Raw genomic sequence first — 144,179 nt, forward strand, 5'->3', positions numbered from 1 at the left:
AATGATGATATTTTGAATTGAGTCTTAATTTTTGCCATTATGTTTGTTAATAATTTGTGTGACTAACTCTATTTATATAAAAAGTGCTAAAAGCATTGTTTCCTAAGTAAATGCTATTATGTGAGCTAAATTGTGAATATCTAATTTCAATTATTTCACTTGAATTAAAGTATTAATATTAACTGTCACTTGCATTTAAACTAATTGATATGCATTAATATGAGTTAGTTAGACCTTGGTTACTGAGTAGTTGTATTCACCCCATTATTTTTAATATTACAAGAAATAGCTCAAGAGGTGTGAATAGAGAAAAACACCCAGAGACTTAGGATTGCGATCCCTTGTAGCAGGCCTCATTACTTTGAGTAAACATATGTGTATGACAATTTCAATTGCCAACTAGGATTTCTTTTTTGTTACTTACTTGCATTAAGTGAAATGTAAATTGTAATGGTATTTTGAGCTCTAAGGAGAGAGTTGATTATTATATGTTATGATGATAAGATCAAAATACTAATACAAGTGAGGATAGAGAATATTATGTGATGATCTAGAAGCATTTGATGAAAATTATAATAAACTCCCTCTTTTTATATTTTTTAGTTTAAGGGGTTAAGTAGTAGAAATTTAATCTGAAAATATTCCTTGTGTTATGGTACATTGTACGAGTTGGTCTTGATAATTTATATGTGGTCTTATTAGTGTTGGTGGCTATTGGTCCTTGGTTTTTAATTTGGACACTTGAGATTGTGAAATATGTTGTAAAAATGTAAGTTTTGAAAAAGGTAGCCAAATTTTGTTTTGAAAATAATTTGAGTCAGAGACCAATGCCATTAATTAGAGCCAGGAAAGAGTTTTCTACAAACACTTAGTTTGTGTCATTCAGAAGTTGAACGAAGATTTTGCATTGAAAGTTGGCCTTAATGCTGTCAAAATTACATTGCGGCGCATGTTCAAAGAGCCACGGTGCATGCCTCAAAATTTTTTATAATTTCTTTTGTTTCAAATTCTTAAACAAATGCACTTACTTATGCAATAATCCCTTACTTTCGTATAATTGTGAACTTTGATTTCTCTGATTGCAAGACTTGAAAATGATTTTAATTTTATAAACTTTGGGTTCCCATTTTATTAACCAATGAAAATTTTGTATTTTGATGATTATTGCAATCCCATTTCCTAATTATTTAGAACTTGAATTTAATTATGGGATTAGAAGGAGGAGGATATTACAAAGTTGATCTCAATTTACTCACAATTAGATCACTAACTTAAAATTATTGGCCCAATTAGTTTAAAATTTTTAATAACTTTTAGGTAAACTGCACTTTTTATTTTTAAAAATATAAGAAAAATAGCCATCATTATATTATGTAAAATAAAATTATTTAATTGAGTAAAATGCTATTTTTAAAATTTTTTTCCTTTAACATTTTATATTTTAACCCTTATATATAAAGGATATTTACTCTAATTTATTCTTAATTTTTAATTAAATTTAGCATGGATGATAACTAAATAATTATTTAAAAATATTATTCTATTTATTATATTTATCTAGCAGTAAAGTCAAGACTTTATACATGCCCTAATTTTATTTTAACTTTAAAATTAATTATCTTATTTTATAAATTTTTAGATACTCAAATAATGTATAGGACTCAACTTTTTTAAAAAAAATTGGGTCTTAATATAAAAAATAAATGTTAAGATATATTTTAAATATTATTTTGAGATATTTTATTGATTAAAAATAATGAAAATATGAAAATATAAATATTTTTTATTTTTTAAATTAACTATAGTAATGCACTCAAGTATATGATATTTTAGTATAAAATAACATAAAAATTAAAGAATTGATTAATATTTATTATATTTTTTAAAAATATTATTTTTATTTAGGTATTCGGACCAAGCCAGAACCCGATCGAGCTTGGCTAGAATTTTTCTTGAGCCTCCAAAACATTAAAAAAATATGTTTTAGGTTCAACCCTAAATTTTTTAGACTAGTTCAGACTAACCTATCAAGCTTGCCCAAATTATCGACTCTGAACACACCTTGTATTTTCAAATGTTTGCTGGCACAATATTATCTCAATATTTTTCATTCTGGTACAAGGACATTTTGACCATCAATTTGATTGACTTCATAAATTTAACTACCTTGCTGGAATGCCACGTAGGAACAGGTTAGCCATCCTATTCTTTTATCATCGCCATATCAATTCCTTTCCTTCTTGATGATATGATAACTATACATAATTATTAGTAGTAACTTATATATTGATATTTACCATCAACAAGCTTATAAATGACAATGTTTTAGGATGTAGATGGTGTGAAAACATATTAAGTTGAAGGTGTAAGTATGAAAATGTTAATTCTTGAGTTTGAATAGGTTTTACTGGAATGGTTATAGCTTGTGTCTTTGTAAATTTATTTTTTGAATCTTTTCTTCTTTTCTTATAGGATAGAGCTTTTTGAATTTCCTACACAAGAAAAATATAAAATTAGTAACAACTTTTTGTATTAAATGTAATTTAAATAAAAAAACTCAATACCTCTTTGTCATTTATAAGTCGTCTTTTGATCATTAAATTTTTTTCCTCCTAAGGTTTATAATGTTTCCTTTTTTTCTTCCTTATCTCTTTTTGAATCCTTGAGGCATATTTTCAAAGTCTATGACTAGTGATCTACTTAGTTCATGAATAGCATCTTTATTACTATTTGAAATTTCATTTTTCAATTTAACGATGCATCTCTAAACATATTTAAAACTTTCAAGATTCTTGGCTGCTTTGTTTTACTAATCTTCCTATTTTATGCATTAATTGTTTATATCTCAATGTGATTTTAAGTCTTGAGTCTACTTGTATCTTGTAACAGTATGGTCCCCAACCCCTTACGCTAGCAAATGTGGTGCTGGCACGTGTCCCTTTACAAGCCCACATGTAACTTTCCCTATAGTAATACATGGGTTATTCCTCACCCTACCAAAAAGGTCTTTTAAAACCTTTCTAGGGATTGAGCCCCCAACCTCTCCTACCTTAATGAAGTTGTGGACAACCCTTATACCATTGGGTTACTTGACTTAATGATATCAAACTTAGCCTTAACTTCATTAAGGTAATAAATGTTAGAGGTTCGAGTTTGAAAAGGCTTCGAAAGCCCTCTTTGGTGGGGTGAGGAATAACCTAAGTACTTCCTCGGAGAAAGCTGGCCTCCATTATAGTGATGTGGGTTGGCCCAATTTAAAAGACCCTTGGTGGGGTAGGGTGAGGGCTGTTACATATCTCACTCCCTCCAAGATCATATACAACATTACTTCTTGCTTCTCTAGTCTATCTCTTGATAATGTATTGCTTGGGCATAATTCTCTCATCCCTCAACTCGTGTACTTTCAATGCATGACAACACAATATCCTAATAGTCTCAAACATTCGACAAGTGGAAAAAATTTTATGAGTGTCAGGTTTAAACTCAACTCTCCATTCTCCTTCTTCATCAATCATGTGAGCAGTGTATACATATAATGGGCCTTCCTTATCACGATTAGACAACATCACAGAGAATTAGAGATCCCATTGTGCTTGGAACATGTTAAAGACACCGGGGTATGAGTTAGAATGAGTTAGCACAATATAGGGGCACTTTGATGAACCAGCCATGATATTTATATCTAAACCTGATGTTGTGCATCTCTTCACATCAACATTTACACTTTCAATAAGCTGTGCACTTCTTATACCCAGTGCATGATGATTTTTTACATAGCACCAAGCCTATTTCTCTTTAATCTTATGCATGGATATCAACCTTGTATTCTTGTGGACATCATAAAAAGAGATTAATTGGCTCTATGCTTCTTCAAACTTGTCTTTTTTGAAATTTTAGACATGCATTTACAAAAATTAATCAAAAAAGTGATCCATCTTTCATTAAATTTTTCAAGTGTTTGATGCCATTTTATTTAAATGTCAAGTACACAGACAACACTTTGTGTTAGGAAGAACTTTACTCAAAACTCTTGCTATAGCTTGATCTTGATCTATGAACACAATTTCAGGCTTCTTTTGCATATAAGCATCTAATAAAGTTTCTTGTAGCCACTTGAAAGACACAATGGTTTCATCACACAATAATGCTGCTCTAAAAATGACTATACTTATAGAATGATTAAAGCTAGAAAAGATTGTAACAGGTTGGTGATCTAGATTTGTGCAATATGTTAGGTTTAGAGATACAACCTCACCAAAAAGTACATGGTCTATTAGCATTATAGCACCTGCCTAAAACATATTGGTGATTTGTTCTTTTGTGTCTTCCTGATATTTATGGTAGAATGTAGGATTTGCTGTAAATTGTTTTTGAAAATATTCAAATAGACACCTTACCTCTCCATACTTCATACTTCTTTACCTTTGTTTTTGTAAATAGTTTTACACATCTACTCAAGTATATCTAAGACTTGATTTACCTCCAGCATATGTACTCATTAAGTCAACAGTAGCTTTCTATTGGAGCTTAAACTTCTTGCCAGATTAATCCTATGAGCATAAACTTCTAATAAATTTCTTTAAGATGCTAAAAAGTGCCTTGTTGCTGGTATGTGCAAGGGGTGATTATGTTCTTCATCAAATTTAGTAATTTTATACTTTTAATTAACAAAAGATACTATTATTCTTGCCTTACAGCTAGTCCTTTTCTCTGCTCAATACTTGGAAGAATATGTCTCCTTTTTACCTTCTCTTTGATGACCCTCCTTACAACATACATATTGATATGTAATAAGCAAACCATCTTTTTTGCTATCTGTACCATTGTACTTTCTAGGTTTAAACCCTGTGTTTTTAACATATTATTGCCAAAATTCCCATGCCTCTTCCCAACTTCCAAACTCCCTTCCTATTTTGGATTTCAATTTATCCTCCATCATAAAGTCCTTGCACAAAATAAAATCAAACTCTATTTAAATTACATCAAATATTCAATTTTTTAAGAAATTCTTAAAACATAAAATTATAACTTTTTTAATTAACTGCTTTCACATTATATATACATGTGTGTGAACTAGCAAGTTTTATATATATGTATGTATGTATATAGCAATGTCAATTTCAACTTGTGTTTTTTCAATAAAGTTTCAGCTTTTCAATAGGGGTGTGCGTGTGTGTATCATATAGCTAGTGTATTGGTTTTATTGTACCCACCATCTTTGTCCTTCCTTCTCTTGTTGAGGTTGCAGAGATCCATTTCTTCCTTCCTCCTCTTGTCTAACTTGCATCAATCCTTCTATTCCTTCTTCCTCCTCTATTTTGAAACAATTTCTTTCTTCTTCCTGTCTTGTTTCAATACAATTTCTTCCTTTTCCTTGCCTTGTTTCTATGTCATCCATGTCTAGCTTTACTAGTGTCTAAATTTCTATGGAAAATTTTGAGAAAGGGAACAAAATCCCACCCAATTCTTGACCCATAGAAGAGAGAATTCTAAATGATCAAATGGTCAACATTAATATGCACCAACAATCAGGATGATCTGCACTTATTTAAAAGGAACGTTTTGCCTGATTAGTATCGAATAAGAACACGAGATTTGGGTTTAAGGTTAATCCTTTTTTTGGGTTTTGCAGAGGATAGAGAAGATGAAGAATGGGAAAGAAGAGGAAGGGGATACATGGAGTTTTTTATTTTTTATTTTTAAAATATACAGGTGGTTGTCAAGTGGCAATTCAAAATCAAGCTAATAGTTAAAACAATAAAGAGTAATGACATGGCAACATTGTACCAAAATAAACAATTTTATGTTGATATTGTGCCAGAAAATATTTGTATATGAGGTATACTTGAGTGAAAATTTCAATGATTGATTTATATCTTAACCCCTTCTTATTGCATCACTTTATTTAATTAATTTTCATGATTCATAGATTCCTAAATTAATTTTTATCATTAAAATATTTTAAATATGTATTAAAAGTTGGGTTATTCTAAGGCCTCATTTCATATGATGAAAGGGTTTTTGATGGAATTGAAACTAGAATTAAAATCAACATTGGAACTAGAATCGAGATTGAATTGGGTTATAAAAGTTTGTTTGGTTTGGAGATAAAATCCTGACATAATTTTAATAATTATATGTATTTAAAATAAGAAAAATGTTGAAATTCCCCTTGCTAAAAAAAAATCTCAACACACCTCTCCCCTACTACCCACGACTTTGACTGCAAATTTGCTTTAAGACCTTCAACCCACATACAAGATTTTGATAGTATAATTATAAGATTTTCAAGATTTTTTATAGGACAAATATAATATTTGATCCTTATAGTTTCATCAGGTTTTATTTTTATTTTCTGTAGTTTTTTCCCAATGAAACATTGAAAAAAACTAAAACTATAAGGATATGAAAAATAAATGTTACCCAATCTTTTTAAAACTATAGGAATTGAAAACAATGAGAAAAAAACTATAATGATTAAAAATAAAAATTGATAAAACTATATGAACCAATAATTGTGTTTTTCTTTCTTTAATATTTAATCAATATAAACAAGATTTGACATATTTCATATTTGCAAGGGTCATATCACCCTATCTTGTCCTCACCTTCATATCACCACAAATCTACCTCTAGAATGCTAGAGAGAGAGAGAGAGAGAGAGACAGAGAGATTGTGGGTGATAGGTAGGTAGCCATGGTGACCTGAAGCTTGTTGAGTCTATGGAGATTTAGAAGGTGTGTTGTCACCAATAATGGAGTCTCGTGAAATTTGGGAGGAAGAAGGAAGCAGTGATGGAGTCTTGTAAAACTAGTGCTCAGAGAAGAAGGGAGTGTAGTGCCTACCTTGACATTACCAACAATCACCACATCAATTATACCATACAGCAATAACTAGCTAGGAGCCATTAATCCCTCATAAGCTTACCGTAATCATAGAATAGTTAAATCAATTAAATATTTAAAATACAAATTAAAAACCTTTGGGATCTCAAGAAAAACCTTTCAAATATATAATTTGAACTCAAATTTATTTATATATAAAATCTTGGAAAGCATGAAAGACAAAAACTAACAAAATATAGTAAAATAAGACTAAAAATATCATTTTGGCATATTTTGACACATATGCCATAGCATAGGGGTTCACATATCGTTTCATGAAAGCATAGTGCTGTCATGGTTTCAGTAAATTTGTGGGAATCAGGATTGGAAATGGATTACATGTTTGATTCTATTTCTATCTTTCCAATTTAGTCTACCAAACATAGCCTCATATTTGAACACTTATTATTTTTAACAAGAAATTGATATGAAATATATATATATATATATATATATAATAAATATTTATCAAGCATGGTTGTAAAAATTAATAAATATTTAAATTATAAAAACTTAATTATTCTATTTTTAAATTAGATAATTAAATAAAAGCACAAAGACTAAAAATGTGAATTTCATTTCTCTAGAACACACCTTCATGATAATTATACAGTTGACATTCACAATGTAAGAGGGAATTATACTGAAGTTCTATACAAAAAAATTAATTATTATAAAATTCAAGTAGTTAATACAGTTTAATTTAATTGTTAATAAATTTTATAATAATTAATTTTTTTATGTGAAATCTATTTGTAATTCTTTCAGCATGTAAATCAAATCAATTCTGGCAAAAAAAAAAAAACAAATCAATTCATCCTCAACTCTTCAGGTTTGCACCCGACATGCCTACATTTTATTCTATTCTATAAAGAAATTGAATAAATGACGTTAACTTCATTGGAGTTGTGACTAAATTATTTTAAAAATTAGTTGCAAAATGATGTCAAAATTACTCTAGTAATTTTTTTCGATTATTGCCAAGACCAGTTGTTGAAAGGAATTTTCAAGCAAACATTTCATTAATGATATAAAATAAGTTACTTATACGCGCACACGTATGAATATATAATGGGAGAACCTTTGCTTTGTAAATAGTAGTGTGGAATACTAGTCAAATAAAATATGAAATGCCGAACTTACAAAACAATACATGAAATGCGTGATTGAGACGTCAAAAGCAGTGATTAAAAAATTGAAGAGAGTCAAAATTCAGACCGATCAGTCTGATCATTGATTGGTCTGAATTTTGACTCAGTTAACATATAAAAATTATTTTGAAATTGAGCGGAATTAACTTATTTTAAACTGACAATCAAATCATGAATCAAAATTAATTTGAGAACTAGATTCAGTTTTTCAAAAGTCAAAATGTTTAAAAAATATTTTTTTATTTTTTTAAGAAATGATTATTTTTTAATCATTTAATATTATATTGTATTATGCACCTTATTAAGTCATGATAAACTTAAAATATTTAATTTTATTTTTAAATTAAATAGTAATTTTATATTTATTTCTTATATCTAAATTATTATAAATACATATATAATTTTTTTAATTTAATTATTATATCATTAATTTGATCATTAATTCAACTTAATTGAACTATATGAACTATAAGTTATTGAAATTTTCGGTTCAGTATCTAATTTGATTTTAAAAATATTGGTCAAAAGATAACCTGGAACACCAAAAAATATTATGTTACAAAAAAAAAATATCATAAAGATTAGATGCGCATGCAATTAAAAGAACGTTATCACCATGTTAAGTAGCGTCGTTGCGGCAATGATACAAAAGTTTTAGAGGAGAAAAATAAAAAATGATGTCATTACTTTGGGTAAACAGGCGAATAGAGTAATTAGTTAGTTGGCGGAATCAGAAAAAATAGGATCCGGTTTCGAAGAATGAGCACTATAGTGCTCAGCGCCAATTAATACAGCTGTTGCAGTGTTAGTGGCCTTTTGAATTTTAATTGAATATAATAAATTATAAAAATAATTAATTAAGTAATAGATTTTAATCATAATTAATATGTTATAATACACTCTGTTTAGATATTTATTTTTTAAAATTAATTTTAAAAGAATTGAATATATTTAGATAATTTATTTAAAATCAATTTTAATTATATAAATTATTATAAAAGACATTGTATTTTAAAATTAAATTATTGATAAATTTATATTTAATATTATTAAAGTTGTTATATTTTATTTAAGAAGTAAATATATTATTAATTATATAAATTTTGGGCTTTTTTTATAATTTTTTAAGTCTTTTTTTATAATTTTCTCTACCATTTTTTGACTGTGCAGAAGCTCGAATTGCCATCTTTTGAAAAAAAAAATTGATTTAAAAAAATTGATTAAATGAAAATCATGATTTTGGGAATTTTTTTGGTTAATCAAATTTTTTATTAAAAAATTGATTATTTTGCTTAACCAAACAGGCACTTAATTTTTTTTAACTACAAAATTATTATTATAATAATAAATAAATATTATAAAATTATTATTTTAATATTTAAAAAAATAAATAAATATTAATTTATTAAAATTTGACCTGGACAGTTTAAATAAAAATTTTATTTTGAATAGTTAATAACTGTAAAAAAATATTTTATAAAACATTTCTATTTATAATTCTAATTTTTATAGTATAGTTCTAAACTATTCAAAATAAAATTTATATATGAATTGTTCAGGTTAAATTTTAATGAGTTAAAATTTATTTATTTATTAAATATTAAAATAATAATTTTATCATATTTATTTATTATTATAATTTTTTGGTTTAAAAAAAATTAACACTACAACCATAGTGTTAATTGGTGCCGAGCATCATGCTAAAACTGAACCCAAAAAAATAAGGTAAAAGCAAAGGAAGCATGATCATTGAGGCCCTGTTTGATTGGGGGGAAGGGATGGGAGGGAAAATTTTTGTCATGACCCTTGTGAGTGTGCTAGGCGTGTCAAAGTAGTGTATACTTAAAGTTGTGAGTTAAATTAGACGATCAAGTGGGTTCCTTAAGATCCTTTACCACATTTTCTTTAAATAGTCAAGTGTATGCGTGAAAAATAAAGAGACGCTGTGTGACAAGTAATGCTCAGTTGTATTGCTAATGAATCAATAAAATGTGGTATTTGTGGGGATAGAGAATCGGGAACATATGCAAGGTAGCCTAGGAAGTCAAGCTAGCATAGAAGAAGTGGTTCAGACTGGGCAAAGTTGGCTAATATAGGGTTAATATTGATGTTTTATACTGGGCAAGTCTTGTGTAAGTTTGGCAAAGTATCAAGAGTCCTTAAGTCATGTACTTGACTATTTATATAAAAATGATAATGGCTTGCTCCTTTTGATTTTGGGTTTGGCACCATCAAGAGCAATTAACTATCCGTGTCATTTTGTGACTGAGGGTGCAAAGTTATGAGAATGAACGCATCAAAATAATTGATAGTAAGGAAAGTGGGCAAGACTGTGTCGTTGATTATTTAAACACGACGTTCTAATTATTTTAAGGTCCTCTGAGCTAAGTCTCCTAATAAATTGAATTTGACCATTCTCCCCTCAAGCCAATTGAAATGATAAAAATATGCTTTACCAACTGAAATTTTAAAATTCATTGCCCCAGTTAAAAAAATAATCAATTTTAAATTTTAACTTTATCAATTATTCCTATTAAATACTACATATACTTCAATAAAAACTTATTTTCACTCCTTAATATGCTTTATAAATAGTGTTAAAGGGAGTACGTAGGATTCAACTATAACCAATAACCGATGAGTAATTGAATGAAAATGGAAGCAATGAAATTAGATTAAATAACAATTGGGTGAAGATCATGGAAGTTATCTTTTTTTTTTTTTGCGCCAAGGAGTTATCCTTAATTATATATAAATTATACATATATTGAATAGATGGCATATTAACTCAAGGGATGGCGAGGGTACTGTACCGTGTACAGCTGAAGGATTGCATTTCCAATTCGAAAATAATAGAGATTAATTCTTAAATGTTTGTAAATTACAAGGGTTAATTTTTACAAAAAACAGACCAGGTAAAAAAAAAAAACAAGAAAAACAAGAAACTCAACTGTACGGGATGGATTGAATAGAAAATCGAGATAAAGCATGTGGACTAAAAATTAATTTTCCCCAAAATAAAATATGGGGTGAGAAGTCAATAATGCAAAATAGTAATAATGTGCGGGATCCGGATCCTCTCAGCGTCTGAAATCCTCAGCATCTTTCAGGGGCCAAATTTGGTCCGTTCAACTGGTCAAAATTGGTTAATACACTCATAGCTCTTAAAAATATATGTAAATAATTTATTTTCAAACAGTAAAAAAATATATTTTGAAATATCATGTATGAATAGAAATAGGTTAGACTAAAGTTAGATTTTGAATAAACTTAGTCTATTTATATAAATAGATTTAATTATAAATTTAAGTATAATCATTTGTTAAATAGATAGACTAAAATTTAAACAAGACAAATTATATGTTTATATAAGTAAGGTTAGGCCTATTTAAAAAAAATTAATTACATTAAAATAAGTAAATAGGCTCATATAGACATATAGTTTATCCTATTTAAATTTTGATGTGATTTGTTTAGCAAAAAATTTATATTTAAATTTATAACTAGACCTATTTTTATAAATAGGCTAACTCTGTCTATTTAAAATTTAATTTAAACCTAACCTATTTAAATTCATATATAATATTTTAAAATATATTTTTTAATTATTTAAAAATAAATTATTCACATGTATTTTTAATAGTTAAGTGCTATGTGAATTAATCACACTTTGGCCACTTGAAAGGGCCAGATTTGGCCGCTTGAACGGGCCAGATTTGGCCGCTGAGAGACTCTGAGAATTTTGGACGCTGACAGGATCCGGTTCCACAATGTGCCACTGTGGCAGCGAATCGGAGAGATACGGGTCTCCCGTTCCCGTCTAGCAGTAGTTCGCACTGGAACGCCATCCTCCTTCCGGCTTTGAATTTCTCTGGGAACAGCGTTGAACCCTTAAGCACTGTAGAATACATGTCGCCGAAACCTGAGTCTGCTTCAAAGTCAAACCCCTACTTCAAACCCGGCTCCACCGTCGAGGTAAGCTCTGACGATGAAGGATTTCGCGGATCTTGGTTCGTTGGCACCATTATACGCCGCTGCACTTCCAAGAAAAACCAGAACAAATTCTTGGTGGAGTACAAGACCATCGTGGCCGACGAAAAGGGCTCCAAACCCCTGAGAGAGATGCTGGAGCTTCACCAACTTCGACCCCCTGCCCCAAGGGAGACTGACCGTGAATTCAAGTTCGGCGAGGAGGTCGATGCATACCACAATGATGGCTGGTGGGAAGGCTCCATAACCGAAGAATTGGGAAACGGCAGGTTCGCGGTGTACTTCAGGGCCTCAAAGGAGCAGATTGATTTCCGGAAGGAGGACCTTAGGCTTCATCGCGAGTGGGTCAATGGGAATTGGGTCCCTCCGTTGGAAGAGCCGTCGGAGGAAAAGGTTCGCCTGTCTACGCTCCAATTGCCTTTCATATTTTCTTTCCTTCTTCTCTCCCACCTTTTGGCATTGTCGTGTTTTCTTGTTCTTGCATCGATGCCTTTTCATTTAATCTTCAATCGTTCGGCCTTTGGCAAATCGCGGCGCCTGTTTACAGTACTATTTGCATGTGTTTTTCCTAGTCATTCCTGATTCCTCAAATAACTTTTTCATGTGGGCTGGGTTTATTTGTGGTTCGAGGCGGATTAATTTATAAGAAACTTCTGATCTGAAATTTTGTCGTCATTGTTTTCTACTGTTCGCGCCGAGTGTTGCTAGTATGTTATACCAATCTATCTTTGGATTGTGAGTAGAGGAATACTTTTTTTGAAGACTAACTATTTGTGGCACAGGGATAGAACTAGGGCTTGAACATGCATTTTTGTTGATGACATTAGTATCTTTGACATTGAGATAGTTGTCTTTACAATGATTGAATGGTCTCCCCACTTATGCCTGGTTATTCAATTATAATAATATTATTAGCTCTTAATCAAATTGCAGAAAATTTTACCAAACGATGTGAAGGCTGGTGAAGAAACAATGACGGACATGTTTTGCAAGGGGACACTAGTTGAGGTTAGCAGTGACGAGGAAGGTTTTGAAGGAGCTTGGTTTGCTGCTACTGTTGTTAAACCAAAGGGAAAAGATAAGTTTCTTGTTGAGTACCTGAACCTACGGACTGATGATGATTCGGAGTTTTTGAAAGAGGAAATTGATATCTTACATATTCGGCCTTATCCACCAGAACATATTTGTGGTCAGTTTAATTTTCTTCAGGAAGTTGATGCTTTGTACAATGACGGATGGTGGGTTGGAGTGATTTCTAAAGTGCTCGGCAACTCAAGGTATGTAGTATACTTCAGGAACACTAATGAAGAATTAGAGTTTCCGCACTCCGAGTTAAGGCTACATCAGGACTGGATCAGTGGAAAATGGGTCATTGCTTCGCAGGTATGGCTATACTGCACGGTAGTTATTTTATCTTGACATTATCTTTCCACTGTTATCATTCAAAGACTTGTTTGGAACCTGAAAATTTGCCAAGGACCATGCAGAGTATCCAAAAGCCTAAAAAATGAATACCATCTTTAGTTTTGTGTGCGGATAAAATCCACCCAAAAAAAAAAAAAAAAAATCTAAGTTCCCCCATCTTGCTAAAACTTGAATATTTATTTTGCCCATTTAAACTTTTTTCTCTGGGTAAGGGCGTTCTGTGATGTCTAATTTAGTGTTCTAGTCCCTGCATATACACTATACAAAAAAGACTTTTTAAACCGGTTAAAAAAGCTTTCTAAACCAGTTCTGAAATCGGTTTAGATATGGCAGTTTTGAAAGAACCGGTTTAAATATGGGCAGTTTAGAAAGTCACTTGCTAAACCCATTGTAACTACAATCAGCTTAGAAAGTGTCATCTAAGTTGCAACTGGTTTAAAAAACTTTCTAAACCAGTTGCAAACTACAATTAGTTTAGAAAATGACCTTTTTTTTTTCTTTATTTAAAATAGGGGCATCACCTCCAATCCAAAAGATGCTCCTATTTTCTTACCAAGAAATTCTAAGCACCTTGTAGTCTCAAAAATAGACCACACACGTACCATGTAACATGAATTCAATCATGTAAATCACTTTTAAATGAAAAATTACAAGTTTCCTATTAACATACAGTCCATGTAAACTTCATAAAATGTGAAGGCAATGAACCCAATTTATTAAAACATGACTCCAAGGTAATTTACAAATAAAACAGCTAACCAAATGATTTACAAATCCAATTATACCATGCTAAAAAAAAAAAATCGTGATTATTATAAAACTGTTGTCAGAAGAACAAATAATATAATTGCAGCTAGTTGCTGTGAATTATAACAAAGTTCTCCAGAAAAGTCAGTAACCAAAAGGAGTTAAATACTATTCTACTTCTAGCTAAAATTTTCTATGCGTGGTGTGTATGAATTTATCTACACTGAATTTTCTTTTGCTGAATGTGTATGAGGTACTTGTTGGTGCTGTAGTAGAGCTCCACTTTTCATATATGGGGTAAATTGGTAGGATCCAAGATAGGTAGAGAGAAATAAAAAAGATAAATCTTTATTAAAATATGAAATCAAAATTAACTTCATAAATTAATGAAGATGAAGGAAAATCTTAAATAGAAGATGAGCAAGAATCTTAGACTCATACAACTAATAAAGCCAAAAAAGAATCTCCACTGATAAAAATAATGATTTAATTCCAGATGCCCTCTACGTGATATGTGCCTCAATATTTATATATGGAAAATAACTAATAATTCTTAAAAATACTCCCATGAATCCATGACTCAGATAATGGAGCATAACTACCTAAATGAATAAGTAAATAAATATTAACTTAATCTCCAAGTGCCATAACCCACTACTACTAAACTTAAGGGCCATTTCAACAAAACAGACAATAACCTAAATAATATATTTAATAGAAAATATCTAAAATAACTTAAAACTAATGTTTATTTCTAATATTTCTCTAACTTCCGAAATTATCCCTTATCCCACCATAATCAGTATTCTATCAATACTCCCCCCCTAAAAATTTGCTTTGTCCTCAAGGCGAAATATATGCAGTAGCTTTCTTGTATATCTGGGGAAGGTTTAGATGGGAGTAATGGGTAAATAGTATCATCTCCAATTTGGGTTCTAAAGGGTTGAACAATAGGCTGCATTGAAACTTCACGGATGAAGTTATAGTTAGACCCACTATCCATCAAGTTCAGGACTTGGCAATCAAAGAAGCTCCCTTGAAGCTTCATTGCAAGTATTATGTTGCTACCTGGAGCTGCATTAAGAGAAATTTTAGCACTTTCAAGTTCAAGTTCTTCGATTTCAGCATCTTCAAGAGGTGGAACAACCAGTGCTGTTAAAGGCGAAAGGCGCACTTAAGGTGCAAAGCTGGTAAAACGCCTTAGGCGCAAGGCGCTATAAAGGCGCCCGCCTGAGTGAAGCAAGGCGCTACTATAGATAAAATGCATAATACATAGATTACAGACAACAAACCATAGATAAAGTGATAAATATAAATCTACTTCAATCATAAACTTCTACAAAACTACAACAAAATAAAATACTAGGAAAAACCAAAAAAGAGAATGAAAAATTAAAGGTTTGTTTTTTGAATAATTGTTCTGTGTGTTGTAGTGCTAAAAGCCTAAAATCAAACAAATCAAATAAGAAAAATAGAAAATAATATGATGTTTGAAACTTAGAAGTTAGAACCTGATTGTTAGAGTGCAAGATGTGCAAGACGTGCAAGACGTGATTCTTGGAGATATTGCTTACTTGCTCTAAGCCTCGAGACACACTAATGCCAATACCAAATAACAGTAATAGGTTTTCTTTCTATATCTTAAAAACTATACGTTGGGAGGGATTTTAAAGTCTTAAACTTTCCTAAAAATTTTCCTTCAGATAGCAAAATTTTCTCAATCATATTTAAAATTTAAATCAAAGATAATTTCTTATAATTAATTAAAATCTTTTTTTATATATAATATTTTTCATTATCTTTTATTTAAAATTCAAATCTTCCCTAATTTATTATATGTTATACGTTTCTCTCACAAGATAGGATAGGATTTGTTAAATCTTTTATAATTGTCTCAATCATATTTAAAATTTAAATCAAAAATAATTTCTTATAATTAATTAAAATCTTTTTCTATATATAATATTTTTCATTATCTTTTATTTAAAATTCAAATCTTCCCTAATTTATTATATGTTATACGTTTCTCTCACAAGATAGGATAGGATTTGTTAAATCTTTTATAATTGTTTACTATATTTTTTTACTATAATTGAGGAAAAAATGGTAGAAAATCGGTTGAGATGGTTTGGGCATGTACAAAGAAGACCAAGGGAGGCACCAGTGAGAAGAGTGGAACATATAACTTTGAGTCCGATTAAGAGAGGTAGAGGAAGGCCTAAGAGAACACTCTTGAAGTTGTTGAACGCGATCTCTTAATTAATAATATTCCTAAAAGTTTGATAAATGATAGAGCACAATGGCGTCTTGCAATCCATGTAGCCGACCCCACCTAGTGGGATAAAGGCTTGTTGTTGTTGTTGTTGTTGTTGTTGTTTTGATTATTTGAATAATCGATTTAAAAAGTCTTTTATTTAAGCAATGTTAATTACAAAACTGCCACTACCCCTATTTTTGAACTACATTTGCAATAACCGATTTAGAAGTCCTGCATTAGAAGTGCTTTTTTCTACTAGTGATATGAGGTTTTTTTCAGCTTGTGGATATTTTACCAACTAAAGTTGTCAAAGTGGGCTAGGCAAGCCCACATTGACCATTAGCTTGTGTAACCCACCCATTTTAAATGGGTCAAAAACTTGAAGTCGGTTCATTCAATAGATTAAACATACTAATAAATGTTAGTTTAGTTGATAATTTAATTCATAACTAGTAAGAGTGTACGCATAAGTTTTGCATGAGTTAAGTCCCACCTTTTTTTTTTCAATGAAAATTGAAATTCGTAAAAAGTTAGCAAACAGGATAGTACAAGGAACTTAATACAAGACCAAAGAGGGTAGACTCAATCATCATACTCCTCCTAATGTAATATTAGGTGGGGGATGATCAAAGAAACAAAAAAAAACTCTCCATAAAATATACTTCAATAGCAAGGAAATGGGCATGACTAATGACGTCCTTAAAAACAAAATTAATAGAAACAGATCAATCTCTATAAGTGAAATTACAAGTGTTTTGAATGATATTCTTGTAAGGGTGTCCTCGTGATAGCCTCTCGTTTAAAGTTTGATTGCTTCCACACTATCCGAGTAGACTTGAACATTCTTGAACCCCTTAATCCAACAGAGGCTAAGGCCTTTTGAAATTGCTAGGACTTGAGCAATGGTGGATGGATAATTCCCAAGCTTAGAATTAAAGCCCATCACCCAATCCCCTTTGTCATTTGAGATGCAACCGCTACAAGTTGCTAATCCATTTAGACAAGATCTATCGACGTCTAGTCTATAGCTTCTTGCGAGGGTATGTGCCAATAATCTGTACAGCTAGATAGAGATCGACCTACTTTGAGTTTTCTTAGCCATTTAGAATCAGTCAAGGCTTTCAAAAGGCATTTGTTGGGGTCAGGTTGAATAACGTGGCTCTGTTCATCAAGAACATTTTTATAGCGTGTAACCTAAAGGTTGGGACATGTAAGTGAAAGCTATTGGCCATGGAAGATGCAAATTGGAGTAAGAACCTGTTGAGTTTATAGAGTTTCGTCTGATCCATTCTAAGCAATCAAAGCACATAAATTGTGTCCAGAGCTTAGATTTCACAAGTTGCTTCCACATCTCTTGAGCAATTCTACAGTCATGTACGATATGCATGGCAATTTCCTCTTCACCACATTCCTACCTTTGATGTGAGCATTTTGTTGGTGAATAATATCCATATGTCTGTAAATTGTTTTTTTTCTTTTTTCTTTTTCATTTTTTGAACCATGTGGTCTAATTAGTTCTTGAGACCTGATCCACTTAAAGAAGGAAGAGGAATACTAAAAATTAAAACAAATAAAAAAGAAGAAATGAATAGCATCTATTGCCATAAGAAGTATCCTTTAAAATCCAGCTCCCAACACCAAACACTGAAACAACTCTTTCAATATTTAACAATCAAACAAAATAACTACTCCCTTTGTTTCAAAATAATTAGAGTTTTGGTTTTATTTCAAAAGAATTGTTGCTTTGGTATTCCTATGCAAGTATTAATTTTTTTTAAAAAAATTTATCCCTCATTAGCTTATGATTTTATGAGGAAAGAGATAGGTAGGGGATGATTAGAATTAATATCAGTATATTTTAGCCAAATATAGTTATATTTTGTAGCAGTTTTGGCTATTTGTAGCCCTTTTAATCTGTATGCATAACCTTAAACATTAAATATCTCGAAACGGAGGAAGTACTTAACCAGCTCAAGTTCCATCGAACAACTAAAACAAAGTTAAGTAATAAAATTATTAAAATTTCTACTTCAAGAATACTTCTTCTAGTCCTATTTGTAGGACACTTTCTAGAAGTAATTTTTAGTATAAAATGTAGGATATATTGTAATAAGTGCACTACTTTTTTTAATTTTACCCACTCTTAATTAACATGAAAATATTTAATGTAATTGTTTCATTATTTAAAGTTAAGGGTAAAAATAAAATTATATATCATTTTTTATGATATAAAAAAAAGATTAGCTTTTCTTAAAATTCATGAAATGATTGAAAGTATCTTATAATAAAGATCGGAAGGAGTACTTGGATCTAGACTCTAGTGTTGAAGGGCTAGTTTTTATGGCTAGAGTTGAAATGTGATCCCAGTTCTTGAAAAATATTCAAATTAGTGAAAAAATGGGCTAGTCATGTGGATTAGTCCGTTTGACCTGTGGTTAATGGACTGGGTCGAGGTGATCTGGGAATTATATTGGTCCGTAAAATCGAAATCCAATCCACCAAGATAGCCGAGTTAAATGGACTAGTTACGGGGGTTCCATCTCTATTGATTGCTCTAGTTGTCAGTTTGGTTTTCATGGTTTTGTGGATCTTGTGTTTTCTGCTGTGCGGTAGGATGAGTCAGAAGGTTGATATTTTTGAAATTCACAAAATTCACATCATCTTTAGATTTTGAGGGAAAGATATTTTATGATATATTGGGATCATTGAAAATGGTTTTGGCAAACGAATGAAACCTAGTTGCTGCGTGGTTCATAAAAATTTGTTAGCATATGGAGACTGGCACATGAGTTCAAACTTCAAATATTTTGTTGTTTTCTGTTTTTCTTTTTCCCTTTTGTCAGAGGACGATGATCATATGCAACAATAGGAAAATGGTCAAAATTGATATGCATATTTTGAACTCACTTCTTGTTTAATTTTAGTTAAAGATATCGATCATGCAATGCTTTGGCTGAAACTTTTCAGGCATTGAAGTTGTAGGCACTGTAGAAAGGAGAGCTGTGGAAAGAAGCTAAGCGTTAAGGTTTGGTGATTAGACAAGTTCCCGCTAACTGCAGTGATGAGGATAAAGTTTCACTTGCACATATTTCTAGTGTAGAATCTCAAGACACAGAAAACTTGTTGCTTTGGTTCCGGCCTGTCATGTTCATAGGAATGACAATTAAAAATTGTGCAGAAAATGCCTTTGTGTAAATCATATATATTATAAGATTAAGAGTTATTTTTACTCCTCAATTTTACTTAAAAAAGTTATTAGGGATTCTAAATTTAATTATGAGTTAATTTTGTCTTTCAATTTTAAAGACTCCCACACTTATTACCATGTCTTTTCTTTTACAATTAGTTCACTGTTCATGAGCCCATGTAGCTTTGTCTCTATTATAATTTATTTGAGTTGAGGGTGTCAACGGGCTCTTTGAATAAAAATTAAAAGGCAAGTATGACCTTTAATCGAATAAAAGTATTAAAAAAGTGATACCCATTAATGAGCATAAAGTATTTTTAATATTGAGGTTATGAAGGAGATACTTTTTAACGTTGAAAGATAAAATTAATCTACAATTGAGTTTATGATTTTTAATAGTCCTTTGGGTAAAGTTAAAGGATAAAAATGACTTTTAATTTTATGTTATATTTGATAGCATTTGGATTTTTAGATTTGGATTTGAATTTAAATTTTTTTATACCAACTAAATAAAATATTTTAAATACATAAATTTTGTTTAAGGAAATGTAAAATGAAGAGAGTAAGGGACTGAGAGTGTTAAGTTTATTTTATTTGATTTTATTTTATTTAATATTAATTTGAATTTAATATAAAATTAATTTAATATAATTTAATAAATATCAATGTAAAATATTAAATTTTTATTATTTTTTTCTGTATTTTTTATAATTATTATGATTGTGTATTTATAAAAGATCAATTTTTTTTTACCAAAATTTGTATTTTATTGTTAGTAAATATTCAATATATTTATATATGATATAAAATTTGCAAAATAATAATTATCTTATTACTTCATCTTTTTATATATTTTGAATCATTATCTTCACTACTCCTGTATATTACGAGTGATAACATGTTTTTACCTGTTTAACTTTATTTATTTATTTAGTTTTTTAAGTTAACTTCTCTTTTCTCTTGTAATTTAATATAGTAAAAGATTAAATTGTCTTGATCAAATCAGTTATATGTACGCCTACACGTGCTCCTCTCTCTTACTTTATACAAACCATGTATATTTCCATTTATGTTTTAATATAGTTGGAGTTCTTTGCGATCAAAATAGAAAAGATGATAAAAGTTGCACCTCATTCTTGGGAATACTGTAAAAAATAATAGGAATAGAGGAGGTTTGGGTATCAAGGATTTTCGGACCCAAAATATAACCTTTTTAATGAAACTGTGTTGGGGTATTCTCGCCAATCCTAATGCTCTCTAGGTTAACGTTCAAGAGCCAGGTATCATTGTGGTGAAGGAGCAACACCAACAAGAAAAAGCAGCCTCTCATATTCAGAAGAGCATAGATTTGAGCATTGTCAGTTTCAATTAAAGTTAGTTCTCTCAAAAACATTGTATGCGTCGACATGAACTTAAGCAGCCATATTTTTTATACATAAACTATTTAAGACTCAACTTCCCATAAATTTTGATAATGGAGCCAAGTAACTCCTATATTCAATTAATCATATAAAAAAAAAAAAAGGTACGTTTTGTATCATAGGTGCATCATAGATTTAGAAGTAAAAATAAAGGGGAGGAATCGAGAAACTTACATATGTCGGGGGAACATGCATAAATGATGAATTTGAAGCCGGAACACGTTGCTGCATGCTGTCTTTCGTGGAAGCACAAAAGGATGGGTCAGATTTCTAGTTTATAACAATAAACAGCGGAAATATGGGACTCCTCCAATCCCCCCCCCCCTTCCCACCGCTCCAATGGTGCATGTCAGCAAAACCTGCATTTCCCAAACACGCTCCCTCCTTCTTCTCTCTCCTTTCGCTCCTTCCCTCTCCCCTCCTCTCTTCATTTCCTTATACTGCAACATTTTCATGCCTTTGCCTCTCCTATTCTTGCTTCCAGGCTTAGCCTCACTATGAGGTTTCATGATTTCATCCTTGCTTCAACTGAAAGATACACCCGCATTCCCATCCCGTGTTTGTCCGTATAATCATTTGAGCCGTCCTGCAAATCGCCTCTCTCTCGCTGTCTTTGTTGCTTCACCATTTTCTTCTCCGAAAACCTCTTGGAATTCGGCCAACGATAAGTTCTGTAGCTTCTTCCAGGCGAAAAGAATGGCTCGCGGAACTGATTCTTCACCTTCGACAACAACGTTGATCGGCGGCTGCTGCAATGCTAATAATGTGTCGGCCATAGAAGAACGAAACGATGATACAGTGGGAAATTCGAATCAACTGTGCAGGAAACCTCCAAAAGACCAGTCGGCTTTGCGCTACTGCGGTAGCTCTACCCGGGCAGTTAAATCGGTCAGTATAACAGAAAATCCCCCTCTCTTTTTTTCCCCTTTGTTAACGGTTGCTGTGGAATATGGATCAAACTTAATCATTGTTTAAGATCAATGGGCATAGAAAGGTTCAGCCTAACGTATTGCACCCATGTAAATGAACTCTAACGGAAAGTCTTTTCCTAGTTCTTGTTGTTATGAAGCAAATAGTCATTGCAGTGAATGGATGATTAAAAAAACTTGTGTGTTCCTTGGAAACTATTACTATGATGTTCCGCTGTTGTAATTTTAGGGGTATCGACGGTGGTCAGTGGCCAATATCTCTCTGTTTTGATTTGTGAGCTTCGTACTAGAGTGATTAATGTTTGTCAAGTGCATGGATGGAGAGGTGCCTCTTTAGTTGCGCAAAAAGATGACCTTTTTACTCACTGTTTTGTAGTTAACTTCAAAGTAATTATTTGTACCCTACATGTTTTTCTTTGCAGGAATTAGATTTTGGGATTATTGGGTCCAAATTACACCAAATAGAAAAATCAGTATTTTCTCCTATATTTCGATCTGGAAGTTGTTCTGAGAGGGGCCCAAAGCAGTACATGGAGGATGAGTGCATGTGTGTTGATAATCTACATGAAAATGTACTCCATCCAATAACTAACGTCCCGTGTCCGGGGGCATTTTACGGGGTATGTAACTTCATGTTAAATTGGATCAACTCAACCTTATATTTACTGAATTAAAGACATAATTATGTCAACTAATGATAATTATTACAAGGCCAAGTATAATGAGATTGTTTGATCACTATACAATACTATGGGAGACCAATACTTGAATTCTATTTTGTAGAAACTACTTCATGGACTAAATGCATTAGTCAATTTTGACCATGAGATAGTCAGTTGCACCATGTAGATGCTCTCAGAGGTTATCTACCGGTAAGATATATATAGGTATTCGATGGACATGGTGGTGTTGATGCAGCATCATTTATAAGAGTTCATCATGGAAGATTTTTAATTTCCCAACTGCCATAAAAAAGGCTGTAAAAAGTGCTTTTTCAAAGGCTGATCATGCATTTGCTGATGCTAGTGCCCTTGACAAATCATCCGGTACCACTTTTTACAGCCTTCATGCTGGGGAGGTAAGGACTATATTATTAATAATCTTGGCCTACCTATCACTGCAACTTGCATGGGGTTCTTACGTTCATCAACGATACTAGTAAATGAGCTTCAATAAAGGTTTAACACACTTCCTATTTGTCACAGTCATTATTGATTTTGTGATTTTGCAGGATCTTGCTAATTGCCAATGCTGGGGATTCTCCTGCTGTATTGGGCAAACGGGGCAAAGCCATTGAGCTTTCTAAAGACCATAAACCAAACTGCACTTCTGAAAGACTAAGAATAGAGAAACTGGGTGGTGTCATCTATGATAGGTACCTCAATGACCAACTGTCGGTAGCACGTGTTCTTGGAGACTGGCACATCAAGGGTTCTAAAGGTTCTGAAAGTCCCTTGAGCTCTGAGCCTGAGCTGGAGGAAATTGTCCTGACAGAAGAAGATGAGTTCTTGATAATGGGTTGTGATGGCATATGGGATGTGATGAGCAGCCAGTGCGCTGTGACAATGGCGAGGAAGGACTTATGCAACATAATGATCCCTCAAAGTGTGCAAAAGGCCTTGTGACTGAGGCACTCCAACGCAACTCATGTGACAATCTAACCGTTGTGGTTGTATGTTTTGCCAAAGATCCTCCTCCTCAAATTCAAATTCCCAGGAATCATAAGAGGGGGGAGTATGTCAGCTGAAGGTTTAGATCTTCTGAAGGGCGTTTTAAGTTGTTAGTGACTTTATAGTTTGTACAGATTGAGTTAGGAATTTATATACATTGTTGGAAGATTCTTTTGGCTAACCACTATATACCTTCTGCCTTTGAAGATTGCTGCTTGTGATTGCTCTAAAGTCAAACAGAATGAAACTCTACTTCTGTAAAAAATTGAACTTAGTGCAGCTGGTGTCTTCAATCAGAGAATTCGTATTTGGTTATTTCAACCAGAGGCATTGATGGATTGCCTTAATCGTGTTAACATTCAATTAAACTAAAATTAACTTAATATAATATAGGCCAATCCTAAATCATTCTTTTTAAAGAACAATTTAGGGGTTATGTTCAATTTTCTAGATATTAAAATATTAATGTAAAAAGATTTAAAACTAAATGCTAGATTTCTACACTAAAATGCAAATGAGAAATGAAATTTATGCAACTAAAACTACCTAAATGGATGTTGATTTTTATGTCACCTAAATGCTATTATGCAATGCATAAGTTCTAAATTATGATCGGGGGGTTGTGACAAGAAAAATGAAATATAAATTAAAGAAATTACTTAAACGACAAAAAAGATTAGTTAATTAAAAATTAAAAAAATTTGGTTCAATTCCAGTAAAGGGAACAACTTAGGACATCATATGGAGTTAATTTTCCTAACCCAATTCAATTAGTTAGATCAAAGGAAAATGATAGGAGAGTGGAATTAATAAATTCAATTACCTAATTAAAACAAAGGGAACTCATAAGCACAAAGTCTAATACTTAATCTATTAGAAAACTCATAGTGAATCAAATGTTATGACTATGAGTTCAGCAAATTAAATCTATTAAAACCAATGAAAATCCAAAATAATTCTAGAAAATATGTTTAAATTATCTAATTGAATAATTAAATAAATTATCAACTTAATTGAACAATCAAAAGGTAAAAGGAACAATCCAAATTTTCAATAAACACCACAATGGCAATTAAATCAATAATGAGAACTCAATCATTAATTTAATTGGCAAAGTAAGAGTATATAAACATAAATTTTAAAAATTCATTAAACATAAAATCAATCTAAATATCAATCCAATCCAAAATTTAAAATATTTAAAACCTAGAACTAGATTGTACTCAAGCATTATAACTTAAAATTATTTAAAATTAAATAATCCTAAAATATTATGTTTTGTTTTGTTTTTATTATATTTTTAATTATTTATATTAAATTTTAACATTTTGAATTTTATTATTCATATATTTTTTATAATTTAAAATTTTAATAATAATTTAATAAAAAATTAAATCTAAACCATTTAAGTCATGATCTAATGGTTAAAAAAGGAAGGAAAAAAAAAAAGGAAAGAGGATGAGAAAAGAATAGGAAATAATCCTTGCCTAGACAATGGATGATGTCAAAGAAGCTAGAGAAAGAGAGACACTGGAGATGATAATGATGTATGCCCCAAAAGTAAAAAAATCGAGAGAGCTCCTCCCAATTTTAGTGGTTGCACTGTGTATATTGGTGAGAGGAAGAAAGGGTAAAGAATTTAAAAAAGATTTCAATCATTAAATTTAAAAAGAGTTAATAAAAAAGAAAAAAAAAAGTATAAAAGTTTTTTAATTTTTTTTAGTTATAAATGCTCATTGTACCCTTACTGATATTTGATAATTCTTTTCTTATCTCTCAAAGTCTTGACCATTGAACATCTCATGAAGCTCAAAAGTTAATCTTTACCATTGAATTTTTTTAATTTTGCTTCAATAACCTGAAAAATTAACATAAACTTATTATTGTAGATTATGTTTAAATTAAATCCCATGTCTTATAAAATATTCCAAATTAATTTTTTTTCATCAATTATAATGTTTTTACAAAATGGTCAAATAATGTATGATAGTTAAAATTAATCTCAATTAAAAATTAAAAAAATTAAACCACGTTAAAAATAGAAAAATAAAATATTTACACTTTAAGTCCAAAATTTCTATAATTAATTCAAGAATATCAAAATTAACTAATAATTTAAATAATATCTAATAAACTCAAATTAGCTTAAAATTATTATTAAAATGCATGAAAAATGTGAAAATAAAATATATAAAATCTATAATTAATCAGGTATCAACGGGTTTTAGATCAAGAGGCCAAACTTGCGAAATGGCTCTTGTTGTGCATAAGTCTGGTCCCGCATGTTTCCTCATTTAGCGTGCCAAGATGCGACTTAAACACTAGCACAAAAATGACTCCTACTGACAGTGAAAAATAATGGAGTGAATTCATGCATTTGAATTTATCTCCATTTATGTATTTCATTCTATGAGCCATTGTAAATTTGAAAGCAATACGATGAGCAATTTTCTGTCATTATCTTCTTTTTTTTGAGTTTAAAATTATAGAGTTGTAATTTAAATAGTATCAACATCCTATTTAGTGTCTGTAGCTACCCGAACTCACGTTTGATTTCTCAAAAGCCACCTATGAGTTGCCTTTTTATTTATTTATTTATTTTTGAAGTAAAAAGAGGCAAGCTTAAAGCTCGGGGCATATCACTGTTGGAAAACCATTTATTATGATAATAAATTTACAGTATACTATGCTAACAATCACAGAAATTCCAGTCGTACAAAGCATTTTGATATCAAACTTATGTTTGTGAAAGAGAAAATTGCTGAGTCTCAAACCCGTGTAGTACACATTTCTGGCACGCAGATGCTTGCAGATCCGCTGACTAAGGGCTTACCTATAGAAATTTTTCAAAATCATGTAACTTATATGGGTATTGTGAATTCCTTTGATGCCTTAGTTTAGTGGGAGTTTGAGAACCTTTTATGTTGCAATTTCTTTTTAGGCGTTGTTTTTCTTCTGTGAGTTATGTTTAGTTCAGTTAGATGCATCTATATCATTTGTATCCCTATAGGATTCAATGATTCTGTTGTGGTACGCTATGCATGTCACTTGTTTTCCCATAGGAATCAGTGATTTATGTTGTTATCTTACTGAGCTGTGTTTGAAATAAAATTTCATGTTTTACTCAGATTATGAGATATCATAATCACTTGTTTCCCTATAGGATTCAGTGATTTTGTGGAGTTTTATTTTTTGAATTTTGTTTGTGGCTTGTTTATATAACTTGTTTAATTAATGCAATCCAAGTGGGAGATTGTTGGAATATTATTTATGAATTAGCATTAATTAATAAGCCCAATAAATTGGTTCTTATGATCTTGTGTGGACCGTGATAGGTGGACCACACAAGTGAGCCCAATGGGCAGAGGCCCAACCCATAACCCAATAGCCGTCAGTTATTTCCTATATCTTAACTGACTGAGTCAGAGATAATAGATAATATAATTATTTAATTATTTAATAAGGCGGTTATCGATCTGATCTATATAAGATGATTAATCGGTAACTGCAAACACACGACTCATTTCTTCTACTTTCATTATCTCTGAACTCTCTGAAAGCTCTGGGGACTTGTGGGTTGTGTACTTGTCTATACTTGAGGTAATCGAGATCTCTCTAATACTCATGGATTCTTCAGGTGCATATGAATTACTTTATTCTATCATATTATTATTATACATATGAATTGAGATATTAGATACAACAATCACATCAAGCCATAAATTAAAAGACAGTGACATAAAAGCAGTTAATACCGATGAGCACAATTTGCCTGCAGTAATTCTCTGCACTGATCCGGAATAGCGGGAATCATCTGCACATTGTCACATTTTCGCCAACTCCAGTCGCATTCCTAGCCAGATAATCTGGTGCTCTCTCTATGAGCATGATGGATGCTAAGCTCCTATTCTGCAAAAATTATGCTCCTTATATCTTCCAAAATGTTTCTAAACCTGTGATCATCATCTCTCATTAGCAAATTAATTGCTTCAAGGGAATTAGAAAATAATTTCACTTTTATGAGACCTATTTGCTGGCAAACTTCCAATCCAGTTTTGATAGCAAGCAATTCAGCCGTCACCACGTTCATGAGCCCAACTTCTCTTTGAAAGCCAAAGACTCAGTCACCTCGTGAATTTATAATCACACCTCCACAAGTAGCTTGCTAGTTTTTTTGAACTGAAGCATCAACATCTATGCGGACAAACTCAAGTGGTGGTGGAATCTAGAACACCTGGGAATCTATAGCATCATGGAAGATTCTATTTTTAAATGTACCATTAATATTCTCTTTTATAATCTGGGTGAAACATGCATGAGCAACTTCCTTAGTTGATAATGGAATTTCTCCAAATATTCTCTGAAATCTCATTTTCCAAAAGGTCCGTCATACTCTACCAAAGGTTTTCACCCATGGTCAGTGTTTGACCTTACTAGTACCTAAATTATGAGTTGAGTTCCAAGATAGCCATTCCTGCGAAAAAACTGTTGCAATATGTTAGGTTTAATAGAAAATCTTCGGGTGTCATAATCTCTAAGACACTCTGGAAGTATGTGTATAATATTTTCTTTCCTATTACACTTAAAAGAATAGTGAGAATTATTGGTAAAACCTCTCTTGACTCTTAGAGAATTAGTTGGAAGTCTCTCATAAGACACTTGCTAGAAGAACATCTTGACTTTCTTAGAAACCAGCCATCTCCAAAAAGAAGTCCACTTGGATTAGATCAGGTATTACCTAATCTCATAATGAAATCATAAGCAGATTTAATAGAGAAAGTTCAATCTATGGATCCAGTCCAACTATATTCAATAGCTCTATTAGCATTAGAAGCATTTATTTTACACAAAGAGTTAATTATCGCTTGAAAAAGATACTCTCGTCGGCTCAAAATATCCCATTTATATATCTTCATCAATAATAGAGTCCTTAACCAAGCCTCTCTAGTTACCAACCCTCCCACAGTTAGTGACATATGCAATAAGGGGTTGTTTCAAGTTAGACCACCAATCCCACCATAATTTAGTGTCTCTTCCCCCCACAATTTTCCTCTTAATGCCTTTAAGAAGGTCATCCTAGACTTTCACAATTCCTGTCTAGGTATAAAAGGCTCAATTCTTCTTGGTAATATTAAGATCACCCCTACAGTCACATTTATATTTCGCTTTTAAGCATTGTACCCAAAGGCAATCAGACTTACAAAGTATCCCCCAGCATGATTTGAACATAAAAGCCTTATTTTGCGTGTGGAGGTCTTTGAATCCTAAGCCCCCTCTTTTTTTCTCTTGATTAATATCATTCCAACCTATGAGATGAAGCTTTTAAATTATCTTTAAATTGATTCCAAAAGAAATTCTTGCTCAACTTTTCCACCTTATTTAAAACCCTTTAAGAATGAGCATGGTTTGCATAGAATAGCTAGGAATGGAAGATATAACATATTTAATAAGCAACCCATGTCTAACTACACTTAGGAACCTACCTTCCCAAGTAAAGAGCTTCTTCTTAACCTTTTGAATAATAGGCTCAAAAGTAATTTTAGCAGCTTTATAATGAAGAAGGGGAATACCCAAATGCTTACCTAAATGTTCAGTGAGACTTACCCTAACTTGCTAACTTGATTCCATTGCATGACCAAGGTGCAAATTAGCTAAACAACATAGCTTAGATTTGAATAAATTCACTTTATGCCTTGAAGCTTCATAAAACATCATCATGACTTTCTTAATAGTGATCATCTGTTCCCTTCTAGCTTCTGTGAAAAAAAGAAAGTCATCAGCAAAAAAAAAGATGAGATATAAAAGGGCTATTACTAGAGAATTTGAAAGATTTCCATCGCTTCATTGGCATTCCTTCTTAATTAAGTGACGTGGCCTTTCCATGAAAAGAATAAAGAGGTATAGGCTTAAGGGATTGCCTTTCTAAGGCCACTAGATGGTTAGAATTAAGGGATCTCTTTACCATTCCAAAAAACCCTCACGATACTTGTTGAGACGCATGTCATAATAAGCTCCATTAAGGAATTTTCCAAACTTTAACTACTAAAGAGTATCAAGTTAGAAAGACTAATCAAGCCAATCATAAGCTTTTTCTATGTCCATTATTAAGGCTATATACCCTTTCTTCCTTCTCTTATTCCTTATAAAGTGGATAATTTCTTGAGCTATCATGATATCATCACAACTTTATCTTCCTTCAATAAAGCCACATTGTTGGGGATTGATCAGAGATTTCATGATCTGTCTCACCCTTGTTGCTAGAATTTTAGTGACAATTTTGAAGCTTACATTGCAGAGAGAGATGGGACGTAATTCCTTAAGAGAAGATGCATTATCAACTTTAGGAATGAGTACTAAATTGGTTTGGTTTACCTCTTTAACCTTATTAGGATTATAAAAGAAACTCTTAATCATCGTACAAACCTTCTTAATAATAATATGCTACTATTTTTGAAAAAAGTGGGCTTGAATGCCATCTAGACTTGAAGCCTTAAAAGCACCTATAGCACAAGCAACATTTTTAATTTCAACATCAGTCACATCCCTCTAGATCCATCTTAGGTCAAATTCAATGATATCTAAAAGAAGAGCAAGAACAGCACTATTTATTGAAACAGACATAGCCTTAGTAGATAAATCCTTAAAGAAAGATCTTGCCATAAATTTAAGGTTCTGAGGGTCAGTAACCTACTCCTTATTTCCATCCTTAAGGACAATGATTTGGTTTCTATTTTATCTAATCTTAATAGACATATGAAAGTATCTCGTGTTTTTATCTCCCTATTGTAACCAATTTACCCCAAATTTTTGGAGCCAGATCAATTCTTCTTGCTTACAAAGTTTATGATATTCCTCCTAAAGTTGTTTTTCAATTTTATGGAGGCTATTTTTGTTATTCTACATTGAGCTTTGTTAATCCTTTCAAGTCTCTTCATGATCTCTCTTCTTTTCTTAAGAATGTTACCAATTTTGTATTTACTCCATGTTTTGGCTCGATTGGACAAATTTTGCAATGCTTTCAACCAATCATAGTTATGCCAAGCATCAGTCACTAACTCAATGATGTCATTTTCAAGAAGCCAATTTGAATTGTAAATGAATCGATTAGACCAAAGGCCATTAGTTGTAGAAGCAAAATTTCCTATTATGACAAGCCTATGATCCAAACAATATCAAAGATTATGTATAATCTTCGCCTTGACAGTACCAGAACACAGGATATACCATCGTTATGATGACCAGGATTAATCAATTTCTTATAATAGGTTATCATAACATAAGGGTTCAAGTTTAAAAGTTTGGAATCCTAAGAAAACCTTTTTTGAAATGATGTTTGAGCTCAAATGATAGTTTAAAACAAGTGAAAAAAAGTAACGGAAGCATAAGAACAAAATTAATACATGCAATGGTCAAAAGAAGACAATTTAGACACTTTTCAAATTGTACCGTTCGCTGTGGCGCATGTGTCATCTAGCATGATGGATGGCACAGAGAAGAAAATCCTCTTGTCGTGCAATACGCCGTGACCTATTGTTGTTGTCATGATAGTTCTACTATCATGGCAGCAACTCTGATCAATTTTTAGAGTGCATCATTTCACCATCCGACATTCAATTTAAGCAATTCAAATGTTCACATGTAGATCTTTAAGCCATCTAACTATTGACACTAATTTTACACCCAAACACTGTACCATTTAAAAGTTGAACAAATGGATACAAAATTATCCTTTTCCCTTTAAAATAAACTTAAGGGTCACTAAACTCATCCACCAAGTACCAATAACTTTAGGAACACTTAAACCAACTCAAATAGGCCACAATGTACCTAATTGGGCAACCATATAACAATAATTACATTCTAGACATAAATTGGACATTGAAAACCCTAATTTCACATAATTCAAGGGGTGACAATAATTCACACTTACACGATCTCTTAACCATCCAAACACATATAACTATCAATAATAATGCCACTTACATTAATATCTTGACTTCTCACAATCATTGTATTACAAATACATCATACTAGGTTGAAATACCCAAAAATCACATATTCCCATGCAAGTAACCCTAAAATAATATACGATCCTAAGTTGGCATAATTTATAAATCATTTGTTACAATACTAAAAGGAGAGAGAAAGCTATACAAACTTAAGTTCCTCCAACCATAGTAGAGTCCTCCTTCCCTTTGCCTCTATTGGAGCCTTCACTTGTAAAATTTAACCATAAGAATGAGTCGAGGACTTAGTAACCAAATAATCTAATAAAAAACTCATATGTAAGAATAGTATTTAAGTATATGAAGTGGCAATAAAACATGTGTTTTGATTATCAAATACATATATATAGACACGGTTGTACAATCATATCAAATATATGATTAACATACCGCTTTGTATCCTTTTTATTTCTTCTAATGGAATTTGAGGCAACAATTCAACAAAACCAATTCCATGTAACTAAACTAGCTCAAGCTCACTAATTATAGGAGGCAACCTTAGCCAAGGATGATTTTGCCCATTCTCAAATCATAGATTCCCCCTCTCAAAACATCAGGGGTGTCGTATACCCAATCTATCTCAAATAGTATTACACTTTCAAACAAGATAAGATTGAATAGTTAGGCCTCCCTAATGCCAGTATATCATATGGATTTCACACAAAATAACCCCCGATATCACTAGAGTAGACTCCTACCCTTTTATAATGATTGTGCTCATATAATTCAACTTAACATAGCCATATATACATGCTGATTATATCAAATTATCCACTATCATAATTCATATAATTTAGCAAGTACCTATACTTATGATTTTGACATAAATCTCTTTCAAAGCCCAAGCAAGTACAAATATATATATATATATATATATATAATCATCCTAGTTCACATAATATTTTTAAAACTCAACTAAAGGCATACAAATATCATACTTGTTCAAAATAATAATACATATATTTTTCACAATCCCAACGACTATCCAAACATATAAATAAAAAGATTAGATCATTTTGTCATCTTAACCCTTCTATTACAAAAAGGGTTATCGTGGCATATAGCTACTCCACAATAGTCCACTAGCTCAATGGAACTCTATCAATATTCAATCTACAAGATTAAACACTAATAATCAATTATAACTATAATTAAATCCCCTTTTAGCCTACTTATGGATACCTACTATACTTAAATTTCCTCTTGAACACTATTAACACTTCTAACACACTCCAATGATTTCATTTAATAATTAAATACTTATATAACATCAATGCTTCACTCACAATACTCCTAATCTCTCAAATTTTCATTTAGGGTTTATCCAAACCTTAGCTAAAAATCTTAAATCACTATAAAATCCTTAAACTTAGATTTAGAGACTTTATTTAACTCCTAAAGGACCCAAAGAACATAATAGGTTTGGTTAGAACCCAAGAGGAGCTAAAAACAACAACATATCATTTTCAAATCTACTAAAATCTCACATAGAAAGAGAAGGGAGTAAAAAGAAACTTATCCAAGGATGTTTCTTGTTGAAAATTTATTTAAAGTGCCCAGAAGATGATGCCCTAACAGAGGCAAAACAATCCCTCTTTGTTGCTTCCTCTTTCCTTTCTTTCTTTCATTTTTTTACACACGCTCGATTTAACAAAATTAGTAATGGCACAGTAAAGTCTAGAGAAATTTAGGTTTTGCACTCAAGCTCGGTTGACCTAAACTTCATCTTAAGCTACTTTTGAAGCTATTCGAAGGTCTAATAATCTCATTAGTAATTCAAAAATATCATTAATTCATTAATCACTCAATTTTTTCTAATTTACCCCTTTTTAACACTTAAAATTTTATAGTTTGAATTCAAGGATGTTACATGATGTATTACTCTAGAATTAGGATGATTTAATTCCTAACTTAGATTACTAAAAACCCAATCAAGTCTAACCTTAGTATTATTGTTTTCTTAAGTAAATTTATCACTAGGGAAAGGCACCTCCAAAATATTAACAGCACATAGACAATTATCAAATTGCACCAAGGATTGTCTTATGGGTTGAGCTCTTTTGATTTTGCCATCATAGCTTCTAAAAGTATTAAAATCTCCTAATAGTAGCCATTAGTCTTCTATATAGTTAAATATACTATAGATAGACTCCTAAAGTTGCTGTCTCTTTACGTAATTGGTTTCATCATACATAAAAGAAGTAAGAAAATTCTCAAGATTACCAAGTTCGTAATTTTATAGTCTAAAATTTGGGCATTAGAAAAAATATATTCAATAGATATCTCTTGCTCATTCCATAGAACCAAAATGCTCCTTGAAGATCTAATAGCTTATACTCGAATCTAATTGTTAAAACTCAATTTACAAACCACACAATCTGCTCATTTCCTATTAATGCGAGTATTAAGAAGACATAAAATATTGGTCATCAAATTTTTCACCTCCTCAGAGGGTTTCAGCAATTTCCAAAAGGTCTCTTTCTCACTATCTAGTAGGTTCTCATCATCCACATAATAATCGCTACTCACTACACCATTAAAGCTAAGTAAAGAGTTTTTTGTAAGATTTATGTGTCTTACCTTTGTCGATCTTCTATTTGTCCACAGTTCCTGTCTTCTTTTTATTTGTAGCTTTAATATCTTCATCTATCTTCTTATTTTTTGCAACTTTATCATCTTGTTCCATTGGTCATTATTCTATAGCAACATTTACAATTTCATCTTTTCGCTCTATGTGCTTATCACAAATGAGTAGAAAAACCTTCCCATCAGAAGGTGGAGGCTCTCTTTGTTCTTTTTCTTATGTTCATTAAGAGATTTGTAATCAATTGGCCAATCAGGAGGCACTTTTAATGAGTTAGGGTTTTCATGAGAAGCTTGAAATGTCTTAATGACATAGTTCCCAAGAGAGAGAAAAGCTAATCCCTAAGAGTCAAGGTGGCATCAGTTTTTCAATAGTGGTCCAACCTTTAAGTTACTTTTAGAACATCACTTGCAACATGATGCCAATCATGCTCCCTGAGTAGTAACTAGTCAGTACACACAACTCATAAGACTTGAAAATTTCATCATTTTGAAGAGGATGATGATATTGGAGAATGCAATTTAGTACTCCTATGATAAAAATTACAAGAAAGTGTACATGCTCATTCTTTAAATATTAAGATCACTTAAGCAGTATGAGGTCAATGAAATCAACTATATTATTTGTAATAATGTAATCTTATATCGGAGCAAAAATCTGCCTCTTAGGCTCTGCAAAATCCAAAGTATGCCATCTTACTCCCTTATCTTGCTCAATACTATTCTGTATCTCAAAAGTACTAAATTATGTGAAGATTTGTGATTCCTACCCTTTTACTAAAAAAGGAATTGTCATTTAACAAGATCATCTGTGAAATAAAATTTGCAATTATAACACTGATCACTTCACCAAATAGGTAACAGCTTTTAGTGTTGGATTTTGAAGACAGGGCCTATTTACTGGTGAAACAAAAAAAAAGTGACCAAAATGAGATCACATAACAATTTGCCTTAATTAAGGAAGACATTATTAAAGGAATAAATAAAAGAATTGTCTTAGCTCTGAAATGAAATCAATAGACTAAATTATTAATAATTTTATCCTTCCTTAACTATAATCATGCTTTCTAATTTCTTTTGTTTGCCTAACATCGTGGTAGTAGAGGTATGATATGTTGAGTTGGTCGGCATGTGGTGGTCTCTTCCATTTTTGCTGTTGATAATCTGCATTCCATGTTGCAAATTCAATTTGCTCTTTCTTGATCGAGCAACAGACAAATAGGGCAATCCTGTAGGGTTTAACAAGGAAACAAATTCATCATCATATTCCTTACAACCATGCCCTCATGAAGACACTCCTCTTATTATTGAAGCATCCTCTATCTCCTCTAATTTGAAGACCTTCGTGAACATCTTCATCTATATCATCAATGCTAGCATCCTAAGTCTCCCTTATTACTTCAAGAGAACTGGCTAGATCATAAGCCTACTCATGCTCTTCACCATTACCATTCTCACCAACTACTACATGATGCTTTTAGTCTACACTCGTCGTGAACTCGATTCCTTTATGGGTTCTTTAACATCAATTCCTTTAGTGATATGTTCGCTATTTATGGGCTTATAGGGAGATTCTCCATCGACGCCATGATCTTCCTTTCTCAAGATGGGTTTTGGGTGAGCTACCTCATTTTTATAACCAATACATCAGTTTATCTTGTTGGCCATGCAGCCTTAACCCCTATTTTGGATTTCACACCAAGGGTTTCTTTCTATAGGGTTGTTTTCCTTTTCAAATGGGGTTGAATTTGATTCTAACTTTAACCCATTTGGCTCCTCTGAGCATTTTTATTGACACAATTGATATTGCTGCCAAGAGTGTGGTAATGGTGGAAGATGTGCTCACCTTTATGAATAATAGACCTACTTTTGAGGCTTTTGAAGACTTCTCCTTACTATTATATGGTCTAGGCGTGGCTATCTATACATTTAAAGGAATAGGAATGGTTTTGCTATTGGAATCAAAGGCTAAAGATAGAGAAATTTGGGAGTGTTTTAGGCTTGGGCATGATAATCATTTCTCTATTGTTTAGAGCGTTTAGAGTTTTAGGTTACTTTGCTTTTGGGAATAAACAAAAGATATTGTCACGATGAATCAAGGAAAAGGTTTAGTAAGCACTTTGGTGCTGTTGGGTTTGTGTATAAACCTATTCATCATGTTTCCATTGATGATGAATCCAGTTCATGAAATGATAGATAGAAGCTTCTGTCAGTCTTAGTTATAATTATTGTGTGAGTGTGTTAAAAGATAAGTCTCCCATTGACTACATGTGAGTAAAGGTCTCAACAATTTTTATAAAAATATTATATTCTTGACAAAATTTTAAAATATTTATTTAAAAGAGTTTTTTTTAGAAAACCCTTCATTTAACTTACTTTAAATTTAAATTCAAATAATAAATTTATTTTTTTGATTACTTTGTCGAAAAGACGTTAGCCACGATTTAACTTCTCATTATTATATTCAAATAGGCCATTTAATTGCAACTTTCCAAATTGCATGCTTTGATGATATTTTATTTTATTCAAATTGTGAAATAATGGTGCCTCTTCAAATAGATTTGCTGGTATTGATTTCTAAATTTCACGAACGGTGACTTTATCCTTTTCGTTTTATTTGTACGTTATTTCTATAATGGTTAATTATAAAGTTTTGTTTTATGGAAACCGATGAAATAATGATGCTATTCATGTAGCATAAATTATGTTTATAACTGGCCGTGTGTGCATGAGACCATAGCTCAGCTTTTAAGTTTTTGGGCAACTGAATTCCCCTCTTGTGTTTTGATTCTTGAATTCAATTTTTTTAAAAAAATTATTTTTATTATTTTTTCATCCTGTCTATTTTTAGAAAAAGGTTTTGTTTAATTATGAGAAGTTTCGAGAACTGTACCAAAATTATTTCCAAAGACAGCATTTTTGAACACAACTCGTAACAAATTTACACAGCTACCACTAACAAGTTCAGGTACTGCCTGTGAATGAGGGGAGAGGGGTCTCTCTCCCTTTTTTTTCCTGCTGTTTCTCTAATCCACTCCCTCCCCGTGGATGAGGCGGTTGGGGGTAAGCTTGGTAGCCCTGACGGTGCCCAGTTTTGCAGATTTTCTGTCTCTGGTAGGAAGCAGCGTTTGTGTCGTCCTAAGCTTCGTGTTTCCCGCCCTGTTTCACTGCCCGGCGTTCAAGGAAGAGCTGGTTTGGGGTTGTATAGTTCTAGACGAAGCAATCGTGGTTCTTGGTTTCGCAGTGGCCATCACCGGAACCTGTTCATTGTTAAGGGAGATTCTTGCCCCCAAGGCCTGCACTTGATTGAGCAGGAAACCATTTACCGGGTCATCAATTGGATCCAGTGATGTTCCAACGTTTATGATTGGGGTTGCAGTCAGCAGAACCTGTGGTCCGGGGATTCGTGTTCGATTCGAAGGGATTCATTGAGGAGAATATTGGACCAGAGAAGCAAATGATCCTTCTCCTTGAAAACAAAACCTCTTGCTTTCATATATCCAAGCCATGATATTTGCAATTTTGTCGTTTTTTCCACCCTCTAATATAGATATTTTTTATTTGAAATTATAATGTCTTTTCTATTCACCCGGAGGCACTGATAGCCAAGCACTGCGAATTTTCTTTATCTCTCACTAAATTTAAAGCTGACCAACAGCAGAAAATGGAAGAGACGATCTGATAGAAAATAGAAAAGGAGTTCAGTTCTTGTAGCCGTGCAAAGCGAGAGTTTGGGGGTTCTTTTGACGCAAAACCACAGTGACAATTTGGATGCAATTGCGTTGCTGCCTTTGGGTGCCGGATTTTGCAAAAAAGAAAAAGCTTGTTGGGGGGGCGGGGGGAAAGGAAAAGCCGAAAAGGCATAAGCTATTAGGAGTGGGCAGGTGGGTGACGCAGGAAAGGGCCGCAACTCTCAATTCTCCACAACAATTTCATTGATAACGCCACATCACCTTAATCAATTTCCCAAATTCGTCCCTCTCACCATGCCTTCCTCAACGGGAGCCCCGAGGACATAACAGTAAAATCTGAAAAAGGATCGCTCCGCGAGCGGACTCCTATCGTGCAAGGGGGGGGGGGGGGAGAGAGAGAGAGCAGAGCAGAGCAAAAAGTGGAGGCTTCAAGAGTCTTGTGTATTGTTTCTGAAGCTTACATGCCACAAATTTTGACACTCTCCTCCTCCTCCTTTATTCCTCCCCATTGCCTAAACAAAGCCTCCCGATTTCATCACCCATTTCTCGAACTCCATTTCCGAGTCAAGATTCATTGACAGCAACCAACTTTGGCCATGAACAAAACAAGACAAGGAGATCATAGCAATTCCCTTATTCCGATTTGATTAGATCACAGGGCTGACGAGAGAAGAAGATCAAACAATGTCCTGTTCCTCGTCGTCAGGGTCCGAGGAGGATGATGAGGGCTTCGAATCCTACAGGAAAGGAGGCTACCATGCCGTTCGGGTTGGCGATCTGTTCGCCGGCGGCAGGTACATAGCGCAGAGGAAGCTCGGCTGGGGTCAGTTCTCGACTGTGTGGCTTGCTTATGATACCCGCACCTCTGTACGTTTGATCCTTCTTCTGTCATGCCTCGTTGATTCATTTTTTCATTCTTTTCCCCCAGAAACAGACTTTTTTACAAGTTTCCCCCACATTTTTGGATGAATTTCGCGTCTGATTTGTATCTTAGATGTAAAGATTTTTTGAAACTCTTCTCTCGAATGCAATAGGTTATAAATCTATGGGAGCAATTCAGTTACCAACGTCTTTGTTATCTCGAATGCAATCGGTTATAAATCTATGGGAGCAATTCAGTTACCAACGTCTTTGTTATTTGTGTGTATTCAGTTCAGTTCATCAATTCAAAATTTTCTGCTTTTGATCACGTGAAGCTTTTCCAATGTCACTGATTTTCCTTTTCTTCCATTGACACCTCCTTGATTCGTATTTTCAGTAGTTTTAATCCTTTTTATTTTGTGGTTCCCTCTCCTCAGTCCTTCCCTTGATTTTTCATTTGATAAGAACGCTTGCTACCTTTTGTATCTATCTAGTATGTAATTCATGTTGGATTGCACATTCAGTGAGAGCTTTATATGGAAACAATTATCTGGTCAAAAAATATATATATGGAAACAATGACGTTCTAATTTCTGATATCATGTTGACGGTATTTTGATATACTTGTACAATCGCCACTTTCACGAATTCACAATCTCCGTCTTATGCTTCCACAAATCACTTTCTGTCATAGGTGAATTGTTGAAAAATAGTTATGCAAATATCGTTATTGACTTTGCCTCCTTTTTTCTTCCTTTGGGTGGACGGACCTGATTTATTTCCAGATCTTTTCTAATTCTGTATCTCTGGTTTTTCAGACATACGTTGCTCTTAAGATCCAGAAGAGTGCAGCTCAGTTTGCTCAGGCTGCCCTTCATGAGATCAGTGTTCTTTCATCTATTGCTGATGGTGACCCTTCAAATTCAAAGTGTGTTGTCCACTTGATTGATCACTTCAAGCACACAGGTCCAAATGGACAGCACCTTTGTATGGTCCTTGAGTTTCTTGGTGATAGTTTGCTTCGTCTGATCAGATATAACCATTACAGAGGCCTTCCATTAAATAAAGTTAGGGAGATTTGCAAATGTATTTTGATTGGTCTGGATTACTTGCACAGAGAACTTGGTATAATCCACTCCGATCTAAAACCTGAAAATATTCTTCTCTTTTCTTCAATTGATGCTTCCAAAGACCCTGTCAGATCTGGACTTTCCCCAATCCTAGAAAGGCCAGAGGGAAACCCAACGACTGGAGTTACTAGTCTTATTGAGAAAAGGTTAAAAAGGAGGGCAAGGAGGGCAGTTGCTAAGATATCTGAAAAGCGTGATTCAATGGGAGGAGGGGGGGAAGCTAGGAAATCTGAAAAAAATGTTGAAGGTATTGATGTGAGATGCAAGATAGTAGATTTTGGAAATGCATGTTGGGCTGATAAGAAAATTGCTGAAGAAATCCAGACAAGACAGTACAGAGCTCCTGAAGTAATATTGCAGGCTGGTTATTCCTTCTCTGTTGACATGTGGTCTTTCGCTTGCGCTGCTTTTGAACTTGCCACGGGTGATATGATGTTTACCCCAAAAAGTGGACAAGACTTTAGTGAAGATGAGGTATGATGATTTTGCTTGCATAATATTATAGTTCATTGAGTCCTGTAATTTTTGCATGGAAAAACTTGTGGTAATTGCTCCAGCAGACTCTAAATATCATAATATCCTTGGTATTTCTGCGACATTAAAACTACATGAAATTTTTTTTTTTTCTTGGGGCCCAAAAACTACATGAGTTGTCTGTTATATACTTAATAATTGGGTTAACTGGAATAGTGGAATCCTCACACTTACGTAAAAGTTATATGTTCATAATAATCATGCAAAGTAAAAGCTATGGATGGATTAAAAATACTTGTGACCTGTTTTTAAGTTAGAGGAGTCTTACAGAAATACTTATGGATGGATTAGAGCTTTTTCTCTTCTCTTCTTTTCTTTTCTTTTGGGAGGGGGGGAGCTAATTGAATTACTTTAATGTCTGCCTTTTTGTTGGCCAAGAGTACTGTCGTTATATTTACAATTTAGATGAATGTGCTTATAATCATCTTTTTTATTGTGAATGAAGTTTGGCTGTGTTACAATCTATCTCATATACCTGGCATTTTATAAGTCTCCTGTTTCCTGGCTCCTTATAATCTATCTCTTGAGGATCTGTTTACAGAAGATAATTAACATGGTGATGGATTGGCAAAGATATCTTTCATTAACATCCTTTTTTTTTAACAAGTACAACTGTGAGACGGATAAACATTCAAGATACAGATTACAACTCTGATGGGTAAAAATTTAAAAATGTGTTATTGGCAACTCCTGTCTAGGCTTTCTGTTTGGTACATGCTATGCTGAGACTTGAACCTAAGACCTCTTGCAAACTAGCTAGGTGCCTATGATGCTGAAAATTAGTTTTCCATTAAGGGAGCATGGTATTTTTTTTTTTTTAACGCATAAAATAATGAAAGAGCTTCCTTGAAGTAGCCGTGGATGAGTATGTAGGTTATTGAATTCTAGTTTCATTTTGTAACTCTGTTTTCGATTATCAAAGTGGAGAGAAAATCTAGATATAGATGTCTGCATTATGAGTCTCATGCTATCATGTTGCTTCCGTGATGCAATTGCATTTCTAGCTAGGGTAGCATTTGACTATTGTTTAGTTCTTTAAGCCAAAAGAAGGAGGGACGTTCATTGATTTTTCATGGAACTGGTACTAGAAACATTAACAGTCATTGTGTGAACTTTGGCAAAAGAACGTTTCAAACCCTTGGGATTGTATATTAGCTTAACAAAAACTATACATTTTGGTTTCAGGATCATCTAGCCATGATGATGGAGCTTCTAGGAAAAATGCCTCGGAGGGTGAGTACATTCTTGTTGTCTTGGTATGGTTCTTCAAAAAGCTATTCTAGCATGTCTATTGCATGGGTTGCAGGTTGCACTCTCCGGAGCTCGATCCAAGGATTACTTTGATAGACATGGGGATCTAAAACGGATTCGGAGGCTAAAATTCTGGTCACTTGATAAATTGTTGATTGAACGATACAAATTTTCAGAGAATGATGCAAGGGAATTCTCAGACTTTCTTCTGCCGCTTCTTGATTTTGCACCGGAGAACCGGCCAACTGCCCAGCAGTGCTTGCAACATCCTTGGTTTAATGGTAAGGATTCAACTCCAAGTGAAAAGAAAAACGAGTCTAGTGTGGAAAAGGTTAATGTTGGGATGAGCAACCTTAAAATCAAGGTGGGAAAGTGAAGGGTGTTCCACAATAACATCACTTTCGAGCCCTATTGTTCCACTTTAATGATTTTTTGTTACGGCTTATATTTGGCTTGCTTATTTGTTTTTGACCGTTTTTTTTTTTCCCTATTGGATTAACTACAAAGATGTAAAGTATTAAAGAATTTTTCGAGCAAAATGACACCGTCCTGAGGATTACTGACACAAGAGTGTGCTTGTTCTCACGCATGGTATAATTCATTTTGACATTATTCCGCACAGCATACGAGGAATTTTCCTGTGAACATAGGTAGTGCAAATGCGTGTTGATTGATGCTGATATGACTGTTGTCTTGAGGTGTGGAAGTTGGGCTTTTTTTTTCTTTTTTTTAAAACTTGTATATTATAAACAGAAAAATAAATTATCTAAATGCTGCCCCCTGACAAATGCTACATCAGAAATCGTTCAAATTGGAAATGGGTTTATATCTGTGAAGAACTTATGGCAAGAACAATTTTATGGTTAGAATTTTTTAAAATAAAAAGTAAAATTATTCACTTAGTGAATCAGTTCAGCTTTTTTTATGACTGACAAGATATAATATTTTCTGTTTTACTTTTTCTCCACCTACTCAACTCTTGCCATTTGATGGCTATTTGTTTATCTAATCACTAATTGATAATAAAAATGTGAGGAAATAAGCCCTTAAAGAATGTTATTTAATCACATTATATTCAATTCTACCTCTTTAAAAATTAAGATTTTTGGTGTATCAATGTATTTTATATTTGTAATATATTTTTTAAAAAAATTATAATTTTAAGTTTAATATTTTTTAAAATATTAAATTAATTACAAAAATATATTATAACAAATTTACGTTTATTTTTATCATTATATATATTAACTAGTTTTTGAATCTTCATACATATAAATTTCAATTTGTTTAACTAACTTCTAAAAAAAAATTCAAACATAAATTATGTTACAATTATAGATTTTTTTTTCTATTTTAGTTGATTCGCAACCTCAATCTTGGGCTTTTTAATTCAAACACGCATTTTAGAAGTTAATTTGGATATATAGTCGAGAAAGAGAATACTCTGGTGCGAGTCTGGTTAGGAACAGAGGCAGCCCCCAAAAGTGATATAACTAAGGGGAACTTAAGTGTGTGTTTAGATTGAAAAATTTAAATTTAAGGTTAGGAATCAGTTGATATTAGGAGAAAAATATGTGACTATAACGTAATTTATATTTATATATATTTTTGGAAAAATATAATTTTTTGTTTTTATATTTTATCAAGTTTTTCTTTTAGTCCCTTGCAGTGTTTTCATTCCTTGTAGAGACTAAAAGCATTGAAAATTTGAAATTATAGGGATATAAGAAACAAATGCTATCAATTTTTTTTTTTAAATTATAGGTATTGAATGTGTTGAAAAAATTCTAAGAATTAAAAACAAAACTTGATGAAACTATAAAAATCAATGATTGTGTTTTCCCTATTTTTTCAAATAGTGGTTAGACAAATTAAAATTTATTTAAATAATTTAATTTAAAAACTAATTAAAATGTATAATAACAAAAATGGATATAAGTTTTCTTGTATATATTTTCTGTAACAAACTTTATATTTTTAGGAAAAACAATAAACTTTAAATTACAACTTTTTTATAATTAAATAACAGCTTTTTTAAAAAGGTAGAATTTAAAAATCTAAAATAAATTGATTGTCACACCAAAATCATGCCTTTCCCTCAAGAGGGAAAGTTGAAAATGTAAAAAAATAGGAGTCACCATCAAAGTTTTTAAGAAAATCTTGAAAAACTGTATAATAAAAAAGGATCATTTGTGAAAAGAGTTTGAGAGTCGGTTGTGTGTGGAGAAGGTGTTAGGCACCCCACTACACTTGTTCATAAGAACAGTTACCTTAAGTTAATTGCGTAATATCTTCATTACCCTTTAATCACATGCAAAAAAAAGATGAAAAAATAAAGGAAATAATTATTTATTTATATGAGAGCACTCGACCTAGGATCAAAGCCTAGAGTCTATGTACCCTATGATAAAGATCAAAGTCTATGGAGTTTGAAATATTATTATTCAGGTTTTCTTTCAATTTTTTATTAATTTATTTTATGAAGAGAATATGATTTTGTGTTACATAATTATATTTATAAGAAATTGTCACAAGGAAGAGCCTTTGGGTAAAAGAAAAATAACCAGTATTAAAACTTGCGGTAATTTAGTATCACTCACAGTCCACTAGTGGACACTTTAAGTGCACACGATGATTTAGTATCACTCATAGCAAACCTTAAAGGAATTTTCTAAGTGAATTTCCTATAAAATAATTTAATCATGAAATTTTCATATAAAATTTGATACTCGCGATGACTTAGTGTCATTCATAATGTCTCATTTGAGATTTTTAAGAATCTACGGTGACTTGACATCACTTATGACGTATCCTAAAAAATTGCCAATAACTTTATTATTATTATAATTATTATTTGCTTGTGATGACTTAATGTCATTCATACTATTTTGTTTGGTTTTTTAAAGGATTTACATTAATTTAGTATCACTTATAGCATAACCTAAAATGTGCTAAAATTTTATTATTTTTAATAATGCACAAGAGAGGAAAATTTAACCAGTATTGGAACTTGCGATGATTTAATATCACTCATAATCCACTGATTGACATTTTAAGTGCACATGGTGATTTAATATCACTCATGGCAAGTTCTAAAATGAAATTCCTATCAAATAATTTAATTATAAACTTTTGGTGTAAAAATTGATAATTGTAATGGCTCAGTGTCATTCATAATATTTTATTTCTATTGATCTATGGTATTTTAATATCACTTGTGGATCATAAAAACATACCAATAAATTTTAGTATTTTTTGAAATTTGACACTTGATATTCGCGGTAATTTAGTATTACTTACTTTATCAATATATCAAATATTTAAGGTGATTTAATATTATTCATGAATTCATTTTTTTCTTTCTTTTTACAAAAAAGTATAAAAAAGTTATAGAAATATTTTTTCATCATAGCCACCGTTAAAAAAAAAAGGAATGATTTGTTAGTTTGAATAAAGAAATATCGCCTACAAACTCATTAGCTAATGTACTAAAGTTGTATATAAGAACATTATGCATGCAATTTCAATGAATGAAATAAAAATAGAGGTGTCAATTCAAAACCCAAGATTCGGTGTCATCATCTCACGCACAAATTAATAGCAATGATTATCCATTCATTGCACACCATTTGCTATGGACACATGACACATATCAACCATATTAATAAACAAAATAGAGAAAAGGATGTGGAATTTGCGAATGCGGGCAAGGCATAATCATTTTGAATTTAATAAGTGGGTCACATCGAGAATTAGCATAAGAGTCATGAGGCATTTATATTGTATTAACATGAGAAGTCATTGTGTTAATCACTAGCACTAGCAACTTTGAACGGCAAACAATTACATGAAGCCTAAAACACAAACCCCATATTGTTATCACGCGTAATGAGGACAAAAGTGGTAACGAACTCACGAATATATCATTCAACACACACCCAAGGTCAGAGGATCATGGAAACAATATAAAAAAGAAATACTTATTTTTCAAAACTTCACCGATATGCTCTGTCTCTTCCTCAAAACTTCCCCCTCTCAATCATCCCCTTTCTTCTTCTTTGTTACCTCTTTTATAGGCACCAACTAGCATTTTTTTCTCTTAATGACAGAATTAGGCATATTAAAGCAACTTTCGTTTTGACTTTTCTTTATTATTTCATATTTCAAAAATTTACATTTAAGACAATTGATTTGATAGAAATGAAAATGAAGGGACTTGAGAGTCAAAAGAAAAGGAAAAAAAATCTTTTAAAGTTATGAAGATATTATTTTATTTTTAATTATTTTTTATAAAACTCTATTTCCCCTTTCTTTAAATTTTATTTACTTATCTTAATTTTATTGGGCTTTTTATTTATTTTTAATTTACATTTAGTAACCTGGATAGAATACAGTGTTCACATTGATAAATCCAAAATAAATTAGACCAAAAAACCAAGCAAAATAAAACTAATGACAAAAGGTCAAGGGACAATTTTATCTCCTGATATAAGATAGAAAATTAATAATTATTATAAAAAAATATTATTGGTAGATCAAATTTTTTAACTTCGAGAGAACCGCATAAACTTTTTGAGGGTAAAAAAAGAGAAAACAACATAAAAACTGAAAAACATAAAAAAAAATCGTAAAAACTGAAAAATCAGTCATATTTATTGATGTAATCTATATTAACATTGTCTGTCTAATTTTTCACAAAGAATGGAGTGCACATTAGGAGAAGACAAGGGTACACTTAAAATTAACACACTCGCGGTGCAACCATCCTAATACTATAAGCTACTTTCATCAGCTTTTTGCCTAAACAAGGTTTCTCTTTTCAATTTTTTTTTTTTAACCAAAAGTCTTTTCATTTATTGTCAAAGGCGTCCAGTTTCATATGATGATTTTTATTTTTAACCTTTATTTTATATTTATTAAAATAAAAATTATAAAAATAATAAATTTGCTATATCATCAATAATACAAATTTAATATGAATTTATAACTTTATCTACATATATTATGGATAGTTTAAATTTGTAATATTAAAGTTGCAACTTTTTTTTTATTTCTTTAAAGTGTTAATTTGAATATTATCTTTATTCTTTAATATTATATTTATTAAGTACAAATAAATAAAAATTATAAAAAAGTTTGTTATTAAATCTAAATGTATTAATTTATAAAATATTATAAAAATATTTTAATATTAAATTGAATCATTCAAATTAAATTTATATTATAGATAAAATATATTTATTAAAATTTTATATTTTTTATAATAAATATAAAAAATAAAATTTTAAAATTTAAACCATCCAAATTTTTTTATCTGGTCATCGCTTTTGACATCCTGTTGGAATGCTAACCAAACTCACGAATCTATTTAAGATTAATTTTATTTTATTATTTTAAGAACTAATATTATATAAAATATATTTTAAAAATTAAAAAATAAGAATGAGTATTTTTTTAAATAATAATTTTAGAACATTTGAAAAATATTTTTACTTTTTTATTTTTTAAAAAATTATTTTATTTTTTAAAATATTTTTTAAAAATATATTATCAAACAATTTTTTTAAATAAAAAATTATTTCTAGGGGAGGTTGCCAAACAGGCATCTGCGCCTCCACTCAGTCGTTTCAGTTTCAGTTGCCACGTTGGAGCTAGCCGCCTTCCTTTTTTTGTTCCCCCAACAGTGCTGAAGCTATGTTTCTTCGCCGGCTAAACGTCGACCTCCCAACGCAAAACCCAGCAATTCTTATTGAAATCGCACACGTGATCGACTCAGAAACCAATGCCAACATTTTCCTTCGCTGCCGCTCTCTTTGTTTCTCTCTTCTTGCGGTTGAAATTGTTGTTTGGGGAACGTGGTGAACGTATCTTTTTATCTTTTTCTTGTGAAGCTTCGACCGGTTGCGTTAGTTCAATTTTTTCCACCATTGCTTAGTTCGATGACGAGCATAAGGCCTTTGTCCGACGATGTTCGTAGTTCTTTGCGTTCTGGCATTTTCTTGTTCGATTTGACGAGGGTTGTGGAAGAACTCGTTTTCAATAGCCTGGATGCTGGCGCAACGAAGGTATTTATTTATCTATCGTATGATTTGTGCAAGTATTACTAGAATACTAGAAAGGGGAAGTTGTTTGGCTTCGAGATTTGTGGTTGCATTGATGCAGTCGGCTGGTTTGTGGTAGTGGATTAGCTTTGACGCAGTGCTCAGTACAGCCAATGAATGCGCCATCATTCTGTTCATACGTTTTTTACGGACCGTGGATCCCGTCATCACACACATCACACAATCATTTTAGTGAGGAATGGGGATGCAATCGCACGGAGCCAGTATCTTGAATGTGGTGGTGATACTGTTTAGTGGCAGTGAGGACTGAGGAGCTGGGATTGATGTGGTGACTAGAAGATGGTTTGGTTACGGTGTTTCTGGAATATTTCTTTGGAAATCTTTTATGGCTGTATATCAAGCATGAAATAGTAATGAAATCATTTTAGGGATTTTTGTTGTAAGATTTAAATAGCTTACGAACTTCAGCCAATGAGGATGAATAGGGGAAGAAAATTCTACCTCTCATCTAGTGTAAAAGTAAAAAACAGATAACTTTTGCATTGCTTGCGGTTCATTACCAATTGGTTATGGTTTTTGTTTGCGTGGTGTTCTGATCTCAAATCACCTCTGCATTCTGAGTATCTGATGTTGATGTTTTGGTCAACTAATTGTCTATATTATCAGAGATGGCTGAATCCTTGAACTGTCTGATATATTTGTTACAGGTCTCAGTCTTTGTTAGTGTCCGGAGCTGTTATATAAAAGTAGCGGATGATGGTAATTATTTTCATTGTTTTAAACGTTATCTGACTTGAAAGTTGAAACCATATGGTTCGTTTGTGTGTTATCCATCGTCTTGTTTCTAAACAGTTGTATTTATAGGAGTTGGTATTACTCGAGATGGATTGACGTTGGTTGGAGAAAGATATGGTATGCCCTTTATCAATTTAACATCTTTTCTCTTTCTTCTTTACCTGGAAGACTTGATCATCGTGCTAGCTGATTTATTTTATTGAGATTCACTACCAATTATGCTATTGTTATAAGATAAGGGCCTCGCTGTATTGTATGCCAGCTTAGATGACCTTACATCTCATGCATTTTCATTAGTTGTTTATTTTTCATGGAGGTAGTTATAGCATTATAGGTTATCAAATTAACTTAATTGCTTTTAGATATATATATATATATATATATATATATTTGTAATTTCATGGATGCAGAGGTCCTTTGAGTCAGCATTTGGAAAAGTTGTTTGATGAGTTTTTTTTTTTTTGTTTAAATTCATTCATTCTAATGATCATTTGACAAATAGTGATGCATAGGAAACCTTGCTTAAATTATGTGAATCTAATTTCCCAAGTCGCCTGTGATAATGAGGTGTATCATGTGCATTGTACAAGCAGCAACATCAAAGTTACTTAGTTTGGCTGACCTGAATGCCACAAGTGGACACTTTGGCTTTCGGGGGGAAGCTTTAGCTTCAATTTCAGAAGTTTCTCTGTTAGAAATTCTGACAAGAACTTTTGGAAGGGCAAATGGATACCGCAAACTATTGAAGGTGTGGATAAGTTCTTACCATTTATTTACCATGGCTATTTTGTCCTGGTGACTTGCATGGTGTATCTGCTGTTGATTGCAAGGTTTGTTGACTCAAGCTTTTCTGTAATTGCTGCAGGGCTGCAAGTGTCTATATTTGGGCATAGATGATGATAGAAAAGAAGTGGGAACAACAGGTGATAATAATTGGTTAACCCAACATTTGCATTTTTTATATTTTTCTGTTTATATGTGGGAACCGCATAAATTCATGGATAGACTTAGTCATTCTTTTCTGAATCTTCCCCCCTTCTCATATGGGCTGTGAATTTGTCTTATTTAGGATCTCATGATGTTATCATATGGTTTCCCTCTCATTTGTCTTTTGAAATTCCTCGGTCATGTAATACAATAATAATAATTTTATTTTATTTGTAGTTAAATCCTAAATCAGTTGTCAGTTGGTTGGTTCATGTTCATCCATATTGCAGTCATAACATGTTTTGACTATTGCCATTGGCAATTATGATCTCAGATCTAGGTTATACACTTTTTGCATGTATCCTTTAGGGTGAAGCCATTGCCTAGGTACTCAAGGAAAAAGGCACTTTTAAGGCATAAGACCTCTAAAACATCTTAAACAAGGGACAGTAAATAGATGCACTTCCAAGTGAAACAAGGTTCCGAAATAGAGAAATGCCTTTAATATCTATGCAAAAAATAAATAAACAAGCATAAATTATAATAATGTTTGAAAGGTGAATTAAGTATTCAAGCATACTAGTGGGCTTTGGTTTTTCTTTGTTTGTATTCAAAAGCTCTGAAAAAATAATCTTGAGCCAGAATGACTGTTTTAACATATTTTTAAACATCTAAGGTTGGGCTTTGTTTCCTATATTATCCCCGACTGTTTTAAGACATCTTTAATTGGGCTTCTAAGTTGCCCCTTCCCTTAGAGCTGGCCATCTACTTTAAGGTGCCTTAGGTGCTTGCCTTAAATGATGCAGAAAGCACTAGAGGCATTGTCAGGCAGATTGCTGGCTTTCATGATCATTTTTATCTCATCTGTTCCTGTTTATTGGCACGTAGAATTTATTTCTAATTAAGACTTTGTATCTTTCAGTTGTTGCTCGTGATTTATTTCACAACCAACCAGTTCGGAGGAAATATATGCAATCCAGGTTCCTTTTTTCTTATCCCATCATTTTTTTAACACGTATATGATAGTCTTACTTAATTGTATATGAAAATATATTTGTTTCCAAAAATTTGTGCCAACTGATTAATTACAATTGGAAGCCCAAAGAAGGTTCTGCAATCAGTCAAGAAATGTATGTTGCGGCTTGCACTTGTGCGTCCAAACGTTTTGTTCAAAGTTGTTGATATTGAAAGGCACGTTGCTCGCAAGTTAATGAGTTATATCTTCCCTTTTTCTTTTCTTTTGTTTTTTGAAGGTTTAACACCATTTTCTATTCTGTTCCCTATAGTGAGGATGAACTTCTTTGCACACATTCTTCTTCTTCTCCACTGTCACTTTTAACCAGTGGCTTTGGGGTGGAGGTCTCAAGCTCTCTTCATGAATTACAAGATCAGGATGATGTCATAAAGCTTTCAGGATACATATCTGGCCCCTGCAATAATTTTACTCTGAAGGTGATTTATATATATGATATATCAATTCAATTATTTATCTAATCATGCCCATGATGTGCGGAAAACACATGCACACATCTAATAACTGACCTCCCTTCCTCTGTCCTCTCCACGGTGTGGTGCTTTGTTTGTTTTGCAGGCCTTGCAGTATATCTGTATCCAAGTGAGTTTTAATTTTGGATAATTTTAACAAGGGTCTAAAGTTGATGTATTGAGCGTGAGAAGAATCAAATGCTTAATATCTCTTCCACCTTTGTCCTTAACATGCCCAGATATCAATTCACAATTCATTAGCAAAGGCCCAATTCATAAGCTTCTGAGTCAACTGGCTGTTAGGTTTGAGCATCAGGACTCACAGAATGCAGGTGACAAGTTCCAGAACAAGAAGAGAAGTAGATCTCAAGCATATCCAGCTTATATCTTGAATTTGCTTTGCCCACGGTCTCTGTATGATTTAACCTTTGAGCCGTCAAAGACTTCCGTTCAATTTAGGGTAGTCTCTTTGGCTTTTCTTATCTTTGTCATATACTATTTTAGTGATTCTGTACATTGGATGTTCTAAGTCAACTCTAGCAAGAATCATTAGCTATAAGAAGAGAAATAGAGAATTTCTTAGTACTAACTGTATTCCCGAACCATCCTATTTATAGATAAAAAGGGTTGTAGTATATCTAGAACATCTTGCTTTTACCAGGAGTAGTTACCCTACTAGTGCTAGAATATAAAATAAATTGACCCTATTAGCCTATACACTTATACCATGATTTTTGAAAATGTCTTTCCTGAATTATTTTATCGCAAGACTTCAGCAATGCTACTTAGAATTTGACTCCTCCCAGCCATACTTTTGAAGGATTGGACTTCTGTACTGAACTTCATTGAGAAGGCCATAAAAAATTTCTGGGGGAAGAACATAACCCATGGTAATACTCCAACTTATTGATATGTGATATGATGAATTAGAAGTGGCTATACTTGCGTTAATCTTTGATATGCTTGTAGGAGGGTATTCTAATGCCACTCATGTGGTTCAAGCAGGTCAACCGTCCAATGAAATTGACAATGTTATTTTGGCTGAAGCAGGTGAATTTTTCTACATTGTTGTATTTGTTAATCAAGTGTGATCAATTTCTTCCATTGGCTTTTAACCTCCTTATACTTGAGTTAAAAATACTTCCGCTAGTCCTATTTATAGGTAGAGAAAAGATATTTTTTTGTCCTATTTATAAGTCACAATATTGAATTTTTATCACAAATTTTCCATCTTACCCTCAATTAAATGTTGGAGAGAGAAAATAGGTTGTTAAAGTATGTATATTTAATAGGGGTAATGTTGAAAACTTATTAAATTTTTAGATAGAGTTAATGAGTTTTAAGGTTTTCCTTGATTCTGATGAAACATGTTAAAAGTGACTTATAGGATAAGAGAAATAATTCCTTCTAAGTGGTAAAAAAAAATTATTTCAGGGAATTTTTGCAAACAGTGCTTTATAGGCTGCCTGGGGTGATATTGGTTTAATTTGTCTTTTAGCGATTGAAAACAATTTCCGAATCTCTTTGATGCAGATATAGTGAACCGTGGAAACCAAAAGAGGAAGGAATTCTTTGACATTTTCTTTTCCACTTCAGCTAGGTTAGCTGAAGATCACCATTGCCTATCTGATGGGCAAGTCATTAGTAGATCCTCCCTTGGTTATTTGCCTGGGGATGCTGCAAAGTTCAAAGAGAAACAAAATAAGAGAGGCTTTCTATGTCAGACTGGTTACTCTAACTTTTCAATGGATGGATCATTTATCAAGTGTGGCTTTACTGTGACTAAAAATAATTGCAGTATGTGGAATGATAACTACTGTCTATCTGGAAGAGATGATTTCTTGGATGGTGAGTTTGCTGCTGGAGAAATCTTCACAGGTAATGTATCTTTTGATGCACCACGCTCAACAAAGGGAAACAAATTTCTTGAAGTTGATGATGATATGCTCAATGAATCATCCCAAGGTGCCTTGCATTATGGCTGTAATGAGCTCTGTAATGATGTAGAGATTGACAGGGATTTTCAAAAGCCTTTTCTGAAGAGTTGCTCTGCTCGAGGTAGTATTCTGCATGAGAAGGCCTTGTTTGCAAATGATGAACATGAGTTTCAAATTGATGGCTTTAGCTCCAAGCAAGATTTGGGAATGTGTGGTGGCAGAGTTGAGAACTTAGGTGCCCATCCCTATCCAGAAGTTGTAGAAATATTTAGCACATCCAGAGATTCTGTTTTTCTCTCAAGAGCATCTACTGAAGAAACATGTTTTCCTTCAGATTCATGCTCTTTGGCAACACAAATGGGGTGTCGTAGGTTTGTTGAAGAAACATGTTTTCCTTCAAATTCAAGCCATCTAGAGTTATCGACATTAGATCATTACCCCATCTTCAAGACACCATTACTTGAAACCACTTCATGGGGTGATGATCTTATGACAGGCACTGATCTTGATGTTCTTGGAGGAATACCTAGATGCTACAAATGGGGTGGTTATAAAAAAAATTCAGATGCTAATGAAAAAAGATGCAATTGTAGCTGTGATATCTTATATAGATTCAACTCAGATCAGTGCATGAGAAGTTTTGGAAGCAATAGATCTCATTTTGACGGTGCCTATAACTGTAATAATTTGAATTTTACCAAATGGCCAGATCCTAGGTTAGTCAAATGGCCTAATTGTTATGATATAGATTCCAACAAATTGTCAGATATTTTAACAGATGAGTCAGATTGGTTGTGTCCAGTGCCATGTGGTGAAAGCTACCAAAGACTTAGCAAGAACAGAATGAAAAAGGATTGTGTTAGACATTTAGCTTCAGAAAAGAATCATGAAAGATCTAGAAGAAGCTTTTCAGCCCCTCCATTTCACAAAAGCAAAAGAAGGTTTAATTCTTTAAATCAACATTTAGCAATGATGGCCAAAAGACTTGCAAGCCAAACCTCCAGCTTTGCTTTGAAGAAAAGAGGTTTTTCCCCCCTTCTTTCCTCTCATTTTCTATTGAGCACAATTTTTCTACTGAAAAAAAAAAATTGTACTGACGCTTTTAGAATTGGCAGAAGCTGATGAAGAGTGTCCCCCGGAATCTTTTGGTCCATCTCACCCAAGCCCTGAGGAATATCTGTTGCTTGAAAATAAGTAGGATAATCTCTAATTTCCTTGCTTACACTGCTGTAATGTTGTGAATAAATTCTCACTGACACATGTAGTTTTGCAACGATTATAGTTCCATTGTGAAGCAGAAAACATCTACTCTGGGATATACACAGCAGGTTAATAGCAATAAAGAGTTTGACTGGTTTCAAAGTTTCAATAGTCAAAGCAATGCTCCATTTAAAGGTGAATCCAGTGACAGCGAAATAATTTGGTCTGATAGGGAGTGAATAAAAATTAGGTCAGCACTGAGTGGCTGGCTATTTTTCATCCTGGTTTGATTCATTGATTGAAGTGAGTAGTATGTTTAGATATGACTTCTCAGAGTCAAGTATAAGTTTTAGCAGCATTGTAAGCTTTTGGAGTTCTATTTGTTTTATAGTTATTGCAAACAAAGCTATTTTGCGTCAATTTTGGAATTTTCTCTACCTTGTACTGAGGAAATTTTGAATGTCATCTGAATTCAGTTATGGTTGTAGTTAATTGCTTTTTTTTTTTTTCATGTTTGTTTTACTAAATAGTTGAGTGGTTGAAATCATATTTTTCTAGGGTTAACATGCTGTATATTATTTTACAGAATTGACCTCAAGGAAAGTGGAAGATTCTATGGATTACAGGACAAAATGGAGGAACTACTCGCCTGAAATTCCAGTTATGTTTCCAATTTTTAGAGGCTTATTTCATTTTAGATGAGACAATTATTAGAATGCTAGTTGATTGTGTGATCTGACCAGTGATTGTGACCTTCCACAGACAAGGGATAAAGCACTTGATTTTCATAGTCAAGATGATATACTTGACATATCTTCTGGATTCTTGCATCTTGCTGGTGATTCATTAGTACCTGAAACTATCAGTAAGAACTGCCTTCAGAATGCCAGAGTTCTTCATCAGGTGGATAAGAAATTCATTCCAGTTGTGGCCGGGAGAACCCTTGCTGTTATTGATCAGGTTAGTCTTTTATGGATTTTTGCATTATTTGCTTGTTTGTTTTTGTTCACTCACATAGAGAAAGAACTAATTATGATGATACTGGTTAAATGGAAATATAATTGGCAAGAATTTATCTTAGTAGTCACACAGTTATTTCTATTTGAGTTTGGTTTTCCTCACATGCATGCTCTTGCTATGTATACTTCTACTTAAAAGGCTCTAGTTTAATGCCTAGATAGATGGATGTGCTTCTTTATACGATAATGAATTCCTGGATACATGGACATTTTTTGACAACACCCCCCCGGGTAACATGGATGCTGTCAAGGACTTGGAAAACCTGCCTTCAACAAAGTTCTGTTTGACATTGGTAGTAGCCTTTCATTATTGTTGGATATGGGCTCATGTTCATTATTGGGCTTGGGCTTATTATCTCACTAAACTAGATAAAGCCAAGTGTGTGAGAATCTCCAAAAGATAAGTTAGAAAACTATTCATATCTCCACATACATTGTCTTACAATTTTATAAAACTACATAATTACACTTGTAACTGTAATTTGATAGCACACACACTTGAACTTTTAATTACTTGACAACTCAACATTCCTAAGGTAAAAGGCATAAGCTGCAACATTATATTTCTAACAACACATAAGGTAGTTATTCAACGTGAACAACTTCCTTATCAGCTGATCCTCAAGATGCATTTGGGTTCGGATTGTGCTTGCACCTTTTATATACTAGTAATGGGATGCTATCAAATCACCCCCTTTAAAAACAGCCTTTTCCTCAAGGCTAAAATGAGGAAATTGATCATGAATAAGGTCATATTCTTCTTATGTTGCTTCCTCTTGAGGTCGTCCAAGCCAAGAGATGAGTATTTCAAGTGAGCTGGTATTCTTGCCTTTGTCCAGTGATAATCAACCACCTTGTGAGGTTGTAACTTAAGTTCCCAAGTATCTAAAAGTGGAAGAGTAGGAGGTGTTAAAGGTGAAGGAGCACCATAAGCTGGACGCAACATTGAAACATGAAAAATTGGATGTATCTTGCATCAGGTGGAAGCTGTAATTCACAAGCAATAGGGCCCACGTTGGGAGTAATCTGATAAGGTCTAAAGAAGCAAGGTGACAGCTTTTCATACTTCTTCTTTGCCAAACTAAATTAGTGCCTTGGTGTTATGGTTGGATCCTCTAATAAACAAAGTCCCCTACATTGAAACTAAGATCCTGTTTGTGCACATTCGCTTGTGCTTTCATTCTGGATTGAGCTTTGAGGAGATTATTGCAAATAAGTTGCAACATGGCATCCTTTTGTAGAAGTCAAGTTTCTAAATCAGCAACCTTAGTTTCTCCAGATACATAAGGTAGAATTGGTAGAGGAGGATGGCCATGTGCAATCTCAAAAGGGGTGTGGCTTGTAGCAATATGAAAATTGGTATTGAAAGACTACTCAACCCAAGGAAGATACTTTCGCCACAATTTTGGTTGCTCGTGGGCAAAGCAACGTAAGTAGGTTTCTACGCATCTGTTCACAACCTCAATTTGACCATCACTATGAGGGTGATATGCAGTACTCATTTAAAGCCGTATGTGAGTAAGGTGAAAAAGTTCTTACCCGAAATTGCTAAGAAAGATAGGATCCTGACATGAAATTATTGTGTTGGGCACACCATGAAGTCTGACCACTTCCTGATTGAATACATTAGCAACTGATTTGGTGCTAAAAGGATGATAGAGACCAATAAGATGTATGTATTTGCTAAAATGGTCTACCATAACCAATATTGTGTCTACATTACTAGACTTAGGCAATCCAACAATAAAATCCATTGGGATATTGATACATCACTATTCAATGTCAAAACTTTAAAAAGGAGACATGAAAAGAATAGAAAAGTGACAGCAAAAATGGGCCTATTGGTTTAGGAGAAAATCTTATGGGTAAAGACCAACTGACACATCAAAGTAGGGAAGCAAGGCTAGGTAGTGCTGGTAGGAGTGATGAGTAATTTTTTTTGGCTCTTTAAATCTGTAATTTATGCAGAGGGGAGTGGAGAGTATTTTAGAGAATTGTGGTCAAAGTGAGGAGAATTTTGGCCTCTTGGATGCCAGATTGGGGTAGAGAAGATCATCTTTTCTCTATCATTTTATCTTTCCACCTTAATGTGTATTTGTGAGAGGCTTGTGTTTGTGTTGCTATCAAGAGAGTGTATTTCATTATATTTCCCGTACTCTATAATGTCATCTGAGTGTAGTTTCAGTCCTTATTTTGCTTGTAATCCCACTCTATTATTCGGCAATAGTAAGTTTTAGTTACATTTGAAGTGCATTTTCTAGTTTTCCTTGTTTTTTAAGCCTAATAGAGTAGAGGGTCCCATCAAATATCTTCCCAAACACAGTGTGGAGGCTAGAATAAGTTGAAGAAGGCCAGCTGGAGATAGAGTTTGTATTTGACATCTTGAACATGCTATTTGGAGATTTGGCATTCCTGACAATCTTGAACATGCTATTTGACATCTCGCTTCATGTGGGGCTAGAAAAAATGAGTTTGTATCCTCTTTAAAGTGCGAAGATAGCCTTCATGACCTCTAGCAAGGGAAGAGTGAGCATCGGCCAATAACTTGGATTTAAGAGTAAGGTGATTTGGCATGACTAAACATCCATCATGGAACAGCATCTCGTTAACCAATGCATAATGTTGGACAGCAATAGGATCTTGAAGAAGAGCATTCTTAATGCCCTGAACTGATGGTTCTTCATTCATCCATACTTTGAGATCATCAGAATCTTGGATTTGAGAGTAGGGTGATTTGGAATGACTAAACGTCCGTTATAGAATAGCTTCCCGTTAACCAATGCATCATGTTGGACAGCAACAAGACCTTGAAGAAGAGCATTCTTAATGTTCTAAGGTGATGGCTCTTGATTCATCCATACTTCGAGATCATCAGAATCTTTACTGTGATAATGCATCTACACCACTATTTGTACACCCACTCTTATGAATGATGGTGAAATCAAGAGGCAATAACTTCATAATAAGTCACTGTTGTTCTAGAGTAGAGACGCATTAATTCATCAAATATTGAAGATTGCAATAGTCAGTGTAGATGTCAAAATGGCAACCAACAAGGAAGTGATGCCATTTTTGTAAAGCTAACAACAGAGCCAACAACTCTCTATCATAAGCAGATTTGAAACAATTAGAGAATGTGAATCCTTTATTGAAGTAGGCAATTGGATGAGCGTCTTGGATAAGAATTGCTTCAACTCCCAATGAAGAAGCATTACATTCTACTATGAATGGCTTGTTGAAGTCAGGTAAGTAGAGAACAAGGGCATTAATCAAAATGTGTTTGAGCTTTTGAAAATTCTGTTCCACCAAAGAAGACCATTGGAAAGCCCCTTGTTTGGTGAGATTATTGAGAGATTGATCAATTTGGCCATAACAATGCACAAAGCGCTTGTAATATCCGATGTCCCAAAAATCCCTGTAGTTTAGTGACATTACTAGGCCGTGGCCATTCCATAACATCTTGTATTTTTGCAAGATCTATGGCTACTTTTCCAAAAGAGATGACATGTCCCAAGAAATCAATCTATGGTAAACCAAAAGGACATTTCTCCCCATTAGCAAAATAAGTATTATGTTGTAAATTTGTGTGCACTATATGATTAGCCATTGTCGAACTATTAACTAGCATGTCATCAAAGAAAACCAGGATAAAGCATCTCAATTAAGGTCAAAAAGGATCATTCATATCAAATTGAAAAGTGGTTAGAGCATTAGTGACGCTGAATGGCATGACTATAAATTCATGATGTCCAAAATGAGTCTGAAATGCAGTTTTATGAATGTCTTTGGGTTTAACTTTGATTTAGTGGTATCTTGAATGCATATCAATTTTTGACAAAATTGCAGCCCTGTGTAACTCATCAAGGAGTTCATTAATATTGAGAATGAGATATTTTTTAGGAATGGTTATCTTACTTAGTGTGTGTTTGGTTTTCAATTTGTCAAAAATTTATTTGTTGAAAGTTCATTTGGCAAAAGTCAGCTTAGTAAAAGTCAATTGCCATAATGAAATTTGTGTTTGGATATATTTTTTCAAAAGTTAGTTTGATAAATTTAAAGTTGTTTGGATTAATGATGATTTATGCTTTTGAAATGTACTTTTGAATATGTAAAGATCAAAAAGGATATTGATTTATGATAATTGATAATTTTTTTTATACAAATATAATATATTAGAAATGTTTAAAAAATGTGAAAAAAATTTAAAATAACAAAATTTAATGTTAAATAATAAGAATAAAATATATATATATATATAGCTTAATGTTAGAAAAAACTTAAAACATGATAAGGGTATCATGGTCATATATAAAAAGTAAGTACAACTCAACTCCTATTTGCAATTTCAAATCCACCAAAAAGTTGAATTGCCAAATCCGCATTTTAACCACATTTCAAATGACATTCAAAAAGCTATTTTGTTTACATAAAAAATACCCAAACGACATTTCACATTTGAAATGTTAAAAAGTGGACCTAAAATGCTAAATGTTGAAAACCTAAACGCACCCTTAATTCCTAATAATCAATGTAGAATCTCCAAGAATGATTATTTTCTTCACCAATAACACAGGACTGGCAAAAGGGCTTTCACTAAGTTGTATGAAACCTTTGGCTAACAACTCAGCAACTTGGTGTTCTATTTAATTTTTTTAGTGGTGCGGAATTGTGTAATGTCTGATATTTGGTGGTGGTGCAGCGTGTGGTTGCAAATTTATGGAGTGGGATCTACTTCTGAGGGAAGGAAGGGACTTTGGTATATCAAAAATAGAAACATACTGATCAAATAATTCCTGTAGTAAGCATTGAAAAGTCTCTTGCTCTGTAAGAGATTGTTGTAGCATTGAACGCAGGCATGCTACATTTTGAGTTTGTGAACAAACACCCTGCAATTTTTACTTTTTGCCATTCACTCCAAAAACCATAAACATTCACTGCAATTTGCTTGGATTGTATTCAAAGACGATAACCACTTGATACCCAACACCAAATCAACTCCACTTGAAGAGAATGGGAAAAAATCTTCAATAATTTCTAATGTCTGAACTCGTACTACAACTTGAGGACTAATATCTTTGCAATGGATGATATTCCCAATACCTATTTGCACTTTAAAAGGAGGAACAGGTTTAGTTGGAATTTGTAGATTCTGTACCAAAGTGGAAGAGATGAAATTGTGGGTAGAGCCATTGTCAATTTAGATAAGAACTTTCCGTTGTTTCATGATGCCTTCCATCTTCATAGTTGTACTAGCAGGACGTCCGAGAATAGTGTGTAGTAAGATTTTTGCATGAACTTGGTGGTCAACTTTTGAGTTCATTATCTCGGGATGTTTTGCTTCTATCTTAGGTTCTTCGGAAATCTCCATGAGAGTCAAATTTGCATTCTTGTAGCAATGACTAGGAGCAAATTTTTCTCCACAATGAAAACAGAGTCCTTTGTTGCATCTTTGTTGTTTTCTTGCATCCCACGTTGCGTTCATGCATTGCGCTTGGGAGGAGAAGTTATGCAATGTGGTTGCAAATGTGGAAGTTACAACTCGTGCCTCTTTTTGACAAGAATCTCATACAAACAAGATAAAGCCAAGTGAGGGAGAATCTCCAAAAGATAAGTTAGAAAACTATTCACATCTCCACATAGATTGTCTTACAATTATGTAAAACTACATAATTATACTTATAATTGTAATTTGACAGCACACATACTTGAACTCCTAATTACTTGACAACTTAACTTTCCCAAGATAAAAGGCATAAACTGCTCCATTATATTTCTAACAACACATAAGGTAGTTATTCAATGTAAAGAGCTCCCTTGTCAACTGATCCTAAAGATGCATTTGGATTGGGATTGTGCTTGCACCATTTATATACTAGTAATGGGCTCCTTATCATGCCCTCACTAACCAAAACCCGAGCACTCTAGACATCCGATGGCAGCAAGCAAGCTGCGACTGGTGACATGACTTCCAAGAACTCGACTAGAGAATATGGATCTTAAGGCTCAACAAACATATTGGGATCAACTAGAGGAAACGTGTCACTTGATTTGAACAAAACACTCGCACCCACACCCAAACCATTCTCATAGATCGCCATCACTCATTACTTGAATGGGAACAACTATCTATAGTAGTGCCAAAATGTTGTGATGGTAGTTCAAGGAAGGAACAAAGAGAAATACCTTACTGGTATCCCTTCTCCACCACCAATTGGAGATGTGAAATATGAAATTTGGGTTGTCGAGAATAATATGGTGATGGCTTGGTTGGTGAACTCCATGATAGTGGAAATAAGTGAAAATTATTTTCTTGCGAACACTACTAAGGATATTTGGAAATCAGCAAAGACTACTTACTCTATTAGAGACAACATGAATGCTATTTTCTCATTAAAACATTCCTTTAGCAGCCTTCTTCAAAGTGAAATATCTGTTACCTTGTATTATATTGATCTTATGAAATTCTAGCAACAAATAGATCTCTATAAGGTTGCAACAAAGATGGAATTTATTTTAAGAAATTAATTGATTGAGAACAATGTTATAATTCTTTGTTAGGTCTTAACGATTCTTAAGGATATCAAAGGTCAAATTATGAGCATAAAGCCTCTTCACAAATCATATCTCCCTAGGTTCCATGAACAACAAGTATAGAAGCATTGTTTGAGAGAGCATTCGGTACCGGGGAGTTTTGAGTCAAAATTGTTCTACTCCTCACAATATACTATGTTAAAGGTGTGACCATTGTAAAAGGTCTAGAAAATGGTGTGATCATTGTAATAAGGGTGGTCATACCATGGATGTTTGCTAGAACATACATGGCAAGCGTCCAAACTTAAAAACGAAGTCTAAGAATGAAGGAAAAGGACTTATGGTAGCTACTGCAGAATTTGAAAGGGCATCATTGAGCATTGAGGAGCTATCTGTTCTTCACAAAATACTCGAAACGCACACCACTCCTACTGCAACAAACACTAGTGGGGCAAAAATTGCTTCTTTAACCTTGGCACAATCAAGTATTGCCCTTACTAATACTCTTAGTGGGATAGCAACACCGAAAAATGTTTGGGTTCCTGATTCAAGAGCTACAAACCATATAATTGGATTCCAAGAATTATTTTCTGAATTTAATGAATATTATAAGCATAAACTTGTTGAAGAAGCTAATAGTGAACATGCAAAGGTCATGGGTTCCAAAATTGTAGTCCTTTTCGAACATGTTGTTTTGAAGGATGTCTTTTTTTTGTTCCAACTATCAAATGTAGTTTATTATCTGTGAGTTGTCTCATGACTCAAGTAAACTGCCTAGCAATTTTTGACAAAAATGGGGTTGTGATTTTCAAGACCTTGCCTTGGGCAAGGTGTTGCTAAGGAGTGAAATGGCCTCTATTATATCTAAGGATCCGCATCAAATAAATCCTGCATTGCATGTTCTACTATGACCAACGCAGATTTTGTTTTATGGCATTCTAGGTTAGGCTACCTAAGTTTTCAATATATGAAGTTTCTATTTCTTAATATCAATAATAGAACTATTTCAGATTTCCATTGTGACACATGCAATTTTGCCAAACAAATTTGAAACTCTTGCATCAAATTCATGTACTCCTGCTCATCCTTTTTCCCTTATTCATATTGATGTTTAGGGCCCATCCAAATTTCAGACAAACTCTAAGTCCCGATGGTTTGTAAATTTTATTGATGATCACACTCAGTTAACATGGTTTTTCTAATGAAAGATAAATCTAGGGTTTTCACTATTTTCAAAAAATTTCATGCCTTTATTCAAAATCAATTTCAAACTTCTATCAAAATTCTCCAGAGTGATAACAAATGTGAATATTTAGACTCAGGTTTCAAAACATATTTAGAAAACCATGAAATACACCATCAAACATCTTGTGCCTATTCTCAAAATGGTGTCTCCAAAAGAAAAAAATAGACATTTACCTGAAGTTGCTTGAGCCCTCATGATTGGTGGTAATGTTCCTAATAAATTTTAGGGAGATGCTATTCTTACTTTTGCCTACCTGATAAATTGTTTGCCCTCTAAAACTCTAAATTTTCAAACTTTAAGACAAAAACTTGTTGAGATCTATCCTAACTCACACCTCACTATTTCCATTCCAAAAAGGCTCTTTGGATGTTCAGCCTGTGTACAATGAAGGTAAGGGGAAATTAGACTCAAGTTGTCAAGTGTGTCTTCTCAGGTTATTCATCGACCCAAAAAGGGTGTGAGTGTTATTTTCCCAGTACAAATCATTTCTATGTTTCCATGAATGTCAAATTCATTCAAAACCAGCCCTTTTATCACAATTCACCTATTCAGGGGGAGAAAGAGATGAGTGAACAGTCCATTTGTGTAGCCAAGAATGATCATCAAATTCCTAATCTGGGACATGGACCTCACTTATTGCCTGAATTGCCTGCAAATACCCATCTAAGTCACAATAATTCAACCCTAGAGCCTCTAAACAATGTTGAAGTTAGTGAAACACAATCTCTAAGCATTGAAAATTCTTCGAACTGATCTAAATTTTAGGAGACAAATTCCTTTGAACCTCTTAATACACTTTCTAATTTAGCAACTCAAGTGAAAGAGCTAAATAATGCTGAGCAGAACCAAGGTGGAGAAGATCTGATTACCATACCAATGCAAAGCCATGAATCTGCACTTGAGGGAAGTTTTGAAGATTTACATTAGCCAATCACTTTAAGAAAAAGGGAAGAGAAGCTGGACGAGACATCTCATTGCCAGATATGTCTCATACCATAAACTAGCTTCTCATATGAAGGCTTTTGTGGCAAATGTTGAAAAAGAATATTCCCAAAAATTTTGATGAAGCCATGTCTGATCCTAAATGGAAAGAGGCTAAAGAAGAGGAATTAAGGGCCTTACATAGAAACAGAACATGGGAAATCACTGATTTTCCTGAAGGAAAATCGATTTTGAGTAGTAAATGGGTCTTTACAATAAATATAATCCGGATGGGAGTGCAAACAAGTATAAGGCTCGCTTAGTCGCTCGGGGCTTTAGTCAAGCATATGTGATTATCCCAACTTTTGCTCTTGTTTACAAACTTAACTTTGTAAAATTTTTATTGTTTCTTGCTACTAATTTAGATTGGCCTCTTTATCAACTTGATGTTAAAAATGTTTTCCTCAATGGTGATCTTGAGGAAGAAGTGTATATGGAAATTCTCTTGGACTTTGAAATTCTAGCAATTCTCTCAAGGTCTACAAGTTGATCAAGTCTTTGTATAGATTGAAATAGTCACTAAGGGCATGGTTTGAGAAATTCACTTGAGCTACTAAAGCTTGGGCGTATAAACAATGCCAGGCAAATAATATATTATTTGTTAAATATTGTGGTGATAAAGTAACAACTCTCATTGTGTATGTTGATGAGATAGTGTTAATAAGGAACAATGAAGGGGAAATCTCTAGCTGGAAAACAACTTAGCAATAGAGTTCAAGATCAAAAGTCTTGGGCCTTTAGGATATTTCTTGGGCATAAAATTGGCAAGGACTAAAAAGGGATTAGTGTATCACAATGAAAATATATCTTGGATTTGTTAAAAGAAACAAGGATGCTAGGAGTTAAGCCTACAGATACTCCAATGGAGCTAAATCAAAAACTCACCATCTTTGCTTTCTTGTAAGTGTAGTCAGCCAATTCTCATGCTATGCTCAAAAGGAACATATGGCCATTGTCTATAGGATACTAAGGTACCCAAAGAAGACTCTTGGATTGGGATTGTTCTTTGCAAAAAGGTGCCATTCGAGGCATAGAATTATTCATGAATGCTAATTGGGCTGGCACAAAAGTAGATTGATGATTGACTACTAGTTATTGCTCCTATGTATGGGGCAACTTGGTGACTTAGTTCTATTGAGTCTAAATATAAGGCAGTTGCCCTAGGAACCTGTTAAGGGATGTGGATTTTAGGCTCTTGAACGAACCTAAGATTGATTCAATTGGACCTATTAAAGCATGGTGTGATAATATGTTGGCAATCAAGATTGCCAATAATCCAGTGCACCACGACCATACAAAGCATGTGGAAATTGATAAGCATTTCATCAAAGAAAAGCTGGAAACAAAGGTTATTGATTTATCATATATACCTTCAAGACAATAGATTGCAGACATGATGACTAAGCCACTGACTCAAGAAAAATTTGAAGCTTTTAGAAGCAAGCTGGGAATTATCAACATCTACTCGCTTGCTTGAGGGGGAGTGTTGGATATGAGCTCATGTTCATTATTGGGCTTGGGCTTATTATCTCACTTAACCTAGTTTTATTTCTTTTTAGTCTTCTAACGTTATTTTTCCTTTTCTATTGTATTTGTTATCTGCCCATATATTAGGGTATTTTTTTCAGAATATTTGAGGAGAGTTTTTAGGGTTTTCTCTTCTGGCTGTCTCCCTATATGTATTCCGTTTCAGATTGAATAAAATAATAATCATTCAGAAAAACTTACGCTTATTATTTTTTAAAACTAGCATGCTGCAGATGAGAGAATCAGATTGGAAGAATTACGTCAAAAGGTAAACCTTTTCATGTTTAATATATTCAAAATATCTCTCCGTCCTCACAACCTTGCTTAATGTGTAGGTATTATCAGGAGAAGCAAAGACAATAAATTATCTAGATGCTGAACAGGAACTGGTATGGGTCCTATGTCATGAGAGGATCTTCAGAACACTTTCACCTGCCATGTTTTCTGAAGTTTGAGATTACTATGTGATAGAGCCCCTCATTATTTTACTAAGACTTATCAAAGGAAGTCAAAGGGGAAGAATGACTCTAGTAGAATAATGGTGACTGGTCCAGAGGTTTATCCTTCGGTCTCTAGCCGTAAGGAACAGTAGCGTGGGATCTTTGACCATAACTAAGATCTTTTGGGAGGTATGGGCTAGGGGGGAAGCCATGCTGTCCATGCTGTGGGTATATTTTATCTTTTTGCTTGTATTGTGGGGATATCCGGGGAAAAGAAGAGAAGGGAGAGGAGAGACTGGCCTCTCGAATGCCAGAAGGAGCTTGTAATGTTGTTACTTTTGTGATCATTCAGGGGAGATAGGGTTTTGGCCAGAATCAGAGGAAGACTTGTAACTCTGATTCGGTTTCTCTCAATTTATTAATATCAAAACCTCAGCATTTTCCCCTCATTTATTGTTATTATTGTCTTTATTGCTGTTTCTGTGGAGATATTGGTTCGGGTCATATTACTATGTTACAATGATTCCTGATACAGGTGCTGCCTGAGATTGGCTATCAACTGTTGCACAGTTATTCTGAACAGATTAAAGATTGGGGATGGATCTGTAACGTTCATGCTCAAGATTCAAAATCCTTCAAGCAGTATGTCTAGCACAAATTCACGATGATCTTGATAACTGATATTAAATGATAATTGATACTCTTTGTGTTATTTATAATAAGACTTCTATTATTCTGTTAAGGAACCAAGATAAAAGGACGCTTTTTTCATGGCATTGTATAGATGTTCTAATAACCTAATAACTTGTGATTTGGTCTCAAATCAAATTGTAGGCTGCTTTTTGTGTGTTATTATTCATAATGTGGACTGCCTTGGCAGGAATTTGGATATTCTCAACAAGCAGCCAGCTGTTGTTGCACTTATTGCGGTGAAAAACTGCCATCTCCTTATTTATTTGGTTTTAAATTGCTGGAAAATGTCAAAACAAATATTTTAGCATCTTTGTAGTATTGTCAACTTCAATAGTAAATTGAATGTGAAAGTATTGCTATAAGCTATGTTTTCTTTTTATGTCACTGATGCTAGCTAACTATGAGCAATAGCAGGTACCCTGCATTTTAGGTGTCAACTTAAATGATATTGATCTTATGGAATTTCTTCAGCAGGTTAACTAAATAACACCTCTGCCTTTGAGTTTTCCTTCTTTTATGATATGTGATTTTACATTTAATCTCTTTACGTTTAGCTTGCTGACACGGATGGGTCATCAACAGTGCCACCGTCTGTTGTACGAGTTCTTAATTTGAAAGCATGCAGAGGTATGTGCTTTGTCTCGGTAGCTATTGCAATTTCATGCTCGTGAGCTTGGAAATCCTGAGGTGTGCTTACAAGGTCCTCCATGTTGGTTGGTCGTTTCCTTGGAAGAGTGGAGGACTCTGGGCATCATCTTGGCTTTATGCGCAAGTGCAATGACATCTTGATGATAATAACGTTAATGTTAGCATTTATTGGCGGCCTCTTGCAGTCATCGATACTGTTAATTTTATGAATACTTAATTGTGAAGGTGCAATTATGTTTGGGGACTCATTGCTGCCATCCGAATGTTCGCTCATTGTTGAAGAGCTAAAGCAGACGTCACTCTGTTTCCAAGTAAGGTGTCCTAAATGCTTCCATGTGTCCAAGTGCATTTGGGGAAAAGGGAGGCCCTTGTTGACAAAATTTGAGGACTTTGTCGTGCAGTGTGCTCACGGGAGACCAACTACTGTTCCTCTTGTCAACCTGGAGGCGCTGCATACTCAGATAGCCAAGCTTGGACCAATGATCGGTTGCTCAAATGATGAGTGGCATGGACTACGAAGACACAAAATTAGCGTTGAACGTGCTGCACAACGCTCATGTTCCTCTGGAGAATAGTGTCTTGGCAAATTGAACGGTAAGTTCGGAGAGCAGAGTTTGACCGGGAAGTTATACTTCGTGTTGCAATTGAGTGTACAGAACAGATAAAAACACCCTCGCAAAGGATTCCTTTTTCTCTGAATATGATTGTGGTCAATGAAGACCTGCATTCATAGTGATGATTAGTTGATTACACGATATCGGTTGTGCAAAGGAAGTCTTGAGGTGCAAAGAAGAATTAAACATAATTAAAGTTGCGGTTTTTAATTCCAAATCTATATGCCATACTCTGTTCACTTGCTTCTAGACAATATTGGTCGGCATTGATTTGCATTAGCTGCTAACTTTTACTGCGACAAGAATTATTGTTATTATTATTTTTGGGTTGTACAAGGCAAGACAAGCTTGGAAAAAAAAAAAACAAGAAACAAGCTAGCATAGTTCCTGTCAGCCATACATGTCTTAATCAGATGTGCAGATTATCTTGCGCAGAATGCTCATGAAATGGGGCCAAATACCCAGCTGATTCAGTGTTGTCCTTTGGAATGCTTGTTAAAACTGTTAAAATTGTTAAATACCCAGCCAGGTTGTTAAAACTTCAGCCGTATATTTTTTGACCAAATGCCTGTGGGGGTGACAAGGTCCACAGTCCCGAAAAATAAGATTCCAGGCTTCCTGATGACACATGGATGGCTCCGAAGTTTTCTTTATGGCACACTTTTGAAGACCCGTTTGAATAGCGATGAGTTCAGCCATAGTGATTCACGTCGTACCTATGCTTCCTTGGAGTCCTAAGATCCATGCCCCTCACGACAAGAATTATTTGAAAGCCTAAAAATATGATAATACATAACAGATGTGTAACAGTAACACAAAAAGATGCCCAACAATTTTGAGAACCTAAAGTATAGTGACACATAAAAGATGCCTAACAATCAACATACACATGCATGCATGCATGTGGATGAGTAACAATAGCACATAAAATAAATATAACACGTACCGAAATCTAAGAGCCTAAAATATACTAATACATAAAAGATTCTAAACAATGATCTGAATAAACGCAAAATTATAACTTGTAATATTGAGGAATGAGATTGTCAAAATTAAATCTGCTTCTCCCGGGAGTTTTTATAAATTAAAATTCAATTTTCAAAGGATTATAACTTCACCTTCGCAAGGTTAAATTAGTATATTTTGAATTTGTTGCTGTTCGTCGATGAAAAATATAAAATCACGAAGATCCAATTGTGGTTTCAAGAAATGTAAACAATATGTCTAAAAAGTATGAGTACTGCCTTATTTTTATAATTAAGTTTTGATTTTTAGATCAGTTAACTATTTTAGGATGGGAGTTTTAGGTTATTCTTAAAAATTATTATTCAGACACAATTTAATTCCCAAAAAATTTAAAATATAAGAGTCATCATAGGTATTTAAAAAAATGCTGAAAATCCTATATTTTATATTAAAATAATAATTTCTCCAGATATAAATGAAAAAATATTTAAAAAAAAGCTAAAGTTGATTTTTTAAAATAGAAAAAAGTCCGTACTCATTTGTCATTTTTTTTATCCGCGTCCAAGTTGAATGATTTATAATCGCGTGAGGTTAAGTTTCGAGTTTTGATTTACATAAATAATTATTGAACTTCCAATTTTAAAATTTAATAAAATGTAGATGCTCATTCGCAGTCAAAGTAGAAGTTCTAACTTGCAAGAAAGCTAAAACGACTTAAAGTCGTCGTGGTCCCCATTGGTGTTTGCTTCATCTCGCACTCTTCCTCTTCCTCATATTTTGTTTGTTGGTTTCTTATTCGATTCAAATTTAGTTCTTATACTCTTACTCCAGATATAACAAAAAAGAAATGCAATCAAATAATAAGGATTATAAATATTATTAACACATGCATAATCAACACTCACGCAGACATTTGCATGTGCACTTTCACATATAGTCTCCCGCATATCAGAAATGGAGGGCCGGTACGTCTATTCAGTTTACTTTGTGATTAATTAGCTGATTCTCAGTTCAAATTAATCATTCAATCACCACATGTCCAACTTATACTTGATTTTGTCGGTTAATACTAATCACTGTTCTTCCTTTTCTCTTGGCGTTCTCAGTTCTTAATTATACCACTAAAGGCGACGTCATGAGAATGAAGGTTCAACTTTGATTCGTTAAATTTAAAAATCATGTCAAATACTGTAAAAAATTAAAATTAAAAATTTAAAAATATGCAAAAGTAAGAACATAATAGTTTTGTACTTTTATGTTTTCACTGGTTTAAGAAAATGATACCAATGCAGTGAAAGGTTGGTTCATCAAGAAGAGGTTAGATGACAAGAAAATAGAACTTAAAATCTTATATCTAAGCAGGTCTCCACGCCAACTATAAAGGCTGTAAAATTATGAGAGCATGGTTTGAAAGCACACTACTAAAAGCTATCATAAAAATCTATACTTAGCCCCATGTTTAGAAAATATAAAGGGAGATTTTTAGTTAAGGACCACAATAGAGATTTAATTTTTATATGAGTTCAAAAAAAAAATTAAAATTTCAATTCAGTTTAAAGGAGAAAAGTCAAAAAAATTTCGATGGTGAAAAGATTAAAATACCTTTCACTTATTATGCAAAATCATTAATTGTTAATTTTTTTATTGCACTTATTAATTTAACAATATCGTTTAGAAATTACATCCTTTTATTAGACAATCAATAATATTAGTTGTTAATTTATTAACTTTACTTATTAATTTATTAACATCAGTTGTAAATTACAAAACATCTCGGTAATTTATAATTGATATTAGTAAATTAACAAGTAAAGTTGGTATTTTGATCTTTTCAACGTTAAAATTCTTGTAATTTTTTTCTCCTAAACTGAATTAAAATTTTAAAAATTTTTTAAATCTATCTAAAATTAAATCTCAATAGTTATCCTTCACTGAAATTCTCCTAAATAGAAAACACAAGTACATGAAATCACCATTAGTCTCTCGTAAAAAAGGGGAGAGAAAAAAGGGCAAAAGAGGGAGGGTTGGATCTGTGCCTCAATGATGCAGGTCTCAACCTACTGATTTGACATGGAAAGGCAATTATAGATGCACGCTAAAAAGATCATAAGCCATTATTGTCATGTTTCGGTTTGATCATCTAAACAAGTTATTATCCTGCCGACAGAAACGTGGGACTGCGAAGACCCTCATCCATAACTTATTACCAAACCTCTTTTTGCAATCAAGTAAGCATCCAACTGGAAAAGGCATACCAAACCAGGGTCTGGGGCCGTTTTAGCAATAATTATGTACCCGTACTTTGTTCAATGAAAGTGAGACTATAACATCTTATAATCCTTACTGATTGGGAGTTTCCAAGGAAAGTGATTAAAAAATCCCCACAATTGCATTATGGAAGAAAGTACAGTGCAAGGCCAGGTCATAAAAGCAACACCTATTATACACTCGAGAACGCGGAAGAAATCATATAATCCAAATCAATTTTGTGCTTACAAAAAATATCCTAATAACAAATGCCACTCATGTACAGTATCAGTATGTATTACGACAACTCCTTAGCTCGCTGCTCTCTATATCGAGCAGTCACACCAAAATTCACACACCCCCCTCCCCCAATGCAGCACCAGATGAATTAGACAAAATTATGTTTTCGTTAACACAGGAAATCATCTATAAGCCTTCTTTTAATGTATGAGATTTTACTTCGCACTGCCTCTACGAGCATATCATATCTCTTGTGAGTTCTTCAACCAGATCTTCAGTAAGTAGACGTTCTATCTCTCTTTCCAGTATATTAACCTCGTCATCTGACAATCCAACCCAGGGGTTGGATCCCAGCTCTCTGGCCACCAACGTATCAAGTGAATCAGAAGTTATGTCAGACGGTGGATATAAAGAAACTCTGATGATTTCCCATACTAACTTCAAAAGTTCCTTCCCACGTGGTGACGGCAGTATGGAGGAAGAACTGCATAGTTTCCTTCTGAATCTAGACAACGTTAAAGGTGGTCCAAGAACAATGAAAAGTGCTTCATTTAGCAAAGCATGCAATAGTTTGTGCTCTAACTTATTGTCACTTTGATCCTTGGTAGAAGTTTCATTCTCCTTGAACATTTTTTTGAGAGATTCCTCCACTTCTTCAAAAACTGAGTTCCCAATAGGCTTTGCAAATGTGTCCCCTTTTAATAAGGATTTATCCCCTGAACCGAAGTATAGACCAGAGGCAACAAGCAGATCTCTTATGTAAGATTCAGCTGGATCCTCTAATTGCACCAACTCAGATTCTTTAGGCTCCTGTTTGACCATTAATTCCATGGGGCCATCAGACTCAAGTTGAGTTATCTGCCTCCTTAACTCTGTTTGATCAACAGCAAAACAAAACAAAACAAAAAAAGAAAGAAAAAGAAAAAAGAAACTGTAAGCAAACATTTACCATCTCTCAACCAGCAAGAAGGTTAGATGTGCTGAATTGAGAAAACAGAATACAAGTTGGATTTTCACTCTCTCAATTATTTCATCTAATTCACAAAATCATGAGACTAAAAAATAAATAAATAAATTTCATGATCTTAATAAAATTTTACTTGGCTAATTGTCAGCAAGATGAATCAAGTAGCCTCTACTTAAAAAAATAAAAATAAATCTTGTCTTGTTGCAGGGACATACCAACTGAACATTTCCTGTTCCTTACAATGGTTTTCTATAACTTATACGGAAGATGGAATCCAGATGTAAGCACGCACATTAAAGGTCGTGAATTCAACAAGAAAGTTGTAATTAATAAAAACCCAGTACCCCATGATAGAAATTGAGTAGCACTTCAAACAAGTTATCTAAATATGAAAACATTTAGCCAATTAATTATGAAATCAACATCTGATCTACTAGAACTCTTTGAGATAGTTTGTTGACAAAACTTCCTGTGCACATGCAATACATGAAATAAGTCTATCCATCTATGATATCGTTGCACAATGCATGAAAGCTTGAACTTTTGTTATTTTACCATTCAAACCAGAACTAATTTCTCTAAAAGCCTCTGGCACAGCATTATCATCTCCTGAAGATACATCTGGAGTTGATATTGGACTTAAGTATTCAGCTCGCTTCCATAGCTCTTCCTGACCATTGCTGCATACAGATGCAGGACTGGGAGGTACCTCAGTGGAGTTCTCCTAAGAGCATATGACAGAATATTTAAAGATTAAATGATAATCAATCATGAAATATAATTGACAGAAAATGTCCTTGTAAAGAAACAATGATAAAGTGTATGATGAACTCACATGCCTCTCACCCCAATTCAAAAGAACTGTTGGTCTGCTTGTGACATCGACCATCATGGGACCATCTTCATTGCTATGTGATTCCACCATTGATTGAAACTTTTTTCCAAACAGCTTCCCTCTTAGGACAAGATTATATTTAAAGCTGGAAACCTTTTCTTTAATGTTAAATCTATCCTTCTTTTTCTTTTCAACATCAACAGACACAGTTTCAATAGCTTCAAGCTTCCTCCGAATTTGGGCACCAGTTAAAATATGGCGGTCCTCTAGAAGAAGCTTTCCAAATGACGTTCCTGATACAGGAGCAGACAAGGATCTAACAAGGTTTCTAGGGGACAATTCTTTGGGGAGCGATATATTATCAACATGTTCACGCCTGAAAGAGCCTGTTTGCATTTCTTTTTCCGCTTTAGAAATTTCCCAGTGGTTCAAATCATTTGAATTCATAACATCATCATCCTGTTTTAACCTGTCATTGTGATTATCTAAGAGATATGACCTTGAATTCCCACGAGTCACTTCAGGAATATCAAGATAATCTTTGCTTTTTAGAACATTTCTCAGCCTCTCTGACAAGAATCTCCTGGTATCTCTCTTGATAAATTCTGGGGAACTTGATCCATTGAACTGAATTTCACTTCTGTGTGATCTTGTTGATTCTGAGCGGAGCAAATTTCTTGCAACATCTCTAGTCACACTTTCTCTGACCTGCTTTGCTATATTACGTGCAATTTGTTTAGGATCTGATGGCTTTTCATTGTAAGGTGTCTCAATCCCACTTCCTCGAACCACATAACCCTTTTTAAAAGTTTTCCCCTCCAGTTCACATTTTAGCCGCTCTCTGACCTCTTCAAGAAAATCTTGTATGCTATTTCTCCCTCGTATATTGCTGGATGGATTGGTCCAATTATCCTCTTGGCTGTAAATCCTATCAGGACCGGGCTTCAAGATTACTATTCGAGTTGGTGAAGAACTATCCATTTGACCGTTCGATTTCATCATTAAGGATTCCTCAAAGTCTCTGCTTAAGGTTCTGCTCCTTGAAGGAAAGGTTTCTTTGCGCTTGGTAGGAAATAACTCCATGGTATTACCATGATATTCTGGACCTCCATTATTTGGTAACTCTGTTGCCAGCCATTGTGAAGTTGCACGATCTGCCATCTTTTTCTTGTTCATGCCCTCTCGTGTGAGCAATGGTTTGGGGGTATTGCCAACTTCAACAACCTTTGAACACTCCATTAACCTTGCCGCTTGAAATGCCTCAAATTCTTTCTTGAACTTCTGTAGTTCCTCTTCCTGAGGATGTTCCCGGGGCTTTGGCTTTCCCAAATGTTGGTTCCATCCATCATCATCATCTACGTCTTGGTAATAAGAGTCAAATTCCATGTGACTACAAGAATTTGAGTTGCTAGAACCCCAACCACCCGAACCCCTTCCATTCACTTTCTCCTCTAAAAACTTCTTCTCCATGCTTCCACTTTTTATTTCATCTGATGGAACTGCAGATTTAGCATCCGATGGCATCATATCTATACCCATCAATCTTGCCACAAGGCTCGGTGCATTCGATTTGGTGGTTGGTCGTTGGCATAGCTCATCATTGATAAGTTTCTTCACTGAAACTGCATCTGAAGGACAAGTATTCTCTGACAAGTTTTCTACTTGATAATGATACTGAAAAATTTAAATCAAAGTTAGTTGCTGTAGATAGCACTCTAGGTCAAGGGAAGAGAAAGAAAGACGATATCATGAAATATACAAACCGATTGTTATTAGATAGAAGCACAATGGAGTCTCATGAAGTTACGGTCACATTTGTGAATAAAAGGTCAACTGAAAATATGACTGGAGTGAGTGCCATCACAACCAGAACTAGCAGAAGATTTTGCAATAAAACAATTTTATCATTATTTTAAGTGATGGGACTGATGAAATGACGGGTTGATAAAACTCCATCATCTCAATGGCACATAAGCTAGGACTACATAGAACACCAACTACTCTACAATTTTAGAATTGTAATCTGGATATCGAGATTTTTTTTTTTTTTTTAAACCATGGCCAGGTCTAATACACGTGATGTCATTCCCCCAGAATGTTAAGGGATGCTCGTCAAAAGAAGGTTGCCAGACAAATTTGCAAAATCAAATTTGCGACAAGATCCACAATTAACAGGTGTTGTGATAGTATTAACATGGCAAGCATGTGAAGAGACACTTACCGGTAATTCTCCTTGCGCGCAATGAATTTGAGATGCTTCAGCTTGAAGCTCCAGGCTATTGCGAGGAGGTTCCAGGCCTGCAGAGCACATAATAAGAAAATGAGCAGCATTCAATTTAAATCAATCTAGCGGAGAAGGCAGGAAACGGATTTGTGATGAATTTTTTTGACTGTTGAGCAAGATAGTCCTAATCTCAGTCAGACAAAATTAATAGATGTCCTTCAATAGTACGAGATAAGGTGGTTTAATCAACACTCACCACCATGATGTCTCTTGTGGGCATGAACTTTCTTGGCCATGCTCCCGTGATTGAACTCAAAAATGCGCAATAAGCCTCTCATACAGACAGAAGGTCAGCCGAAAGACTCTCGGGTCGAAACTTCTGCTTCCATATCTCACCCCACTAAAATTCAAGACGATATTTTATTTCTTCGCATGAAATAAACCATCGCATCCCACAAGATACCCATGTATCAGTTAAAAAGCAGTTAGGAACATAAAACCAAAATCAAGGCATGTTGAAGCTTGAGAAAATGTGTTCGTGAAGTGATTGAAGTCCCAATTAAACGGATTTGTGCATTTAGACGTCCGTGACGGATGGACAACCAATCCTGCCATGTAGAACAGAACTAGCATAAATTATTCAATAAATAGCATAGTCTTAGGTAAAGCATGCAAACCGATTTTCCAATAGTAGACAGAAAGATGAAAATTTGAGCAAAATTTTGAACTATGAACAGGCCATTTCAACAAAATCTGATAACTTTAGACTTCTCCGTGAACAGCGAAGAGCAAAGGGCACTCAAGTGGTCTAAGCATGATCAGGGGAAACGTTGGAGGCTAAAAGTGAGTCGGTCACAACTGAGTTTACAGCCAGCCTTGTTTTTAAGATTGCTCTGCTCAGTAAGAAAATGCTTTAAAATAGATGATCAGATTCATATGAGTGTCAATGGTCGGTTAGAAAACAGAGAATGTTACGTACCACAGAGAAAAACCAGAAAAATGTAATGACAAGTAAGCCTTCAAACTTTTGATCGATAAGCCAGTAGGTGGTTATGGTTGAAGAATGTCTGAGCTCGATACAAGTGGAGAAAAATTCAGAGGGGATTGAAAGTTGAAACTAACAAATCCCAGGAGGGAGAGAAAACTTTGAAAGAATGGAAATCGACAGCGACGATTCTGAATAAAGCGGAGACCCAGAAATAAGAATAATTAACAAATAATGATGACACCGGAAAGAGCTATGATGTTAATGTAGAAAGAAAGTCCTGTGAGGCCACTGCTGGGAACGAGTGAGAGAAAACGAAGCGCCTGTCTCTGGACTTTGCCACTTTCTTTTTTGGTTAATCATTCTTTTCTTTCCATTAGTTTCTTTTTTATTTTTTACTGGATAAAATTCCAAGCTGTCTGGCTGGCTCACTTGATGAATGGCCTGTGGAACATAGCTTGCACACTAGAAGCCATAGGTGTGCCCAGAATAATAAAAAAGAGGATTCAAAAGTTGTGGAAAAGTATCAAAGATCTTTTTCCAGCTGTTTATGAAGTACTCTCACTTGGAGGGGTTTAGAGTAATTCAAATCAGTAATAACATGTATGATGTGAAATTATTATTATTTAACCAATAATCAATTATTAATAATACAGTCTTTCTTGTGTTGCTAATATGACTTTACAAAAAAATATATTCTATATAGATAGAACAATTCTTTATAACCCATGAAACCCAATTATTTAAGGCTTAAAATTTTTATCAAAAGACTTGAGGTTTAAGAAATATTTTTTTGTTTTGTTAAAGATTTTTGAGAAAAATGTGTCACACGTCTTTATCATAATGTGATAGGAGATGAGATAAAAATTAAATTTTTATATGTCATATCTCAAAATCATTAACCACTACCTTTGTGATACTAATAATGAAGGTTTCAACCTTATAGAATTTTTTTGGGTGATTTTCACCATTACCTCTGGCGCAAGTGAACCTATCGTCAATAGTACCTTGGTATGTATAGACGATATTTTACTCTTTTCATAAACTGGACGGGAATACAAGAATCAAGTAGCACAATTCTCCAAAATAATCTATCGCATATGGGATTATGCTCTGGACCCGCAAAAGTCACATTGGTGTAGCCTTTTAACAAATATACTAATATCTCAAGTATCTTAAAAATTCAACAATCATGAATAAATTAGAGATCAACTCCTTTAGTTTTGTTGTAAAAATCTTGACCAGCTTCAAAATTTATCTCCTTTATAAAAAAATAAAGAGTTTTTTTTTTTTATCAAACTTCCATTCAAAACAAATAAAAAATATTAATCTTACAAGAGCATGCAACCTGGCATAAATCCAAAAGACATTACTTTGGCACGGTAAGAATGCGCAACTTTATTAAAACAAGTTAATAGAGTTTTTTATATACATCCTAATCTTTGTTAGTTCTATATATTCTAGATTGAACCAAACCAGCCCATTGGACTGTGATACGATGAATTGGCCATGTATTCAGTCCGGTTGTGCGAATTCATTAAGAGTTACTTAACTCAAGTTAGGTTGGGTGACTAAAATTAACCCATCCAACTCCATGAGTCAAGCGAGTTAAATTTTTTTAGCTCTAACACCCTTTGTGGGTGTCAAGAAAATTTAAAAAAAAAAAAACTTAAGGTCAAATTAGACAATGTTCTCTGCCTCAAGAAAGGAGATAAAAGAAAGAAAGAACACGAGACAAAAAATGAGCAATCATTTAAACCTTATTTTTTAGCTTTTGCACTTTTATTTCAACCACAATGACTTAAATTTGGATTGGAGAAATGCGGTTGGAAGAATTAGAGATGAAAACGTAAAGAGCTCAAAAATGCTGCCAGAAAATGCTTAACCTTCAACTGAAAAAATGAGAAGTTGAAGAAAGAGGAGAAAGGCAAAAAAATGAGATGGCCAAGTACGTGAAACTGAGCTTTTGATAAGATAGGATGTCCAGGTTGCTTGGCAAGGTTAGGAACTTAAGATAGGATAGAGACAGGTAGCTATAATTTTAGGTAAAATAAAAAGAAAAGAAAAAGGACAATAATTCAAATTTTAAAACTGATGTATGCTCACATTAATAAAATAAAAAGTTATATAATTTTTTATGAGAATAAAAAAATTATATCCATTTACCATTTGATTTTGTTACTTTAAGTATGTTTTTAATTATTCAAACAACGTTAAAATGTTCAATCTATTTAAAAATTAAATTAAACAAATTTTAAAATATAATTTTATTTGTTATGATTGACTCCGGATTGACCCTTGATCTAACCCCGGTTGAACCCCTGACCCTTGAATCCTAATTTTAATCAGTTCAATGATCAATTCAATTTTTGATACCTTAGTTATAATAGGACATTTGGTGTTAGAGGGGACATAGGAGTATTTTCCGGTCTATAAAGTTGCTACAACAACATCTTCTTACTTCACGTAAGAAAGGGGATAAATTGATGGATCACATAATATTAATAGTAACCTATAATAATCTCTAATCCATAAGAACCCCCAATTTGAGGGGAAAGGTGTTTTAGGATAGGGACAATCTTGAAAGGTTCATTTAAGTGAGAGTTGTTGGGTTTATAAAATTACCTCATATCATTTCATTTGATGTATTAGTTTCTATTTGTCTTGTTTAATGGACATTGGAGAATAAAAGAAATTGAGCCTTGGTCATATTGTTCTTTATGAGTTTATAACTTATGTAACTCTTGACATTTTAGGGCATGAAAACCCATTATGTTGTGAGCCCAATATTCCATTGATAATGGTTTTACTGGCGGGATGGATAAATCACCTGAATATGGAATTTATATTTTCATCCACATGCAAAGGACATTTACGGGTAAATTAGTGACATATTTTGGGATATTGCAAGAGTCTTTTATTCTTTGTGATTATGTGCCTAATCCAATCATGACATGTCTTATTTTGGAATTATATGTGAAGATATTATGTTGATAATGAATTTTACCTTATAGGTATGTCATTATCAATGTAATTTGTGTTCAATTTTTTTTTGTGAATTATCTATAAATACTATATTTGTAATTGACACTCTCTGTAAATGAGAGATTACTATTATTGATAGCTGGGCATTTATTTGGTAAGTTTACAAATATAGGTTTTGATTTTTTGACGTTTCTTGTACCTTATAAGTATGGTGAAATTAAATAAATTTTGTTGTAACCATTCCAATAAAGCTCTTAATTCATAACTGAATTAGATGCTTGATAATATAGTGTTAGAAACAATATAAGGCAAATTATTTGTATTAGGCTGAAAATCATAAGATCGATCTTCGTTTGAAGAAATTTAATCTTAAAATCTATTAAGTGATTCATTGTTTATTATTGCATAGGATTAAGAAGGTGCCAACTTTATTACTTACTATCAAGTAATTAAATTTGAATCTTGCTTTCAAATAAATAATGAGAGTTATAAGCCTAGACCATTGACTTACTTGTTAAGAGCACCTCTACCTTAGCATGTTTGTCCATCAACTTCATTTGATGAGGATGAGGTTGTTAGGAATTTGTTAAAATAAAACAATCTATGAAATATATTAAAAAGTTGACTTTATTAAGATGTTCTCATAGAGTTGGTGTATTTATAATACTAGTTAGAAGTAATCATTTATGATAAACCAAATAAATAATGGTGAGAATTAGAAGGTATAAACCTTTTTTGTTGTACATGGTGAGGACATTATGGATGTCATAATAATTTGTTATTAAATTATCTCACACAAATAGAGACTTGAGGGAAGGAATTGAGATACGTTCATGACATGATTTTCTAGAATTCAATTAAGAACATTCAATGTACAACTATCTAAAAATTATATCTAGGAATAAGCAAGTCTCTAGGTAGTGATCTTTGAAGTTTGATGAAGTTATAAGCTTCCTTTAATTTTACTTAGAATATTTTAGATTTGCATATATTTGTTAAATGTTTGAAAAGAGCAGTCTTTTGTCTCTTATGCTCTATATTAATAGCTAGTTAATAGCTAGTAATTAAGAAAATGAGACAAAGTATTGGCAAGCATGCCACCTTGATATAAAATATTTTGCTAGACATGTTTTTTTTCAAAGATTACTATTCAATTTTAATGTCTATTGACATCCTTGATTTATCTCATGCAACCTATTTTTTAATTGAGTGTTTTAAAATTTGTTAAGGGGGTGTAAGGTTGCTTAAGTTTTAACATTCTCAAAATAAATACTGAGAACCATTTTGCATATAAAAAAGGTTTGTACACTTTCACTATAAATGACTTTAATGATGCTAAAATATTCATTAGTCTTTTATCTATGTTTTTGCTTTGAGTGCCTGGCCTTTGGTAAATACTTGTGAAATCCTTGCAATAAATTATTGGATAATCATTTTCTTATTTTGTAAAATTCTCGTATACCAAAAGGTACATGAGACCTAATGTTTGTTGTTGAAATTTGATTCTCCTTTACATTTGTGACTATGAGGATTTAGGAGATGCATCCTGTAACACCTTAATTTTTTTTTCAAACAATAAATAACTCAATCATAGTAGCAAAGTATCTACCAAGATAAACAGAAGTTAACAAATCCTTTTTTATTTTGAAACAATCTTGAAATACTAGCATTGTTGGAAAGGAACTTCCATGGTAAAAAATGACAAAACAAAGTTTTATAAAGAAAAAGTTACTTTTTTTAATCCTTCTAATTTTAACTTACTTGAAACTCAATCCCTTAAATATGACTCGATGCAATTCGATTCTTGAATTACATCGAGTTATACTTTAAGGTTTGAATTATAAGTGAGTTATAATTAGAGAGACAAAAAGATTAATTTTTCTTCTCATAAAATATTTCACCTCTTAAAATGGTTATCATGATAAAAAAAAATTAAGCTAGATAAGTAAGTACTAGCATGATAAATAGAATTAAATTCTTAAAATTATTATTTCGAAGATTTGAGATTCCAAGCATTATAAAACAAAATCAAGTGTGAAAGACTCATGAGATTCCATTTCAAATTGAGAAAATGACAAACAAAATATAATAGAAAAAATATAAATAGTTATACATTTTAAGCTCTTATAATCACCTATCAATGTTTCAAATAACACAACAATTTTTTTAATATTACTCATATACATCTACAACCACAGTTGGATTATAGCTATCCAATACAATTTATATGAATAAAACTAATGTAAAAAGCATATAATATTTGGCTTGTGTGCTTGCATAAAACAATCTCTTAAATAAATTTTAACCCCCATATGCCATTAGGCTAAAATTACATTTTCCTAAGCTTATGTTCCTAAGAAGTGCAAACCATAGAACAATAGCCAAAATAGACAATTCAATCAATCTCCAAAACAAGTCAATTATATGGCCCTATAATCATGTAATTTTAAACCATATAAAATAAATCAAACTTCAGGGCTTTAGTCATTCAAAGTTTAGTAAAAGCAGAAATAATTTGGAAGGCATGATTGAAAGATTACATCCATACAATTATTAATAAACAAAAAAAAAACCCTAATGTTGGTAATATAACATTATTCAAATCATAAGCCAAAATACTCAAAAAAGACAATAGATTTACACCACTAAGTCTTAGAGGCTCCTTCATGTGCCACTTGTAACTCTTATTTTAAAAATTGTTAATCATATAATGAGAATTAAAAGTCTCAATAACTAATGTGAATTTATAATAATGTATATAAATAGTTATATATGTATTTGCAAAGTAGGAAAAATAACAATTACATAATTCAAACAGAAATACAAGAGATATTGTAATGCATGACAAACAATTATTCTTATCTCTCTCTATTAACCTTGAGCCATAGCCCTTGTAACATATTAAATTCCTAATCTATAAACTAATTGCAATTAGGGGTAAATTAATAAATTAGTAGGTGATTGAGAATTTTTATGGTAAGCTGATGTTTAGTGTGTTTGGATGTTGGAGGAATAAGATTGGATGGAAGAATGATGGTTCAAAGTAAAGTATGTGAGCTATAGTGAGAGTTTTCTCATAGTGGCACATGCTATATGCACTTCATCGTGGAACTAGAAGGGAGAGGAGAGAAAAGATTTGGAGGAGGGGGAGAAAAGGGAGCACTCTACTAGGCTTGTAATTTTAGAAACTTATGAGATATTTCTAACTGGTCGCTTGTCGGATGAGTTTTATACTACCTTAAGCTTCGATTTTAGCCTAATTTCTCTTAATTTAAGTTATAGGGAAATTAAATAAGGGAGTTTAAAGGGGTTTATTTCTTACCCTTTAGTAATAAAAAGATTATTGAGAATTAAATTAAAATTTTACGACTAATTTGAGAATCAATGGTTAAGTTATAAAGTAATAAACCAAGTTTAACCCTAAATGGATTATTAAAAGTAAAGCCAGGAATATGAACCTAACTCATCGAGCTAGCTTGTTTAAGCCCATTTAATACGAAGGTCAAGCTTGCAATTAGGACCCTTCAAATGTAATTCAGGCTTAAAATGTTGGCCCTAATAGGCTCAAAAATAAACAGGCTGGCCCTAAAGGGTTGAGAGCCAGCTCATTTAAGCTCGTGTAACTTTTTTTTAGTATTCAAATGATTAACTTTTAATAGACTCTTGGACTTGAAAAAAGTTTAAGCATGATTTATCTGTACATGTTAGCTTATATCTACAGGGAAGAAAAAATAATAAAAAAATAACAACCAACCCTAAATCCTTTAACTTAACTCTTTAGACTACATTTTATCGATTCTACCCCTTTGTAATTTATCTCTTGTTTATGTGAGTTGTGCTCGTCTGTCATCATTCCTTTTTATTGACAGCATCTCCTAAATCCTAATAGTGCTCCTCCATTTGTGACCATACTTCATTATGCTCCTCTATCTATGATAGTGCTTTGCCAATTTCAAAGATTCAAATGACAGCATCTCTTAAGTCCTCCTCTTACTCGAACAGAACCATATTCTAATTTGCTTTTCCTTGTTCTTCCCTCATTCTTAGTTTTGCTCTCAATCAGAATAGTGTCTATGGTTTATTTGGTTGTTTTATTTTGATTGCTTTCATTTTGTTTATTGATATAGTTATATTCTTGATCTATATACTGGTATGATATTTTTGAGTTGTGGAATGAATTGAAGTATTATTATTTAGTTTGATAAAAAATTAATATAAAAAAATAGGTAACAGGGTTTGAAGCCCACAGGGTAGGTCCTAAGCCCGTTATCTTAAGGGTTGGGCCCTACAATTCGATATCTTAAAAGAAAAATGAGCTTTTTAAGCTTGATCCTTTTAGGCCCAAGCTCGTCAAGGGCTGGCCTATTTTCCTAGCTCTAATTGAAAAGGGTGAGGATATTGATGTGAAGTGTGTTAAGGGTAATTAAAGTGATAGGAAGACTAGAGCAAATGGTTAGGAATTTTAATGGTTGAGTGAAAGGAAATAAGCAGTTAATTATGATTAATAGTGATAATTGGTACTTATGGTCAATTGAGTAATTGACTAATTATGTTAATTTGTGTAAATTAATGTATTATGTGTGTTCTCTGAGGTAAAGGAAGCGAATAGTGATGATAGGTGATCAAAAGAATACCACGAATAACCTTTTTAGTGATAGAAATGTTAACGTAACTGAATAATTCACTCTACTTGATTAATTCATTTAATTGTTTGTAAGTAATTATATTATTACATAATGTGTTTTGAAATAAGCATACTGTGCATGGAAATAATTTTAAGGAATGAATTTATGAAGATATATGTATATATGTGTATATATGGGTTTTGAATTACAAACATATAATTTGCATATATAAAATGTGAGCATGATCATATTAGGGGTGAGAGTTTACTTGTAGGGAGGAGTAGTTAAAGACCATATAGCATATATTCTCTTGAGTTTTTGGTGGAGAATGGTGTTGGAGAATTCTTCTCCTAAGTGCCTAGTAAGGTATAATATTAGATATTCTCTCTTAAGTGCCTATACAAGTACCATATTAGAGATTTATACTCCTAAGCATATGAATGATGCAATGTTGGAATAATGACACCCTAATTGTGCATGTGATGGGGGAAACATGTGATTTTGGTGTTATAATTGCTTAATCAAGTATAATATGTCCCATTAGACATGGTCAAGCTCTTAAAAGTGGCTAATGACATGTGGGGTAAATTTAGGGCATTCAAGTTAGGTGAAATGACAAAAAGTGATCATTTTGCATTTAGGTGTTCAATTTTTAAATGAAATATTAAATTGAAACAAAACTCTTGTTATTAGTTAGCTTGTTAAATAAATTTTATGTGAGCACTTGAATCACTCCAATTGAACTCAGTATGAAGAAACGACGCACATCAAAAGTTTACATTATTGAGCTATCATTGACAATAAAATTTGATATGTGCACCATGGCACACAATGCACATGACGTTGTGCATTACCCTTTTTATTGGAGTTAATGTCTTGCTCCTGTTTTTCGTATCATGTGGAGGTTGTGCAATTAGTAGGCTTTCACTGTGTGATAAATCTTACTTCAAAAAGATTTTTAGTGTTTTTAATGGGTTATGAAATTTCGATATCTTAAGAGTATTTATTTCTCATATTTTTAAATGATTATTATTTTGATAAAAATGAGAGGTTTGTGGGACCTTTAATTGAGCTATTTGAATTGAGTATGATAAATTGATAATGTTAGATGGACATTATAGCCCTCACTTGATTCTAGATTACCTGATCAAATGTTCACAAGCTCGAGATCTTACAAGCCACCTATTAGGCCTCTAATAGGGGCATACCATGTGGCACAACAAATATAACAATAACAACAAGAAATCTACCAATACCTCTCACAAAAAGTTAAGCAATTATATATCAACAATGTATAAATATACAATATTGTAATTTTTACAATTTTTTTATTTTCAACAATACTACAACATAATATCCCACATGGCAAAAAGAATTCAAAATATATATTCACAATTTCATAATTTTTTCATAAACATAATAAAATAATTTTTCAACAATTCACAAATTGTCTCAATAATCACACAAATAATAGTGGACAACACTAACAACAAATTAAAGGATGATTATCTTGTGACTTTATTAATAAATTACTTCTTACAACTTCTCTTCCATTACAACCTTCACTACTACTATACTCTACACATAACACATTATTTATAAATATTAGTTTTAATTTTTGAAACTAATAAAATAACTTTAATAATAAAGTTATAGAGTATAACATAATTTTTAATCCCATTATTAATACTAGTTTAGGGCTTATACCCTCAAGTAAAATTTTAACTCCTTTTTTAATCATCAATAAATATCAATAAGTTAAAATCAACTTTCAAACCATTTTTTATTATCAAAATTTCCTTTTTTATTCCATAAATTTACACCCAAAAATTGCAAATTTGGTTTGAAGTTTAGAATAATTATTTTATAGTCATAGTAATTTATTTCTCATTCTAAATTATCATCTAGATATTAAAAAATTAATTTATATTTTTAAATTTAATAAAAATATACCCTTAGGAGTTTAGGGTTTAATTCATAAGCCTCAAATTCAAATTTTATTAACATAATAATACTCTAAAATATTTATTATACTACTAACAACCTCAAAAATTATATTTATTTATCATAAATTCATTCCCTTTTCAAACCCTAGGTTTTTCACTATTAAGAAATTAGCAACTAAAGAGGATAAGTAACTAAGAAAAAAAAATAGAACACTTACACAATCTGAAAAAACTTGAAATCACACCCAAAATATTATATTATGGAGCCTTACCTTCTAAACTAGTCCCTTGTCACTGGTTATCTCTCAAACTCTCGCTCTTTTGTTTGCGCTGGAAGACTAAATGAAAAAGGGAGGAGAGGGTGTATTGTGTAACATCATTCCTTAAATTATCAAACACACAGGACACCAAATATGAAACACCATTATGATAATTAGAATTATTTTAATCCCAAAAAAGAGCTCATCGTATCACAAGATGTAACATCCCAATTTAAATTTTAATAGTTAATTTAGGTTAATATAAATTTTGGAGAATATTTAGAGGTAAATAAATTAGTAGGAGATGATTATTAGATCTAACTTAAAATATAATTCTAAGTTAAGATTTTAAAGATTATTATTATTATTATTATTATTATTATTATTATTATTATTAGGAAAGAAGAAAGAGAAATATAATAGAAGGAGAGACTAAGAAATGAAATGTAAAATATGTGTGTAGGAATTAAATAAAAAAATGGGGAGGTGGAACGCACAGTGTAATGTAAAAATATATATATTAATTAAAAAAAAAGAGGAGTAGCGGTTCCTTGTTCTGTGATCTACACGCGTGCGCGCATATATATATAATAAGGAAAGGAAAGAAAAAGGAGGTGGGGCTCACAATTTTTTTTTAAAAGCTCATACCCCTTTCTCCTTCGTCCATTTAATATTTTCCCTGTGCGCGAGCTCAAACAGAGAGAGCGCGAGTCGCTGGTACGGGAGATTTGAGTTTTAAAGGTAAGAGTTTTTAATAGAATATTTAGAGTGTGATTTTAAGCTTTTTACGACTAAGAAAGTGTTCTAAAAATTTTTTCTTAGCCATCCTTCCTCTTTGATTTCTGATTTTGTGGTAGTAGAAAATGTAGGGTTTGAAAGAGGGATGAATTTTTGTTGAATAAATATGATTGTTGAGGTTGTTAGTAGTATAATAAATATTCTACAGTATAAATTTATTAGTGGACTTTGAATTTGAGGCTTATGGATTAAATCTTAGGCTAGATTTTTATTAAATTCAAAAATATATGTTGATTTATTGAAATTTAGATGATTATTTGGAATGAAAAATGGATTATTATGGCTATAGGATTTATTGAGATTTAGATGATTATTTAGAATGAAAAATGGATTATTATGACTATAGGATGATAATTCTAAGCTTGAGACTCAATTTCTAATTTTTGGGCATTTTAGGTGTGAATTTATGAAATGAAAAGAAAAATTTTGATAATAGAAATTGGTTTAGATGTTGATTTTAGCTTATTAATATTTATTGATGACTAAAAGAGGAGTTAAAAATTTTACTTAACAGTACTAACTCTAGATTTGTATTAAGATTGAGATTAAAAATTATGTTATATTCTCTAATCCTATTTTTAGAGTTATCTTATTAGTTTCAATAATTGAAACTAATATTTATAAATAATATGTTATTTGTAGATTGTGTTGTTGGTGAATATTGTGGTGGGAGAAAATTTGTAAGGAATAATTTATTAAAAGAGCCACAAGGTAATCATGCTTTTAATTTGTGCTTAGTGTTGCTTCATGTTAACTGGGTAAATATTGAAAAAATTATGAATTGTTGTTAAGAAATTACCTTATTATGTTTATGGAAAAATTGTGAAAATGTGAATTTGCATTTTGAAGTATTTTTGTCAAGTGGGATGTCATATTGTAATATTATTAAAAATGAGAAAATTATGAAGATTGTAATATTATATAATTGTACAATATTGTTATGAATTTGTTTGATTAGTGTAGGAGGTGTTGGGAGACTTGTTTTTGTTGTTGCATTTATGTGCCACGTGGCATGCCCCGATTGGAGCCCAATAGGTGGCTTGTAAGGGCTCGGACTAATCTACCTTTGGTCGGGTAATCTAGCACCAAGTGAAGGCTACGGCTCAAGGTTAATGGAGGGAGATAAGGATGGTTGTTTGTTATGCATTGTAATATTTCTTGTATTTTGTTAGAATTATATTATCGTTATTTCCCTACTTAGTAAGCACACATTTAACTGTTTGTATACACTATCATAAATTAGCATTGGTTATTGAGACTTTTGAGTCTCATTATGTGGTTAACAATTTTCAAGAGAAGAGCCACGAGTGGCGCATGGAGGAGTCCCTGAGGCTTAGTGGCATAGATCCATTGTATTTTTTAGGTATTTAATTTATGATTTTTAATATGTTATATTGTCAATATTAGGGTTTTTGTTTATTGATAATTATATGAATGTAATGATGTAATCATGTCCTTCAAACTATTTATACTTTTGGTACATTTTGGATGACTGTAATTTTGATCTCTGATTTATTTTGGATGGTTTGAAATGGCATGATTATAAGGCCAAATAATTGACTTATTTTGGAAATTGATTAAGTTGTTAGTTATTGGTCTATAATTTGCACTTGTTAGGAGTATAAGGATGAAAATGTGGTTTAAGCCTAATGGCATGTAGGAAGTAAAAATTTATTTGAAATATTCTATTGTGCAAGCTTAAGCCAATTATAAAATATTTTATATTGAATTTATTGATATAAAATATTTTAGGTGGCTGTAACCCAACTATGATTGTAAATGTATATTAGTTGTATAAAATTATTTTGTATTATTTAAAAAAGGGGTTTAATCTTTTCTATCATGGTAGTGTTTAAAATTATAAAATTATTTTAAAAAAATAATAGGATAAGTTGACTTTTGTTTACCATGGTAGACACTTTCCTACCATGGTTAAGTTAAATTATTTTTTTTAAAAAAAAATTTTAGGGTGTTACATAAGAGTTAAAAGAATATTTAAGAAAATGAAATCCCAAGAAAACCCTTTTCATTTTTTATTTGAGTTTAAACTATAATTTAAAACCAAATAAATAAGACAACAGAAGCATGCAAGTATTATCACATGAAAATATTAAGCAAAACACAAATGGATTGCATAGAGGGAAAGTTTAGAGTTAGGGTTAACGATCATGGTTTATTTTGTTATGAATTTAAAAGTTTAAAATTTATTTTGTATATTTTAAGAGTTAAGGATTCAGGAAAATTTTTGAGTAATAGTTCAACGTCCTATCTGCTCAATAACCCTTCTTTAAATTATCATTTTCAAGCAATTAAAATATTTATGATCTTGTGTGAACAGTGATAGGTGAACTATATAAGTGAACTTGATAGGCAGAGGCCCAACTTACAACCTTATAACAGTCAATTATTTCCTATCTTTTTACTGATCGAGTCAAATATAATGATAGAAATTAATTAATTATTAAAGTAGTTATTGATACAATACATATGATGTGATCAGTCAATAACCAACATATATGACTCTTTTCATCTTCTCCACTATCTTTGCACTATTTGAAAATTAAGGGATCTAGTAGGTTGTGAGTCTATTTAAACTTGAGGTAATTGAGGTTTTATTATTAATTTATATTTTTTCTAGATCAGCTACTCTCATTGAATTCTATTCTGATCATTTTATGTCGTTTATTGAGATATTTTCAAGAGTCACATAATTGATAACCATTTTTTTAGATATGAAAGTGATTTGGCGCAGGACTACATGGCCGGTGGAATTGTATGATTAAAATAGAATTCACTCTGGTAAAAAAAAAAAAGAAAGTATGAAGCTAGCCGTTTTGTGATTTTTGAAAGTGAAGTCATCCTCCAATGTTAATTGCACGTGCCATATGTATAATTAATGGTCATATTTTATGATAATTGATTTACAAGACTGATTTTAAGTAAAGTTGAAAAATAAAATTGAAATTTAAGTAGATAATTTAATTAATTGTAAACATTGCCACTTGGCTAATATATTTTAGGTTGATATTTATACTATTAATTAGGTAACGCGAGCTCCAAGATATGGATGGCTTTTGTAACACTTGCCCCGAGTGTTATCCAAAAATCACACAATTCAAATAAACTAAGTGTGGTTAAGGAGTTAATCCTAAAACCAACTTAGGAAACAAACCATTTAAATCACTAAGCAAATATACGATTGCAAAGTAAACATTTAAAACCTTAAAAAAAATTATAGGTTCTAACTATAGCGCACGGAAGCAAGTTAGACGAAAGAGAAATAAAAAGATACTGTCATGACAGCATTTAAATTGCTGTCATAACAACCCTCCCGAGTCAACTTCTGGGAGGCGTCGTTCCGCCATTCGACCTCCGATCAAAGTGATTTTAAAGCTCACACGTCACATTCAAAGGGTACTATAAGTATACCAAATTTTAAAAAATCCAACGGTCGAATTTAAAATTAGACATGTTAAAAATTTGATTATTTTTGCTGTCATGACAGCTAAAAAGCTGTCATGACAGCACTTCCGGACCAACTTCCAGAGTGCACCATTTCATCATCTGACCTCCGATCGGAGTGATTCCAAAGCCCACATGTCACTTTTAAAGAATACTATTAGCATACTAAATTTTGAAAAGATCCAACGGACGGATTGAATTTTGTGCAGGTTATAAAATTAATACTGTAGCTGTCATGACAGCAATTTAATGCTGTCATGACAGCACCTCCAGACCAAATTCCGGAGTGCATCGTTTCTCCGTCCGATATCCGATCGATGTGATTCCAAAGCCCACATGAAGCTTATAAAAGGTTTTACTTGTGACCCAAATTTTAGAGAAATCCAACGGTCGGATTAAGATTTGGACACCCGGATGCAAAAGTGCAATTTTTTGGTAAAAACCATTTTCAAAATTGTCCAAATTCCATCCTAATGGTCACAAACCTGTGGAAACACTTTGGACACGTCAAATAAAATTAAAAACACCTGATAGAACATTCAAATGATGGAAAACCCCCATACATCAAAATTTGACCACCCGGGTGCCATTTCCCAAAATGGACCCTAAACCCCCAAAATGCACAAATCATACAAGAGTGGTCACAAATCAATCCAAATACCATGTATTTATATAAATACATATGCTAAACATTTTCACTTGGCTCAGAGTTCCTTATGGGGCCCACGCACCTACTCTCTCTATCCAAGCTGTATGTTTTCCCATAACACACCATTTGCAATGCAACCACTTTGCATTTGCTTATAAAATCACATATATATCAAAATAAAGATCTGCTTGTAATAGAAACTTGGTCTACTAAGTAAATCTATCAAAACCACACACCATAACCAAGTTTCCTAGCCATAAGTCTGCAAACAGACAAAAATTCATACACAAGCACACAATCCATACATATTCACACACACACACATAATCATATCCTACTGGCACCCTAATCTTAAATACATTACAATATATTTTCTCAAAAGAAAGGAGTTGCAGTTCTTTACAAATCACAAGCAAACCCCTAGCTTTGCTCCTTTCCCCGTCCACCACTGGATCCTTCGCCTGGACCTAGAATATTGAAAAGAAAGGGGTGAGACAACCACAGTCTCAGTAACAGTGAAATTTACATTGATTATTACAAAGTAAGCCATAATCAAATAAACGAATAATAAATTCAACATAGTATATAATTTAGCCATTTAAAATGCATGAATGCATGACCTAGGCCGGTATGGCCTTTCATGACCAACAGAATGCCCCCTGGCACTCTTTAACTCGCAGGTAAACCTTATACCTACTTGTACCTCCATAGGCACAAAACATAATCTAAGGCATGATCTAATCCACCGAACTGCCTATGCCCCTTCGACGTGAATCCTGAGCAGTCAAAGCTAACTCCCTCCCAGAGCCAGCCCGACTTACTCTCCATGTGAGGGCTACCTTGGCCTAGGCACTCAACCTCACACTTCATATGTCGGATTCCCTCCCCCACTGAGAGGTGTCGAACACTCAATACACTAACCACTTTAGTGCACTGAGCCCACAATACGTAAGACAACACTGAGTACTGACAGTGTGCCATAGAATATCAAAAATCCACACCTTCTCATTGGTGAACTCCTACCGAGATCATGCCTTTTACTCTTGTCTACCTTTCCTGAGTATTGACTATTCAACACTCTAAAGTAGTATAATATTTATAAATCTCATTTCCATAAAAACATTGTTATTAAACAATTAGAAAATATATTTGCACTATAATCAAAGTAGTACCCCATAACTCCTTATAAAGCACATTTAATCTTTTAAAACATGTAATGCATGATAACTAGTAATATTTATTCAAAAATAGCTAAAACAAAGTAATAAGAAATATAAATTCCCCTGTTACCTCAACCCTTTGGTACTAAAAGGGTTCCCCTTGTACAAAATAGGGCTCGGCTTGTTCCTTACTTCTCAATAAGTTCCACCAACAATTTTCTACAACATATAAGTGATCCACATCACTTATCATGACAAATAGCATTAATGAAGACTATAACTTATACCACACAACTTAGGTCAATGAGTCATAATCCACCCTAATGGTCCATATATTAAACCAACCATTCACATAGTATCACTTAACCACCAAAACCATTTATTAGCCATCACTAGGCTAATTTTCAATTTATATAATTTTTTAATCAATTAAAAACCTTTACTTAGTGCCACCAACTTTCACCATTAGCCCTTATAATGAAAACCAAACCTTAATTTAAATCTTATTGGGCTCAAATAGCAAAATTATAACTAAATCAATAGGCTTAAACCATTGAGGAGCAAAAACCCAATTTCTCAAGGTTTATTTTGTGCCCAAAACACCTCTTTTTCATCCAATTATCCATTCAAAATATTAGATCACTATATAGAAACTCAAAACATGCTCCCTAGGATCCAAAGAAACAAAAGCTTACAAGAATAAAGCCTTTGGGATCAAAATTCAAAAATTTCCTCTCCCAAAAATTGAAGAAAATCAAGAGAAAGAGAAGAGGATTGAAGTAGGGAGTTTACCTATCGTGTAGCCGAGCTCGCAACGGTCGCAAAGACTCCTAGATCCGAGCCTAACTCCCTCTCTTTCTCCTTTCTTCTTTCTCTCTCTCTCTCTCTCACTCTCCCGTTTGTGCGTTTCCTTCCCTTGTTCATTTTCTGCGTTTTCTGCATCTGTTTGCTCTTTAAAATGCTGGTCAAAAAGTTTGGGGAAAATTACAAAAAAGGGCCCAACATTTTTTATTATTGCACAAAAGCCCGGGTCAACTTTGATAATTTTTCCCATAGTTAAAAATCAAATAAAACCAAACTTTTGCTTAGTAAAATTCAAACTCTGAGCTTCTATTAAATTATTCTAAATTTTAATTTAATTATAGATATTTTATTTTATTTTATTTATTTTTTTTAAATAAATTTGAATTTTAAAATTTTTAGGATGTTACAGCTTTTCATCCACAAGCAAAATTATAAAATGTAAATATTTTCGGCATTAATAGTGAATGTGCATATTGGGTAAAGGAAGGTACTCCTCCGTCTCTATAAAAAAGAAAAAAAAAATATTATATCACACATTTTAAAAAAAATAGTTAATTATAATAATTTTATCTAAAAATGAAAAAATGAATTAAAATACCCTTGTTAATCAAAATAAGGATGCATTCATTATTCGCCTTGTGAATGAAAATGATAGACATTATGAAAGGTGATTTAAAAAAATTATAATAAATGTTTATTAAAATTAGTAATTTTTTATAAAAGAATATAAAAATTAAGTGATAGTTTTTTTTATATTCAGGAATGGAGAGAGTACAGTATAAAACTTCAATGAAATCAGGCAATGCCATACACCGTTATTATTCAGACAATCACATGACGTTTTATTTTATGATAATATACTTCAAAAAAGGTTTTAACGGAGTTTTTTTTTTTTTTTTGTGGTTTGTGGATGGGATACTCCCAAAAAGAAATAGTGAAATAATGAAGGGTGGGAGGAGGGCGGAGACAAGTGAGGAGGGAGGAGGGGCAATGAAGCTGAAGGGCGATGGGCTCTAATTAGGGGTGAAAAAAAGTTGGGAGCCTATAATTTAATTTACTTTAAACCCAATTTAACATATTTATTCAATACATTCAAACTTTTAATTAAATTTATTTAATTAAATAGGTTAAATTTATTTTTTAAAGTCTAACTTATAAGCTCAACAGGCCGATATATATATATATATAGTAATATATCACAATCACATCAATTTCATCATTTAATTTTTAATTAATATATTTTTTATTTCTAGTTATATTTTAAATCATACTAGATTTATATATTAATTTTAATATTGTTACTTTATTATTATATTATATACTATAATGGTTCTAAAGTATATTTAAAACATTTAAAATTATAATGTAAGCCTAATTAAAATGCTTACTTTTAAGTAAGTTTTCAAATAAGTTTTTAGATTAGGCCAAATTTTAAATAACCTCAGGCTTAAACTGTAAAAAAAATTTTATATAAGCTGTAGGTCAGGCTCAAGCCTCTAATTTATCATTCACATTTAAGTCTATTTAATTAAAATTTAATTCAACCTAATTTATTTTTATCTCTAATTGTAATCATGTTACCTTGTTTGGAGTCGCGGCCTCATCGTGCCTTTCCTTATTATTAAATATCATTAGCTTAATTAACAAGTCCTGCCTGTCGTTTCCGTTCTCGTCCACCATGCATCGGCCCAACCCGATCCTTTCCGGGTCTTCTTGCTTTTCTTTCTCATCAACTGGACCCAAGCAACATATTACATCACATCGGGCATTGGCTTTGCACAAAGGAACCGAGGCACTTTGGGTGGTGCCACGCAGGCCTCCAAGAATCATGGGGCAACTAGAGTTTGACGCGTGTCTCATCCGACCCCTTGTCGTCTCTCCCTTTCCTAATTTGTTCAATGTGATCATCACCCTTCATTAGTTTGGTCCCAAGAGTGAAGACACCGAGACGTGGTCAGATATATCCAAATCCATGTCTCCATCTCTCTCCGCCTGTCCACGTGCGCCAATCCGCATTGGATCCCAGCCCGGCCCGCTTTTTGCCATAGAATTTCCTTTTTGAATTCCTATATATCATTTAATTAACTAATTAAATTATTAACCCCTCGCCCTCACTCGTAAAATGCTTGTCTCTTCCTTGCATTCATCCATCAGGGAAGCCCAAAAAAAACAACAAAAGAAAAACTGTGATCAACTGCTCTCTCCCCAAAGCACTGCCAACTCTCTCTCACCCTCTGACTGTTTTCGGTTATCACAAAGCACTTGAAGCACTTTCCTCTGTCATTCTCTCTCACCGATCTAGACTCGCTTTTCTCATCGTCATCCCGCAATGTTCAAGAAGCTGGTAGAGAAAGCCTCCGTCAAGAAGGTCAGTTCAATTGTTTTCATTTTTCTTTTCAACTCCGCTTGCTTTTTCCAATCATTCCCCGTGTCTTCTTTTTGTTATGAGCCTTTCCGATTTCCTCTTGGTCTCGTTTTCACAAAACTATGATCTCAGCGTTCAATTCATTTTTGTGTGCTATTTCTCTGAGAACTGATCCGACTTCCAGAGCTTGGCCTCGGACCGTGTCTTGAAGGAAAGAACTGGAGAGATTGTTAGGTAGGATGAACGCTTTTTTAACAATTTCTTCAGGCCCCGTGCTAACTTTCTTATTCTGTTCTCCCAGTAACGATACGAGGACAACATAAACTGCAGTATCTCAACAAAGCCATCTTACCATTTATAAAATGCTAATACAGGATAGTATACCAGTCCACAATTTTTCGCCTCCCGGTTTTTCGCTTGGTTATCCAAACTTCAAAATGAAAAATGATCTTTTGATCGAGATTGAACAAATAAAAATGATACCGCAATGTACAGCTGTATGGTTTTCATTGCCAGGGCTTGGAAAATTATAAGTTTCATCGATTGCCTCCCAGAGAGAAAGGAAAAGGAGATTTTGCCCGTTTTTTTCCATGATACCATGATATTATGCATATTTCTTCCTTTTCTTATTAGTCGGTCTTTGCACACACAAATACGAAGATTTTTTCTTTTTGATTTTGGTTTGCCTGAAAAAGATTTGGTTTTATCTACTTTGAAGCAATTACTCTTAAAGGATGGATAGTCAGCCTGGCCCAGACAACAGTGCAAATATGGTAAAGGAAGATATATATCTAAATGTGGACAACTAAAAGATATTATTTATTCGGTTAAAAAAGGATGTTATTTACTCTCTCTCTCCCCCTCGCTCTCTCTGTATAAAAAATTCCTTCTCCAAATAATATGATGAAAAATATTATTAATTGATTTTTGGCGATTTATAATTATTTAGAGATTAATAATCAGTAACCTCTTTTAATGGAATATTAAATTAAATTAATTAAAATACCGCTTTACTTTTGTTTTTAAACATCACTCGCTTGGATATAAAGGGGACAGGGTCGGTTATAGTGTGGGCCCTTGCTAAGATGATGAATTTAGGAGGGCGGTCGGTGGATCCATGTTAGAGACCGTTAAGTTCGGCTTGAGCCCACAAGAATCCAAGGCCCGAGGGTAGAGGCAACCTCAGAACGAGGAAGCCGTCCTGTGCTTCCCCACACACGCACACGCACACTCACACGCGCGCAAGTGCACGTATATTTTTATTAATTATAATCGGCTTTTTCGATGTGAGAAATTCAAGTTTAATGTATCTATCGGCGTATTCCCCGGTACCACCAAGAGCCACTCGACAAACTGAGACATCTGACCAAAAGAAGCTGCAAGTTGGCGTACAGTATTTGAGGCTCAGAAACTGTTGTTAATTTTACAACTCGCCTTTAAGCCTGGATGACTTATTTATAAGTAATTTGTTAACAACTTTGGAGCATATAATAATGTGTGTGTGTCTTTGGTCGAACTTTTTGCTCAAGTTTCGAGTTGTGCGTGCAGCCTGCTGGAAATTCAGATGGGCTAAAAGCCAGCGATTTAGACGTACGTTTGGTTTTTCACTATGGGGTCCCATCCAACGGCACTAAGTTAGCTTATGACAATAATCAGAAGATTCTTGCTCTGTCTACAAAGTACGTTGTTCCTTGCCTTTTCTTGACTCACTATGGCGTCTTATCTGTAACTTGTTCGAAAATATATACTACTTTATCGGAAGCAGCGGCAGATATTTTGTTATACAATGTTTATGCATTGTTCTGTTGTCTCTTTCAAATCGTTTCCATGGTTTTCTGTATAAACATCTAGAAGGCTTGAAACTTATTTCGTGCTTTTCTTCACAAGCAGGGATGGCAGAATTAAACTGTTTGGAAAAAATAACACTCAAGCCATTCTCCAATCTCCTGAGCCAGTGCCTAGCAAGTTTCTACAGGTTATGCTCCTTTACCCTTTCCTTTCATCAAGGTTACACGTTTCATTGCCCATTTTGTCATTACCAGGCAGCTGGCCAAATTAATGTTCCTCTTCAAGTTGTGGAAATATTCTTTTTCTGGGACTATAAAGAAAATCTGTACATTAACAACATCATGACATTTATATGCAGTTCATCCAGAATCAAGGCATCCTTGTAAATGTCACTTTCAATAACTATATTGAGGTAAGTACCTTGGAGATTATGTTTTCCTATGTAGTTCACTCAGAAACAGATATCGATGAAGAAACCTTGTACTTAGGTTTGGGACCTTGACAAGAAGCTGTTGGCTGATGAATACGTTGTCAAAGGAGAAATTACTTCCTTTGCTGTCATTCAGCATAGCTTCTACATGTAAGTAATATGTCTACGTCAAAATAAACTATCAAGAAATTATTGTTTGGGAGCATCTAAAGCCATGGGCATATGCACCTGAATTGTTAGGTACATTGGAGATTCTGTTGGTAATATTTCGGTCTTCAACCTGGATCAAGAACCATGGCATATAGTAAACATGAAATACATCATCCCTCTGTCAGCTTCCTATGGTTAGATGCTTAGCCGCTTTTATGTTGTTTTCACTTGGCTCGCATGATCTTTAAGTAAATGATTAGTTGTAAAGGTTTCATTCACCTGGTCCTTTTTAACCGGTGGATACCAAAGAGGAGGAAAACAAAATCTATTTGTAACATACTAAATTGATATTTAGAAATTTTATCACATTCAAACTAGAAACCATGTGGGGTGTGTAAGAACATTATCATTTATTTCACATTTTATAACATTTACTCAAGCATATGCTAATCCTCTAAGAATTATTGCCCCCTTCTCTCTTTGATCTCTCATAGAAGGGCTTGGTTTTCAATTCTTAAGTTCCTTAAGCATCCTGTTCAGGGATTCTGACTGAAGTGCCTGATGATACTGCCGTGACACATATACTACCTCAACTAGCAGCTGAAAGTAAGAGGTAAACTCCACAAAACCAGTCATCTCATTCCCTTGAAACATTACGATTGAGGCCAGATTTTTATTATTCATGTTTGATTTAAAGATTTTCTTCTATTTTGTGTTCCCATGCAGGGTTCTCATAATTTTTAGAAATGGCCAAATAATATTATGGGATATTCAAGAAAGCAAATCTATCTTCAGAACTGGTGGAAACATATCACAACCATCCTATAATGAAACTAAGAAAGCGACTTCTGCATGCTGGGCATGTCCTTTCGGAAGTAAAGTGGTTGTAGGGTACAGCAATGGAGAGCTTTTAATTTGGAATGTCCCTTCTCAAAACGTTGGAAATGATTTGGCATCTGATTATGCTACTCAAAACACTCCTATGTTCAAGCTTAACCTAGGATATAAATCAGATAAAATTCCCATTGGCTCAGTAAAATGGATATATGGTGAAGGAAAGGCAAGTCGACTTTATGTCATCGGAGCTTCTGACATTGCATCTCCAAACTTAGTCCAGGTATATGTTTTGCTTGGATCATTCTGAATATAATCCTCAACTTATAAATGATAGTGCTTTTTGGTATGAAAATAGAGGAATACAAGTTAATATTTCCAATGTAATTTTAGTCGTTCGTTATAAGATTCTTCCATATAATCATGACATGTGAAAGAACTGTTCTGGAAGATATCATATAATGTAGTGCTGAGCTGTAAAAGAGTCCGTCCGTTGTTTCTGTTAGAAGATTCTGATAGCTAATACTACGCAGGTAGTGTTACTGAATGAGAAGACTGAGTCTCGCACAATTAAGCTGGGTCTTCATTTGGCTGAATGCTGTATTGACATGGAGGTCTTATCAACTTCAAGTGAGCAAAGCAAGCATAAACAAGATTCTTTAGTTTTGCTTGGGAAATCAGGCCGTGTTTATGCGTACGATGATAGTTCGATTGAAAGGTATCTTCTACAATGCCAGTCTAAGTCCTCACCGTCACTGCCAAGGGAAGTGATGATTAAGTTGCCACTGGCAGATTCAAGCATCACGGCGGCAAAGTTCATCTCGGACAATCCTAATCTCCGAAATCCAGATGATGAGGTAACATGCAAAGTTAATCTCGAACAGTCACTTAGATTTCTTTGACAAAACATATTCATGTTTTCAATTTCACTGAATCGGCTTCCCTTTATGTTGCTTCTGCCACCTGTTGTCTAATAGGAATATGTTCAGTTGTTGAGGAATTACCCACCTCTTATGCCCGTTGAAACAAAACACAAAGACGGGGCTATTCTGAATTCTTCGAACTTCACTGGATTTTCAAAAGTCAAAAACTTGTACATAACTGGCCACAGTGATGGAGCCATAACTTTCTGGGATGCGTCATGTCCCTTTTTCATCCCAATTTTGCAGTTGAAGCAACAGGTATTTTTTTTTTTTTTTTTTGGTCAGACACTTCGTATGTTCACAAGTTGTCTACTCTGAGCGGAAAGAAAATAAAAGTTTGTTCCCAGTTGTTAACGATATTAATTCAAAATTTTCATCGTATATTTATTGCCTATAAAATGGGCTGTGAAGAACTCGTACAATGACATGATAGCATCGGTAAGAGTATAGCCTCCTAGGTAATTTTTTGGTTCAAGCAGGCCATTGGAGGATTAGATGCAGTTATTTTCCTTTTTCCCAAGTATTGAAGAATTGTTGTTAATTTACTTTTCCTGTTTAATAATTTATTATTCTTTTTGTTCTTTCCCTTCAACTTTATGCAGAGTGAACATGAGTTTTCTACAAGGGGCATACCCATAACAGCATTATATTTTGATACCAACTCTCCTCTTCTTGTTTCTGGAGACCAGAGTGGAATGGTGAGGTTTCTTCAATTATGAATTTAGTATATTTTGATTATTTTTCATCTTTCTTTCCTTTTCTCTTCAACCCCTATTATTTTACAGTACGCTTGCCATTAACATGATCTACAGGTTTGCATCTTCAGATTCAAACCTGAACCTTATTCAAGCAACAGCTTCATATCTCTTACGGGTATTTTATCTGCATATATTACCGTTGCTATCCATTAGTCGGCTCGTTCAGTCTAAGAGTGACACGCATTTCAATTCTTCTTTGTAGGAAGCACCAAAAAAGCGGCTGATCATATAATTCACAGTGTGAAACTTGTAAAGACTAATGGTGCTGTACTATCCATGAACATCGATCATGGCTCAAAACATCTCGCTGTTGGTTCTGACCAAGGATGTGTGAGCTATTTTCCGAAATTTTATTTTCTTGAAACTTACTTTGGGCTTACTTTCCAACCCTAGCAAGTATTCAAAATTGTGAATTTTTGTGACAATGGTGCAACATGCGAATTTTTTATTACCAGATACACGTTGATTTGATCTGAGCTGAAATGGACATCATGGATGCCGTTGGGTGAATATGATCATTAATTAAAATATTTGAACTTTCATTGAACACCTCAGCTAATGCCTAGGATAATTTTTGTTGGCCAAAAAAAAAAAAATGCCAAGGATCATTTAGTAGACTCAAAAATATATTGTGCCATCTACCTGCCACATTTGATTCCTTCTGCTTTGATGTTCACAGTTTTTTATTATCTCACTGAAGAATTATACGTAATAACACAAGTGAACCCAATTTTGTTGCAGGTTTCAGTTATTGATATGAATGGCTCAACTTTGTTATATCAGAAACAAATCACAAGTGGGATTAGTACCGGTATCATCTCTCTACACTTCCGAACATGCAGTTTGCAGGGTTTTAAGAAAAATATTTTAGCTGTTGGAACAAAGGATTCATCTGTTCTGGCATTTGATAGTGAAACTGGAAAAAAATTGAGTTCTGACGCTGTTCATCCTAAGAAGCCGTCTAGAGCTCTGCTTATGCAAGTGTTAGGTAAGAGCTTTCTAAATTGACACAACAATCAATTATCATAAACTTTGGGAGAACAAGTCTGAAAATCACGTCTTTGTTGTGACTAAGATGGTCAAGGAGAATTAACCAAAGGGTTGGGCACAAGCGAAGTGAATGATATTGAGGATGCAACAACAAAGCAATCGAGCATTTTGTTGTGTTCTGAGAAAGCTTTGTATGTATATTCTTTAGTGCATGTTGTTCAGGTAATATGCACTACACTTCTATTCATACCAACAATTCTATGTTACGAATAACAGTAGAACATTTGCTGATGCCTGCATTACACTGGTCGGATGTTTCAGGGTGTTAAAAAGGTGCTTCACAAGAAGAAGTTTCATTCCTCATCCTGTTGCTGGGCATCTACATTCTACAGTCATTCTGATATTGGACTTGTGCTCCTCTTCACCAATGGAAAAGCAGAGCTAAGGTGGTGGCTCTTTTCTTGACATGTGTGTGCGTACAAGACTTTCTTGGTGCCAACTGCACGAGCAGAATTCTCCTTTCTATTAGAAAAATGATAAGACCAAAAATATGCTTCTGTTGGCATGTGTTCCAATGTAGTTTTGTAGTCAAACATTAAAACGGCAATTTATATCAAACAAATAGTGATTTAGTCCAGAAGCAAAACGACAAGTGTTTGCTCGGAGCTCAAAATCAGTACTTCTAACCATTTCTAGTTTCTCAACTTCGTAACATGCTCTTTAAAATAAATTTTCATTCTTTAGTGTTTAACGCTACATATATTATTTCATTTCCAAATATTAGGTCTTTGCCAGAGTTATCCCTGATCCTGGAGACCTCAATTAGAGATTTCATCTATTCACCATCGAAATTAAAGTCATTTTCTGATAGACAGATGTGCTGTTCGTCCGAAGGAGATCTTGTTATGGTACCAATATATTTTACTATTTCCATAGCTTGAATTAAATAATTAATATAGTTTACAAATTAATTCAACTTCCATTTACAGGTGAATGGTGACCAGGAAATTTTGGTTGCCTCAATGATAGCCCAGAGGGATGTTTTCAGGTATAGGAGGCTAGAGATTGTCATAGGAAATTATGTTATCAATCTCACTACTGTACTAACAAGAGCTCTTATCGTGGTCTTGCTTTGCTTGGCTTCTTTTTAGGCTTTTGGACAGTGTCAGCTGTGTCTACATAAAAGAGAGGAAGCAGCAATATGAAGAAGCTGTCCCTGCCCCGGTCATCATCCATAAAGAAAAGAAAAAGGTAGAACACTAGTTTTTATTTACTTTCAAAACTCTATAATGTATGTGATTCCATTCTTTTTCCTTTTTTTTTTGGCGGGTCAGGGTATATTTAGCTCTGTTATCAAAGATTTTACTGGCAGTAAAGAAAAGCATTTGACCCTCATGGAATTAGAAGATACAAAAGAAAGCATGCGGCAACTCTCAGTGATCTTTTCTAATGCAAATTTTCCGAGTGATGCTGACAATAATGAAAACCTTACCATGGATGAGGATGAGCTTGAATTAAACATAGGTATGACTAATTTACACACGATCTGTCTGGATAATCCCTTTGTTGATAAGAAGTGCCCTTGTGGACCTAAAAAAAACTACTTCTACAGCTATAAATTTTATGTTCCGAGTTGTGTGTGTTTGTGAGAGAGAGAGAGAGAGGCTGAAATTTCATCTTTCTCTATAACTTACATCAGAAGCCCTTGGGATTTTCTGTAAAGGCCAATTCAAGATGTTTTGCTTTCCTCCTCTATAGATGACATTGACCTCGGGGATCCCAGAGAGAGACGCAAAGATCAAAGGATACTGGGGACTCTCAATAAGACGAATTTGACTGGCAAATTTCAGGCTCTGAAGGGTTAGTGACCGCTTCACTACTATGTCTTTAAGGATGTTTAAAAGATTTGTCCTGAACGTTAGCTGATTTTGCTGAGCATCCAATGTACAGGAAGGTTGAAAGACATGAAGGGAAACATCCAGAAAACATCAGATAAGGAAGAGCAGCAAGATGAGAAAGGTGGTGCAGTTGATCAAATCAAGAAAAAATATGGGTTTTCTTCTTCCTCCGACGTAAGTAATGCATTCAGCATATATTTATTCACATGGTAGTCTTCACGAGCATGGAATACTCTGTTGCGCCTATTTACAGGTGAAAAACTTGCTTCTTGTAGTATGACCATATGGTGTATACTGCTTAATGCAGTTATAGGCTCACGAGCAAGAGAGTCAAGATCGATAATCTGTCAAAATGATTAAGCTTATGATCGACTATATTTGAGCTTCTCTATTATCATGAAAAGCCACTCATTCAAGTTATTAATGTCGGGTCCATTGACAGAGCAGTGGCAGCTCTGCAATCGCTTTAAGAAACTGCCGACTTCAGAGAAGATCTATATGGATAACTCATGGTTCATGAAGGATTTTATTTGTTCAAAAGTGTATTTTCTTTTCTGAAAATAAAATATATTAATGGCAGCCGTGCTTTGTTCAATGAATATTAGATAATGCATTTACCATTTTGTATACTACATTAGAATCGTTATGATTTTTGAAATGTTACTGGAAACATGAATCGATCATGAATTGCGGCAGGAAACTAGCACTGCTAAATTGGCACAGAACAAGTTGCAGGAGAACATGCGAAAACTACAGGTATTTTATGTAGTTATATTTGAAATACAAAATGCTACGAACTACAAAGTACAACCAGACCTAGTTTTACTGGATGCAAGAAATAATTCATGCACTCATCTTGTGAGTTGGGCAGGGTATCAATCTTCGAGCTACAGAGATGCAGGATACAGCAAGATCATTTTCATCATTGGCGAAACAGGTTCTGCGAACTGCTGAACAAGATAAGCGTTGAAAAGTCTCCGGACTATACTTATTCGGACTCTTGTTAGTTTATAAATTGTTTTTTTTAATTTATATTTGTAAAGATTTTTGTGCGTGTAAGTTGTTCGCCATTGTTTTTGTGTTTATATTTTTTTTCACTCTTGTGATCAAGACACATCAAATCATGGATGGGGAATATAGTATTTCTTCCCCTTAAAAGTTGACAGGGTTTCTTCCATTTGAAGCTTGATCATTGCAAAACTGACAATAATCTTCAAGATCACAATTGATAATTCAATATCCTAGATTTTCAAATGCTTCGAAATCCATTTTGAAAGCCTGGCACTTTATACATTTGAAGATTAATATCTTTAATTTCCTTACAACGCTTTTTGTTCTTTTACTAGTAGAAGAAAGCAATACTAGCTACTTGTGTTTTGCTTTCCCTTACAAGCCATACAATGGAAGATGTGGATCATCTGGAGTTAAATTTCAAAAATTGGTCAATTTCAAATAAATGGTAGTATATTATGTCTTCGTTTAATGTATATATAGCAAAATATATGTTAAGCGTTCAGCTTACCAATTACCAATTTCAGATTCTCTTAACTTCAGAAGACCTAATTCCAGTGGCTGGTTAGAAGAACTAGGGGGCTCACAACCTTGTCTACACTCCTCCAGGAGCACACTTAGCCTGTGAAGGGAACAAAAACCACTACTTCGCAGTATTTTTTTTAGGCCAACGACTTAAAAGCATTTTAAACATGAAAATCAACATCTCCACATACCTCGTAAACAAATCTTTGATATGTGCAAATATAAACACAAACCTGGCAAATGCCAATGTTAACAAAATGAAAATTCATTATTTTAATTTATAAACAGACAAGCCCGATGGGATATAACTTATAACAAAAAGGCCAGCAACACCGAAACTATATTAACTAATCGGAAACAAGTATTATTTGCGATTAATGAAATTTCTACAGACCTAATGGGCAAATAAAACTGTATTAAGTTTGAATGCAGTTCAACAACGACATTCATTTTGCATGATGAAGCACACACCTCAGTGAAGACCAAGTTTGAATGTCTCATTGAGACTCGTTCTCTCGCGTTTCTTCAGCACATAATAAGTTCCCAACTTCAAGAAAGACAGCATGGCAAGAGTTCAAATATAAGACTATTGGACCACTAATGTTTTCTCAACAGGTCTACCAATAGGGAGAGTATCTCTTCTCTAACAGCAACTCTGTTACTAACGCTCAAGGTATAAATATCTGCTGCTGGATGACTCCGCAATCTAGCAACTGCATAAATTGGCAGCCTCAGTTATTTACTATTTCAGAAACACTCAAAACTTTGATCTTTACATGAATCAAGTGCCCGTCCTACATTTTTTGCTCGAGGAGAGAATTTGTCCTGTGTCACTCGTTAGAAGAAATCAATTGGCAAGAGTAATTCTATTTCAGGATGTCTAAATGAGATCATTTCAACACTGTCTCTATGCGAATAAATAAATAAAACCATAAAAGAAGATTATCATTATCAACCAATAAACAGGCAGTTCGAGAGACGGAAATATGCAAAAGTCTAAAATTACCTTCAGGTATATCTCTACCATATTTGGGAATTGGAATCGAAGCCAAAATTGGGATATTTGATTCCAAGACTTTCAGAACAGCAGGGAAGAAGGATGAGCTGTACAACTCCATCTTACCAACTTCATCAATGATGAAGAGATCAATATCTTCTCTGACCTATTCATTGAATGTGTCTTCAGACCATCAAAGATTCAAGTCTAATCTAATACATTGCAGGTAAAATGCTTCTATTCTATGACATCATCGCCAAATCAACACTCAAAGACAACACTCATGCTGCATGCAATGAAATTGTCACGATAGATTACAATTTACATGTCAGAACAGACATAAAATTTTGGAAATACACAAAAATGGATTTAACTAATATTCTTCGAGAAATATGCAGCAAACTTATGTCCCACTCAAGGTGCTAACAATTTTATCGACAAATGCATAAACCATATAAGACTCACAACCAATAAACAATAGTCTTGAGAAAACCAGCTCACTCCTCACCTGCAACTCAGGCAGAGCCAGTGACTCGAAAGATGCTATATCAACTTTGTAGTTTCCAACACTGGGCCATCTGCGAGACTCTGGCCTGCCATTAAATAACATCACGCATAAATACGAAAAGTTAAGTTAGAAGACAATATTGTCAATTATAAGATAGATCAACTGCAGCACGTGTGTTATAGGTAAACTGCTTTTGCGCTTAAAATCATAAAGAAGTGTCATAACGTCGCCAAGAAGCATGAAGCATCAAACAAAAAACACCAGAGTCACTCCCAAGTTGAAAAAAATCACAATGCACGCCTCAGAATGGCAGCGGTTGTGCTACAGACATTTAAGGACTTGGGAATGAAAATATTAGGATTCATGCAAAAGGAAGGAGAGAAAATAAAGATACCTAGAAATGTTGGCGGAGGCAAGTGGACCCATGCGACCATCTAGGGTGACAACCTCGAAACCAATTCTCTCGCTTCCTTGTCTAACTTCACCTGAAAATTCCTCCACTATCAATAACGAAAGATATTGACGCATAACCAGGATGAAATGTAACCAGGAAGAGAGGAAGAGGAGAAGCCTACGAGTGTAGAAGCCTTGAACCTTGAGGTTGGGATTTGAAGTTTTGAGGCCCTCGATCACTCTCATAATCAGAGTGCTTTTGCCCACACCCTGAGCACAAAACCTCCCACGTGATCCAATGAAAAGGCAGAAGAAACTTCCAAGCATCGAGTATTGAAATTGGGAGGACCGAGTTGACGCGGGACTTACCGGAGGACCGGTGACGAGGATGCATTTGCCCGGACCCGCCATAGTCTCTAAAGTTCTTCCAGAATCCTGATAAAGCGCGCTCCTTCCACGGCGAGACGCCCCCCACAAAGCCAATTCCTCCGTGAGATCATGACCAGTGATTGGCCGATCAATACATAGTTTCGTACCGGCCCAACCCATTTTTTTAAAATAAAACAAATGATCTTGTGAATTCTTCTAAAAAATATTTTATAATCAAGGAAGAATTACACAATATAATTAAATATCACAAAATTTATTGATAACTTGGCAAAAAAAAAATGGTAACACATTTAGCTGTTATTTTTTATTTTTTTCAATTGTCAATAAATTTTATAATATTTAATTGTATTGTATGGAATCTCAAAGTAATTCTTCCTTAATTAATGGTGTTCAAAACTAATATAAACCAATTATACTAAACTAAATTGATATAAATAGATAAAGAACAATTATAATTAAGGCCTGGTTAATTTTTTTTTTTTTGCAAAATTGATTGATTTCTTTTGGTTCATATTTTTATTTCTTGAAACATGAAACAAATCAAACTAAGTCTTGTTATATACTCCCTTCATTTAGAAATATAAAAATTTTTTTGAGGAGTTGTATGTTTGAAAATGTAAGGCATTTTTAATCTTTTAAGGTGTATTCATTGTCTTTTTTTTAAAGTACTCCTATTGATAGTGACTTTATATTTATTATATTTAATAGGGGTAAATATGAAAAAATAGAGTTAGTTTGAAAGTAGGTAAATACTTTATTGGAAGTGAGATTCAGTTAAAAATGTCTTACATTTTTGAACGGAAGGAGTATATTTTTATACATTTGTCTAATTTTTTTCTCAAATTTAATTACCTATAAATCATTTATTAAAAATAGTTAAATGTTGGCTTTACTTTTTATGATACTTTTTAATTTGATAATAAGTATTTCAAGGATAATATGTTAGTTTTTAATAGTTAAATGAGCTAAATAATTGTTAAAAATATTCTTTTGTTCACACATGCACACACTCATTTTGTTAAAAAATATAAAGTATTTTTTAAGAAGTTAATGTTAAAAAAATATAAGACATTTTTAGTCTTTCAAGGCATAAATATTATCTTTTTTAAAAAATACACCTATTAATGAATATTTTATATTTATTGTAGGGTATTTAATAAAAATAAATATGAAAAGATATGGTTAGTTTGAAAGTAAATAATTACTTTATTAGTGGGTGAGATTCAATTAAAAATATTTTATATTTTTAAATGGAGGGAGTATTGATTAAGAAAAATATCTAAAAAAAAACTTAAACTTGATACAAATTTAAACTAAGTTGAACTATATTAATTAAAAAAATTGAATAAGTCCCAAATTTTTGTGAATTGATTGGTTTGGTTAGATTTAATTTTTTTCAAAATCAAAACAAATCAAAATCATAAACACTCTTGCTTATCAATACCACCTTTGGATCAATGATCTGACATATTAGAAATTTTTAGATATATTAAATGTGCTATGTTATTTATGATCTATTTAACTAGAATGTTTTAAGTTGTTTAAATAAAATTTAATGTGACATATCTTATAATAAAATACATATTTAATTTTTTTCTCTCTTTATTATTATTAATAATAAAATTAATTTATACTTAATTTTATTTAAATATTATATTTTTACTGGATAAGATACAAAGACATTGTGTATCGGTTTACCTCAAAATTTCTCTAGGTCGTTGAGACTTGAGTGCCGTAAGGTGAATTGGGTATTTCCCTTTCTCTTCGGGCCTAAAAGGAGAGGGGGAAAAAAGTAAAAAAAGGTCATTCACAGCACAACTTACGGTATTTAAATAACGGAACGAGACCAACCCGGCACTGAAAAGCAATCACGAAACGGGAGTGCTGGTTTTGACGAAGAAAGTCTTTTGAAAACTTATCAAACCCTAGTTAGGGTTTCCTTCCTCTATTCATCTTTGCGGGAGTTCTTTCTTCAAAGGAATCCTGGAGCCCTTTCGTTTTCCTCCGGCGACGGAACCGCCTTACGGCAGACCTTACAGCGGCCTCGGAACCATGTACGGATCCAGAGGGTAAATTGAGAAGACTTGATCTTTTGCCTTTAATGTTTTGCATAGCTGATTTTCTGTTTTTTCCCGATATTTTCTCATCACTGTTTCCCCGTTGTATTGTGTATTGTCGTTTTAAAATTTATGTCTTCGTTTTTCAACGAGGTATTCGAACTTGCGATTGAGCATGTTAGATTGGCATTGTAGCGGACGTTTTAGACTTTTCGATTATATTTCCGTGTTTGATGTTTGTGAGGTGATGGCTACGTTTAGAAATCTCTAGGGACATCGTGTTGGGGTTTTTAGGAGTTGTTTTCCTTTTTTTTCGCCTTCGGATATGACTCGAACATTGAAAGTGGTAATTAGTCCATGAATATTCAATTTTTTTCCTGTAAAATTTTGCGTTCTTTTGGTTTGACGGTGATCTATTTGGTTTGATTATTTCCTGCCTGGGTTTATGTTTGTTTCATACAGTTTGTTTTCTACCCATTTGAGCTTTTCGTTCACCATCGTGGATGGTCTTCTGGTTCGTGATGAATATGTTGAATTATTGATATGCAGAGATAGAACTAGTTTTAATTTTAATAGCCACCATTTGCTGATAAGTGATAGCCGGTGCCGGGAGGTGGGCTTACTGCTGGGCTGCTGGCCTAGATAGCAATTTGTTGTAGAATCATATTCAACATCTTTATAATTGGCTGTTTGATCAAGTGATTACCTGAAATGGGAACTCCTCTTGAATGTGAATATTCTTTTCACAAATATTCATCCATTATGTATTGTAGTGAGTAGCCTTCTCAGTCCAGGCTCTACATCTTAACTTCGCCATTTCGTCAATGAATTTAGTGTAGGCTGGAACAATGTCGCGAATATGTTGCTAACAACTCTGTGATCTAGGAACAACACTGAAGCGATGATGATAGTTTTTTGAAGTTTCTGACTTTTTTTATTGACTGATATTATTTGTGAATTGTTGTCCAACCTTATCTGGTGTACGCTTGTTAATTTTTACATAAGTGACATCATCTCCTTCGTTTATGCCGCTATATTACGTGTTTTGGCCCTGTCAATTGTAGTTTTGCCAATATTTTAGATTAAAATAACTTGGGATGTTCTCTTCATAAGACTATGTTCTCTTTAATGTGGTTCAGTTTGTTTTCCGTTTGCCATTACATGGGCTATTAATGGATTGTCTATTCAGTGTTAAATTGATTAAACTTGTAAAACATACGTTTATGGTCCATTCTAGGTACAATATTAGTGTATTGGTATGCATAGATGTTTGTTACCTTGATGCATGGAAGCTGGTTCCTTTCTTTCTTCTATGTTATTTATTCTTCTAGGATAAGTAATCATTATGATGAATGCTGTGAGATTAGGAATTAAAATTAGATGTCAGGGAAGTGTGTGGGTTGGGTTTGGCTTTATTAACATGTTTAGTGGGGGATTTTTTTTCCTGTTTTTTTGGGTATGAAATTTGAAGGGCAATGTTGGGAAGCGGGGGGGTTTCGGACGGGTACGAGGTTGGCTCAAAGAGACAAAGAATGATGGAATCCAATCCCTACTTCGCAGTGAGCAGCGGAACAGTTGGCTTTCAACCTTATGGATATGCTGGTGGCTTCCAGCCCCCACCCTTTCCTGTGGTTCGTCTCAGGGGGCTTCCCTTCAACTGCACTGATATTGACATTTTCAAGTTCTTTGCTGGGCTGGACATTGTGGATGTACTGCTGGTCAACAAGAGTGGAAGGTTCTCAGGGGAGGCTTTTGTTGTCTTTGCTGGAGCAATGCAAGTTGAGTTTGCTCTACAGAGAGATCGGCAGAACATGGGGCGAAGATACGTGGAGGTTTTCAGGTGTAAGAGGCAAGATTACTACAATGCAGTTGCTGCTGAGGTAAACTATGAGGGAATATATGACACTGACTATCATGGAAGCCCTCCTCCATCTCGTTCCAAGAGGTTCAGTGATAAGGACCAAATGGAATACACGGAGATATTAAAAATGCGTGGACTTCCATTCACTGTTTCAAAATCTGAAATAATTGATTTTTTTGGAGATTTTAAGCTGGTAGAAGATAAGATACATATTGCATGTCGCCCTGACGGGAAGGCTACAGGAGAGGCATATGTGGAGTTTGTTTCCGCCGAAGAGGCTAAGAGAGCAATGTGTAAGGATAAAATGACAATAGGATCAAGGTACGTAGAGCTGTTTCCATCTACAGCAGATGAAGCTAGACGGGCAGAGTCAAGGTCGAGGCAGTAATAGAGATTTGGGACCCGTTTGGCTGGCTCAATGTTTAGGGTTTTAACCCTTGGTATCCGACTATCCGTCTACCTCTTGGTGCTACTGTAATGTTCCTGTATTTGGATTGTGTCTGGGATATTGGTCCCACTTAATGGATTTGTTTGAATCTTGCGTTTGATTGATTCTTTAGAAATTTGGTAACTAGATCCTTCATCCTTCATTGCACGTGGAGAGAACTTGAGTGCACAAGCAAAAAGGGTCCAGGAATTTAGACAATTTCGCGAGGGTTCTAGTTGAAAATTTCCTACTATGAAACTTTTAATCAGGAAAACATAACTATTGGTTTTTGTAGTTTTTTTATTTATTGCTTCATGTTCTTCTAGTTTATTTCATTTGCAACATTAGTTCTATTTTTCAATATGTCCAAAAGGACTATGAGATACTAACCATGTTAAAACGTTGACCTATGACTAGCATCATTAGTATGTCATTACTCTGTGCTGAGTGGAATTATTATTTAGTATATTAATAGCGTTCATCTTGTTTTGTTTTATGTTTCTGGCTTCAATTGGTTATGACATAATTTCACCTGAGCACAAAGATGAACGTTGCTTGTCACAAATCAGCATATTTAACATCATTATTACCTTTTCATTATTCTTTTGGGCATGTTAAAAAATAGAGATTAATGTTGCAAACAAGTTAAAGGAGTTGAAACAATGAAAAAGAATTTCTGAAACTTGTATCAAAACACTTGAAAATTATTGGGGGATATAGTCATATTTTCTCATTTTAATTTCTTGTAGGAATCACGCCTTTGTTCTGTGGATAAAATCCTGTGCACTAGCATTATTTAGTTTGGTTATGCGTTAGTTAAATAAATAATCGGAAGCATTTGTCCACCCGTTAATAAGGAAGGTGATAGGTTCGATCCGCACATCACAGGTTTAGCTTCCATGGTTACTAGGGAGATGAGCAGGCAGTTATTGAATATTTGATTTCTTTAATTTCTGTTCCTCGCCTCCAAGTTACTATATCTTTCGAACAAAAATGCTCAAAGCTATCTGTCATTGATTATTCTTGTTTTTTAAGTAGAGGGTGATGAGTATCATTCACTAATGGCAAAGATGATTTTTTCTTTAAATATAGGAGACAAGGGGTCAGAATTGCTGAACGAAATTTGCTTTAGATAGATATAGATGCTAGAAAACAAACTTTCAAGGTTTTTCTCAAGAAATGTGAGCATCCAACTTTTTCTTAATAAATGACTTACTGGATAAATCAATCCACGATCACAATCTATGAGTATTTTTTTTAATATAATAATGAATAATTTTAATCTTTATAGCTTTAGACTATTATTGCAAGAAATAAAAGTATAATGAATCATGTGCTTCATCTCAAACTTTATATAAATACGAGACCTAGTCTAATTTCTATACAAATATGAATCCTATTATAAAATTTTTGTAGTGCTAGAATCCCTACAAAAATAAATATTATTATTATATGAATATAAAATATAAAATATGTAGTAAAATGTATTATTAGCAAGAATTCATAAGCCATGAATAGTTTAAACAGAAAAGTAACCCGTGGTTGTTATAACTTTTTTCTTTTTTATTGGCTCTTGTACTTACATACGTTATAAGCGTTGATCCTTGTGAACAAAAACGGTTAAAGAAAGAGATACGGAATTTAACAATGTTTGAAAGCATTGATGGGGGTGATAGCTGGATCAATTTCAATGACATCGGTTGTGGTTATGAGATCATTACAAATGCTAAATAGAGTCCATTTAGTAATGAGGATGATAACCTACAAGTCAGTTACAACCAAAAATACTCTCATCCTTGTTTGAATGATGAAGCATGCTAAGGAAGACAAAGGTGTTGCTGTCAAATGAAGTGTGGATGTTGCTGTAATCTCCTTTCATCATGCCGTGCTTTTTGTTCAATGGAGTGCAAAGAGAGAGAGAAAGGGGGGGGGGGTTGCTAACATAAAGGCTTGTATAATGCAGTAGCAACACAGGGAAATTAAAATATAAAGAAAACTAGTACAAGAAACTACCTTCTATCATTTAAGTTCGCGCTTAGACTCATATCGCTTTAAGTTCATGGACTCTGTTCCATTGAGCAATGAGGACGGTGACAAGATACAAGCATGCTCTATTTGCCTATGATTCTTGAGACAAGAACAGAGCTAAATGAAGTGATATTGATTCTCTCTCTCACCTTCCATGCATAAAAGGCATTTATCCACACTTTTATTTTCCACTCTTTTGGAGCCATACTTCCTCTTGTCGTACGTTCAAAGAATTCCAGTCCTTGTGTAGTTGATTTTCCTTCCTTGTGTTGCTCTTGCTATATAATTCAAGTAGTAATAGCATTTTGAAAAGTTATAACAGCTTGTTGCTGTAATATATAAAAGGTTAAAGGGTAAAAATGTTCTAATACTGGGAATGTTGACCATTAGAATCAAGTTTGCTTAGAATATTTTACTATTTTGCACCCTTTTGCGTTTTAAGTTTCTGTTTTCATTCCCTAGTGATTAAGAGTTTTTTGCTAGTAATAATGGATGTAATGTTTATCTTGACATTACCATGACACATCATACAATACAATCATGATAATTAAGATTAAGCAAGCCCTTATATTAAGTTATCATAAACAAGAGTTTAAGAAAATCAAGTTTAAAAGTTAGAATCCCAAGAAATCTTTTTTGAAAAGATGTTTAAGTTCAAACAATAGTTTAAAACATATAAAAAAAAAGTAACGGAAGCATGAAATCATTATAAAGCACATCCAAACATTAAAAGAGAACAAATTAGACATTGTCCAAAATGCCTTATTCGCCGCAACGCATATGTCATCCATTGTGGTGAATGGTACAAAGGGGACTTTTCCCTCACTGTGTAATGCACTACGGTGCACTCTTGTTCTCATAACAGCAAATGATAGCACTTTGGGACCAATTTTTGAAGCACGCTGTTTAGTCATCCAACGTTCAATTTGAACAATTCAAATGTCTATACATAACTTTTGAACCACATACTTATTGGCGTCGATTTCACAACAAAACTCTTTACTATTTATAAATTAGACACTTGAGTATAAAATGACCTTTTTTTCCTTTCAAGACAAACCCAAAGTTGTCCAAACCCACTAACTAAGTGTCAATAACTCTAAGACCACTTAAACCAACTTAAATGAGTCACAATACACCTAATTGAATAGTTATATATCATTACATACATTTCAAACATAATTTGACTTTTAAAACCTTGATTTCACAATAATCAAGGGATGTGCGCATAATTTATCATAATCATTCTATAGCCATCCAAACATGTACAATTACCCAATAGTGTCACTTGCACTAATATTTACAATCTCCTAGATCGAAATACACCAAAACTCAAGTAAGTCACAAGTTTTCACAATAGATTATATATATATACAGATACTTTCACAAATTTCATAACCACTCAAATATGCAAGTAAAAGGATTAAATTATTGGGTTATCTCAAATTTTTTGTCACAAAAAGGGTTACCATGACAATTTAATGACCCCTCTAGATTTTGCTAGCTCAACAATGCTTGATCAATATTTAATATATAAGATTAAATACTAATCATCAATTTCAATTATAAATAACCCCCTTTTTATCTATATTTAGGCATCCACAATACTCAAATTTTCTCTTTAACAAAAACAACACTCCCAATCTATTCCATTATTCTTATCTAACATCCATAGACCTAAAAAACATCAAATCACACCTCGCATTATTCCCAATCTTTAAATTTCCACTTGGGATTCGTCCAAACCGTAGCTTAGAACTTCAAATCACTATATAATCCTTAAACTTAGACTTGGAAACCTAATTTAACTCTCCAAGGCTCCAAGTTAATAAGTTTGGTTATAACCTAAGGGAAAACTAAAATCAACACCCATTCTACCTAAATACTCTGAAATTTCACATAGAAGAAGGAAGGACAAATAGAAAGCTTACCTAATAATAATCAAGCTCCAAATGCTCCCAAAAATGATGTTGAAGCCAAGCCTTAGCAAAGACAAAACATGCTCCCTTAGATTTTCCTTTCTTCCTCCTTCTTCTTCTTTTCTATCTCACTTGATAAATATAGCAAATTTTGGCTCATCCACTATGGTGGATAGCATATTAAAGCTTGAAGAAATTTAGGTTTTGTATTTGGGCTTAGTTAACACAAACTCCATCCTAGCTTACTTTAATGACTATCTAATAATCCAATAACCTTATTAATAGTCCAAAAACATTATTAATTTATTAATCATTCAATTTTTTTCAATTTACCCTTTTTAACACTTAAAATTCAACATTTAAAATTGAGGATGTTACAGTGAAGGGGATACACCATATATTTAAAAGTAGAGGGAGAACACACAAAGAGGGACCGAGACAAGCCAAAATGTAGGTGGTGACAATTGCAACACTATCATGTTGTTGACACGATGGCCTACTCTCTCTCTCTCTCTCTCTCTCTTAATCGAAGCATTTGGTGTCCCTTGTTTTTTATGCCCTTTTCTCAACTCTTCATTGTCAAGGCTATATAGTTTCTATTAGAATCTTACTTTACTTGCTTTATCGAAGCACGATGATCCATCTTGATGCAGTTTCATTATTGTTTTCTTTAGCTGTAAAGGATGGAAGAGTTAGGATTGTTAAGGATTCAACGACAATGAGGAGATTAAGAGACGATTGGTCTTCAATAGTAGTACAACAAAAGTTTCATCTTTGAGAGAAACTTGAAGTCTTAAAGCATTATTAGATCTCAACACAATGTGCTCTCTATGCCCTACAACTTTTTTGCCATTGTTGGAGCTTGCAGGCTCTGGGCGTAGAGGATAATGATTCAACTTGAAAATCAACACAAGTCTAAAAACTCCTAAATAATCATCAAAATTAGGGAAGCTCAAAAACATATTGGCTATGGCAACCAAATAGGATTCGTTTGAGGCATCCTTTACTTGGGTTCCAAATTAATTACTCTCAAGATCGATTAGATGAGATTTGGCTCATACTCTTAAAACATAAAATTAGATCCCACTTTACTTGAGTTCAAGTTCACTTTTTGATATTTCCAAAAGGCCTCGTCTTTTCATGACATAGAACATATCTAGATACGATATTATAAGTCAATAACAACTCATATTTTTAGGATTTTCAATTTTTAATACCCTAATACTTATTTTTTTTATTGTTGAAGCCTCTTTGGCAAGTTTGACCAAGGGTAGTAATGAAATTGCACAAGTTTGTATTTTTCATTTGGGAATTTTTTTGTAAAGAAGCGCATGGAAGAAGAAGGAGAAGTAAAAGGAAGGAAAGTCAAAAACACCCTTAATCAAATCTCATATTTAACAGTCAACCTTCAAGTAGTTAATGGTGGGGTGAAGATGCTCTCTTTTTTAAATTTTAAGGGAAAATATGCTCTAAAAAAAGTTTAGGGTGTGAAGTGCTCTTGGAGAAAAATTTTCCAAGCATTTTTTTCCCTTTAACCCATATATAAATATAAAACAATTATAACATAACTTTGTTAGCAGTCGGTAGGAAAATGAAGTTTGAGTCATGCAAAAGAAAATTGTCATTAAGAACTATTCTGGCATACTAGTATGGCAGACCGAAAACTTCTCAGATTAAACAAACTCGTCCTGTAAATGTAAGGTAACATAATAGCAAACACGAACAATATAACCTAGATGAACCAGCATAGAATAAAAGTCAGAGAAGGAAAGAAGAGGCTCGAAAACTCGAGCCAAGCAGAAAGTTTAGTCTACATTCAAAAATATTGTTTTAACATTCATTTGGTGAACAAAAAGCTTGTAAATTGAAGCCAAAGCAATACGAATTCTTATAAAAGAAATTCCAGTTACAGGATAAAATGTGTCAAAATAATTAATATTTTTTTTTGTGTAAAACCCTTAGCCACAAGCCTTGCTTTATATTTATCGATTGTACTATCTAGAAAATATTTTTTTCTTAAAAATTCATTTACGCCCAATAGCCTTTGCTCCTTGAGAAAAATCTACTAAAACTTAAGTTTTATTCTTCGTTAGGGAGTCAATTTCAATATCAATTGCTTATTTTCAAAACTTAGCATTAAGAGAAGAAATAGCTTTATAAAAATTAAGTGGTTCATCTTGCACCAAATATGTATAAAAATCACCTCCAAAACTTGTTTCTTTTCTTTTTCTTTTACTTCTCCTTAAAACTAAATCCTTATTCAAATTTTGTTCAACATAAATTTTAACAGGTTTTGAGACACACTCAATTTTTAAGGGAAAAATATGTTCAAAAAATTCAACATCTTTCGTTCAACAATTGTGTTTTAGTCTAAAACATCACTTTTCAAAACCAAAAATTGATAAGTTGCAATTTGTTTAGCATACCCAATAAACATGCAATTAGAAGTTTTAAAACTAATTTTTCTCTTTTCAAGATCAAGTAACAAATTTTTTTAAGACACCCCCACACTTTCAAATATTTTAAATTTAGGGTAAACTCTTTTCATAATTTATAAGGTTTTTTTTTTATTTTCTTATGAGGTATCCTGTTTTGTAAAAAATATACAGACAAAATAGCTTTACCCCATAAGTTATCAAGCATAGAAAAACTCACAAGTAAAGTATTCATCATCTCTTTTAATGTTCTATTTTTCTTTTCCACAATACCATTAGACTCGAGAGAATAAAGAAGTGTTTTCTCATGAATAATACCTTCTTTCTCAAAAAAATATTTAATAAAATATATTCTCCACCTCTATCAAATCTAACTCTTTTAATCTTTTTGTTTAATTGATTATCAACTTTTACTTTATACAAAAGAATTTTTTGAAAAGCCTCATTTTTATTTTTTAACAAGTATACCTTAGTATATCTTGAAAAATCATCAATAAAAGTAATATAATATTTTTAATCACATCTAGTCATGTTTTGTTTCAAAATATCTAAATCAGTATGAATTAAAGATAGTAACTCAGATTCTCTTTAACTAAAAAAAAGAGGTTTTTTACTTTGTTTGGTTTCTGCACACACTTCACACTTTCCAAAATCATTATTTTTAATTTTAGAAATAAGTCCAAGTTGTCACATCCTATTTATATAACCTTTACTAGTTCTAGCATGCCATAAATCAAAAGAATCAACCATATAAATTGGCATATACTCAAAAGATGCAATATTATTCATTTTATCAACATTCAAAATAAACAGTCTCTGATTACAATACCCTTTTCCCACAAATACATTATTCTTTATCATTACAATCTTTTCAGATTTAAATGATAGTTTAATCCTAACTTTCCCTAATAAAGCAATGAAACTAAGTTTGCTCTAATTTCAGGCATATGCAAAACATCACTCAAAACCAGAGTCTTCTCTGATGTGAGCTTTAAGGCCACTATCCCTTTTCCTTAAACTTTAGTAGTCTGGGAATTACCAAAGTAAACACAGTCTTCCCCCTCCTTTACAAGATCATAAGAGGTAAACATCTCTCAGTTAGCACATATGTGCCTGGTAGCCTCAGAGTTTACAACACATTTCTTCACATCAAAAACTAAGAGAGCTTAAGACATTACTGCAGCTCCTAAAACCAAATTCATATTTAGCTTTAGAGGCTTATCATGATTCACTCTCTTCCTACACTGTTCTACATAGTATCCTGTTTACCATAGACAAAACAATCTCCTTTTTCTTGAAAGAGGGGTTAAAAGTACAAGGTTTGTAATTAAAATTTTTTATTATTTTTGTTATATTTATTTTTAGGATCATATCTCTTGTTGTGAGGCTTTGTCTCTACCAGATTATCTTTGGATATCATTTCTCTTGTTCTAGCTACACACACTTCCTTATGGTTAGTGTCTTCAATTATGATGTGAGTGATCAAAGTAGTCAAGGACAACTGCTTCTGTTTGTATTTCAGTTATTGTTTGTAATCATTCCATGATTATGGTAGCTTCTTAATAAGGATTTCAGCAATGAACTCGTCTGGGAGGTTAATGTTTCAGTACGAAGCTCTTCCAGTAGCTTATAATACTCATTTATTTACTCCTTCACATCTTTGTTCTCGATTATCTCCTATCTATAGTGTAACATCTGGAAAATTTTAACCCTAATTTATTAACTTAATTAGGATAGTTAGTGAGTTAAAGAGGTGTGTGGCCAGAGGGGCTTAACTTGATATAATTGATGTGATTTCAACCCTAGAAGTGGGGTCTAAATCGATGGCGGGCTATTCAAGCAAGAAAAGAGAATGAAAAAGTGAAGAGTTATGTTTTATGTCACACGCTGCAGCGCATAGACACAATTTAAACATAATGGGTTCCTCTGTGCCTTGCGCCGAGGTGAAGAGCAGTGTACGCCGCAATGCATGGCTAAAAAATTAGATAAATCAGCTTATGAGTTGTATGAAAACAAAAGAGAGAAAGAAGAGGAAAACGAAGAGCTTGATTTTGGCTTTACTAGGGTATAACTTTTGGTCCTATTATTAATTGATTAAAGCTCCTAAACACCTAAAGTAAGATCATGGTGCTTTCTCCTTCCTTTCTCTCCCTCATTTATGATTATTTATGGTAAGGTTTGAGTTGGGAGATGGATTTTCGATCCATAAGAGTATGGGTTCAATTTTATTAGTTAAAATGAGATTAATGGGAGTGATTTAATGTATTGGAATACTACATTGATGATTTTAAAAGTGGTTGGTTTATAGGAGCATTTAATGTTCGAAAATTAGTATTTATGAGGTAGTTTGGAGAGGTTAATGTGCATTAATGATGGTTTAAAGTGTTATTAATGACAATGTGTATTTATGGAATCTAATGAGCCTATTAGGTATGAATGGGCAATGGTTATGAGTTGGTAAAATAGTGTATGAGGAGTTTTATGTTGATAAAGCTTAAAGAGCTAGATGATGATGATATCCTTATGATTTGGTTGTACTTGGCACCTTTTGAGCTTGTTGAAGCTTTGAAAAGTTGATATAGTAAAGAGTAAACCTTTGACCTCTCAAAAATTTAAAGTAATCGGGGAAAACTTAATTTTTATAGTTGTATGTTAACTATGTTGTGAAATATATTTTATGGTTAATTTGATGATGCATGTTGGAAAATACTTGATTGTGAAATGGTTTTAGAGAAAAGAAAACCTTGATTCTACAACCCTTGATGTTTTACTTGTGATTTACTACTATGGGTGGAGAATTGTAATGAAATATGAGTTAATTATGAGCATATGTGTTATGTGAGTTCATTGTTTGAGAAATGATTGTTAAAATACATATTATGTGTGAAATGTGTATAGTATGATCATTAGCGGGAGTTCGCCTAGGGAGAGGAGTAAATTGGTTGAAATTCATGTGGTATTGACAGTGATCGTTAGAATCGAGAACTAGCCTTGGTACCGACCATTGGAATTGAGAGGTAATCTTTGTCCCATGGTTGATTCAGGACTGTCTTACTTGTTCTACGAGGGACTCGAATCTAACTAGTTTCCACCAATTTATGAAGAGACTAGATTAGGGGTACAACACCCCATGGTTGTTAGTATTGGGGGAAACTAGATTATATAAGTGAGTGAGTTAACCCTGGGCCGGTAATTCCTCATGTGGAAGGCTGGGTTAGTTCGTGAAGGATGTAGCTATATGATAGCCACTGATTTTGTGTTAGAGGTAATAGGAGGATATAAAATTGGCATATGATAATGCATATAAGTCCGATCACATAGTTGTTAGTTTTGTGATCCAGCGCATGTTAAGGGTGTATGGTTGTTATTTTTGCGACCCTAAGTTATATTTTTGAAAATAACATGATATAGTATTTTGTGGCAAATCCGATCACATGGTTGTTAGTTTTGTGAACCATGGCCTAATGCTATGTGAAATATATATGTTTATGTGCCTATTTGTATCTATTTATAATTAATATGTAACTGTAACGATTAAGTGAAACTTGGTTACTGAGTAATTATACTCACCCCTCAATTGTCAATATTTTTAGGGACTAGCTCATCAGATCCAAGTTAGGGAAAACATACTGAGGCTTAGGATTTGTGGAGCAAATCCTCTTTATGCCTCTCTTTAGTTGTTTTCATGTGTATTTGTTAATATAATTTTCAACTAGGATTAATTGCCATGATTGGTGTACTACTTATATGATTTTGTATTTAACTAGTGTATTTTGTGCCCTGGGTTAGTGATTTTTTATTGTGAACCCGAGGATAAGGCTAAAATACTTATGCAAGTATGAACATATGTATTTTTGAGAAATATGAATGAAATGGTTGATTTTGTGCAACTTTTCCTCCCTCTCTATGTTTTGTGAAAATTGGGATTGAGTGGTGATTTTGTGAAATAAGTATATTTGATTGCGTATGGTGTTATATGAGTCCGCAAGAGTCCATTGAGTGTGGTTTTGATGTAGGCTATTGGCACGTGTGAAAATGTGTTAAAATGGGTTTTAGTGTCTAACTTTTGATGGAAAATGAATTTGAGTATGAAACTGGTGCCATTAGCTAAAGCTAGGAGAAAGCTCTATGTAGACATCAAAACCACCTCAATTGAACGTCGAACGAAGATTTAAGACTTGTCGAAAGTTCACTTCCTATGCTGTCAAATGATAGCACTGATCTGTCAAATTTCGTACAATGCGTTGCGGTGCATGGCACAGAGAAGACACACCACGGTGCACAAACTGTAAGCTGCGGTGCATATGTCAAATTCTATTTGAAAATCTATTTTGAGTTTTAAAACTCATTATTTAGGTTCCAATTGATTTTCAAGCTTCCGTTTGTTTTTAAAACTTTGATTTTGGAGTCCTTAAATTTATGTATGGGATTTAAAATGGCAAATTAGAATTCCTTTGAATTAATTTTGAGAAATTCTTCTTTTAAAAACTCGGATTACAATGTATTGGAGTTAATTATGGTTTAACTTTAGGGAGATTACATATAGTAGTTTCCCACAACAAACTTTTGCTTGCCAGCATTCTCAACAGTGTACTTTATCACCAAGGACCCCCATGTCTTATAAGTTTCCTTGTAGATGCAACAGACATTGAATAAATTATTAGATAAAGTGCTAATGATAGTATGTTGGCATACCTTATTTGTATGAGTCCATACAACTCTATGGGCTGGATTAGCATTAGTAGCGGGCTCAGGTTGAGTAACAACTATACCATGTATATCAAGAATGGTAAAGACTTGTTTCTGCCAGCATTTGAAATTCTTGCCATCAAAGACTTCTATCTTTGAAATGTTTGGGAATGGCCTCAGTAAGGGGATGGCAACAGCAGCTAGGATGAACTGATCTCTAATAGGGACCTCCTCAAGAACAATTTTATCAGTATTGGATGCCATATTAGTTCTTAAGATTATTGGTGGTGGGTAGGAAAATGAAGCTTGAGTCATGCCAAATGATACTATCTTTAAGAACTATTTCAGCCCATTAGTATAGTAGACCGGCATCTCCTCAAGATTAAACAAGCTTGTCTTGCAAATGTAAGGAAACATAACAACAAACACTAACAATATAACCTAGACAAACTAGCATAGGACAAAAGTCAGAGGAGGAAAGAAGATACTTGAAAACTCAAGAGCCAGGCAGAAAGTTTAGTCTGCATGCATGCCTATATAAAGGTCGAAATCCTGTACATGAACGCATTTTCATAATCACCAAATTAATCCACCATTAAACCTCAATTACACACACACAAAACACATTTAAACAATTGTCTGGAGTCATTAGGGAACATACATGTTTAAGAAATTGATTAATTCATTTAAAAATTTGGTTAAAGCCAGAAAACATTTAAGGTTTGAATTCAAACTCTAATCAACCAAAAAATAAGGTTTTCTAATAAGCTAATTTAAATAAATAATTATTTATTTTTTTGTAAAAGTAATCCGGTAAAAGGAACCCAATGCCTGTTTAACTCAATTGCAAGGGTGAATTGAATGTTTTCAATTACGATTATCCTAAGTTGGCTTGTTTCGTGTGTGCAAGCTCACTTCTCCTCCAAACCTATTTTTCTAACCCACTTCATTCCTTAGTATTTATATGCTATGAGCTTTCTTCATGTGGACAATGTGGGACTTCTTCTCTTAACACACACACAATAACTACAACAAACTGTTTATGTTTGAATGCTTACTAGACGTGCCAGAGACGCGAAATCTTAAATGTGAATAAAGGGTTTCCGAGCTCGCTTACCTTAGTTTACTCAAACGCGAAGATGCAAGGATAATTGAGAAAATATAGTTTGATTACTAAAACTAAGTTACAGAACTATAAGGAATTGAAATAAGAATGGATTCTAAATACACAGTAAATGATAATTTGAGTTATGAAATGTTTGAGTTGTTGATTGTTTGTTATTGCCTTTTTTTCTCTTTGGAACTCTATTTATATTGTTGGTCTGAGTTTGTTGGTCTTGTAATGTCCAAAGCTCGTATGCTAAAATATCAACTATATATGGCACGATCTTGTGAGATTCAGAGCATGTCCAAGTAATAGTCCCATATCTAAATAATGATCTCCTTGATTTTGTCACTTTGAATCTTAAGGGTCACGTTTCCTTCACGACTCAGGGCTTACTTAGTTTGGCATGATCTCGTGAGATTTGGGGTATGTTGAGATAATGGCCCGCATCCAAATAACATTCTGCTACGCTTGGTCGTTCTAGATCTCAAGGTTTACTCTCGCCAACTCAACATGTGTTTAACTTAAAAGCTCGCCTTGAGGTAGATTAGGCCTTATCTTAAATGATAGCTTATTAGGCCTGACATTTCCTCTTTTGTTTCTTTAGGCTTCTATCAATTGATGTTTCATTTTAGGTCTAAACAATAACAAAACATTTTATATTGTTATTAATTCTCAACATACCTGCCATTACCAATTTAGTCGATGAACTATGTTTGATATTGCTATTGTTGTTGTCACAAAATAGAACAAAGCCTCTGTTTGTCTTACTTGACATTTGTGATGCTCTCATAACTAGAGTATCTATTGAAATTGATTCAGCTATCAATTGCGTCATTGCTTTTCGTTGTTGTTATAAGCTTAATGTGTTTTTCTTTAACCATTTTTATTTATAGGGACTAATGTTTATACGAGATGTAATTAGAATGAGATAATAAAAAGAAATTTTTTTTGAGGGACTTGATTAAAAATAGTGTATCATTATAGGGATTGAGAGATTAATTTTTTTTCTCATTAAATTGCACCATATTTCTTACAACTAGTTGTTTCAACTTAAATTGTAATGTTAATCTGACCATATGAATATTTTTTGTTTATAGAAGTAATAATATTAAAAAAATATGTCTAGTTATTTAAATTTTATCATAAATTAAATCTTTCACAAGATGTATTTTAATTATTCAAATTATTTTCCTCCTTATAAATAGATATAAAAGCACTATATGTTTTTTTAATTTAAAATAAATACAAACCTAATCAGATATAAAAAGCACTCGAAATGGAAACAAATAACTTAATAAATAAATTAAAACATGGATGAGAGGGAATTATAAATTTTTTTTAATAAAAATGGAATGACAAGTAAGGATCTAAAAAAATTAATGTTAAATTAATTTTTTTTAATATTAAAATTTTCAAATTTAATATAATACTAAAATTTTTTATTGAGTAAATGGGTAAAAGTATTCATAAAGTAGTCAGTTAGGGGCACCCAGTATCTTAAAGTGAGAAAAAAGGTAAAAATATTTATAACGTTATATGAATAGGTGCAAAAGTGACGAAAGTGTTAACTTTGAACTAAAGTCTTTAACTTTGACTATTAAATATTGACTGTGCATTTCACGTGTTAGTTTTTGATGATGTGAACTAATAAAAGGGCAAAAATACTCATGAAATTATCAACTAGGAGCAAAAATACTCATGAAGTCATCAACTAGGAGAAAAAATACCCATCACGTTATTAGAGTTGGTGCAAAAATTACCAATCCATCAAATCCCTTAAATATTTAATGTTTAGCTAATACTTAAGCAGAAGTTAACTATTTTTAAAAATATTTTCAAATGAAATTCTTTGAAGGTTAATTGAGCATTGTATGAATATGATGTGAAAAAATGTTATTTTGATTGAATATCAAATTAAATTGCTTGTTTCTCTATAGTAATAGCGAAAATTATTTGAAAATTTTGAACCTATCATGAATATAATTGTTTAAGGTTGTGATAATGTTTTTAAACTTGTTGTGCTCAATTCTCAATTTTTGATTTTGTATAATCCATATCACTATATTGAATCTTAAATTTTCTTGACAAGAAAAATGAGTGGGGAGGGAGAAAGGAAGGAGGCAAGATACGCGGCGATGAAAAGAAATCATGCGGCATTGATTTTGACGGATAAGTCACTATTGCACCTACTAAAGTAACATTATGGGTATTCATACGATGATCGATTAACATTTGCAAAAATTCATCCGAAAATATTTTATCTACATCAGTGAAAAAATAGTCAACATCTGATTAGATGTCAGCTAAACAATCAACATTTAAGGGATTTGATGGATTGATAACTTTTGCACTAACTCTGATAATGTTATGGATATTTTTACTTCTAGCCTATGACTTCGTAAGTATTTTTGCTCTTGGCCAACAATTTTGTGAGTATTTTTTTCCTTTTATAGTCAACGTTAGTAAAGACACGTAACATGCATGGTCAGTATTTAACGGTTAAAGTTAACAGTGTTAGATTAAAGTTAATAGTTTGATTATTTTTACACCTATTCATGTAATATTATAAATATTTAAGATATTGATGTAACATTATGAATATTTAAGATACTAATTGTACCTGACTAACCACCAAATATTTTTATCTTTTTATTCTTTTTTATTTGACTTAACTTGTCAATTCTCCTAAAAAAAAAATAAATGCCATACTCGCCTTGGGGGACCCTGAATTGAGCCGAAAACGAGCAAGAAGAAAAGGGGGGGGATCATGCAAACTCACTCGAAAAGCTGGTTTCTGCCTCATTCGTTTCCCTTCATCACTCCACCGTTGTTGTCTCTGCTTCGTACCCAATAGTCATGATATCCGCAAAATCTTCATGGATTCCGGAGGGACCTGTTTGCCGACCACTCTTCTAGTCTTCCAGAACACCATTAAAGAAGGTAACTATGAACTCAACCCTCGTTTCCTTTTCATTTCCTACAGTCTGGTTTCCAGATTTCGTTGATCATTTCGATCGAAACTTTTGTTTTTTATGGAAAAAAATGTTTTTGGACCTGCTGGGGATTGGTAATTTTCGAATTTTTTTTTTTCCAGAGCTGATCAGGAGCGTGCATGTCTACCGAATGAGGGATGGGAGGGAGAGCGAGGTTGAAAGAGAGTTTGTATTTTCCCGAAGTGGCTCATACGGGGAAATGCGGGCTTCCCCAATTCTTAGATTACAGAAATTTCGTGTTTCCGAAGTTTCTGAAGGGTATCAGAATGGAGTCTGGCTTTGTGTCTTTGCGTTTCACGCCGATCACAAGCCTCAGTCTTCCTGCGTTCCTCCGTTGTTATCAGTCGCGAGGTACCCATCATCTGTTAAACCCTATCTATTTGTCCTTGTTAAACGCCGTTTGTCTTGTTCTCCAAACCTCGTACGGTTGGAGGTACGAGAACCTATCTACTAAATTGGCCTATTTAATTAAATGATTTGGTGTTGAGCCCTTAGATCCCACCGATATATATATATATATATATATCTATATATATATATATATATAATTTTAGGATAGAGCAGTAAAATTCTTGTATATCTAAAAACTGCAGAGTCATATATACTGAATGCTGTTCAAAAGTGAAACGGATCATTTGCGCGCATACTTATATCCAATTTCCTGTGTATCGTATGTCACATTTGGTAACTTTACATGGTATCAATGTACAGTCCAATGCATCTCCACATTATTGTGCTACTACTTGTACGATCTAAAATTCCTAGCTCTCCCTCCTCCCCTTTTAATTGCTTCTAAAAATATTCAGCAATCCCAAGCTTCAGATGATCCCAAGATTGCTTAATGATCTCCATATGATACATGAGTTGAACTGTAAATCAAAAGAGAATGATATGCTGCAAATCTCTCCTGATGAAAGATTCCAAAGAAACAGCAATAACAGCCATCAGCCAAGAAAAATTTTGCTCCAGGATCTCAATCGCCTTCCTTACCCAGATGGCATGTCTGAGTTACAAGACAAGGAAGCAGATGAAGAAAGTTTAGGGATGTCTGAGTTACCAGGGAATGAATCAGATGGTGAAAGTTTAGACCCAGCTGATTTACCAGATAATGACATTATTGACGAAATTTTACAAGGTTGTGTATCAGTGCTCTTTATGATATTATTGGCACAAATTATCTAGCATTTAATGCCTTGACGCTTTCTTCTGCAGTGTTGACAGATCTATCTTTATTTCAACAGTGTTGAAATATAGGCATTGATATATACGTTCTAGTTGTGAATGACCAGAAAAATTTGTTGTTGCATTGAAGTCTTTGGTTCTGAAAGTGGGACCTCTGAATACTATGTCAAATCAAAAAGCATTCACAGTGGTTATTGGTTAACATATATATTGAACTTCTCATGGAGCTGCAAAACTTTTGTTGTTTCCCTCATCCTAAGGATGTCTATTGATTTAGGTGGATTCTGTTTATTCATATAAAAATTAAAAGGAGAATCTACGACGACGACGACAACAATAAGAAGCCTTATTCTATTGAGGTCGGTTACGTGAATCACACAATGCCATTTTGCTCCTTCAACAACCAATTCTTTAGGGGGAAAAAAGAAGACCCAGTTTATTGCATTATTTGGTTATTCTCAATTTTGAAAGTTATTCACCGCCTCGTTCCAGCAGCCCAATCTTGGCTATATAAAAAGTCCATCTTCTAATTCAAACTGAGGAAACTAAAGATTCTAGTTCAGTAAATGCGTTGCCGAATGATGTACCCTCACTCATCTTGCTCATTGTTGCAAAGAATATGACTAGGCAACCCCCAACATGCCAATCTTCATAATTTTAATGTTCTTTTGTCATGAACATATATTAAAATCTAAGAGGTTAGATAACCAAATGCAGGTCGCATAGAGAAGAAAAAGAGGGCAGCAAGTAAAGATGTAGCAAGCATTCTTTTAGCAGATCTGGTGAAGTACTTTGATGTGCCAATTGTAGAAGCATCAAGAAATCTAAAAGTTGGACTTACTGTACTCAAGAGGAAGTGTAGAGAATTTGGTATTCCCCGCTGGCCTCATAGGAAGATTAAATCGCTTGACAATCTCATTCATGATCTTCAGGTCTTTTCTCACTTTGCCTCTTTTATATTGATGACTTCGTTGCACTAAGCATAGAGCTATACATACATAAGATATTCAAGTAAACTCTATTTATATGTGACAAAGAACATCAGTTTCATTTTTAAGTGCATGTAAATGCAGCTATCCTGTTGAACGAATATAATTAATATGGTGTATTATGAGAGAATGAGTGCTTTGATGTTAAACATAGGCAGCAGCTTTTATTTGAAGACATGGAAAATGTTATGGACTTCATCATAATGTATACTGTAACATATGGTTGAGCTTGGGTTGTGACTCATCATATTGTGCATTGATTTGGTTTTTTCTGGGTCATGTTGAATGTCTCTTTTCCCCCTCATGTGTTGTGATTGGGCCGGGAAAAAAAAAAAAGAATCGACCTAAATCATTTGAAAGAAAAATATACTGGTTTGGTATAACATATTTTCACATGACACGTGATTTCCCTCCATGTACCTTCATATATTCATTAGATATTGTAGCTTTTGAAATCCTGTGTGCTAGGAATACTTGAATAGTGAAATAGTGAGTGTGCGAGAAGATGAGAAAAACAAGGGGGAAAATGACAAGATTAAAACTCTTTTTCTGGTATATTTTACCCTTCATGATGCATGACTTTTCAATTTCGTTTGTTGTTTTAGTGATACAAGATACACTTGATTTCTTGAGTCTTGCCTCACAGATATTTTAAATATTTGGTTGAAATTTATACTTAATATGCGAACATATCATTCTAGTTTTTCTTAGACGGATGGTCTTTCTTTAATGCTTAACTTTAAAACGGGATGTTAATTCATAATTCTTTCTGTATGCGTGAGTTATAAATTTTTATATTATGAAGGCTATACTGGCTTTGTGCTTTGGTTTTTGACTAAATATTTGCAGGCTTTTGGATTTGTTTTAAAACAAAAATCTCATTTTTAACAACCTTGGTGCTCCTATGCTTCATTTAAATATGATCTGTCACACATAAATATGCATTTTTTTAAATACTTTTGATTTACCATAAGTACATGCAGGAAGTGGCAGAAAATGAAGAAATAGAGGATGATGTTGCTGTTATGGCAGTGATGAAGAGGCAAAAGATGCTCGAGTGTGAAAAAGAAGTTATTGAGAGGAAACCTTCCATCGACATACAAAGAGAAACCAAGAGATTCAGGCAGGATGTCTTCAAGAGAAGGCACAGAGCTAGAGCTATGACCAAACAGAACTCTAGGTCAAAAAGGTCAAAGAGTTGAAAAAACAAAAACAAAAACATTTGAAAGCTGTAGATCACTGAAACGTATACAGCTCTGCTGATAATAATTATTAAAGCATACTTGTTCCCTTTGACCTGGAGACATTTGAAGCTCAGCCAACGCTAGGCAATTTCCAGTCAGAAATTCTAGTTGCTTTGGTAAATTAGCAAGTGGCAACTACAGTGTCCTGGAACAGTGTGGGCTTGGACTTGGGGGCAGGATTGCTCCTTCACAAGAGTGGAAATGTTACAAAATTTCCCTTTCATTTAGACCTAGTTTGGTTCACTTGAAACATTTCAAACGAAATGAAACTGAAAAATGATTTGAAAATGGAATTAGAAATTAAATTGGAAAAATGTTAAGAGAAGCATGTTTGGTGGGCTGGAAAATTTTAATGGAATCTTAAAATAATTTTTATACAATAAAATATCAAAAATAATAAAAGACAATATTACCACCATCTTCTTTCAACAACCTCATCTCTTTCTTCCTCTCTCATCAGTTTTACGTATCCAATCCCCATGAAAATCAAGCATAAATTTGGTCATAGTTACAAGGATCATATTCTAATACGTAAGGATATGCACGCTTAGATTTGAAGGCTACATTGTAAATTTGAAAAACACCATGTTGATTGAAAAAGTTTCAGCACCATTTTTTAGATTTGTAACTATAATCGGAAGCTTCAAACTCAAATTAATCCTAGTACCTTCGACCCTCTTCACCTATGACCTTCGCACTCAGATGAAGAAACCAATTTGCAACTTGGATGATGATTGGCAACACCATTAAGATTAGGGATGACAGCAAGGTTGGGGACATTCAACGGAGGGCAGCGTTCGTAAGGAGGGGCGCCTTCAATGACTTGGCTCCAATGACCCAGATATGTGAGTAAGAGGAGCAACTTCAACAACCCACCTCTTTGTCGAATACAAGGAGTTGCTCCCATGGCTGAATCACACGACTGAAGAAGAACACAATAATGGAGAGAAGAGAGAATGGTGCAAAGGTCGACAAAGGAGGGCAGAGATGACACCAGAAATTTGAAAGGAGACAATATCGAAGAATGTGAAGGAGGCAATGATCGTGCATGAAAATGTGAAAAAAACGATGCACCTGGTTCACCAAGGAGATTCAAAAAAAAAAGTGAAGGACATTTTTGTCAATGAAAATAATTTTCTAAGAAAATTATATTTTTCATGGATCCAGCTCAAGAAATTAATTTCCACTCTCTTCCTTGAAAATCATTTCTCAAGAATTCAATTTAATGTCAACCAAACTTAAGAAAATGAGAAACTCCATTCTCTTTCCTTTTCTTGAGTCAAGATTCCGGTGAACCAAATGGGCCCTTAATTCTCTCTGCATACGTATGGATTGCAGAGCAGTGGGACCTTTTTCTCCTTGGCATAATGATATCCCTTGTTCTCAGATGATTCCCCGTTATATTAATTTTATGCTTATCTCCCTTTATGCCGTTCCATTAAAGTCAATGAAGATCTCTCTTGAATTGATTTTTTTAGTTGATTAATACACATGTAATGGGAGCGTTGCATTCTATATGGCTTTGACGAATTAAACGCAGAGGCTGGTAAAGTCAAATCTTGGCCGGTTATTGCACTGTTGTGCTCAGCTTAGAACTCGTTCCTCAAACATGAAAAGATAGGAGGGACATGGTGCCATGGTGAGCTTCAGTTTGAAGGTTTAATATTGGGATGTGAAAAACACAGGACTTGAGAGTCGTCATGTGGGCGTGTCTTGGATGGTTTTGGAAGGCGTCAATTCAATTGCCTTTAAAAAGGGTTATCTTGTATCTGAAGGAGTCAATTGCCTTGAGAGAGGCTCGGTTCCCTGACTTCAATTATGAGATTGACAAATACATGAAGCATCTCTAATCCAACATTAACAATTGCAGTATATTTAATATTAAGATATCCCTTATTCGAGATTTCGAGTTAGGTAGTGTAACATTACCATTACCAGATTGGGTTGATGTACATCTGGTTCTTTTGAATGAAATCCTTTTCGCTTAAAAAAAAAAAAAAAGGTCATTCTCCACATCTTGTCCCATTTTCGCTGTCCAAGTTATTGCCCAGAATGTTATCCATGAATTTTTTATCTTTTAATGTACTTATTGAATATTCATGAAAGTTTAATTAATTTAGGTACTTTTAATCTTTAACTTTATTTGAAAATTTTGATATAATTTAAGTTCGCCAACCATTTGTATCGATTATTAATATTTGAATAACAAATTATGGAAAGAAAATGATTAGTCTTGTTATTTATATTTTAATTTTTTTTTTAGTTTTTAACTATTGTTATTTAAAATTGGCAATGTAAATTTTTTTTATGATATCACGTGGTGCAAGTTTGATGGGGATCCTCTCTGTCTCCTATCACATGTCAGCCTGTCAGGCTTCCACTTGGCGCTGGCCAGGTAGCCAGAGCCACCAGTGGAACTCTGTGAAAATAGTTCAATCACTTTGACGGCAATCTAAGACTTGAAAATCCCAAGCACAGTAATGACCGTGCAAAGCGAAGCCTGACCAATCCAAAGTGAATTTGACCAGGAGCAAATTAAAGCTGAAGCGAGTAGTTAACTCTGTCGTTCAGTTTAGTCATCATCTTCGGAAGGATTTGTGGTTGTTTTCTGGGCCCCAGAGGATGAATAACACAGATGAAGGTTTTGACCCAACTCTCACGCGGTCGTTGAGAGGCGAGTCTTATAGCTATTTTAGTAGCTGCAGAGAAGCGGAGCGAAAAAGGTGACAAACATATAAAAGAAAAAACGAAACTTCGACGGTAGAGAAGTTTTGGCCTCATGTGGGGTCTAGCCAGCGAAGCAGCGATGTGAATTTCGCACACTGACCCCCCGCAAACAGTAATGAAGATAAATGGGAAATTGGCGGAAGAAATTGTGGTAACCAAAAAGAAAACGATACATAGCTAGCGCCAAGTGGAAGCCTCAAGCCTCCATCGTCGCTGCTGTTGCAGGCTTTGCGGGAGCCATTTTATGCTAGCTTTGTAGGCTGGGAGCTTGAAATGGGTCTATGCTTTGGGTCGCTCGCTCACGATGAGGGACCGGCGTCTAGTATCAGCAGAAATCCATATTCAGGTGAGAATGGGTTTTATTTTCCATGATCTGGGATTTCTCGGCATGGGTCACAAAAATTAGATGAAACTTGGTCACGGGTTCTATCTGATTGGTGAAACTCCCCAGAGAAACAAAGCTAGATTTCCATTCTCTTTGACCATTTGCCTCTGTAGGTTCAGCGAGTACTGACAGTAAGAACGTTGGGTTCTCTACTACGAACAGCAGTGCTGCAAAGAGTCAATTTTCAGAACTAACAAGTGGTACCCTCGGCGATTCCCTTCCTTCCCCCAGCGGGCAAATTCTAGAATCTCCAAATCTGAAGGTCTTCAGTTTTGGAGACTTGAAAGCAGCCACGAAGAACTTCAAATCCGATACGTTGCTTGGAGAGGGTGGTTTTGGTAAAGTTTACAAAGGTTGGCTGGATGAGAAGACGCTGACACCATCGAAGGCGGGGTCTGGAATCGTAGTTGCTATTAAAAAATTGAACTCAGAAAGTATGCAAGGATTCCAAGAGTGGCAGGTCCGTTGACTTTGATTCTTCTGCTTAAATTTTCAAGAGCCCTAGGCATTGTTTTATGCTTCCCTCCCTTTTGCTTTCCTGTCAGGGTTTGGAATAAGGAAATTGTCAATTTTAAGTAATTAAAGATGGTTTTCGTCATGATCAGCAATTTGGGGCTCACGACTCACAACTCTTTTTGATCAGTCTCATTAATTAGTGTAGAAACTAGATACAAATAAATCGGTAACGAAGAAACTAAATACAAATCGATCGATAAACAAACATGAACATGATCAATGATTTCAGTAGAAAAATGCAGTCGGGTCCCACATTAACGACCTGTTTTTCCGCCATTCATTGCTTGCCCGCAGTTGAAGGCGGGTCATTAAAATATGTTGTCCTAATATCCACTCTATTTAATGCTTGACTCGATGAATTCAACAGGTGTTCTCTTTCCACAATTATTTGGAAATGTTTTCATTTTTTTACCATCCGATCACAGATTCATCGTTTCTTTTGCTATAAGACATGGACAAATTACGTTTTGTTCATACTTGAATTTAATATTCCAGAGTTTGAGGGCAGGCATATGGCACCACCACTTGCGAAGCGGTAGACTTATTTAAAGTCTTTGTGTTTGTAATGTGGATGCTTTGGTCTAATAGCTATCATGATTCATGAGTAGTACAGTCATGGTACCTATGAATTGCGGTGTCTTGGTCCTAATGGAAGAATGCTTTGTTGAAAATAAAACCTAATCCTAGTAATGTAAAAGTTGCATGAAAAAAAAAATCTAATAAAAACATAGAAGATAAAAACCTGGATCAATGGAAGCTTCTCATTGAACCTGCATTACAAATGAATTGAATAATACACGTCTTACGTCCTTTCTAAGGTCAATGGATACCTCTAAGTCATTTTCCATTTCAGCTGTTGGCATGGGAAGGGATGGCATAGGTCGTGCGTGATTTTTCTTCTCTTTATACTGCTGTCCTGCTATGACTCTTCCTTTTTTTGCTGTTAAGTCACTGGACGTTCTTCCTTTTATTGAGTACTTTTGGCGGTTAATATTCTGCCTGGCTTTTTTCATTGCATCAAGCTGAGCATTGAGTTGAGTCTCAGATCTATGCAGATCAAGTTCAGGACTATAGGAGGGTAGAGTCTGCTGTATAGGGCTGAAATCACTCTCAAACTTCCACTCTCATGTGTTCCCATTCTCCCCCTCAATGGGTGTTTAACCATAGAAAGATATGTTCTAAAAAAGTGCAACATTCATCATGGTAATATAGAATTTCTTAGATGTGGTGAGTAGCGATACCCTTTTTGAAGATGGACAATGCCCAAAGGATAAAAAAAGGCCCACCATGGTCAACGTCAAACAAGGGATGCACAGCCAAATATTTTATGAGGAGATGTGCTCATGGCTGAAGTGTAAGTGCAAGTTTCGTGTAGCTTTTGCTGAGGAGAGTAAGCTCTAATGTTTTTTAAGGCATTCTATTGATATATAGATAGTTGTCAGAGTCAACTAACGGTGACATGATGGTGTTGTTTTCTGAAACCCATACTTGATAATCTGAGTTTGTTGTTTCTGGCTGTCTTACCTCTCTCTAGTAAGATAATCTTCCTTCCACTGCCTTTGAATATACAAAATGCTCCCTTTGAATATACCGTCTCTGCATTCAGAGCTCAAAATGAGCTGAAGGTGATCACCAGTTCCTTCAGGCTCTGATATCGTGAAAAAAATAATAGAGGGAGGGTGATAGAAGGAAAGAAATCTCTGTATTATTGCTTAGTATTAATACAAGAACACCTACATTTATCAAGTGAATAGCCATGTCCTAGTCCTAATAGGAGACAGCAAACTAAATGATGCTTAATTGAAAATAAAACCCAATTGTAATCAAATAGAAATTGCTCAGAAAAATAATGCCAAATTTAAAATGTAACACATAACGAATGGAAGCTTCTCATTGAACCTGCCATTCCTGTCCTGTCTGCTTAATGTGCAATTATAACCAATATAAATAAAAATGAAGCAGCATTGTTATTTGTAGCAGTGCAGCAGTTTTGGTGGAATTGTGTAGCCAGGCTTGTTTGTTATAAGAAAAGTGTAAAGATAATACGGTAATGATAGACATTTTTGTAACCTTCTCCAACCTTGACAGAAGAATGGAAGTTGATATTACCTTCATGCAATGTTTGGTAGGTAGAAAAATGTTTTCTAGAAAGGACATGGTAAATGGACCTATTTCATTTTCTTTCTAGATAAATTCTTCATTTCCTTTCTAGAAAACATTTTTTCATGTACCAAACATGCATTTAGTGTATTGAGTGTGTTTGTTCGTTTGGTATTGTTCTCTAAGTCATTAGTGAAGCATGATTCATGCTTTAAGATGACTTTTATTATTATATGTACCTTTCCTGACAAGGCTGTTGTTCTGCTCTAAAGAACACAGAATTGGTAAGAGGGCATTTGATATTCCCCACTTTTATCACTCTGGTGTTGGTACCAGTTGATTGAAAAACTAATCACTGACAAATGATTTAGTTCTCGGTGAAGCTTTAATGTTTGTCAATAACTGTTGTGTGTCTTGATTTTAGTTGTCATATTGGATTTCTGGTACCCACAATGAGATAAATCCCACTTATTTTGTACAATTTTCGGAAAAGGTATCATACATTGTGAAATAATATGTTTATTTGTTCTCTTGATCTGATACCACAGTCAGAAGTCAATTTCTTAGGAAGGCTTTCTCATCCCAACTTGGTCAAGCTATTGGGTTACTGTTGGGATGCTGAGGAGCTGCTGCTTGTGTATGAGTTCATGCCAAAGGGAAGTTTGGAGAATCATCTCTTCAGAAGTATGAACTGAAGACAGAAATACATAAAATAAGTGGGAAAAGAAAAAGATTGGCCCTGCAGGAGTTTAATTTGTCTTCTTTTTTTCTTTTTCTTTTTTTTTTTGAGCAGGAAATCCTAACATTGAACCACTTTCTTGGAACATGCGACTCAAAATAGCTATTGGTGCTGCTCGAGGATTGGCCTTCTTGCACACTTCAGAAAAGCAAGTCATATACCGAGATTTCAAGGCTTCAAATATACTACTTGATGGGGTTAGTTATTCTTTTACTGGTTGGCCTCTTAGTGCCGGTCTTGATCTCTCCTTCCCTCATTGTTCAGACTTAAGATGGAAGCTGAAATGAATTTAGTGTCACCCTGGGATGAGTGGCGTGCACATTAATCCAAATATCTTTACGTTTGCTTGGAGCCAACCTTACGGTGTACCTATATGGACACTTCCTAGTGTATGATTAAAATTTTTCCCCGTTAGATTGTTCTAAGCATTGTTAATATTAGATCTGTTGACCAGTTGAAGGATATAAATTGACGTGGTGGACGCTGTGTCTTTTGAGTAAGAAAAGTAATGGTTTCTCCTTATCACAGATAAAATTAATAATCTGATGAGACCCTGTGGATTAAAAGAACCAGAAAACAGCAAATATGCAACGCCAGAGCATAATAGAAGGGAAATCCTGAGGTTTTGATGTTAATATGATAAGGTACTGAATCAGAGTTACGAAGGAGGACTCCCTGATTCAATATAAAACCCTATTCCCTTGTTACAATGGTAAAATCATGGTAGCTAAGTCAGAACACAATCACTCTCAACACAGAACACTCACTGGCTTTCGAGAGGGAAGTTCTTTCCTCACGACACTCAAAATACAAAATGACATAATCTGCTTGGGGGCCTCAAGCACCACTATAAACCCCAAAGACAGCCCTCACAGACTCCAAAAATGCCCTTTCCTAAGCCAGGTCAATAGCAACTCTAAAGCAGCCCTATTTTTCATTTTCTTGCTCCATAATAGTTGGAGAGGTCAGGTCAACCCATCTGAAAGCATCTTTCCTTTTTCATGCTTCTTAGTTTTCCTTTTTTTAGGTTTGGGCAGCAAAAGCAGTCCTGTCATAATCAGATTCTTTTGTTATCCTACAGAATTATAATGCAAAAATTTCTGACTTTGGCTTGGCAAAATTGGGGCCATCTGGGGGAGAATCACATGTTACAACTAGGGTTATGGGCACTTATGGCTATGCTGCTCCAGAATATGTTGCAACAGGTAAATACATTGACACATGATTGATAAAGCAACTTTGTGTATCACAATAGTCTTTTGAGTTTTGACTGTATTCATGACTCACGCTGCATGTTAGGTAGAAGCAGTTAACCAATTAGTATGCTTTTCAGCTTTTGGTAGACACTCGGTGCTCCTTATAGTTGAGAAGCTCGTTCACGTACATATAATGTATAAAACGGCTGTGCACAGAACTAGAATGATAACTTAATTGAGATACAATGACACCCACAAATTTCTATTCTACTGGTGGTTGCACCGACTAATTCCTCAGTGTGTTTATAATTGTACATAACAAACAGGCTAATATAATCCAACATTCTAAATCAACGAGTGCTAACATGCCCCCTGATTGTACCTTTGTTGATCAACAGGCCACTTGTATGTGAAGAGTGATGTGTATGGATTTGGCGTAGTGCTGCTTGAAATGCTGACGGGTTTGAGGGCACTAGATTCGAAGCGTCCAAGTGGGCAGCAGAATCTGGTTGAATGGGTGAAGCCATACCTGTCTAGCAAAAGAAGATTGAAAACCATTATGGACGCCAGGATTCAGGGTCAATATTCACTCAAGGCAGCATCGCAAGCAGCTAAGCTTACCCTGAAATGCCTACAACCTGACCCTAAACACCGTCCATCCATGAAAGAAGTGGTTGAGGAATTGGAAGGCATTGAAGAATCAAAGACAAAGTAAAAGTGTTGACGAAAGAAAAAGGGACAGAGTAAAGGTATCCAAAGTAGGAAGCTAGAGCTATTGTGAAGTTGAAAGTGAGGTTGAATAGTAATTTGGTCCAAGCAATTGGCTGAATCAACCTCTTGATACATGTTCTTTGTTGGTTCTATTCTTGGGCGGAGGAGGAGATTTTAACCAACCTTTTTACTGCCTTTTACGATTGGGCTAGTCACTTTTTGTGTATAGCGGGTCGATATACTGTATTAAAATTGCAATACTTGTTCAAGTGGTTCAAGGTGGAGACTGGATTTATATTGTTCACCGCAAGAATGAGTGATATGTCAAATGAAAAGACGACAACAAGAACACGACGAAGATTTCCTTCAAATTGAAGCTCTGATTCAATCCATTAGCGGAGAATGGAGTTAAAGTTAACTCAATTATTGTGAATTTAAATTTCTGGAAGTAAGTTAATTGTACATAATATAATTGGGAAGAGATAAACAAACTAAAAGTGAGATCCATTTGCAAATTACTCTTGCTCTATTTTTGAATTATATGATTTAAAAAAAAATCATTGGTAGCTTAATTATGTGAATGACGTTAACTGGAGTAGCACCAAGACGTCTCATAATTGTTTTATCAACATCGATAACCGATCAATAATGCAAAACATTATTCTGAGTTATGTTAGATAAATTAAAAAAAAAAAAAAGATAAGGGAAGGGGAATGGAGTGTGGTGTGGTTTGGCTGAAGGGAAGGGAGGTTTATTATTATTATTATTATTTTGGTGAAGAAAGGAAATAAGCAACAACTGAAAAATGGTAGCCAGGCCCTTGTACAAAATAAGCCCTTGTTTGCTTTTCTGTAGATGTGGTTGGATATAAACTTGCTAATCATGGTGAGAAAAGGATCTTGAGAGAATTTCAATATAAATGTATGAGGCTTATATTTTAAATTAGACCTAATAAATTTTAAAAATTCATTCTAAATTCAAGAGACTTAATTGAAAATAAATTTAGAAGAGAAATGATCATAATATTTTTTTTTTATGGAAAAAAGTCCTTCTCCTTCTCTCTTTCACTTCAGTCCATCCAGCCTCGTATTCCCTCTTTATTCTGCAATTCGATCACGAGTCACGGTCTAGTTTTGTCTTCGTTCTTCTTCGTCTTTGTTAGTTTGATTATTTTCATTGCGTCATAGACTTTCCTTTGAATCTGCACTCTCGAAGAGGGCACAAAATACTATCATTAATTGCACAATTACCAAACATAGCACTCAGTTATAGTCGGCAAGATTCACTGCTTTTTAGACCCTTGCTTCCTTCCTTTTACTTTTCCATCAATGGTAGCCAAAAATGACCAATCCCTTACGGCACCACTGCCTCGTTCGACAATCACTCTCACACTGCGACCTCTTATAGCCAAAAATGGACTCGATTTGGCCCGAGGGCCATGAATCTCATCTCCAGCTTCTTTTCCAATAGCTACCCTGACTTTGATTGCTGACTTTGAATGCTTGCCATAGGTTTAAAGAGAGCCTTGATACTCTTGGCCTTTCTCTCCTTTCCTATCATACTAGTTTATTTATGCAGTTACCTGAATATATTCTGTGAATTTTTGTTGTTCTGTGTCCTTATTTTTAGTAGGAAGAGTCTGTTTAATCCTGGGGAGATGCCGCGCGATTAACCCAGTATGGCGGAATAGTTTTTAAGATTGTTGGCGGCACCAACAGTATAGACATGAATGACAAATGATGAGCTGCTTGAGTCGTGCCCGAAAAGACATTGTCCTTAAGAACTATTCCAACACACTGGGACAACAAATTAATAGTTCTTCAGGATTAAACAAGCACTTCCTACGGAGCAAGGAACTTGAACAATAGAAACTAAAACACACTCAGATGAATAACACAGAGACGACAGAGGAAGGAGAGAATTGTCTCGAAAACTCAATAGACTAGTGAGTTGCTCTGACTGTACCCGTGGCTATATATAGCCCGAAGATAGAGACATGAATGTTGGTTCATAATTATCGAATTAAGGCTTCAGTTACACTCTCATAAATCACATTTAAACACCATTAATCTGGAGACGTTGGCAGACATATGAGTTTAAGAGATTAACTCACAAAATCAATTTTCAGAAGTAGTTTAATGCCTAAAAAACTGCCAAGACTTCAAATTTAAATTTAAAACAGCAAAATTTGAGGTTTTTGAGTAAGTTAAAAATAATTATTTATTTAATTATTTTTGTAAAAATAATCCGGTAAAAGGAACCCAGTGCCTCTTAAACTCATGTCGGGGGGCGAATCGGCTGATTTCAACTGTAATTGTCCTGTGTTGGCCTGTCTCATGTGCGCGAGTCCGCTTTTTACTAGCCCACTTCATTCCTTAGTATTCATACACTAGAAAAATTCTTCATTTAGGCAATTTGAGACTTTTGACACACACATGACAATCCCCCACATGTGTCAAAAGGATCGTTATTCGTCTGAGTTATTCAAACAAAGGATAATTATTTCGAATTTGTTGTCTGTCGACTTGAACTAAACCTAGACTAATAAATCTTAGAACACAGAAAAGTCGATGTAACTTCGTTATTGAACCAATAAATCTTGAACGTGTACTAGAGGTCTTATTAATCAAATTATACCCCTACAGTCCCAATACCCCCACAATCTCTGCTGTTAATGATAATTTTGCACATTATTGGCTATACGCGTGCCTAGTTTTAACAAACGCTCTAGAGATTTTGCCATGATCTCATAGGAGTAGCCCCACTCCACATTTGTATAGGTGTTTTCATCAAGTATATCTATAATAAATACACCATCCATAAGGACTATGAAAACATTAAGAGCTTTCGCTCAGCCTCAATTTAATGCATTCTAACACTTTCTCAAGCCATAGAAAGGGACAAAAATTTAGTGCTAGCAGAACTAACAAGTGACTTGTTCTTACCCATTAAACCTTCTTTATGGGATCTTCAATCACATAGGTTGGGTTGCCATCACTGTTAATTTCAAACAAGTTTAAGTTCCATTCCCCTTGATGTTTCAATAATAAATTTCTTTCCTAAGGGCTTAGTTAACGAATCCTCCAGATTTAGCTTTGATCTTACATAATCGATTGAGATGACCCCATCTTTGAGCAGTTGCTCTATAATATTATATCTCAATCAAATATGTCTACTTTTGTCATTAAAAGTCTTATTTTTAGCTGTTACTATTGCAGATTGGCTATCAAAATGTAAAGACACTGATGGTGTGGGCTTTTCACCTATTGGAATACTCACTAAGAAGTTTTTCAACCACTCAACCTCAGTTCCAGCCAGTTTCATGGCAATAAACTCAAAATCCATTAAGGATTTTGTGTTGATAGTCTGTTTTGCAGACTTCTAGATTGTTGGCCAAAAACACTATTTAGAGTTTTAAAAATTAATACTGGTATTTGTTACAATTCCAATAAAAGAAAGGCACGGTTGTCATTTGGCACCTAATCAATTATAAGAATTGATTATATTTAAATCATGTGTATGTTAGCTGTCTGAAAGGTTGGGATTAAAGCTTGATGCTTTATTTACATAAATTGGTAGATGTTGCAATTTTCTATGGTATTATATTCAATATATGCCAATTGATGGGAGACATTTTTTTGTAAATTAAATATTTGTAATTTAGTGAATGTTATTTATAAATGGAGATTATATATGATTCCCTGGTTATGATACCATTCAGTTATTTAGACATTAATGTGGTGTTTATTGTATTTTAAAGTGAATGAATTATTGTAAAGTGGTTACACAATAATGTCCAACACTTAATGATGTTTTATGTAAAGCATAAATGTTTTGGTGCTTTTGTGTAGTAAATTTATTATTATGAGAAATCACATGATGTTTGCTTGCACAATTGTGCTGCTTTATATGGATGTTGCTTGAAAATGTTTTAATCCATTCACAAGTTTTAATATCCAAAATATGGGGCCTATGTGCATGGGTTTATGCATGGTGAGTTTAAATTATGAGAAATTCTAATTTAATTAGAATGGGAAGAGATTATATGGTGGAATTCTAATTTAATTAGAATAATTATTAATTAGGTATAAACTATCTTTCATGTTATTGAAATATATTTAAAAGGGTGGGATATCTTGCAAAAACTATTGGAAAAGAAAATGTGTGTTATACTAAATAATTAGCCTCACTTTATAAATGCCAAGATATGGTTTTGTGTTTTGATTAATTAAGAGAAGGCTGTTATTTGCATGAGGGGCAAAGTTTACGGTGGTGGTGGTATAAATTTCATCATTTGTTTGGTGTAGATAAATGTATTTCAAAATAGGTATGTGACCTATCTAATTATCTTGGCATCAATATTTATTTTTATAAATAATGATTTATTTATATGTGTTATGGTCCCATGAAATAAATAGAATATTTTCTAAATTATGGAATTTTGAATAGTAGATCCCCAGTGTATAAAATACATGAATGTTAATGTGAGAAGAGCCACTGGTGATTATCCACCTTTAATGGTGTTAGAAACAAATATGATAATAAAACCATAGAGTTTATTACCTTGAAATTGGAGGCTAAGTTGTGAAAAATCTCCTTAACAATTATTTTAGTGTAAATTTGACACTTAGTGTCGATAAGCATTTCTATGATGCAAACATGATAAAAAAAATGAAAATGGGATGATCTTATTGATCAGTCTATGTATGTATTAACAAATTTTTTAGAGCTTGTTGCGTTAATTCATGTTAATCCTATGATAGATATTGTGTAGATATTGATCATATTAAATATAGTTTTATAAGAGGATGAGACAAATGAGTGTTTGAAGGATACCATAAATGTTGATATCATATATAATGGATCCCATTGTATTAAAATAATACAATGATGTTAACTGAATTTTCTATTAAGAAGAGAAAAAATTCATTTGTAGCTAAATAAAATATTATTTGAGGTAGTGTTTATTAATATGAAGTTGGCTAATAATGAGACTGAGTAGTTGAGAAACTTTTTAATGAATATTCTACTATGAGTAAAATCGACACAAATCATGTCGATGATTTGTGATTGCCAAATCGCAATAGTCATTGTAAAGAGAACAATGACATATATAAATATTATTTGAGGCACAATTAAACATGTTAAAAAAGGGAGTTATCTTAATTGATTATGTGAGATCAGATATAAATCCGATGGATCCGTTAACTAGCCCCTAGGGAAGAATTTTAATTATTTAAATGTTCAGGGGAATGAGACTTAAACTAATTTAAAATTAACGGTGATGGCAACCCAACCTTTGTGATTAGAGATCCCATGAAGAAGGTTCAATAGGTAAGAACAAATCACTTGTTAGTTCTGCTAGCACTAAATTTTTTGTCCTTTCCTATGACTTGAGAAAGTGTTAGAATGCATTGATTGGAGGTTGAGCGAAAGCTCTTAATGTTTTTTTATAGTTCTTACGGATAGTGTATTTATTGCAAATACACTTGATAAAAACACCTATACAAATGTGGAGCGAGGCCGCTTTTATGAGATCGTGACAAAATCTCTAGAGTATTCATTAAAATCAGGTGTGCATATGGTCGATAACGTGCAAAATTGCATTAATAATGGAAATTGTGAGGGTATAATTTGACTAATAAGACCTCTAGCACACGAACAAAGATCTGTTGGTTCAATAACAAAGTTACACTGACTTTTTTATGTGTTAAGTTTTATTGGTCTAGGTTTGGTTCATGTCGAAAGACACCAAATTCGAAGTGATTATCTTCTGTGTGAATAACTCAAATGATAGTGGTCCTTTTAGCACATGTGGGGGATTATTGAAATTGTGTCAAAAAGGAAAGTCCTATATTGTTCAAATAAATGAAGGCCTTAATAATGTATACTAAGGTATGAGCTTGGGCAAGTAAATGAGTTTAGAGGAGAAGTTGG

General features: G+C 33.5%; 10 protein-coding genes and 1 pseudogene across 18 annotated transcripts; 9 read left to right on the top strand and 2 right to left on the bottom strand.

Moving 5' to 3' along the window:
* The first annotated feature begins 11,740 nt into the window (after positions 1 to 11,740).
* LOC129322377 (protein AGENET DOMAIN (AGD)-CONTAINING P1) lies at positions 11,741 to 19,759 on the top strand. 2 transcript variants are annotated; one of them, XM_054968705.1, is made up of 3 exons: positions 11,741 to 12,418; positions 12,959 to 13,408; positions 19,431 to 19,759. In XM_054968705.1, the coding sequence occupies exons 1-3, from the start codon at positions 11,945 to 11,947 to the stop codon at positions 19,434 to 19,436; spliced, it is 930 nt and encodes a 309-aa protein (XP_054824680.1). In that variant the 5' UTR covers positions 11,741 to 11,944; the 3' UTR covers positions 19,437 to 19,759. The 2 variants fall into 2 exon arrangements, with proteins under 2 accessions (XP_054824680.1, XP_054824679.1); XM_054968704.1 differs by having other exon boundaries at positions 11,743 to 12,418; positions 19,422 to 19,759.
* Positions 19,760 to 20,547: 788 nt separating this feature from the next.
* On the top strand, positions 20,548 to 23,895 carry LOC129284660 (probable protein phosphatase 2C 47; annotated as a pseudogene).
* An 11,415-nt stretch (positions 23,896 to 35,310) lies between these two features.
* Positions 35,311 to 37,557, top strand: LOC129321947 (amino acid transporter AVT3C). The gene is given in 8 exon segments (XM_054967955.1): positions 35,311 to 35,355; positions 35,473 to 35,758; positions 35,761 to 35,928; positions 35,931 to 36,225; positions 36,227 to 36,318; positions 36,321 to 36,462; positions 37,102 to 37,125; positions 37,295 to 37,557. Coding segments are annotated over 8 exon segments (1,314 nt in total). The 3' UTR covers position 37,557.
* Positions 37,558 to 38,338: 781 nt separating this feature from the next.
* LOC129322900 (uncharacterized) lies at positions 38,339 to 42,342 on the top strand. The gene is made up of 4 exons (XM_054969360.1): positions 38,339 to 38,809; positions 39,622 to 40,407; positions 41,653 to 41,700; positions 41,774 to 42,342. Exons 1-4 carry the CDS (start codon positions 38,627 to 38,629, stop codon positions 42,092 to 42,094), a joined length of 1,338 nt encoding a protein of 445 aa, XP_054825335.1. The 5' UTR covers positions 38,339 to 38,626; the 3' UTR covers positions 42,095 to 42,342.
* A 4,999-nt stretch (positions 42,343 to 47,341) lies between these two features.
* On the top strand, positions 47,342 to 68,040 carry LOC129323216 (DNA mismatch repair protein MLH3). Its single transcript, XM_054969824.1, has 25 exons — positions 47,342 to 47,783; positions 48,488 to 48,539; positions 48,645 to 48,692; positions 49,169 to 49,323; positions 49,441 to 49,498; positions 50,425 to 50,482; positions 50,601 to 50,693; positions 50,789 to 50,954; positions 51,094 to 51,109; positions 51,227 to 51,447; positions 51,808 to 51,877; positions 51,957 to 52,037; positions 52,521 to 53,948; positions 54,040 to 54,118; positions 54,207 to 54,319; positions 54,711 to 54,784; positions 54,887 to 55,084; positions 65,652 to 65,696; positions 65,764 to 65,817; positions 66,404 to 66,510; positions 66,749 to 66,797; positions 66,976 to 67,035; positions 67,116 to 67,188; positions 67,435 to 67,520; positions 67,611 to 68,040. The coding sequence occupies exons 1-25, from the start codon at positions 47,658 to 47,660 to the stop codon at positions 67,782 to 67,784; spliced, it is 3,684 nt and encodes a 1,227-aa protein (XP_054825799.1). The 5' UTR covers positions 47,342 to 47,657; the 3' UTR covers positions 67,785 to 68,040.
* A 3,116-nt stretch (positions 68,041 to 71,156) lies between these two features.
* LOC129322659 (uncharacterized) lies at positions 71,157 to 76,636 on the bottom strand. 4 transcript variants are annotated; one of them, XM_054968979.1, is made up of 7 exons: positions 76,282 to 76,636; positions 76,064 to 76,195; positions 75,559 to 75,910; positions 75,300 to 75,376; positions 73,079 to 74,752; positions 72,799 to 72,967; positions 71,157 to 72,148 (listed from the first exon to the last, which is right to left on the bottom strand). In XM_054968979.1, the coding sequence occupies exons 3-7, from the start codon at positions 75,638 to 75,640 to the stop codon at positions 71,508 to 71,510; spliced, it is 2,643 nt and encodes an 880-aa protein (XP_054824954.1). In that variant the 5' UTR covers positions 75,641 to 75,910; positions 76,064 to 76,195; positions 76,282 to 76,636; the 3' UTR covers positions 71,157 to 71,507. The 4 variants fall into 4 exon arrangements, with proteins under 4 accessions (XP_054824954.1, XP_054824955.1, XP_054824953.1 ...); XM_054968980.1 differs by lacking the exon at positions 76,064 to 76,195 and having other exon boundaries at positions 75,559 to 75,702; XM_054968978.1 differs by lacking the exon at positions 76,064 to 76,195.
* An 18,464-nt stretch (positions 76,637 to 95,100) lies between these two features.
* LOC129284382 (uncharacterized) lies at positions 95,101 to 104,295 on the top strand. The gene is made up of 24 exons (XM_054919846.1): positions 95,101 to 95,344; positions 96,890 to 97,020; positions 97,232 to 97,316; positions 97,488 to 97,541; positions 97,618 to 97,709; positions 97,800 to 97,903; positions 98,250 to 98,322; positions 98,436 to 98,826; positions 99,077 to 99,400; positions 99,521 to 99,724; positions 100,069 to 100,164; positions 100,279 to 100,339; positions 100,427 to 100,554; positions 100,966 to 101,212; positions 101,300 to 101,436; positions 101,536 to 101,660; positions 101,999 to 102,122; positions 102,204 to 102,262; positions 102,366 to 102,465; positions 102,549 to 102,738; positions 102,973 to 103,074; positions 103,165 to 103,286; positions 103,809 to 103,868; positions 103,984 to 104,295. The coding sequence occupies exons 1-24, from the start codon at positions 95,306 to 95,308 to the stop codon at positions 104,080 to 104,082; spliced, it is 3,147 nt and encodes a 1,048-aa protein (XP_054775821.1). The 5' UTR covers positions 95,101 to 95,305; the 3' UTR covers positions 104,083 to 104,295.
* A 602-nt stretch (positions 104,296 to 104,897) lies between these two features.
* LOC129284392 (uncharacterized) lies at positions 104,898 to 107,073 on the bottom strand. 2 transcript variants are annotated; one of them, XM_054919855.1, is made up of 6 exons: positions 106,916 to 107,073; positions 106,729 to 106,816; positions 106,548 to 106,638; positions 106,154 to 106,238; positions 105,655 to 105,811; positions 104,898 to 105,361 (listed from the first exon to the last, which is right to left on the bottom strand). In XM_054919855.1, exons 1-6 carry the CDS (start codon positions 106,955 to 106,957, stop codon positions 105,246 to 105,248), a joined length of 579 nt encoding a protein of 192 aa, XP_054775830.1. In that variant the 5' UTR covers positions 106,958 to 107,073; the 3' UTR covers positions 104,898 to 105,245. The 2 variants fall into 2 exon arrangements, with proteins under 2 accessions (XP_054775830.1, XP_054775832.1); XM_054919857.1 differs by having other exon boundaries at positions 105,346 to 105,473.
* A 1,709-nt stretch (positions 107,074 to 108,782) lies between these two features.
* LOC129323104 (uncharacterized) lies at positions 108,783 to 111,400 on the top strand. Of its 4 annotated transcripts, none has more exons than XM_054969669.1 (2): positions 108,783 to 109,005; positions 110,465 to 111,400. In XM_054969669.1, the coding sequence occupies exons 1-2, from the start codon at positions 108,989 to 108,991 to the stop codon at positions 111,240 to 111,242; spliced, it is 795 nt and encodes a 264-aa protein (XP_054825644.1). In that variant the 5' UTR covers positions 108,783 to 108,988; the 3' UTR covers positions 111,243 to 111,400. The 4 variants fall into 4 exon arrangements, with proteins under 4 accessions (XP_054825644.1, XP_054825646.1, XP_054825645.1 ...); XM_054969671.1 differs by having other exon boundaries at positions 110,554 to 111,400; XM_054969670.1 differs by having other exon boundaries at positions 108,783 to 108,990.
* A 14,768-nt stretch (positions 111,401 to 126,168) lies between these two features.
* Positions 126,169 to 130,095, top strand: LOC129284388 (protein RKD5). Its single transcript, XM_054919853.1, has 5 exons — positions 126,169 to 126,400; positions 126,555 to 126,804; positions 127,260 to 127,588; positions 128,353 to 128,567; positions 129,608 to 130,095. The coding sequence occupies exons 1-5, from the start codon at positions 126,337 to 126,339 to the stop codon at positions 129,824 to 129,826; spliced, it is 1,077 nt and encodes a 358-aa protein (XP_054775828.1). The 5' UTR covers positions 126,169 to 126,336; the 3' UTR covers positions 129,827 to 130,095.
* A 2,500-nt stretch (positions 130,096 to 132,595) lies between these two features.
* LOC129284387 (probable serine/threonine-protein kinase PIX13) lies at positions 132,596 to 138,555 on the top strand. The gene is made up of 6 exons (XM_054919852.1): positions 132,596 to 132,941; positions 133,094 to 133,440; positions 136,145 to 136,280; positions 136,390 to 136,532; positions 137,417 to 137,540; positions 137,930 to 138,555. The coding sequence occupies exons 1-6, from the start codon at positions 132,869 to 132,871 to the stop codon at positions 138,244 to 138,246; spliced, it is 1,140 nt and encodes a 379-aa protein (XP_054775827.1). The 5' UTR covers positions 132,596 to 132,868; the 3' UTR covers positions 138,247 to 138,555.
* Positions 138,556 to 144,179: the final 5,624 nt, after the last annotated feature.

The sequence above is a fragment of the Prosopis cineraria genome, unplaced genomic scaffold (genome assembly GCF_029017545.1).
Source record: "Prosopis cineraria cultivar Desert tree isolate PC_DT_omini unplaced genomic scaffold, ASM2901754v1 PC10, whole genome shotgun sequence".
NCBI classification, from domain to species: domain Eukaryota; kingdom Viridiplantae; phylum Streptophyta; class Magnoliopsida; order Fabales; family Fabaceae; genus Prosopis; species Prosopis cineraria.

Bases quoted from the DNA above. Each gene is read 5' to 3' on its own strand.
- LOC129284387 (XM_054919852.1), top strand. From the start codon at position 132,869: ATGGGTCTATGCTTTGGGTCGCTCGCTCACGATGAGGGACCGGCGTCT. The intron at 132,942-133,093 runs GTGAGAATGGGT...TTGCCTCTGTAG, and splicing joins CAGCAGAAATCCATATTCAG to GTTCAGCGAGTACTGACAGT. The intron at 136,281-136,389 runs GTATGAACTGAA...TTTTTTGAGCAG, and splicing joins GGAGAATCATCTCTTCAGAA to GAAATCCTAACATTGAACCA.
- LOC129322900 (XM_054969360.1), top strand. From the start codon at position 38,627: ATGTCCTGTTCCTCGTCGTCAGGGTCCGAGGAGGATGATGAGGGCTTC. The intron at 38,810-39,621 runs GTACGTTTGATC...CTGGTTTTTCAG, and splicing joins CTTATGATACCCGCACCTCT to ACATACGTTGCTCTTAAGAT. The intron at 41,701-41,773 runs GTGAGTACATTC...CATGGGTTGCAG, and splicing joins TAGGAAAAATGCCTCGGAGG to GTTGCACTCTCCGGAGCTCG.
- LOC129284392 (XM_054919855.1), bottom strand. From the start codon at position 106,957: ATGGCGGGTCCGGGCAAATGCATCCTCGTCACCGGTCCTCCG. The intron at 106,239-106,547 runs GTATCTTTATTT...ATTTAATGGCAG, and splicing joins GCCTCCGCCAACATTTCTAG to GCCAGAGTCTCGCAGATGGC. The intron at 105,362-105,654 runs GTAATTTTAGAC...CAATTTATGCAG, and splicing joins TGGTAGAGATATACCTGAAG to TTGCTAGATTGCGGAGTCAT.
- LOC129322659 (XM_054968980.1), bottom strand. From the start codon at position 75,640: ATGAGAGGCTTATTGCGCATTTTTGAGTTCAATCACGGGAGCATGGCC. The intron at 75,377-75,558 runs GTGAGTGTTGAT...TGTGCTCTGCAG, and splicing joins CCACAAGAGACATCATGGTG to GCCTGGAACCTCCTCGCAAT. The intron at 72,968-73,078 runs GTGAGTTCATCA...ATATGCTCTTAG, and splicing joins TGAATTGGGGTGAGAGGCAT to GAGAACTCCACTGAGGTACC.
- LOC129284388 (XM_054919853.1), top strand. From the start codon at position 126,337: ATGGATTCCGGAGGGACCTGTTTGCCGACCACTCTTCTAGTCTTCCAG. The intron at 127,589-128,352 runs GTTGTGTATCAG...AACCAAATGCAG, and splicing joins TATTGACGAAATTTTACAAG to GTCGCATAGAGAAGAAAAAG. The intron at 128,568-129,607 runs GTCTTTTCTCAC...AAGTACATGCAG, and splicing joins ATCTCATTCATGATCTTCAG to GAAGTGGCAGAAAATGAAGA.
- LOC129322377 (XM_054968704.1), top strand. From the start codon at position 11,945: ATGTCGCCGAAACCTGAGTCTGCTTCAAAGTCAAACCCCTACTTCAAA. The intron at 12,419-12,958 runs GTTCGCCTGTCT...ATCAAATTGCAG, and splicing joins AAGAGCCGTCGGAGGAAAAG to AAAATTTTACCAAACGATGT.
- LOC129284382 (XM_054919846.1), top strand. From the start codon at position 95,306: ATGTTCAAGAAGCTGGTAGAGAAAGCCTCCGTCAAGAAG. The intron at 101,661-101,998 runs GTGGTGGCTCTT...TCCAAATATTAG, and splicing joins AATGGAAAAGCAGAGCTAAG to GTCTTTGCCAGAGTTATCCC. The intron at 103,869-103,983 runs GTATTTTATGTA...TGAGTTGGGCAG, and splicing joins AGAACATGCGAAAACTACAG to GGTATCAATCTTCGAGCTAC.
- LOC129323216 (XM_054969824.1), top strand. From the start codon at position 47,658: ATGACGAGCATAAGGCCTTTGTCCGACGATGTTCGTAGTTCTTTGCGT. The intron at 47,784-48,487 runs GTATTTATTTAT...TATTTGTTACAG, and splicing joins TGGATGCTGGCGCAACGAAG to GTCTCAGTCTTTGTTAGTGT. The intron at 54,119-54,206 runs GTAGGATAATCT...CAACGATTATAG, and splicing joins TATCTGTTGCTTGAAAATAA to TTCCATTGTGAAGCAGAAAA.